Source organism: Pyrgilauda ruficollis, unplaced genomic scaffold, assembly GCF_017590135.1.
Source record: "Pyrgilauda ruficollis isolate IOZ18807 unplaced genomic scaffold, ASM1759013v1 scaffold37, whole genome shotgun sequence".
NCBI lineage: Eukaryota > Metazoa > Chordata > Aves > Passeriformes > Passeridae > Pyrgilauda > Pyrgilauda ruficollis.
This window is the reverse complement of record NW_024525156.1, coordinates 5,997,554-6,117,952: the sequence shown is the minus strand read 5'-3', so window position 1 is coordinate 6,117,952 and position 120,399 is coordinate 5,997,554. Positions and strand designations below refer to the sequence as shown.

Below are 120,399 nucleotides of genomic sequence, written 5' to 3'. Positions count from 1 at the left end.
CGGGGCCGGTCACCGCCGCCGGCCCGGCCCGGGGGAGCTGCCGCCGCCGCGGGGAGCGGGGCGAGGCTGCGGGCGGGCAGGGCGGCTCTGGGGAGCGCAGGCAGCTGTCAAAGTGCCGGCCCGTAATCCGCTCAGCATCGCTGTGAGGAGATTGGGGCTGGGGTTTAGCGGCGGGGCGCGGTGCCGGGGCGGTGTGCGGGGGGAGCTGCCGCGGCTGCTCCCTGCGGGCACCGAGCTGCCGGTGCGGGACCCAGCGCCCTCAGCTCCCCTGGGCTGGGCTGGGCTGGAGGGGCCCCGGCGAGCCCGCCCGCGGGGGCAGAGCGGGAGCGGCCCCGGCTGGCCGGTCCCTCAGCACCAACTGCGGCGTCCCGAGAGCCGCGACTGCAGCGATGTGCGCAAAAACTTTTCAGGAATACAGCCAGCCCGTGCGGAATTCGTCTTTTGAAATAAATACTGAAACTAGGGGGAATGGCTGTGCAGAATTTCCGTGCTTCGAAACAGGGCTTTAAAAGCAAGTAATTCATTAAATCAGCCCTGACTCTTTACCAGCTGTAGAGATATCAGGCACGTACTTTTTGTAGAAGGCATTGGAGATTAGGTTGAGAGGAATAATGCTTGTATAAATTGAGTTCCTGCTTTGTCACAGTTCCTCTAAAATCTCTTTTCCCTTCCAAATGCCAGGGATTAGCACTGTTCTCTGGCAAGAAAACAGAGGGGAGAAGTCCTTTGGCCAACAAAATAGGATATTTGCTTTCTTCAACATCTTTTTGAAGTGAATCTCATATTTGACATTCCTCAGCAAGTGAATGTCCAAGGTCCAAGTCCCTGTCTGTCTGATGGGAGAGAAAGGAGGTGGTATTTCTGCACGAGGTGAGGCAGAGTATGAGACACATCTTTTACACTAAAAGAACATAGGAAGGAAAAGTAAAATGTAACTGTGAGTTAAGGGGCCCCAAATAGTAGGTGTTTACAAGAAATCATTTGTGTAAACGAGACATGATGGGTGATACAAAGCCCAGCAGCTTCTTGCTGAATCCTAACTGGCAGGGTTATCCCAGTGCCCAGCAGGAGGATATCTGTAAGCAGAATTAGTATTAAATAGTTCCCTGATTGGCTGCTTCTGCAAAGGAGCTAAACTGGGAAAGAAGGAGATTAAACTGTCCCCTCACCTCCAGACACCTCTGAGATCATAGCTGGGGTAGATTACCAGCTATGCTCATGCTGCCTGTCTCCCATTATTTGCTTGGGTAAATACAAGCCCTTTCTCCACTGCGGCTGGGGGTGTCTGCTCCCAAATCAAACACTTCTGAGCTGTCTTCAGCTGCAGCATGGCAGTGCTGTAGCATTCACTTTCTACACTTGTTGCCTATCCATCTGTTATGTATTTGCATTCACAGACTTTAAGGGCTCCATTCATTCAACTTTTTGTTTTCTTCTCCGTAAGTGTGGCCAATGAGCTGCTTAACAGAATGCTACCTCTCAGAACAGCACTTGTATTTTGAGAAAACTTCATTTTTGCCTGAGATCCTGCAGCTGGTGGCGAGCATTTGAGTTTTCTCAGCCTGAATAAATCAGAAAAGTCCAGAAAGGCTCATGGCTCTAGTAACTTCAAATAGCAGAAAAAAGCCCCAAAATAATTCTACTACAGGGGCACAAAGAGTTTTTTTAATGAAGATTCAGCTCATCTGTAAGAATTCATTAATCAAATATACTTGCTTTGTTTCTTTCTTATAAAATCAATTCAGAAGAATAAATATTTATTACATTACCAGACTGTTTTCTAAAATGTTATGTGGAATTTATTAGCAAAGAGGCAGGGACCAGTAACTTTGAATATAAAGAAAACCAAAACCAAGAAAAAACAACCTTGAAAAACCTTAAGGCTAACTAGAGGGAAAACACAGTTATACAGGAAAAAAAGTTTGACTCTGGAAAGTCATACTTTTTTTTTTTTTTCCCCTCTGTGTTCAGTTTACCTTATCAGCTTATTAACAGAGGAGAAATGAATCAGTTTTCTCCCACAGCTGTAGTAGTTCTGCAGGGACCTTGGAGATGAAAACTGTTTTCTCTTACCTCAGCCTGTCACTTTCATCTCTTCTCTCAAAAAGCAGAGCTATACTTTCAAAGCAAGGTGTCAGGCTGGAACAGGACAGACATGGTATTTCCCCTTGAATTTTTCACTTTTACAACTGGTATTGAGGCTGTATGTCAAATTATTTAACCTGCATGCATCTTGACAAAAAAGCTGGCGCAGTTAATAGGGTGTAAACTGTTACCTGACTCCTTAAGATGCTGATGCAGCCATTTATTTTGTCACACACAGGTGCCCACCAAGGCTGCTCTGCTTGGGCATGGTCACAGATGTAAAGCAGATGATGTCTGGTTTCTTGGTTCTTTCAGTGACACAGCTTGTATGCGACAAACAGGGCTTCTTGTTACTTGTGCTTCAGTGTGTAAATCAAAACAAAAAAATGTGAGGAAAGGCCATAGAGTAATTATGCAGATTCTTTCCAATTATCCAAAAAAAACCCTGTTTTCATGGCATTTGTAAGAGGACAGCCTCAGCCTTTCATCTAGAAAAGAAACCACTTAATATAATTGAATTTAAATGCTAGTATTTCTAAACTTTGTATCAAAAGCAAAGCAAAACTAAGCTTTGTATCAAAATCTCTAAGCAAATAGCCCAGAATTATGAGTCATTATTATCACCATCCGTAACTCATCAAAATCTATTGCTGGGAATTACCAAGGCAGGAAATTAAAATACTCAGAGCAGATACCTGTGCAGAAAAAGCATCCCTTGAAGAAAACCAATTTTTGGAATGACTATATCATGGGATGCCCCCAGTTTGCCTTGCTAATATTTGTAAGCCATTGCATTTATAAAACATTCTGAAATTAAGATTTAATGAGATTTATATGCAATAATAAAGACAAGAGTAAGATAAATAGTGAGACTCAATGTGTTTCATATCTTCTTCTTAAATTCAACAATTTAACTTAAGGAAAAAATTCAAAACACACTGAAAGCTATTGCCAGTATTCTTAAAAGATGAAATCTAGTCACTTCAAAAGCATTGGTTATAAAATAAAATAAAATAAAATAAAATAAAATAAAATAAAATAAAATAAAATAAAATAAAATAAAATAAAATATGTTTTGTTTTGGTTGTTTCCATTACTGAGGTGTCTAAAATTTCTGAATAACAAGAAGCCTGGTTGTTTAAGGTTTTTTACCCATCTAACATCGAAGCACTCACTTTTGAAATTAAGGGTGTATTTTTCTCTTCCTTAGTTGATCTGCCTGTAAAAATCTCCTAGGTAATCTGAGGCTGAGTGGGCATTTGCTGGTAAGACATTTAGGCTGTTTAGGCACCTTGCTGGTGTATTTCCACCAACTGGCAACTTCAGCCACTTCAGTGATCCAAGGGTTTTACAAACTCTTGGTGGCACACCAGGCAGGTTTTTCACACCCATTGCTTTGTAGGTTTGTGCTGGGAGCAGGTGAAAGGATGGAGCAGCATCTCGTTACCTGTCAGCACCTGCAGTAGCAGCAATACCACAGTGTTAAACATGACAGCCAGCTCACTTACCCCCCTTCTCTCTTCAGCAGCTTGTAAAAACTCTGAGATGCACAGAAGGAGTTTCTGTGGACACTGCAGCTCTCTTTCACAGCATTTTCGCCAGCATCACTAAAGAAAGCACTCAGAGTGCAAGGAAACCTCTCTTGAGCAGCCTCCTACCTTCACCGATGGGAGAGGAGCTGAAGCCCCCAAAAGGCCAGCGTGGGGAGTGGGTTTGGTAGCATGACCTAAGTCAGCATCATCCCAGTGCTGACCTGGTCCATGCCAAAGGCCGCCACAGGTGGTCCATGGAGGAAATGTGGGCACTGAGGGAAACAAGGTGCTAAAAGAGATAAGATACTGCTTTTTACTGACAGCATCCTTTGGAATTTTGGGGAGAGACTTGCAGAATTACTGCCTCCAAGCCTTGCATTGGTCCTCAAATCAGCATCTTCAAAAACTGTCTGCTTGGAGTTAATCTCAAGAGAGTTTATAGGCATGGATGTAAGCAAACTGGTTTCTGGGGTTGCTGAGTTCTTGGCTAGCAGACTAATAAATCCAACCTCTTTTTTATTATGCCTAATAATAATGTATTTTTGATTGGGGTGATTTGCTAGGGCTCTAGCAGGAGTAAGCAGGCTAGCTGCTGTGAGGCATCAAAGTGCAATTAACCTAGTCAAAAACCATCAGGTGGTGTATTATTGGTAAGGTATGTGTGAAAAAGGCATTCAAGGTAAAGAATTAAGCTGAAGAAATTATCAAGAAAATGTTCCCTCCCAACTATAAAGAGCCAAAGAGAGATAGAGTTGTTTTCATATTTACCTGATTCGAGGCGTTGGGGAGAGCATTTATAAACAGATTCAGCAGCACTTGCTAAGACTTCCCCACTTAAAAAGTCCTTTGGAAGTAGAAAGGTTGGAGTCTCAGTTTTCCTAAGCTCTGGCCAAGACTTGATCCTGGTTGATCTGAATAGTAACAGCTGGTAAGGAGCTATGAGTGGAACTTGCAATATGTTTCCTAGAAACCAAAGGCTTGGGCTGAATGATAAGAGCAGAGCCAGAGAATAAAAAATACTAGCAACAATCTTGTTAAATGTTAGTGTTTTCTCAGTTGCTCGTGTTTTCCAGCACTTGCTCAGTCAAATTAAATGCTGCTTAAAGCATCTGTAGTACCAGCTTATTGGTATCTCTGTGCAGTTAATACAATAAAGGGACATAAGGGTATAAATTTAATACCAGTTCATTTAATTTCATTTACTAGCTATGACTGCAAATAATCGATGTTCTGCTTTCAGTATGAACCTGTATTTTGTTTGCACTGAAATCTAAAGCACAGCCCTTTCCAGAAAAGGAAAACTTCCTCAAGGCACGTTCTTGGGTTTAGCGAATCTCAACTTAGTTGTAGTCAAAGCTTGCAAGCCCTGTCGGTGCTGAGCTCCCTGAGGACAGCAGTGGTTAGTTGCAGGTGGGTCTGTCAGGGTAAATTCTGCTAGTTCTGGGCAGGTAGGGCAGTTCCCTGATAGCCAGGGGCACCTGGAAGGTGGGCACCTACCACCTAAGCACTGCCTGGTGGGGTTCAGCTTCACTGGAGAAATATGGAAGCTACTTAAATATTTTTGTATTATTTCCTCAAGACTGTAAAGAACAAGCAATGTAGCATCAGTAAGGCACACCAAATATGCTAATGGTCTGCTTTTATGTGTGGTTTGATATTTTTGAATGTAGTAGGTAGAAGTGGAGGAGGCTGTGCAAGTGAAGATGGGAGAGATGGAGAGTACTCTAGCTCCCACAGAGCTGCTCTTTTCAAATATATGCTGCTGTAGACTGTGATGCAGAAGATCCTTGAGGATTCTCAATAATTCTTCAGCATGGAAAATCTGTTTTCATATTTATCTCAATTTCTGCCTTAAGGAATTTCTTGGGAGAAAATTTGTTGTTGTTCAGATGTTGCTTTATTGATGAAAACCAGAGATTTACAAAAAATCTTTGTCTGGGAGTCTTCCATCTCTGAAGAGTAGATTTTTAAAATCACATCTTCAAAATAATTCTTTTTCCTTTTAACTTTGCATATTATTTCGTAAAATGCCACAAAAACCACATAATAATGGGGAAACAGCCATGGCTTGGAATATTAGTGGATTTCTTTTTCTTGGAGGAAGGCTAACAAAGATTGAGAGAATGAGAGAAAAATGTTTCTCAAACTAAAAGTTCAATTTTATTTTTCTGTATTTTTATATCTTTTACCAAAATAACACAATACTAGATACTAATACATGTATAAAAATTATTAGGGAAAATATTCCCATATATATTCCATTGCTAGGTTATAAAATTATCAGGTCATTGGGACTGGGGGTGGGGGTTGACAGGATTAGTGTACATGAGAATGTATTTGTGAATAGTTATCTTATTTTTGCACTCTACTGAAACAGAAGGCTCCCCACATATATATATGAAAACGTGTCCCTCAGTTGTGTATCTAGAATAAATAAGTAATGTTATTTTTATACCAAAATCTTTTGTTCCTCCCTAAAGGAATTCTTTCTACATACAAGGGATAAACCATGTATCTGCTTCACATTTTTCAAAAATTATTCCTCTTCCTTTATTGTGAAATTATGCACCCAAAAATAGGCTGGTTTGATGCTGGTATGAGTAAGCCTGCTGCTGCCATTCCATATGGAGAAAGCGTGTAGCACGTCTACGCTTCCACTTCTGATCAGTTCATTCCTCTTCTACACGGATTTCCTGCGTGCCTGTGAGAGCTTTAAGCCTCTCCATCCCTGAGGTTTTGCTCCTGAATAACAATAATGGTGCTTCTCTCTACTTCTGGTAAGTTTGGGACCTGAGGACATTGCTGTTTGATAGCGTTTCTGATGGTATTTGAATTCAAGTCTTGAAAGTAGCCCAGATACGTGATCATCTATCCCTACTGTTGCCCTGCATCAGGGAACTGTAAAGAAGTCAGTGATAAATTCATCCTCATTTTAATCTTTCTGACAAACCCCAGAGAAAGCCTTAACATGTGACCCAGTTTCTATTTCTGAAATATTATGGGTTTAATCCTCTTTCTATTTCAGTTTTGTCTAGTTCAAACTGGGGATTGGACACTGCTATCGAATGCAGTCCAGTACTGGAAAAACATTGGTACAAAAGCAGAAACAGAAATATTTTCAAAAAGCAAAGAAATTAAAGGGAAAATCTAGAATTTGCTGCCATAATTTATTAATGTATACCATTTTATTTTATTATCCTCTCTCCTGTGAGAATTGGGAGTGCTTTAGACTTTAGCTTGCATTGAATGACAGGTTTCAGCAAAATATCTCATGCTGTAAAAGTGAATGTCATAGCCATTTTATAGATGCTGAAATTGAATTGCAGACTACTCAAATGCAGCAGAGCATTGTGTAATATAATATCAAACATACAGATGTCTTATTTTGGCATTACTTAAATGCTTTAAATGACTTGTGGTTCAAATGACTTACCCATATACCTATATAATTAGGCAAAAGGGGTATAGGGTGTGGTTACCAACAGGGACCATTAGAGAAATCCATCTCAGTCCATGTGGTGTAGCTCTATCAAGGGCCACAAATGGTCATCTTGGAACTATTTCTCTTTTTAGAACATAATGAACACTGGCCAGAAAATTACAAGTAGCACTTTAGGACAAAGAGTTATTGTAATCAATGCATTGAATTTTTCTCCACCTGTTTCTTCTACACTCTAAAATATAAACCAGGATACTGAGATACAAAGTGGTCTCCAGCAAGGCTGTGTGGATACAAATCCAGTTTTTTTGCCTTAGTACGGGATTTCAGAGATTGTATTTGTGTCTTTGTACAGTATCAAAATAATAACACCCCATATTAGGAAATGTGATTCCTTGTATGTGCAATGAGTCATGCTAAGAGGATTTCTTATTTTTCCTCTCCCACCCCTTCCTGAGATAATTGGTCTCTCTGGTGTTAACTGATGCTTCACCAGACTATATAACATGTGAATAACCAGAGGCTTTCATTGAAATACAAATATACTTACATATTCTGGAAAAAGCTTTGTGCTTGTATTTAAGTGATTTAAATAATTAGTATCCTGATAAGATGTGTGTGGTTTGAAAACATTTTAGAAACTCACAGAATAACTGTGGGGCTATTATTGTTTCCCTATTGTGTGCATTATCTATTAGGTTTCCTTGTCTCTAATAGGATCATACTCATTCTCATCTTTGCAGAAATGCAATGTTCTCCAATGAGATTATTTAATATTATTCTGAAATCATTAAAATTGCCACACTGCCAAGTTAAAATAAACAGATGCTTATCGAGCCCAATGGTTCCATTGTTTCTTGGTGTTTTCATAATGTGATTTTCACAAATCACAAACATCAGGGGATTCGTCCCAGGAGATGTTCAAGTGAAAGTAGATTATCAGTAAAACGTTTCCCTTTAGAAATCATACCTCCCATGTGATAGTCATTTAAGCAATTTTAAATATCCTGCTCCCACTGTTTCATCCATTTTTATTAGAATTCTTCCACTTAAGAAAATATATTCCCATTAATTTGCTGGAGAAGGAATTAGTGGGGTAAGTAAGTACCTAACTCTGAGTGCATTGTGGTGGTAAATCCTCTGCAGTTCCATTTCAGTTCTGTTAGTGCCCTTACCCCCCTGTGTGCATATAGAATATGGAACTGAAGAGCTGCCCCTGCTCAGAGCATGTTCTTCCACAGAGGGAAGGTATGGAGGGTCCTGCTGACCCCCTCTAGAGTGTTAGCTAACAAGCAGTGCCAAATGGAGAGGGCAGTATCTCCTTCCTGTGGTGTTCTCATTGCCTGCATTTTCTTTACAACTCTGTGTAGTCTGTTACTGATTCAGTAAAGGACACAGATGTTTCTGTGTGGTTGGATTTTCTTTGGAAATGTCCTATGGGTCCAGCGTGACTTCTTTTTGATGGCTTCTTGCATGTCCAGCAACAAGTACATTTTTTAACTTCCCCTGTAAGAAGGATGGCATCAAGGGATGACATTTCCATAGTCAAGCCACTTCAGAAGCAGCAATTAACAATCAGAAGACACTGAGATAGGTAAATATTGTTATCTCAGCTTTTCAGCTGGTGAAATTGAAATAAGGAGGTCAAGGTCAACATCTTCCAATTTAAAATTTATAGTTGGACTTTGATGGCTAAATTAATGACATGAATTGCAAACTTTTGAAGCGTACAAAATCAAAAAGACTGCATATTTTCAGGAATCATGGAAATCTGAATTTATATGCCACAAGTGTTGTGACCATGTTAAAAGTTCTTGTTTCAATTATTAGGGCAATGTTAAGTCATGGTCAAAGATATCTTAAATCTTTTTAGGTTTTAGAGTATTGGCTGATGTACAGCTGCAGATAACTGCATTTGCATTTCCCCCCTCTGTTTATTTGCACTTATGCAGTATCAAAATCTCATGACGAAATGTTCCTTAAATACCGTGGCTTCTCTTAAAGTTAAGCTGTACTTAGATTTCTCTGGTTTGCTTCACTACAGTCTGTCTCACATTCATGAAGGAACTTGCACACTAAGTGAAAGAAAAATTACCATCTATTCCGTGGGTGGTTGTGGAAAAGATGAAAATAGACACTTTCCTCATGAAAAGGGGAAGGAAAGAAAGAGCATCTTGCTTTCCCAGAGGAGAGTAGTAGGGAAGGGCCAGGGCCAGAGGAGGTATTTCTCTAGAAGAGGGTTTACACTTGACTCTTCTCCACATCCTTGCAGTCCTGTTTGAAGCGGACTCCAGGTGTGGTGGCAAGTGCTGATGCAGCCCACGAGCTGTACGGTGTGCTTGCACCACATACAGGTAATTTGTTAGTGAAGTGCTGACCAGACGGCCCCCCAATGGCATCAATGCATCGATTTTGTACTCATCAACTCTTAAAAGTTGAGGAGGGGGAAGTTAACTGCAAAACTTGAATGTTTTGCACCGATTGGCCCTTTTGGTTCTCTCTCTCACATTAAGGCACATGGACAAAGCAGAAGTTTTTTCCATTTTCAGCACACGTGGCACAGAAAATACAGATATGCTGCCTAATTTAGTAATCAGCAGCGGAAGAAGACATGTGCTCTAACCTAGCACATGATCTGACTCCCTCTCATGCTGTACATTTCTTCTCCTGGCAGAGGAGTGGAGGAGTCAAGTCAGGTATCTCCTTTCTCATTAGTGCCTGGAGGAGGCATGTCCCGCCTGGAGGCACTGATCATCCTGATCATGTACTGCCCCGCAGGTGGCCAGTCGATGAGGGGAAGCACAAGCTGGGGAATGCTGCTGAGGCAGATGATAACTCTGGCATCAGAAGCCTGGAGATGGTGTTTTGGCAGCCTGGGAAAGGTACACGCTTTGCCTTAATTATGAGCACAGTTAATTATATTGCTCGTGAAAGTTTCATTACACTAGTTAGCGTATTAGCATTACAAGCAACATAATGAGGCATAATTGGTACAAGGGTTCAGTGTGAACTAATTGATCTGGAAAAAAATGACATTTCAGAATACAAACAAGAAAAATAAACCTTGATGTTTCCTAGAAATTTCCAGGAGGGATTTTATCTATAAAATATTGAGATAGAATTGAGAACTTGCTAGCAAGCTGATTTAATTTTTTTGTTGATTGGTTTATAAAAATGGCATCTTGCTTATCGCCCAGCAAGGAGATTTACCTGCAGGGACCTCTATATTGAGCTTTGTTTGATTGGAAACTGCTGAAAATGTTGGTTTGGGAATAAGAGGATACATCATGTTTATAAAAGATAAGTTGCTGCTAGTTTTTATTGTAAAGGTAAGTACATTCAAGTAAGGTTACTGAGAGAGGGAAAACCATTCTAGTTACAAAAAAACTGTCAGCACAGCTATAAGGTCTTGCTGTACAGTTTGCTAACTGCAATAGATAAGTTTTTGCCAATCAAAAATAGTGACATGGCATTCAACTTAAACCCCCTTCTGTTGCACCTCTCTCTTGTTCTTAGCTGCATTAAAAATATCTTTTCCAATACTGAAAAAAAAACCCCATGGAGATCTAATATTTAGTTTTGCAAATTATCTTTTTAGTTACCCATATCAAACCTACCCTTGGAACCTATAAACTTTTCCTTGTGTCAGAGCCAAAACCAGCTCCTGAGCTTCTGTAAAAAAAAATCAGGGTTTACAATTATAGTTGTGAAAGTTAATGAAATGTCCTTTAAAGAGCTAAGAAATATTGTCATTTAAATGAGCCTTGCTACTAGCAATTTTGGTGAGAGTGAATTGTTTTTATGTGTGCAAGCACCAACATTTTTCTGAGGAGAAAATCCTTTGCTGATGCCGTTGGGATGACTTCTGTAGCAAGAGGCAAAGGTATAAAATGAGCAGAGTCTTGTTTAATGAATACAGCTTGGATCAAATGCATGTTCTCAGCAGCTGCCACTGGTTTTATACCACACAAGGCAGTGGTAAATATTTGAATAGCAGGGTCCTGACACTCATAAAGTGAGCAGAGTGAATGAGCTTTCCAGGTGATTTCACAGCTGGGAGGCTGAGGAGTGAGGCCAGCACCATTCCTCTGCGGATGGGGAGGAAGGCTGGGGGCTGGCCTGGGTGAGGGGCACTGAGAAGAGCAGAGCATGTGCACCAGAGGGGAGAGCCACATCACCTCGCTGGTCTGTGCCCATCCTCCTTCTCTCCTGGCGTGACAGCAGCCGGCATTTCCTGGGATTCAGAGTTCTTTCTAGTGACATCCTGCATGCTCTTCACCCCATTTTATTTACCTTTGCCTAGTAAATCCCTAGTCAGGTAAGACAAATGTATTAATAACACTTTAAACCACTTCAGCGCTGCAAGAAACACAGAGCTGAGAGCTGTGACAGCCAAGTTCAACACATAATTTGCCCATTTGAAGGTTTTGCAGTGAGTCATTTTCGGGTGTGTGTGCCAAGTACACCAGCATCAGTGCTGCAAAAGAGGCAGTGTTTCTTCCTGCGGGGTGGTGTCAGCTCAGCACAGATGGTGCAAATTTCCAGCAGAATCACCAGGTTTCTGCAACAGGTGGGTTTGCTTCCTTCAGGGAGGAAGGATGAGCAGGAAGGGCAGGCTGAGTAAGGAGACTTCCCCTGGCCAGCACTGCAGCTCAAAACCACACCAGGCAGTGACTCCCAGCAGGGTATGAGAGAAAAGGAATTTGAACTTTTCATTAAGTCAATAGCTACATGCTGTTTAAATTACATTTAGATATTACATCAGCATTTGAGCTAATTACAAATGTGGAGCAGGGGCACATTTCTCTGGTGATGCTCCTCTGGTCTGGCTGGGAAGCAAGGCACGGTGTGAGCAAAGTTCCTCATTCCTCTGGAGAGTGTGAGGAAGATCAGTGCCAACAATGTGCCCAGATCAGAGACCATGGAATAGGGATTACCTCCCAGGTCCACATCGCCAGGGCAGCTGCTGACACAACTGGAGGGTTACAGTGGAAGTTTTAGCAAAGGCTGCTGAAAGACACATTAAAGGGCTTGGAACTGCTTTGAGATGCACTGGGAGCCACTTTTGAGAAAAAGGTATATACTGGTGGGAAAACATGCTATGAATAACAAGAATAGACCATGACCCTGAGTAACCAACTGTCTTGTTTTTTCTCACGATGTCTCATAATGTTCCCATTTTTGCTGAAAGTCAGAGCTCCTGAAATCATCTGCTTAGTTCTAAATGTCACTTCTAAACTAGAAAGATGAGTAAAAGTAATGGTGAGTCTGTTACTTTGCATAGCTCATGATTTTGAAGGTAAACTAGTGATTTATGTTGCTGAATACAGGATCTTTGAAAATTTGAGTGTGGCAGTCCTTGAAATCTGTAAATCCACTGTCATGCATTTTCTACAAAACGCTGCACAAATTGGGAGCAGTCCCCAGGCTCATCACCTGTCTGAACTAATTTTTCTGCAAACTGGGGTACAGATCCCACTTTCCCAATGCTTGTTGATGGATGAAGTGCAATAATGTCTCAATGACTTTACAAGCTAGCAAATAACTAGTAAAAACTCTGCCTAATTAGAAATTTTCTGGTTTGGGATCAGTGTTTTGGAACCTCACTGATAAGTGAGGAACCTGTGAAGTACACACCTAACATGGCAGGAACATGTTAGCAGTACAAGAGGCACTCCCACATTTTATTGCCCTATTATTCTGATACATAGTCAAAATAATCTTTCAGAAATAATGGACAATCCAGTCCATAATCCAACAAGTTCTTGGCTACTTTTCTGCATGTGCTTTTAAATTTCTTTCCTGTATTGGAAGCTTTTTGTGTGTGATTCAAGGACATAATGAACTGATTTCATACAAGAAGTCTCTCATTAGTGAAGAGCCAGCATCATTAGCTGTATGCCTGTGCTGGACTTTAGGAGAGAAGTTTCTGCAGTCTGTGATCAGTATCAATCTTCCCATGACAGAGGTTCAGCCACTTGGGGCCTGATGTAATTAAGTCAGATTAACACTTTCCCATTAAATGGAACCCTGTACTGTTACTTAAAAGTTCATGACACTTAGAAAAACTTCCTTAGATTTTTAGGAAGGGTGCTTCTATGAGTTTGGTTTTGTCTTTTTAACTAATTCATTTTGCTACATTCAAGAAGGGAAAAAACAGAACAATTGTGTGTCACTATCACAGTTTCTGGAAAAAAACCCTTCGCCAGGATTTTTCTGCTGAGAAGCCTCAGAGAAAAATGTAAACAATAATTATCTGATTTGCTTCTCCTGTGTTTTACTGCTTTAGAAAGTAGTAGGTGATTGTTTCATTGGTTGCATGTGAATTGTTTTTAATTATTGGCCAATCAGGGGCCAAACTGTGTCAGACTCTGAAGAGAAAGTCATGAGTTTTTCTTTAGTATCCTTCAACCTTCTGTCTGTATCCTTTCTCTATTCTTTAATATAGCTTTAGTATAGCATTCTTTAATATAATAAAATAATAAATTAGCCTTCTAAAAACAAGGAGTCAAATCCAATCATTCCTCCTTTGTCCTGAAGACCCCAAAAATACCACAATTGTGCTGTTGTGGCATGTTAAAAAAACTGGTGTCATCTCTGAATGTGGTTATTCTGTAAATATTATGACAAATTCTTTTTTTTTCCAGCAATATCATATTTCAGCCCTTTGAACCAAGCTGACTAGTGATCACCAGCTGTGTGTTTCTGGTTTTCAGAGAGCCTTGATTTCTTCTTTTCAAAGTCCTTGATCCTTTTTTCAAAAATGCTGATCATTCACTACTGCAGCTGAAACATACCTATGCTGGACAGAGAGAGCACCGTGAAATTCGTAAGAGAAAAGTGCAGGTAAATAGGCACGTGTATTAGGTATCTAAATACATTCAAATTGTTTGCCTGCTGTGAATTGGCACCTCCTGTGGTGTGCTCTAAATTAGTAAACACTCACAACTCTGTGCTTCTCCTTTGAAAAAGCTTTTTTAGTGTGCAAAAACAATTATTTCACAGTGTAGCATTCTCTTTAAAAAGTCATATTTCACTCCTCCTATCCTCCTACAATTTTTTTTTAATTTTTTTTAAGCCAGGAAATATGAAAGTTAAGTAGAGAAGACTAGTAAAGTAGTTTCTGGCCTATCTTTAAAAAATCTGAATTTCTTCCTGACCGCCTTTACTTTTAGCAGACTCTAGTTTTTAACAGCCCCCCTGCCCTTCAAAAGTGTTGCTTGAAACATTTTTTTTATCATGATTCCTCATGTGCTTGGCATTCTGCTGTGGTACGTGATGAGGCAGTGACACGACATAGCTTTTCCTGCCTGTGCTGTGTGCAGCAGAGATGGGGCACTGCTAGGGTTCAGCTGCTGGGGGACAGGCTAAGTCTTATCCTCTGTGCAAAGCAGCTTCTTGGGGAGGAGGCAAGCAGGCACCACCCCTCCCTCTCTGTTACACAAGAATTGGTGAGACATCTGTAGTTTACATAATGGTAGCCAGCGTCCAGGCAGCATTTCTCTTCAGTCTGACTTTGAAGAAAGGGCATTTTTCTCCTGGTCAGAACAATGGTAAAAGACAAGACAGCTTGTGCAAAGATTTAAAACACTTGAGCAATGTTCCTGAGTGAGCAAGGCTTATCTATTTAGTGCTTAAGACCTGTGGCTGAATCCAAAACATACCTCAATTATCCTTGTGTAACTTTGCAGTCATAAAATTAAATACTGCTAATTACCTTCCCGTCTCTGATGTGTTATGTTTTGGGTTGCAGAACAAGCAGTCCATATAGATTGATTTGCTTGACACTTCACATTTAGACCTTGTCTTTAGTTGCATGTAGTCTGTGTGTGTGCACAGCTGTGCAGGTTAGGATTTTCTGTCTGAACAGCTTTATCTTTAAAGACAGCTGATCTTGAAAAATCTTTTAAAGAAGTGCTTCTGTAAAAAAAATTCAGCACAAATTGAAGTTTGGGGAAAAATATTTTTAGGCACATCATGGCGGATTTTCAGTCTCACCCTGACACCGCATGCAGGCTTTAAAGTTGCCACTCTTATTTCTGTGCCTGAAATCCTTGCATACCCCATTTGCACAAGCCCTCTGCTTTGGTTCTGCCCCTGTAAAAGGAAACAATGGCACCTTCTTTTTGCCTTTTTGGCCTGCAAACTCTTGAGTCCAGAGTGCCTGCCTTAAATATACTGTCTGGCTTTTCCGGACCCAAATGTTATTCAAGAAACTTGCTGTAGCTTCACTGCAAGAAATTCGTACTAATATAATATTATTATAGGCTTTTCGATCAGAATTCACAACATAATAAAAGAAAAATACATTTAGGAAGAGAAGTGTATATTGTAGGAATGATCATTTGTTTGACCTTAATCTGTCATTGACAAAGCTTCCAGGCTGCACTGTATTAGCAGATGGATAATGGGCTCCAGCTGAAATTACTTGCACAGTTAAGTACTTTATTTTCTCATTTTTCCTACAGTGAGAGTCTCTAAGAACTGGGCATATAAACACTCCCTTACATTCCTGCATAAACATGTTGGCCTCATTGTTTACACTGTTTCATGAGCAGCTGAGCTGCTGCCATCTCTTCTCCAGTGCTTTGTGTGAGGAACAAAAGCTGGAGCCAGGTAATCACTGTTGTTTCCCTTGGGGAGAGTGGGGAGCCTGGCACAACAGTGCAGCACCTCATTTGGGACAGATTCCAAAGGACAGGGGGAGGGATGTTTTTCACAGACTTCACTGGATTTTGGATCGTCTTCAGAGTTTTTATCTTGGAATAGCTTGCAAAGCTTCTCTGTATTGAGCTTTTCAGTAATATCTTTGTGCTGTGTAGAGAGAAAGTAATTAAAAGAGAAAATTTACCTCAGCAGTAAACAAAATTAGAAATCACAAAGTTCAGAGGAAATAGGATTCAGGGGATAAACCAGAGAAAACAATAGAATGAGCACTCATTTTGCATGCGTACAATCTTATTGCCTATAACTTTTGTTAACAGGTTAAGGAGAGCTCTTGCAAAGATTTTTATTAAAGTGTAAGCAACATGAAGAACAAAAATGATCAATGCTGCTAATTACACATCTTCTGATGACTTTGACATCTCTAGAAAGGAATTCCTCTCACCACGACAGATAAGATTTGCATAGTTTTTGTCAAGATGACTACTCCCCTAAATGATTCAAATATTATTAGAGCAGAATTAAGTGATGTGCAATTCCTGCCTGTGAGCCAAAAATAGTTTCTCATTTGAACACCAAGATGTAGAGGGTTATTGATTATAAATTAAAATATTATAAGCAAACTGTACACAAAGAAAGGGGTGCATCCAAAGGTTTTGTTCAGTAATACTGCATTTATTTATTCCGGAATGATATAAAGAAATTTGCATGCATAAGAAAATTGCATGAATAATAATAAAGATGCTTAGTAGTTACAGAAATGTATTCTTGTTTTCATGTGGTAGGAAATTGTCATTTGAAGATGGCTTCTTTCCTTAGCATATAAACCTGACATAACTGTTCCCAATGACACAGGGTAATTTTAATGAAACTTAATTGAAAGAAATTGAAAGGCAGGTTGGATTTGGTACTCCCATTTCAATTATATTAATTCTGCTTTTATTAACCAGAGACAAAAGAAATTCATTTAACTATGCTTTACTCCTAACAGAATCATGGGTAAATGACATTCAAAGAAAATTGAAAAAAGAAGAGCAGATTCGCTGCTTTGAGTTGTAGAAGCTGAACAGAAAAGGTTTGTTTTTTGGGGTTTTTTTTGTTTGTTTGTTTTTTGTTTTTGTGGTTTTTTTTTTTTTTTATAAAGAAAAAGTATCTGACATCTTGTAATAGCCATAGATTTTGCAGGTCAGATGGGGGTTTATTGATGTCTGGCAAGTCTCTGGTGTGGTTAACTGTGGGAGCACTATGGCCAAGTATCCAGTGGCCAGTCTAGAGGCAAATAAAAAAATCTGGAAAGAACTGAGCCCTGTGGATGTAGAGCAGAAACAAGTAAGCTTTTCCATGAAGTCACAAAGAGCTACAATGAATGCTGAATAAAAAATTTATTAGATCAGGAGCTACAGGTTTTTCAAAAAGAGACACAAAGCTTTGATCAGTTTGATACCCCTAAAAGACTTCCTACCCCTCAGGTGGCAGAACCTGCAAACATAGAAGCCTGGAGTCTTGCCTGGCCAGTGGCTTGCCCACACCTTTACCACTCAGTTACTGAAACAGCGTGGTGCTGTGCCTGACCTAGTGGAACCTGTTAAATTGGGGCTGGGATACAGGGCTAGAGCAGGAGTTTAAAGACCTGGAAATTTGCCCTGAGGTTCAGTTATCTCTGCTTGCAAATATGTATGTTTTAGTGAGGGCAGGGCATCTGCGACATTTCTGCTACTGCAGTGCACACAAATCAGCTCCAATGACAGGTGTGGCAAATCCTTCTAGATTGCTTGTGCTACACAAGCAATTGTTGATAATAGAGCAGAGGCAGATGGGATATTTTTTATTTAACTTAGGGAAGCAATATAGGTTATGTCAGCTTTAAAAATTACATACTGTCTTGGAGCAACCCTAAATGTTGATGAGCTCCCAAAATCTGTGTTGCATGAAGCTTAGGATGACACAAGGCCTACAGCATTCCTGTACCCTTCTGATGCAGGGAGGGAGGTGGGGTGCTCTCTGTCCACATCAAAAAACACCAGGGGCATGAGATCCTTACATGTACACCTGAGACAGTTGTGTGGCCTCCAGCTGCGGTCAGTGGAGACTGGGTGTGTCTGCTGTCCACTGACAGCATTGGATGGATCCTACACCTGGCCCAGATAGAGCTACTGCATTGTGGCCACCCAAAATTCAGGAATAAAAGCCCTACCCAGCTTGTTAGCAGTTAGCCTGAACATTAAAGCTCTACCAAGGCTGCAGAACTCATTGGCACAAAAGAGGGATAGTTACATATTTCTTGTACAATTGGACATTGTCTTATTTGAACACTACTGTTGGTCTGAGCTGGTCAGAACTCATTAAAGGGTAGAGAGAAAAGGTGCTAAAGGTTACACATGTGAGCTGTGAGTGGTGAAGCTGTAGAGGCACATGGAATTTAATTTTCTTTTGAAAGGTTATTTTTTTATCTTCTAGCAACCTTCTAGTGTGACGTCTGTTGATCCAGTGTAGATAGTTCTATTCTGAGTTCAGGTGCTGAAGCAGGTGTGAAATCATGAAATTATTTTTGTTTGTTCTAAGCTAACGTGTGTGAATGACAAAATTAATTGCAAAAACTGTATAAAACTGCAGTTTTGTTGGACTTCATATTTACAGGGAACGTTTTCCCTAGTTCTGAAAAGTCCCCAGACTTTGTATAAATCAGCAAGCCTTGGCATTTTCTTAATGTCACTAATGACATTTTGGCCAAGAGGGTCTCAGCTGACTCTATTTACTACAGAATAACACAAGGCATGTCCTGGGGGGAATTACTGCATCACTGGATTTGTTTACATTACTCTTTAAGCTGTCATCCCCAGCAAGTGTAATTAGCTGCCCAGTGAAACAAGATCTTTCATTACCATCTTTCCTAATGCTTAATGTAGGAATAATTCTCTGGGATGTTTGTTTTATATGGAATAAACAAAACATTTCCTTCTCAGTGGGGTAAATAAAGTTACCATTGTCAAATGCTGAATGACGAAAGACAGAGTTTGCCCAAAGGCACTGTTTTGGGGGAATAACTGAGGAAAACCAACACTGATCTGATGCAATGTTGCCAAGGTTATTATATGGCAAATTTAGCAAAGAACATATTATTCCAGGCCCTTACAAAATTATATCCACCAAGGGGCCAGTTAAGAAAGTGAAAATCACTTTCCAGGAGAAAGAGGACCACACTGAATATTTGATAACAGCTGTGCTGTTACTCAAGTGATGGTGATGGATTAAGCCAAGGTTAATGCAACATAGCTGAACTCAGAGCTACTGATACAAAGAGGAGGGAGGTCTGGTGACAAGGCTACCCACTGTACTGCTCTCTGGAGAACAAGCAGAGTGTGCTTACTGTAAGAGCTGTATGCCTTAATCACAGCATCCCGCCAAGCTGATTGCTTTTGGTGTCAGTATTCAGTGCTTTGGGGATAGCAAAAGAGTATAAAGTGCTCCCACAGAGTCAGAGAGGTTTTAACAAAATACCTAAATCACTTATGAACCAGATTTGCATTATTACTTGTGGGCATAGACCACTTCAGGAGTGCTGTGAACTTGCACCCAGGATATCTGGCCTCCTACTAGCAGGGCAGTTCAGCCACAACTCTGAATGTGAGCAGCATTTTAAGACAGTGTCATAGTGTTAAATATTCCACCTTAATTACTTTTTTCCAATGAATGCATATTGTCCTCTTTCTTCTGATCAGGTCAGTCTCGGCCCAACTGTGCTGCTACACAATGGTGTCTTTTGCCACATTGTACTCCTAAGATGTTGACATCTTATTTCTTCACAGCACAGGCTGTGTTAGGGCAAGGTTGTGTTAGCCCTGATATCCCATTGGTCTCAGAATAGCACCATTAGAGGGCTCAACATAATAAAATGTGCTAAGAGCCAAAGGATGTAAAAAAAAAAAAAAAAGTATCTGACATCTGAGCAAGTCTTCAGTGCATACAACCTGTGCTTTCCATGCTCCATAGAGGTTAATTATTTGTCTGGCACAAATATTGTCTCAAATGACATGCTCCCAGGAGGTTAAAATTTTCCCCTCTTCAACAGGGTTACTGATTCCCTTTTCCATTATGAAAAATTGCATCAAGTTTCACTGGAGAATAAGGTAGTGGTAGAGGGGATGAAACTGCCCATCAGTACAGGGACCATGACCATGATTCAGCTTCCACAGGCAGTGACGGTGGAAGAGACAGTAAAAACTGAGGAAGGGTGTCAGAAAAAATGGAAAAGCAATCCTGACATTTCTTTTCAAATCTAGATGGTGAGCCAGTTCTCCATGTGAGAGTTGTTTGACTTAGAAAACATACAGCTTTGTTAATATTTTTGGGCAAATGAGTAACAGGGATGGCTCTGTTGTTGTTTTGTGGGGTTTTTTTTGTGTGTGTGTTTTTTTTTTTGTTTGTTTAATGGGGTTTTTTTTTTGTTTGTTTGTTTTGGGTTTTTTTGTTTTTTTGGGGTTTTTTTTGTTTATTTGATCAAAAAGAAAGTTATAGAAGAATAAGTAAACAAACCATGACTTTTATCAGGCTGACATCAGTGCAAAGAAAGGCAGCAATTAGATGCTGACACAAACAGATTACACCAGAAGAGAGGTCAGTACAATGCTCCTTTGAAATGCTCATCCGTTCTTATCTAAACCTAGTTGCCTGATTTTCCTTTGAACTGTTCAAGAAGTGTATGGCAGTTGGAAGAGACTGGAGGAAAGACAGGTCATGCCACCACTTGAACTGTTCATCTGCAGTGGTAGAACCCATGGCATCCAGAGGTGTCACTGTGATATTTTATGAAAATCCTTTCACTAGGAATTTTCTCCTGAGAAGCTGAGAAGCCTCAGAAAAGAAATATAAACAATAACTATCTGATGGCTGTGGAATGTGGTCTGGAGATGGTTTACCAACAGGTGCATCTTTGATTGGTCTCATGTGAATTGTTTTTACTTGATGACCAATCATGGTCCAGCTGTGTTGAGGCTCTGAACAGTCAGGAGTTTTTATTATTCATTCCTTTCCTAGCCTTCTGATGTATTGTTTTCTCTATATAGTTTAGTATAGCTTTAGTATAGCATTTTTAATATAATATAATATCATAATATAATAAATCAGCCTTCTAAGAAATAAGAAGTCAGATTCATCTCCTCTCTTGTCCTGGGACCTGCAAACACATTGACACAGAGGTGCAGCCTGGCCAATGGCACTTGGTACAAAGAGAGAAAAATTTGCCTTGAATTGTGCATCACATAAAAGTAAAGCAGTCCCTGGAATGTTGGTGTAACATAGAGAAGAAACTAAATAATTCTAGACCAAAAACAGTTTAAACATGCTTCAGAGGTATTAATTAACTATATGTTAATTAATAGTACAGGTATGCAGAGCAATTGTTCTGTAGAAACACAGAATTGTTTAGGTTGGAAGAGAGCTCAAAGATCATCAAGTTCAACAATTAACCAGGACTGCAAAGCCCACCGCTAAACCATTTTACCCTTTTTTTTTTTTTTAATGCTTCTAGGAATGGTGATTTCACCACATCCCTGGGCACACTGTTCCAATGCCTGACCACCCTTTCCATGAATAACGTTTTTCCTAATAACCACTCTAAACCTCTTCTGGTGCATCCTGAGGCAGTTCCCCCTCATTCTGTCCCTTGTTAATTTTCAGAAGAGACCAACCCCCACCTGGCTACAGCCTCCTTTCAGGCAGTTGTAGAGAGCAACAAGGTCCCTCCTGACCCTCCTTTCCTCCAGGCTAAACATCTTCAGCTCCCTCAGCTGCTCCTTAAGACTTGTGCTCTAGTTTCTAGTTCCAGCCAAAAAGAGATGAAATAGGTGACTCATGGTCCTGCTCACTGCTTGTTTTCCTGAAGCCCTTGGCATTTGTGTTTCTTTTCTACAGGATGAGTATCTTGCCTTGAATAGCAGAGGTGGAGGTCAGTTTCAGCATTTGCATGTCCTTCATGCTCTCTCAGGATTTTGTCTTAGCTGGAGAGCCTCTTATGAGGAAGGGCTGGGCATGGTGCTAGCCTGACACCAGGGGAATTTTCAGAAGACCTTAGATGAGCAGTAACCTAAGACCCTTCCAATTACTTATATCTGTTCAATATTGAAACCTACATGTGGAACTGAAAAGGTGCACCAAAACAGAAAAAAACTGCTGTCAGCTTGTCCCATGTTATCTCAGATACTTCTTCCTCATCAGGGGAAAGATTCCCCACACTCTTCCCCTGCTCCAGCCTTGGGTCCATCTCTATGGTGCTTTTAATGTTTTAGTTAAGAAAGCTTAATAAAAATCAAAAAGACTCTGACATGCAAAATAAGTTAGAGTTGCTTTTTTTAACCCTGTTTTCAAGAAAATGACTGATGATTCAATGTTAACCTGGTCAAAACAGCCCCGCATGAGAGCCAGGATCCTGATTTTTGCATTTATAAAGAAGTAAAAAACTTTTTTTTGCAAATTCTTGTCAAATAATCTTAAAACACTACATAGAGAGAAAAAAAAACCATCCACAGGTATGGTCCTTTTTTTCTTGGCAGAATACCTGGAACGTGAAGGAAAAGGGTTTTTATAATAGAACATGCTATGTGATGTCTTTCCCAAGCAATTATATCCTTTCACAGTAATGCTTTCATGAAAGATAATCTGATGAAATACCTTTGGTCAGGAGCCTATTTTTAATTAAATACCCTAAGGATAGCTCTTTTAGCTATTTAACTTTGAGCTATTTAACTCACTTGGGTTTAATGGCTGTCAGTAAACCCTGAGTATTTCACATGTTCAAAGAAGCTGAATTTATGAGTAAATCCTAACTCGCCTCAGCCTGAATCTGTGGTTTGACAGAGGGTCATAAAGGGAGTTAAGGAGTCCCTCTCTGGTACACAGACCTCTGGAGACGGGAAGCACCTAGCTATCCAGTATGGGACATTTTCAGGTGAGCCACTGGTCTGATGCCATGCAGCTATTCTGATGCCTCTATGCCTAAACTCACTAGTTTCACCTTTTTCATACTCAGCCATCTTGGAGCTCAGATGTGCACTCCAGAATTGTTTATGCACAGTTCCAACAATAAGTAGTCAAACACATCAGGGAGACCAATCAGTGATTTAGGCTGCTAACATCTCAAATACAAAGGGGAATGAAATTTTTACAATAAAATTGAAGGCTATTCACAGATTAAATGTATACTTGGGTGCAGCCAACAGAGGCAGCTGTTTGGGCAACAGTCTCTGCATTCTGCTTTGGGAAGTTCTGGACCTTCCAGGGACAAGGTCCAGGATCACTGGATACACCTGGGAAATGCTGAGACACTACAGAGTGCCTGCTGCTGTCAGGCAAGAATAAGGGAAGCGGAGCTACCAAGGGTGGGCTAAAGGAAGCTCTGGCAACTTCTAATGATCATGGTCAGCTGCCCTTAACCCAGCATACCTGGAGCCTTTGTGGCAGCTGCCCATCCTTAGAAGGGTGAAGGACATTTAGCCAGTGCTCGGGTGAGCACTATACAAGAGTCCTGGCTTGGAGCACAGCTCCAATTTTAGTGTTGTGACAGTCTCGGCTATGGCAGTGATGAGTCACAGGGCAGCCTGCCTGGCAGGTGTTGGAGCAGCTGTTCCTGGCAGGGCAGTGGCCTGAGGCAGATTCTGGATAGCAGATGAAGGCCTCCAAGCCCTGGGCTGCAGGGAGTACCTGAAGCTTCTCTCTGATGCCTGAAAGATGGCCTGCTGTCCTGCCAGATGTGCGCAATCTTGGAAGATGTGCAAACCAAATGGAGGAGTTACAGGTGGGAGTGAGCAAGCTGTGCCACATCAGAGAGACCAAAAAAGGAGATAGATTAATATTTTTATTTTAAAAAAAAAAGGAAAGATTCTTCTCAGTAGTGTGAAGAACCCTAGATTGTAAATGCAGCAGAGAAGCAGCAGTATCCACCACTAATATTGAGGTAAGTGTAACTGCTGGAGAATGGGAAGGATGGAAGTTCATGACTTCTATCACTTAGGAAATGTTCCTGCCCCCATCTAAGTACTTAAAACTGGGAGATGCCTTCTCTGCCCTCAAAGCTAATGAGGAATCAGGTATGCCTTCAGGCAAAGAATCTGTTCCCTCTGACTCTAAACCATGCAAGACTATGGGGATGAAATGGTGAGCCCTGCTGCAGGGGACAGAGGCAGCCATGTGCTGACTTGACCATCACCTAGAGCGGTCTGCTGCCTGTGCCATGACTGGGGATGCCATGGATGGAGTGCTGAAACTCCTCCAGCCCTCTGGCCACTATCCTCTGCAGACCAAGGGAGGTGATTCTTCCCATCTGCTCAGCGCTGGTGAGGCCACACCTGGCACACTGTTGGTCTGATTTCCTCAGTGTAAGAGGGATGAGACATTGGTGCATTGGAGAAAGTCCATATAAGGTCCAGGAACAAAGATGATGGGCTAGAGCATCTCTTAGGAAAGGCTGAGTGAGCTGGGACTCTTTAGCCTGGAGGGGAGAAGGCTCATGGTTGAATTTATCAATATGTGCATATAAATACCTGGAGGAAGGGTGTTAAGAAGATGAAGTGAGACATTTTACAGTGGTGCCTGGTGAGAGAGCCAGAACAAAGCATAAAAACTGAAACACAGTATGTTTCCTCTAAAGATCAGAAAACACATTTTAACAGTGAGGGTGGCTGAGTGCTGGCAGAGGTTGCCCAAAGAGGTGGTGGAGTTCCTGGAGATATTCAAAAGCTGCTTGGAAATAGTCCTGGCCAGCTGGCTCTAGCTGATCCTGTCTTCATAGGGGTGGGGAAAAGTTGGATGAAATTATCCTCAAAGGTCCCTTTCAGTCTCAGCCCTTCTGTGATTCTCCCTATTATTGCCACAGGGCTTTCTGATGGCAACACTAGAAACGTCTAAATATTACTGTGATATTTCACTTCAAGTTTTTCACTGCATCAGAAAAGTAAATTTGCAGAGTGGTACCTTGAGACAATACTCTAATGAGAATATGCTCATTACAGATGGAGCTGTCTGAACCCATTAATTGCAGAGAAGAGCGTGTCTGAAAAACAGTCCTTAGAGTATTTAAAAAACCTTTGCCTGATTATGGCACAAGCTCAGAGACAAACCCAGAGGTGCAGCCTCCCATGTAACATGCTATAGATGGCCACACCTCATCAGATGGGCAGCCACTCAGCAGCCCCAGTGGCCTGGCCGTGGTTAGTAGAGGGATGAACTCTATCTTACTGTGGTACACATATAATTTTAATTAATTCAGCAGCTGGAAAGGAGGCTACGTTGTATGGCACTGAGAATGCTGGCTGTGCACACAGTCAGCCTAAAAATAGAGGTGGCCATATTGTCAGTGGTACAGTGAGTTTACTTTAATTTTGGGCTGACACCTGGGGCCAATATCAGCAAATGGAGCCATGTTAGAAAAATATACTTGATTCAGAAGTAAAATTACACATTTTATCTGTTTAAAAGTTAGTTTCATATCATTATGCTCCAAAATCTTTCTAAAGAGGAAGGAAATAGCACTTGAGTAATCTACCGAAGATTTTTTTTGTATACAGCTATTGATTAAATAACCCCCACTGTAAATAAAAGATTTATTTAATTTCTTTGAGGAAAGCAAAGCAACCTACAGCATAATGTGCTCTTCAGGTCATACAATATATTAATTTTCTTCTCAGAAATACAGATAAAACCTATCCACTAGCTACAAGCCCCCCTTTCCTGAAAGTTCCTTGAAAAAATAATGTCTGGATTGGAGTCAAGCATTTTTTTAATCTTTTTTAACCATCATTTTAATCATTTTTAACCAAAGCAAAGCTTGTAACACCAACACAGGCAAGGTTTGAATGCTGCTAATAAGCTAATCAGTAAATCCCCATTTCTCCTGATCTTTGATGCATTAAAACAATTGACATGAAGTTTCTGATTAAAAAGTACTTGTTGGAATCCTCACTTTAATCAAGCCCACTTGTTTTTTACTAAGCTTGAACAAATGTTCTGATCCCTGTCAGTTAACATGCTTTTATGTAAATATAATGTAAAAGACTTAATTTAGGATACTATTGAAAATATAACTAATTAATCTTAAACATTTTAACAATTTATTTTTATTATTTGTGGTATGATATTTCTTTTCCAATATTAAGAAGAATAAATGAGGATTAGGATTTAACCTATAGTGTTAAAAAACCCCACTTATTACAACCAGCCACATCCTGAAAATGGTCACAACCAGCAGACTGACAGTCAAATTGGGTTGTTTGATTGAACTGCTGCAGTATTGCCATATTGTTAATCACCAATTTCCACAGCAGCAAGTTTTCTTTCTGGTACTGTTAATGTTTCCCTTGATTGTCTCATAGTACTCTGGTTGTCTTTTAGGCATAATACTGTCTTGTTAAACTGTGCTTAACAGTCTATAATGGCTGTTTCAGGCATTTTTTCCTCTCCATAATTTTTGCAATGTGTTTAGGAATAGAATACAGTGCAGTGGGTTACAAGATGCATTTATGTCCAGCTTGGGTATTAATTTGGAGTCTCAATACTTACCCTGTTTCAAACCACAGTTTCTCTTTGAAAAGCAGTCCTTTGCCTAATCCATCCTTTTACTCTGTTCTTGGGGGTGGGGGACTCAAAATGCTTGCCTAAATATAAATCTTTGGTCTGGATGTTTGGGAAGTTGTCCCAGATTTGAACATCTGGGAAGCTGAGGGCTCCAGTCAGGGTTTGTGTGCTCGTATGTGATGAGCTGAAAGGAGGGAGTGCTACTGTGCATTGAGACCCACAAGCAACATCTGTGAAGCCACTAAAACAGGTCAAGTCCTGTTTTCTGAGCTGAGCTGCCAGGCACACGCTTCTCCCCTCTAACACCCAGAACCACGTGGCTGCATCCAGAATGACACGAGCAGCCCCCACTTGTACCTGTCCAGTGCCTGGCAGCACTTTGGATAAGTGATGTGCAGGAGCTTTGCAGGGCTGGTGGCTGGCACTGAGTAGGGAAAATCATAGCTCCAGATGCTGTGGATGCTGAGAGGCTGTGTGGAGCTGGCAGTTTGGGAGCAGGCACAGCAGCCCAGAGCAGCCAGCTGCAGAAGAAATACCAAGCAGAGTGGGTTGATGAGGTGAATTAAGCTGCTTGCTAAATAATTAAGCTCCCCCCAGAAAGTACCTTTTAGTAAGAGGATGAAGAATGCTAGTATTTGGGGGTGTTCTCTGTGTTTGTTTTGATTGGTTTTTTAACAGGGTTTTAGTGTTCTGTATTTGTGCCACAAATTAGGATGGCAAAATAAAGCTGTTAAAGAACTTTAACAACCAAGATATTTTCTGAGGAAATTTTGGCATAAATTATTAATAATACTGTAATAAGACCATAATAATAATGCATATTCGGCTATTTTATAATATGCCTCGAATTTTTATTATATACTGTATATAACTCCTGCTAAAAAGAGCATTCTGTCCTGGAGAATTTAAAGTCTAAGGTTCTAGTCCTGTGATTTGCAGTATATGAGTGCATTTCTTAATCTGTATGCACTGCCAATGCAGTCAGTTGCAGGGGAGCAGTCAGCCACAGGCTATGGTTTTCCTAGAGCAGAACTCAAAATTGTTTGGGAGGACTCAGTGCTCTTTTTTTTTTTGTTTGGTTTTTTTTTTTTTTTTTAGTTTAACTAATTCATCTTATTTTCTTGTGAAGTTGAGGCAGCTTTCACTTTAGGAAGTGCAGGGCAGTGTAGGGCAGCTCCCACTGTGATTGCCAAGTGAATACTGTTGTGATGAGTCTCTGTAAATCCCAGAAGGTTTCTGGGATACACTATGCCTTTCCCTTAATATGGAAACAGTTATTTACAGCCAGCAACCACACTAAGTACAAAGAAATGAGCAACTCACCAAAAGTGCCTGTAGTTTCTGCCCTCTGACTGGACAGACAGAAGCCCCTAAAATATTGACCTTACTAGTAGTCCAAAACCTGTCATTAGCAAATATTTATCATAATTTAGTTGTACCAACTTTACTGTAGGATAAATGTCTAACAGAAGTCATGCATTTTGTTTGTTCATAGTGGCTAATGCTTTTGGAGGCCCAGCACTCTGCATTGTTTTATGCTAACAAGCCAGTGGCAGTAGAATTTCGTCATGTGTGACCTGATGTTTTATTTGTCAGGTTTTAAATTTGCAATAGCACTTTGCTAGACTGTCACCCCAACTTGACACCAGCTGAATGAAGCCTTCCTTGGAAAGGACAAAGAGTGAGCCAGTGAGGATGGTGTCTTTCAGGGCTTTCAGTGGCAGACAAAACCCAAGTAGTCCCATTCAGCAGTGGTGTTTATGGCCCAGCCTCGTGGTCCCTCAGTTCATTCCCTTGTTTTCCTGCCTGTGTGAAAACTGTGCAGTCAAGTCCCACAAGAACCATGAGCACTTCCTTGTGTATTTTGGGATACAGAGCACATATGCACAAGAAACTTTCTTTCCCAGATGCCTAGTCAAATAGTTTATGACATGGAAGAATAAATTCTATTTATTGCTGCTGTTGTAGATAGCACCAATTACAATATCCCTTGGGAATCCCGATCTTTCATCACTCAAAAGTCCACCCTGTTTACTTCTTTTCTTATTCTTTTAAAAGAGATTACTTGCACATTCTTCTTTCCTCCCCCACCAGGAAAACTTGACTTCAGTAAATGGTATTTCCACCATACTAAGTATCTCATGCAGCTATCATGTGAAAATAAAAATTACTTTGTGGGATTTTCCACTAGCTCTGAATGTACATAGCTTAAAACATAAGACGTGTGAGGAGAGAAAAACAGTGTCTTTATTTCTCACAGAGTTTTTTGTTAATCTACCATGTATTGTAAGGGTTTCTGCTGTTCTAGAGGTGTGTGAGATGCAACAACACATCTTATTGACTCTTTCTTTTAACATCAGGTATCATAAGACTTCTTCAAAACTGAATTGCTGCCAGCTAACCTAAATTAGGACTGTGCTTTGAGGAAACTGATTCCCTAGCAAGCGTGGGTGTAGCCTGTTGAAGGATGGCAGTTCTTCCTCTCTGTCCATCTGCCACCTGCCTCAGCCCACAGTCCGCTTTATTTTCAACAGGCAAGTAAGGAGCTTCAAAACTTGGACAGCAAAAAGTCAAATGTATTTTGAAATAGGTAAGCCATTAAAGCAGCAATTTAGAAAAAGCCATCACCTTGGTCATCACAGCTTTAAAAGTGCAAAAAATTTTGTATTCGTTGTGCTATTTACAGGTGAGATAATAATTCCAGGGCAATTTTCCTTCCAACATGACCAGTGAAAAGTACACAAAGCAATATACATAGTAGCTTAAACTATGGGCATTCAAAAGAAAATAAAGAGTTAAGATGAGCATGAAGAATGGTGAAACAGTTGGTTCCTCCATGGTCTTTTCATACAAGTGTAGGTATAATACCGATCTGTGTTTCCTCCGAAAAATCTACTGCAATTTACTTTGTACTACATGGTGATGTTGTATCTCATTCTTTCTAGGCATGTATATATGAACGAGGGATAAAAATATTCTTTCATACATTGACTTTTTTCCTCTTTTTCATAACTTAGAAGTTATTTGTACTGCTAAATACGTAGGAGACAAGATCTGAGTACTACTTGTACTGTGCAATATTTTGCTTTCTTCTCTGACTGGTTTTCTCATTTCCCTAAGTCAATTCACCCAGTCTCATTTGCTACCAAAATATCTCCTTTTCAGTGTGAGATAGCCAGAGTGCTGCTCTGTGTGGAGCAGCATGGGAGGAATAGACTTTGACAGCACTTTAACTCTGTATGAATGACTCATCTGCAAAAGTGATAAGGATATTTATTGTCTACGTTGGGGGCAAATGTTGACCAAGAACTGAAAAAGCATGTGATTTTTACAGGCACTCGTGGTGGTTTTACTCAGAGCTGCAAAGGAGGTGTAACTCACCTGCACTGGAGGCAATGCCCCTCAGGGGAGCTCCACTCAGGTCAGACTGAATTCTGATCCCAGCTCTGCTGCCCACCTTCATCACTGCTGTCAGCACACCCTGCTGTCTCTCTGGATTTCCTCTCCATTTGTCAAGTAATATTAATTGCAGTCATATTTTCTTTCCTGCTATGAAGATTAGAAGGATAAAGCTAAGCCTATCAGTGAGTGACTTGGCTGGCAAGTTGTTAAGAAACCATTTTGATGGCTTTGTGGCAGTCTTCTTTAGCAATGCACGGTCAGATAGGTATGTCCCTGGTCTCCCATGACCCTTCCCCAAGAGCATAATCTCATTGGCTAATCCATGTGGTGGCTTCTTTGCATTTCACTTGCAGTATTTTGCAGAGGATCAAAGAACCCTGTCATCAATGTCAGGGATGATGCACAGAGGAGCAGCACAGTTGTCTTCCTCGTTACAAATCACATGTGAAATAGAGTAAGGAGAACAGACAGTGGCTGATCACAAGCATTCTGTTACCCTCTAAAGGGTTTCCATTTCAAAAAAATCCCACCCAAGTGATTTAAAGCATTGCTTCCCCCCACACCCCCACCCCATCCCCTCCAGAAGTTTATTCCCTGATGCTACTTTCAGATTTCTACAATACATGTTTTTTGTCACTTTCCTTTTTAACCTCACTTGGGATTTTTTTTCTTTTGCAGTTAAGGGATTCTCTGACCCCCTTAAAATAGGCACAGTGGTGCTATCCAGTTACCTGAATAACACTGTGCTGAAGCAGAAACACATCTACAAAGACACTGCGCTCTGACTACCAGTTAAAAGCAAGAATTTCCATGCATAGCTTGGAATGTTGTCACCCTGTTGGTTGGTTAGGAGGTATCATGAACTCCAGGATATCATCTGCCTGAGTACAGAAGAAAACATTACTGATAAAAGTTTAGTATTGAGCTAAATTTTGCTTACCAGTTTCTAGCACTGGAGTTTCCACAGCCTCTCTGAATTCAGTTTATTAGGATCCATTTTGTTTTTGAAAGACAGTGTTCAATCTAAGCATATATCTCCTGCAGAGGCCTTAAAAATGCTCAACAGAATGCAAGAAATACTTGCAGGATTACTTGTCAGTCTTGTTAACTTATCTCAAATTTGCATGGTCCTGTATTGCACAGCAGTCTGCCACAGGCTTGTGTTCAGCTCATGGTCCACTATAAACTCCAGAAACTGTTCTCCAACACTTCCTAACTATTTGGTCCTGATTTGGTCCTGAAATTAATTACTCTTGTCCAAGGGAAGTGTTTTTTACTTGTCTTGACAAAATTTCATAATATTTTTTCTCTCTGTTCCTCCAGTTTCTCAACTTCACATTCTGCCTCTGGTATATTTGTGGGAAGGAGGTAAAACCAGTGATATACTGAACAGGATGACATTAACATCCTTAGGATGACCACATCCTTAGGAAACTGGTAACAATTTCAACAAGAAGAGAATTCAAGACTTGGCATTTTGCACTGACTGTCCTACATCGGCAGTAGGAGAGAAAAGCTGTGACTACAAACTTCATCTAAAAGTTGTGTCCTCCACCACAATCAGTCACAGCTGAGTCCTGCTTTTGTTCTTGGTTTCCGTGCAGCTCAAAGCTCTCCCAAGAATCTTGGAACATGAGAGCTTGGTGGGCTACACCCACATGTGCTCCAGCATCTGCTGTTAGTGTGTGGTTCTTCCCAATGATTTGAACTATAAAGCCAGGTCTGCTGGAAGCTAGTGCACATTTCTGCTTTGCTAGATCAGGGCCTTAATCTTTAGATGAGATGTGCACACAGGAATATAAGTAAGATGAACTGCAACCAGATTTTCCTACCTTCTAGTAAGAACAAACCAAGCATTTCTTGTTTTCACACCTGTGCTGACAGGTCACACTAATATGTTACAAAACTCACTATTGGTGCTTGAACAGCAATGCATGCTTTTCATAAAGGCACTCATAGTAAATTTGCACAATAAGGAGGTTGTACTTTTTAGCCTTGCTTTTAGCAGAAACATTGCGTCATTTACAGATATAATTGTATCTTTGATAGTGATTCCAGTATTTAGCAGCAGCTATTTTTGCCTGTTTGTTTGGAAGCCTCTAATGACTTAGTCCAGTTGAGCTCATTTCATAGCTTCCCCTATCTGTGGACCATCTGTTATCCACTCACTTTTTTTTCTTTCGCTGATTGGTTTCACACAAGCCCTTTAGTTCATTTCAATTAGGGTAGTTTGTAGAAGATCATACTATAATCTGTAGTTGTGTCATGTGTACATTGTCCCTGTCCCACATCCCCCCACAATTAGATGAAAAACATTCCATGATGAAGAATGTTGTTGAATTTACCAGGCCTGGTGGAAAAAGACTCTGTGGGGATTTTCTCCAAAGCTCGAGGATTTCTACAGGTAAGCCTATAAAACCTGCAGAAGAGGGTAATGAAAAAAATCTAAAAATAGAAAAAAGGAATAGAAAGAAAGCTAAAAATTTTGACACTTTCTTTAATCATACTGTTGACCTTTTTTGTATATCTATGCATATAAATATGTATATATAAACACTGCTGACCTTTCAAATTTATACATAAATAATACATTATTTATACATTATATATGTGCATGTAATATAAAAAATATCTATCTCACTTCCTTGGGGAATTTTCCTTTAATTTAAAATTTTTTTGCTTCCAATTCACACAGGTCATGAGTGAGGCTGGAGAAGTATAAGGGGAATGAAGAGATATTAGAAAATTCTTAGAAGCCTCTTGAAATATATCTCAAGACAGATGAACCTGAACGCCTCTTTTGCTTCTGGAAATTGTGTTGTAGGTTGTTTTTGTTTTTTTTAATACATAATTTCAGACTCTGAGCAAGAGTTAGAGAATGGTGGAATGGAGAATTGCTGCTGTGGGGAAGATTTTGGAAGCAATAGTTCAGAAGCAGAAGGGCAATGTCAGGTTGGAGGAACCCTGTCTCTCTTCCCATGTCGTTTTGTCATAATGAAGAGAATCCTGTGCAATCCCCTGGGTTTCAAACAATTCTCATTTCAGATTGAAATGGGCAAACATCAAGGAATAGCTGACAAGTTCTAATATCATCTGTTTTTGCAACAGACTTGCAATAGGCCACACCACTGTGAAGCACAGGAGCAATCTTAATTTGAGATGTTACCTTTGAAAGCACAAACTCCTCCCGCTGGCTGCAGGAAACAGGGATTTTGCAGAACTGCTCATGGCATGTTATTGCTGTGGGCTTTGTCTGAGCAATAGCTCTGCCTGCCCTGTGGTGCTTTCAGTCTGGGCTCCGCACAAGCTTCTCCAGTTGAAATTTTCTTGTATCTTTATTTTGTAGCCCCAGGGAGGAAAAATGCAGGCAAAATATCAGCCTGGAAGCCTTTCCACTTCAGCTGGGAGCGGAGCACTGCACGGCTTGGGTTGGCAGGGGGCTCAGGAGAGTTGCTCTGTCTCCCCTGCCCACACTCTTGCAGATGGATCAGAGGCACCAGCCTGCAGCCCTGGCCTCTGCTGTCCTTGCCTGCTCCTGGAGCCCATGCGAGCACCCGGGACAGTGGAGAATGAGAGAACTGAGCTGCCGATGGGGGAGGAAAGGAGGCGAAGGTTCACAGGATTCCTTGTGGGGTTGGTAAAGAAAATCCCCAAATAAAACTGGGAAAAGGCACTGTGAAGGATGTGCTTCAGGCTTACGACGGGAGGACTGTGAGGGCTTCCCCTGGTGATGTAAAGACACCAGCCCGCTCTAGGAGCTAAGGAAAGGCTTCATGCAGCCGTTCCATTACTGGAATATCACCGCGTCCGTGCTGCTTGCCATCCCCGGCAGCGGGGCGGAAGATTCCGAATCGCTACCTGCAGCGGGCGTGGGTGCGACAAGGAAGAGCCGGCGTCGCACGGCAAAGCTGTGGACTGCGTCTGTCTGGGGACAGGGAGCCCCTCCGTGTTCCCGGTGCCGGCCGGTCTACGGGACTTCAATGCTTTCCATAGCACCACCTGGTGTCGGGCGGCGGGGAAGAGCTTCCAAAGCTGCTCCTATCCCAAAATCTCCCTCTGCCCTACTCTCTGTGCTTAACAAAACTGCTTCCCCGGAAGGCCTCCCGGAGTGCCGGGTGAGTACCACCGCCTCCTGCCTGCCTGGCTCCGCCCCAAGAGCAGCGTTGGTACCCGCCACCTTTTACCTTTGCAGCTGCCCTGTTCTAGAGTGGATTTCTAAGAAAGGATAGATTGGCATTCGGGTATTTTATGCCAAGTATCACTTACTGGGATAAACTGTTGATGGCCTTCTCATTTATCAGCGTGACCAGGCTGTGAGCAGTGACAAACCCCTGGTACCACCTGGAGCATGCTGCTGCACCGCTGGCTCATGTGGTAAAACAAATGCACCAATGCAGCCAACCAGGCTCGCTTTCTGTGGGCAAGAGCAGTCACAGCTGAAGGCTTTTATCAGTTACTGTGTGTTTACAGCTTGCTGCCCTGCTGCCCCTGCAGATTCCAGGCTGAGGAGACAGGAGGTAGTCAAGGAGCTCTCTGAATCCCACCCTGCAGCTCCTGCCTGCGTGATTGCACCTGAGCAACCCCATGAGAAGCCAGGGGGAAACCTAGGTATCAGGGAATGGGATCCTGACATGTACCCCAGATCTTCAGCTCTGGGGTACATGTCTGCAACCAGAAAATAAAGCCTGGTGTGGAGGATGCTGCTTTGTTCATTGGTACACAGTAGCCATAGTTTGGTTGGTTTTTTTTTTCAATACTGAGTGAGGAACTTTCAGAGCAGAGATAATGCTACTATACCTTGCACTAGTATCTGCTTCTAAATCAGTGATTCTACCCAACTTCTCATCTGGTTCCCTGTGCAGCCACCTACAGACAGGGAAAGGCAAGATTGAGCTGAGGTGTTCTGACTTTCCTGGTTGCATCTCCATTCCTGTATGTTGTGTAAATAGCCTTCCTCTTTCTCTTTAGCAGGACAGGTTTAGGGTGGGAGGTATGGCTTACAGAACAGCCTCAAATCCCCCATGGTTGCCCTGCAGAGGCAGCCATGAAGATCTTCAGAGGAAGCCCTTTCAGCTGTAGGCTCCTGCTTATCCTGTTTCTAATCATGGCTGTACCCATTAAGAGTCTGCTGCCGGAGCCAGGAATAGACCCGAGTAATCCTGGTGCCCAGCATCCTTAGAGAGAGTTTTGTAATTCCCAGCCATGTGTGTGTCATCTTCACTCAGCTCATTCTGCAGGCATTGCCTTGTGCAATATGCACAGGTACGATCTGCTGCCCACCCACCAGGCAATGTTCTTCTCCACGTGTGCTGGAAGTGTGAGAGGCATCAGCACCACCTGCGGGCTCAGCTGCAGATAGAGCTTTTCCTACATTGGGGTTTGCAGCTTCAACCATGTAGTTTTAAACCAGCTCTTTGTACACAGCTTATGACTCTGTGTGTGTATTAGGTTGACTCTGGATTGATTACTGACATGCTTTGATTTTGCTAACAGCTTTTTGCTGATGGGAGTGGAGCTGTTTGCCTCCTATGTAAGATATGTCCTATTAGTGCTTCTGTACTGCTTCTGCTCTGGTGGGCAAGTGATAGATCTGAGGCGAGGCACTTCACTGCACAGTAGTTTGACAGGCACAGAGAACAACACACACAAAGTTCTGCCTGAAAGTCTGGAAAGTGGAATAAACAAGTGCTCAAAGAAAATAACCTAATTCTTCATGCACACTTGCAGGGAGGTATGTGCCAGGCTGCTGTGTGCACTGGGATGGGAGATGCACCTGGAGAAGTGGGTGAGGGTGGGTGCTTTTCCTCTGCACTGCAGCCAGGCTGCTCTCTGCCTTGCAAGGCTGAGCAGACAAAGCATGTGCTGGGGACAGGCAGCAGGATGGGTCAGATATGCAGACACACTCGTGAGCAAAATGGTTTTCAGTGAAGGTTTTGAGCTTCAGAAGGTTTTGAGCTTCTGACTTTGAACAAAGTCAGAAAGACCTGGGATTGTGCAGCTTCTGACATAATGGGTGGGGATGCCTGCAAAACCACACATCTGACTGGGAAGGAAATGGGGGAAAGCCTGCAAAGAAATAACAGGATGGAAGGAAGCCTGCACCAGGGGACAGCAGGATGTGGAAACCACAGTGTCTGTGGTGAGTGCAGTACTTTAACTGCAAAACTGTAATGACGTGTGTGTGTGCAGAGTTGAGAGAAACTGGCCAAGGGGTAGAATTTGACATTGTAATTGAGGCATTCACAAGTGCATGAGGACCACTTCTGACCACAAGCAAGCAGCACTTTTGCTTTGTGTCTCAGATGAGAGGCTGAGCTTCCAAATGTGATGACACTGGGATACAGGGAGTTGTGCTGATGAAACGTTATCACTGATGAGCTCAGCAAATATGCTGATCTTGAATTATGAGTCCCTGTGAGAGCTAAAGCCATCATGTGTTCTCCCCATTGGCAATTACTGAGCAGGATCTGTTTCTCCCCTGCACTTGTCTTCTCCTCCCTGCCCCCATGAGCTTGGGAAGCTGCAGTGTGTGACCACTTGAGCATATGCCAATCTCTTCAAAGATTCTCTGTAATCCCCTATGCTAATCCTCCTGGAAGAGGAAGGATGCTCGTAGGCAGCACTTGCAGATCCACACCCAGAATATTAAGCTTGTTATAACACCTGGCCTGTCCTTGCATCTGCTGACTTGTTTCCAAGGAAATTGTTGTGCATAAGTTCCTCCTTACTTTGAAATGTTCAGGTAAAAGTAATATTATTTGTTTTGCGTATGAGAAGAAATGGCAGCATCCAGGGACAGCCATCATTATTCACTGCACTAACAGTGCTGAACATGAGAGGCCACATTTTTGAAGTGACCTCTAAGGCTGCACAAGTCTGCAGTTACAGCAAAAGTAGGTGGTTTGATCCATGTGTCCAAACACTGACCATGAGCCTCATGCCAAGGATTCACCTTAAGGGACACACTGGGGCCCCAACAGAGGAGAGGAAGTTCCCTGGACTGGTGCAAAATGAGGTACATTTAAGACATGCCCACATGATAAATCCAACGGGAACTTTAGCACAAGCTGAAACATGAAGTTGGCACAGGACTTCTGTGCTGCTCTAAAGCTTCCCAAGTAGTGCAAGTGCTGAGAGCATGGCAAGGTGTGTGCTGTTTCAGCTCCCTTGTGTGGCATTTCAAGCAGGCATCAATTAGAAATCAATAGCATGCTTTTAAAAGAAAACCACAGCCTCCTCTGTGCTTCCTGGCAAAGAACAAGGAGTTCTGCGCTGGAAGGATCTCCACATCTGTGGCAAGCAGGGCACTGGCACAGCTAAGAACAAGCAGGGGCCAAGTCACCTGCCAGAAATTGCCACTTTTCACAGTCATGGCCACATTTTAATTTAGCTGGTTTCCTTCTCAGCAGTATTTGTGACAAAAAGTATGGAAAAGGCTTTCATTCTTCACAGGGATTATGTTTAATCACAACAGGTGTTAATGAAAAAATAATTAAATAAATAATGATGCCCACCAGACATCTGGTGGGAAGATGGAAGAAAAGGCAAGGGACAAACCTTGACTCCAAGCAGGTGGCAGGCACTAGCTTGTTGGAAAGCTCACAGCAAGGGAAGGGCAGAAAAGGGAGCAGGCAAAGAATCAAGGGTTGCAGGGCAGCAACTGTGAAGGGCTTAAAGAAAAAAAAAACCCATGAAGGCTTCAAAATACGCGTTAAAACTTGAGTGTGGAAGAGGGCATTGGATTTACTTCAGGTTTTTTAACAGTGAACTCCTAGCTCCATCAAGTGAGAACACCATGCTTTATCTTTAGAGATGAGAATGATACCAGCCTGATTAAACTGATCTAAATCTGATTAATCCATGAGAGATCACAGAGAGATACAGAGAGAAGAATCAATAAGGCATTAATAGATGCTAGAGCTGCTGCCTGTAAATCAATTTGGAATTGTCTGGTGCACTGCAGTTCATAAAATACACCACAGGCTGTAATTGTGAACTGGACTAAATTACAAAGGAATAAACATCCAGGAGCTAAGGAGTTGCAGCAGGTTCTGAGTGCTACACAGCTGAAGCAATAAATCAGCTGCACTCCCCCAGCAGAGAAAGCATTGAGGTCTGGGCATTATCTGAGTTCTCTGCTTGCCATCAGCACCTGTACTGCTCCACACTGGCACTTTTGGATGAGTTGGAGGGCAACAAAATTAGAACTTGGACAGCAAAAGGTGAAAATTAAACTCTTGTCAGTGGTCTGGTAAAGGCAATTTTGGAAAATATGCCTATGGCATAAATGATACTTCTATAAATTGATTCTTATGTGCTAGAGAAGCTCACCTCATGTCCCTGTAGATAAAAAGGCTGGTTCAGCTGAATCGAGGCTACAGATTTTGAATATGGCATCTTTGCTGAAGTCTAAGGTAAAAGTGAATAAAACCAACAGTGACCAAAAAAGAATGAAATTTAAGCATCTGAAATTCAAACTTCATCTTCACCAAATCTCTCTCATTTTTGCAGAGTGACACTGATGCTACCAGCCTGGATATCACAACTCCTTCCCTGGAGAAAATGAGGTTGACATGTGGGCAAGGGAGAAGAGGTGGCAGCTGCCTGAGCTGCTCTGAGGTGAGTACAGTCAATCTTAGCACCAGGGTGGGACCCCCAACCTTCCTGTTCAACATCCCCTGCTCCTGCAGTCCAAGGGTGAATGTTAATGGAGCGGCTGCAGTTTAAACTGCCCTAGGGATCTGCATGGCATCTGTCCTGGCAGAGTCATTCCCTGCTACAGGTCAGACTGTGGTCTGCCAGGTGCTGGCTGATTACTCCATATCCTTCACAAAGATGCACAGATCTTGTTGTAAATTTGCCAAACATGTTGGGGTGGGTCCAGCAAAAATCTGTCACAGCTGGAGGTCAAGAGCTGTCTTTTCTATCTCCCAGGCCTGCATGGGCTGTCTGGGCCCACAAGCCAGGCTGCTTCCATTTTAGCTTTTGGGTAGTCCCATGAGGTTTCTATTCATTCTACAGCTTCTTTTGCCTAGCTCCATGGCCCTTTTCCCACCCAGAAATGTGCATGCTGAATGTGGTAAGGATTGAGAAAACTGTTACAAAGCTTATTTTATTTCTCTTTACCCAAAGCATGCTTTAAAAAATTAATAAATTGAGCTTTCACATTTTTTCCCTTGTTTCTAGGGGGAACAGTGAACACACAATAAAACTGTTAAGTAGTGCTTTGAATCTAAGGAATAGAAGGAATGCTAAATATGAAAAATGTCTTTCTTTCATGTTAGAGAAAAATTCAGTATACTTCTAAATAAATATCTAGCTGCAGAAAGTCTGCAAGATTTTTTTAGTAGTGGAGGAAAAAACTAACACAAGCCATGGAATGCTCCTCCCTGTGTCAGCTGTGTGGGGAAGGGTTTTGCTGCTCAGGAGGAACTTCCCACTCCTCCTGCACATCCCGTAGGAAGATTTAGGCCTTAAGAGCAGTGCAATTTCAGTGTGGTTTCAACCTGGCACTCTTGGAGGTACCAACTGACTTTGTTGGGTTGGGATCATTCAACCTAGGTTAAGCTTTGTGCCCCAGGGTATGGTCCTGAACTAGGTGGTTCCTGATGTGCCAACAGCTGGAGATTCTAGCAATATAAATTCCATCTGAAGGAAGGCACAAGGTGGTAGGTACATTTCAGGAGTTCTCCAACAGCACTGTATGGTGTTTATGATGGCTTAATGTATACACCAATTCCCTGCTGTACCTTCTGCTTGTCCAGCAGTTTAGGACTGTTCTGCTGCGCTGTGAGGATATTTGGGGCTGATTTCCATAGAGACTTTCTCCATAGGTCAGTGCTGTCCAGAAAGAGCATCTACAAAAGCACCACACTACTTGCCATGAATTGCAGCTCTGCAGAGGCCCTGGACTGTAGTCAAGTACCCCTGCTGCAGGATGCTGCAGTGAGGCAGCATTCCTGTCTCAGGAAATGCAGCTGTGGAGTTTCCTCTCTCCTTCTCAGAAGGGACCGTGAGACTGAGAGTGTTAAATTTACATTATTGTTACTTTTACATTATTAACCACATGTTAATGTTTGATGACAAAGTCACAGCACTGTTGGCAGCAGCAGCACAGTGCTGGGTGCAGGAGAAGAGGGTGTGCCACAGACTGGAGACAACAGCTGGGAAAGAGTTTTAGATGAAAGACTGTGACAATCCCACTCTTTGCTTGATGGAAAGCCAACCTAAGTGTGATTTTGCCTGGAAGGAAAAGTGACGCTATGAACTTTTGTAAGCTGATGATCTTTTTCTCCCATCCAGTCAGTTTGCTCCTGGAAAGTCTGTAGCCATGATTGTTCCATGATAACAGGAACTGGGGTTTTATAGGGGAAAAGAAGGCCCTAAGATAATTTTGAATAATTCAAAATGTTGTTGTTTAGCCGAACAAAACATCTACCCTAATTCTTATCAATTTAATTTATAAGTAAACAAAATCAATTTTTTGTTTAATCTTTAGTCTTAAAACAAATCTGCTTGGATACTTCGTTGAACTTGACTTTCATAATTTTGAATAATTTTTCTTTTTCCAGTGGAGATGGTCAAAACAGTTTTGCACAGATTTTCTCAGTACTCTTTTGATAAAATGTGTTAATGCTAGTTAGTGAGTGTACTTCAGTACAGCATGGATGAAAATGCACGGGCAGCTGGGAAGTCTTCACAAGTATTCTGTATCATGTGATGTCAAAGATCCCCAGGCAAAGGTAACTAGAGGCACCAAATCTCTCAAAGGGCTAAAATCCCAGCTGAGTCTCAAATTCACTGTGCAGGGAAGGGCTGTAATCTGCTAACGAAAAGCAGATGTACAAAAGTCATTCTGGCAGCTGCATCTGTCATGCTGCTTCTCCCCCACCCTGCCTTGATAGATCCACTCTTCCATCCAGTCGTGTGCTTTTCAGAGACAATAGGCAAGCACAAACGTCAATTAGGTGAAATCTATCCCTTAAGACAGTCATTCTTTCCTCATCCTGCCTTACAGTCTGATTCAGCCCTATTGCTCCTATTCAGCCATGCAGCTCCCCCCACACTGGCAACACCCCCGTGCTCCACGAGGGGACAAATCCATCCTGGTTCTGCACTGCATATCCTGCTCCTTGGGGATCCTCTCACGATCCTGCGGCAGGAGCCTGCTGGAGGGCCTGCTGTCATCTCGCACCACATTCCTCCTGTTCCAAGAGGGAATCGGGCCTCAGGGCCTGGATGGCGACAGGGGGGCTGATGCTCCTCCTGCCCCGCCACGATCAGGGGGAGCTCTGGGGCACCCAGGCAGGCAGGGCCGGCGCCCAGGCGAGCAGCCCTCGGTGAGGGCAGCGGGCACTCAGGTCCGTGCGCAGGGAGGGCAAAGCCCGCTGCCCCTCAGGGCCGGGCACGGCGGGGGGTGTCCTGCGGCCTCCGGCCGGCAGGCGACGCCCGCGGCACCGCGGCATTCCCGGGGTTTGTTCCCGTTGGCGCCTGGCAGTCAGCTGGGGGTGAGCAGCACACGGCTGCCTCACCGAGCGCCGGAACTGCACGCTATGTACACATTTCAGCAAGCAGGGGCAGCAGCAGGCACTGGTTGCAAACTACGCAACTTTTGTGTTAATTGCTACTCAAGCCCCATCTGCTGGCTGTGTGTCCCGCTGCTCATGTCGATCAGTCCGCGGCGCGGTCCTGCCCTCCATCTGAGCCCGGCGTCCGTTCTCAGTGAGATGTGGCCAGTGACTCGGTGGTCGCGATCGCCCACTGCCGGGATTACCATTCCCCAGTTGCTGCTCAGCCCCGCCGTCTCTGCTCCTGCTGGCTCTCGTCCGGACAGCCCATCCAACTTGGGATTGTCTGCCCTATTCCTTAAAATTCTAACCAAGCATCCGATACTCGCAATGCAACTGGTTAATGGTAATCGTCCAGCTACCGGATGCTAATTTAGAAGGATAAAAGGCAAAGCTTGACTCAGGTCCCTCGGCACGCCCTGCAGGGCCCGCTGCCGCCCGCTCTGAGGCGGGGCCGCCCCTCCGCGGTCACGGGGCCGTGCGCGCGGCGATGGCGGCGCGCGGCGCAGCGATGGCGGCGGCCAGCGCCGTGTGGCTCGGCGGGGACCCGGTGAGGCGGCGGGGGCTGCGCGGGGCAGGGCGGCGGGGCCGGCGGGCCGGGGCTGACCCGTGTCCCCTCGCAGGTAGAGTGGGTGCTGTGCCCCTACGACGTCCATCACCGTGTCCCCCGCGCGTCGCTGGAGAGGCACGCGGCGTCCTGCCGGCTGCGCAGGATGGGATACTCCGCCGAGGAGGAGGTGGGAGCGCGGCTCGGGAAGAGGGGCGCGGGGCTGGCGCTGCTGCCCTGGGCTGCCACCACCGCTCGGCAGCCCCGGGCCGGGCCCTGACCGAGCCCTTTGGTCCCGCAGGCCGAGATGTACGACTCCAGCTTTTTCTACGAAAACCTGAAGGTTCCCACCATCGCCATGGGTGAGCGGGGCAGCGGGCGGCACACAGGGCTGGGGCTGAGGAGCGACACCCGGGGAAGTGCAGAGAATGAGGAGCTATGGGGAGATCGCGGGGAAAGAGCGAGATGTGGGACCAAGGAGTCCGGGTCCTCAAGGTAGCACAACTCCGCTGCCTTGGCAGCTGTAAACTCCTCAAGACCTCCTGAAAATCTTGAGTGTTTCAATCAGTAGGTTAGTTATCTCAAATTGTGGTATGCAATTTGCCTTATTTTACTGTTTTTATGCTTCTATCACTGTGTAATTTTACTCTGTAGATCGCGTTTATATTTTGATCTTAAAATCCAAGGAGGATCAGTTTTGTCCTCTTAGGATTTTCTTCCTGTGTTCTTAGTCCTCACTCTTGCATCAAATCCAGAAAGTGTATTAAAATGAATGCTTAGAAGGTCAGGAAGCTCTTTGTAGAATTTGGAGATAAAGCAGTGGTACAGAGAACAATGTACGTATATACATTTCTTTTTCCATATCCTTGTAACCCAGGAATATGTATTTTTTCCTTAATTTTCTCCCCTCATTTCAAATATGTAATAAATGAAAATTACATTTTTAGTTCAAATGTCCACTTGTACATGAATGACATATGATGTTCTGTACCATATCATATGTCTCATAATAGAGGCTGGGGAGTAAAGAGTAATCCAATCAAGTACTCAAGAACTTGATGTAAAAGTGGTTTGATTTTATTTTCTTCTCTGCCTGCAGATAAAGATCTACAGTTTCACATTGTTAAGCAGGCTAGAGCCCAAACTGCAAAGGAAGGTGCAGGCTACAGTGAAGGTAAGGAGCAAACAGATACTGACGTGATTTCACCAGCCTCCTGTGGAGAGCTGCCCTCGTCTCCCTCCTTGCTGCTTCCTTCATTCCACTGAGAACTGCTGTGAGGAATTTAATTTATTTTGAATATTTCTTCCCATGCATATCTTGGAGCATGATTTCTTTCTATACTTGGGGCAACTAGATGAGAGACTTTGAATCTGTTGTGCCCATATGTCTTATTGTCTTCAGAACTGAAAAAAGTGTTGGACTGTTTCAAGACTGAACTAAAAAGTTGTATAAGAACTATGCTGGCACATTTGCAAATGTGATGTTGTCCTTTGTCATTGCTCTGAGCTCACGAGTTCCTTTATGTTTAATTTTTCAGTGGGTTTTGTGACCACACAGGGGACCAGGCTAGGATGGAATCTTCAAAGGTTCAGACTTAGATCAGGCAGAAAAATAGGGCTCCCTCTGGAATCTGTAGAGCTTTAGTGTGTGGTTGAGAAATTACTGCAACACCTGAAGGAACACTTTCTCTCTGTAGACTTTGGTTTGTTAAACGTGTATAGACAGAAGGAAAAGTAATACTGAAACTTCTGACAGTGAAATACAGCAGCACTTGCTCGGACAGCTTTTCATGTTTTCTTTGTTTCTCTGGCATAGCAAATAGAGGCTTAATGGACAGTTGCTTGGAAAGGACATGTCCTGGGATGAGCACTGTGTTTTGAGCATGTCAGGTGTGTTGCCTCTGAAGGGAAGTGGGAACTCATTAATTTGACATAACCACATGCAAGTAGAGAAGCAGCAGATGAAGCCTTTGTGGAGTGGTTCATTGCAAAGGTGCATCAGTGAGCCACTAGATGCCAGTGTTCACTGCCCAGATTTCCCTGCAAGCTTGCCTTTCTCTGAGGATAACACTGAAACTGGATCAGTGGTTTTCATTGTTGTTGTAAGATTTGCTGACTTGGCCTGTTGTAAGATTTACTGACTTGTTCAATTTAAAGTCTTTGGCAGCAGAAACAAATGAAAAATAATTTTTCATGGTAAATTTCCTTTCATTGTAAATTTTTCACTGTAAATTTCCTCACTGTCTCAAAGGAAGAGATTTTCTTTCTTTTGTTTTTCTTTGTTTTCTTTCTTTTTTTTTCAATTCTAACCATATTTAGAATATTAGCATAGCTACATTGTTGAAAACAAAAATTTGTCTCAATCACAAGTTGTGTAATTCTTCTAAAATCACAAGCATGTAATTATCAGTGTATTTTTATGGACTTCTGTGACACTGTAAGAACAGCACATTTTAAAAAGAGACTTCTAGTTTTTGTGTTTAGATTCATTTGTTCATGTTAGAACAGTTCTGGTTTAGGTTCCAAGTACAGTAATGATGAAGTCTTGTATTTTAGGTTTGTAAAGTTACTGTGGTTTCTCTTCCTCTTCTTTGGTGTCTTTAATGATAGTAGGATGTGAAAAATTGCCCAGTTTCCATTAAGAGCTGAATAATCTGGAGAAGCTCTAGGTTTGCTGTTGTTGCATACACCCTTCTTATGTGTTGGCTTTGCTGTCTGCCTGGAGATGTGTGGGATTGTGCTGGGGGGAAGCAGGATTATGGAGGTCAGATGAATGGTTGCTGGAAAATTGAAAGATTTTTACTAAAATGGTTTTTTGCTGTCCATGTCCTAGAGTATTGCATCCTGTATCTTTGTGGAAGTCACTTAACTGCTGTTGCAATGGATTGAGAATGGATTAATTTGTTTGGAGGCATGTGTGTTTTAACTGGGGAATGGGAAAGAAGAGTGTTCAGGCAGTGTGTTTGTTTCCATAAGTTTAAGTCAGTAATCTGAACCGATCTGGAGCACTTTGAAAGTGCCTTTGTAGTCCTTTTGGCTATAAATTCCTGTGTCAGTCTATTGTAAAAGCTCTGAAGAGAAGGTGACAGTGTGAGTGAGACTGATCTACACAGTGCTTGGTTACCTAGTGTCCTAGAAGCTTTCATTCTTGTTGGCAGAACAGGTATTTTGCAGCTAGCACTTTATGTAACATTTTAGGAGTAAGATAAACTCACAAGTTAGAGCTGCACCCTCTCTTGATTTAGCTTGTAAGTCAAGAGCTGAAACTCATGGGAAATTACAGAGGTCATTTTGATCTAATCTAGTACAATTCCTTCATGCCATATGAAAACTGTATCTGTGTAAGCAATCAAGAGGGGTTTTACAGCCTTAGAGAGGCTTGGGAGGGATCTTTGAGCAGTTTTTATCTTTTCAAATTACGAAGGTTGAAACTTCTTACAGATACATAGGGGAAGGATGAAAACAGCCTGGGAATTTACTGCATTGTTTGTTTGTTGAGCTTCTTGGTATTTTCGTGCATAGTTATGCTACTTTACAAGTAACAGCTCTCTGTTCAACCTCCAGGATCTTACTCATTACTGCCCATAGAAGTTCCTCAAAACCACAAGCGTTTCACGTGTGACCTGACCCAGGCTGACCGCCTTGCTCTTTACGATTACGTTGTTGAGGAGACAAAGAAACAGAAGTCCAGATCCCAGATAACGGAAAATGACAGTGATCTCTTCGTGGATTTAGCAGCGAAAATCACCCAAGGTTTGAAGAATGACCTGTTGTTGAATTTATGGCTCAGAACTTTCAGTTTGTCCAGTTACATAAGTTTTGTTGATAGCCAAGCAGAATTGATTATGCTGCCTTTTTTTTTTTTTTTTTTGTGGAGAGCATACTGTTTCTAAAAGCTACAACAAAGATCTGGGATCACAAAATGCTAGTCTGGTGTCCTTTATGATGTTTACCTTCTTGGAAAGCCTCAGTGCTCTGCCCTTGGCACATGTATTATGTGTATCTCAATGGATGGATCTTCTGTCTTTGCTGCAGCTGACTCCAGGTTGCTTAATGTTGCCATTGTGCTGTGCAGCTTGGAACAGTTATTTGCTGTGGGACATGATGAGATTAAAGATTGCTTAAGAGTAAAAGCTGAACAGGAGAGGTTGACAGTCATCCAGGTGGAGCTCTTGAGCAACATACTTTGGTGTTGGTCTGGGACTTCTCATCCCTGTTGAGTCATGCCAGTTTGTAACTACCAAGTGCAGCGAAAGCATTTGTGTCACCCCGCAGGCCCTGCTGTGCCTGGGAGATGTGACAGTGCTTGTCATCTATGTAGATAACTTTCTAACAGAGTCTGGCTTTCTCCTTCTGTATCTTACTGTAATACTGGCTTTGAAAACATGACTCATACTTAGAAGGCGTTTGACCAAATCACAAGCCTGTATACTGGTGTGGATCACAGTTTGGAGACTGAGATCACATAACAGCATTTGCTTGGTGCTTTTTTACTTGTGTGTAAACAGCCAGCAAGAAGGTTGGAGGAGGAAGCTTGAGATAAATTCACCATAGATACTAAATACAGGAGGAACTTGAGACAGAGCACGATTATTTTATGTTCCTGAATGTACAGGCCTGCATACCTGCAGGTGCTAACATCCTGCTAATGACTGTTTGTTTTACTCCCAATTTTTTGCTAGATGATAGTCAGAAAGGTCCGAAGTCCCATCTTGAAATTCTGGCTGAAATGCGAGATTACAAAAGGCGGCGGCAGTCATACAGAGCTAAGAATGTTCATATAACAAAGAAGTCCTACACTGAGGTGAGATTGGGGAAAAAAAAGCTTTTTTGGACAAAAGTGCTTGCTATATATCAGCATAAACAATTATATACTTTTTCAAAGACAAATCATGTGTCTTTCTCTGCTTCTTGTATCCTGCTTTGTTATTGTTGCAAACTATAGAGGAGTGGATTTGGTTTGTTGCAGCAAGTTACAAATAATGAGCATTTCTAACTGCTAAGTTTTGAATGTGAAAATGTCAGCAACATATAGCTCACTATCATAAAATGGTACTATTTAAATTTATGCTGAAAGATTTTTCTGCAAATAAGACTTTCAAACATCTGATGTACAGGGTTTGGGGGAGATTTTTGTGAGGTTAAGAGTTTTTTTGAGATGTTTACACTTTGTTTAGTGCTTGTTCAGGCACTACCATGACATGTTTATTTTTAACATATCTTAATCTCCAGGTGATTCGGGATGTGATTGGTGTGCATATGGAAGAACTCAGCAATCAGTGGCAGGAGGAAAACAGGTTGGATAATGCAGAGATATGTGAAGGAGGGAAGTCAAAGTCTTCAGGAAGGTATGCCACAGCTGACAGCTTCTTCAGGCATGAAGCAGATTGTAATTTTATCTTACCACCTTCTTCTAATAGCACACACCAACATTATCTGAGTCATATGCATGGTTTATTTTATACTAATTCTATTAAGTCTTGCTTGAGAAACTCTGCGTGCATGAAGGATGGAGAAACATTAATAAGTATCTTTCTTTCAGAGGCAAGTAGGTTAGTTGCAAGTGATTCAGCTGAACAGGTAGTCTCTAGTGGAGCTGGGGGATGAATAGTGCTCCCTCTGTGCCCAAATATATATATATGTTGTAGCTGGTTACAGAAGGACACTTGGAAATACAAGTACACAATTTCTTACCCTTCCCTACCACATGACATGTGCTAGATATATTACACCTTAGAGTAAAGGTTTCCAAAACATAGTAAATGTGGGGAGGCTTTACAGTTCTTATCCCTGCAAATGCTGCTGTGCTAATTGGGAGGGTGTTTTAGCTATACATATTTTTGCTGTGTCAAGCAACACTGCACACCCTTCCAAATGTTTGTCACTGAAGTAAACATGGAGTCATGACCTAGTGGTTTCCTATTTGTGCCTCTTCAGCAGGTCTTTGAGAGGAGAATATTTTTGAAGCACACTATTAAGTGACACTCTGTACCCAGCATTAAAATGAAGATGAATGCATGGCAGAGCACTAGAACAGTCTGCCCAGGGAGATCCTGGAGTTTTCCTGTCTAGAGAAATTCAAAACCCACCTGAACACGTTCCTGTATAACCTGCTCTAGGTGACCCTGCCTTGGCAAGGGGAGTGGATTAGATCTCCAGAGGTCCCTTTCAGCCCTAACAATTCTATGATTCTGTCAGATCAGGACTTAGGTTCTCCAGCTTAAGGCAGATGCTTGAAGAGTTAAAGATTTGAAGCAAAACAGAGTGAACCCCTTCTACTGGCTCCTGCTTCACAAGCAGAGGTGTTAAGGAACAGTGTTCATAGGAAATAATTGGATTAAATAGAGTACTGAGGTACACACATGAGATGTGCACATGGACTTTGGCCTCTTTTGGGAGATACTGTATTTCTTAGAGAGATAGGTTTAATAAAATATATGTCTTCTGTCTTACATCAGTAGTAAGTCACTGGAAACAGTAGTGTGAAACAGTAGTATGGTACTGGAAACAGTGAGTGTAAAACTGTTTTTACTGATTAAAATCACTTAAGTTTATTTTCAGAAGGGAAGACAGGCGGTCAGCTTCGGTGGACTCACGGCAGTCTGGAGGAAGCAGTAAGGATACGGAGTGCATGAGACACAGGAGAGACACCAGCAGGAGTCCAAGTAAACGAAGGAGGAGTCGGGAGAGAGGCAAAGACAGAGACTCTCGGAGAAAAAGAGAGAGGTGAGCAGAAACAGTGACAGCTGACTCCTGCTTCTGAATCGGGCATCTGTAGCCATTTTGTATGAGAATTTAGTGCAGAGGTGGAGCATGTCCAATTAAAAAGCTAGGCTAACCTCATGTGCAGTATGACAAGCCAGTGGTATGAGGCTACTAAACAAAACATTCTGTGAGATCACAAACTGTGATCCAGACTTCAGAATTTATAGTCTCATCTGAAAGGTGGCACTTTCTGCAGCATGCTTGCAGGGCTGCAACAGTTCTGTAACAGGCTGTTGATTTTACTCCTTGATCAATATGGTTAAAGGGACAGTATGTTTCTCATCCACAACTAACTGCCTGTCATGTCTAATGCTGATTTCTGCTCTAGTTTGCTCTAGATCTTAATAAATAGTACTATTTGTTTCACTAGTATGCAAACATTAACTTTTCCATATTAGATGCTTCAAAACAATGCTGTTGCTCTTCAGTATTTCTTGACATACAATTTAGCAAAAGAAAACAAATCTAGGCCACACCTTGTAATACCACCAACAAAGACATTTACATCTGCAGGACCACAGGTGTGTGGGACCCTGTGTTTGAGCAGACACAAGGACTGTTGTGCAGAAGAAATGCTGCCTTGCCCCTTGTGTTTGGGTAAATGCATTACATAACTGCATGGATGGAAGTGATGGCTTGTCTCAAAGCTGGCTTCATTTCTCTGTGATGCCATTCATCCTAAACTAATTGGCACTCTGGCACTGCATGGCAAGACTTGATTAAAGCAGCACAGAAAAGAAACTGTCTAAAAGCAGTTTACTTTCTTTCCTTAGAGGAGGACATGACTACATTTAATGAGAGCTTTCCATTTTCCAAGTTGTTTTTTTCTCTTCAGACTCTCACTCCGAGCCTAACAGCCCACACAATGTTTATGTTTTTGTTTCAGGGATGAAGACAAGTATTACAATCACAAAAGAAGAAAGTAGGAACAAGAACCTGATGGTTTTGTTTGTCAGCTGTTCAGAACATAACTTCCACAAGAACTGCTGTTACTGCTGTTTTGGCCAAGACAGTAAAGGTGTGCACATAATATTGGTGTTGCATCACACCTGTGCTGCTTGGAGACAAAAATGTGCTACAGTTTGTTAGGATGGAAGCAGTATATTTCAGATAATGTGTAAATCTGGAACATTTATACATCTGTTAATAAATTATATTGATCTCTCATGTATTTGAGTTATTCTGACAAGCCTGAATAATAAAATTTATGAGAGGTTGTACTTCTGGCCTTCCTGGCCCATAAGTAGTGGATATAGAACAGAGCTAATCCCTGGAATCCAGATCAGTTACACACAGGGAATGCATGAAGAGAGCTCCCCCTCCTACCTAACACTGTTACCCCTAGGTGACATTGCCTACTTACAGCATGTACCAGAGGACAATTTCAGGGTTCTCCAACCGGATAAAACATCTTCAACTGTAGCTGGTGTTAAATGGACAATAACACAAAAGTTAGTGTGCCCAGGCTCATGCTCAAAGAAAATTTGGATCAATACAATCTGGAAAAGGTGATGAGAATGTAGCTCTCCACAGAAGCTAGGGGGAAGGCACCAAGGACACTTGGAATATTACTGAGTACCATATTCAAACAGCAGGTGATTTTCCTTCCAACAATAACCAGGAAGGCTTCCCATCCTGTGGACTAACATACAAATGTTTGTGATAGAGGTTGATAAAACAGACTTAAAACATGCAGGTAGATATTAAGGATGTACAGTTTGTTAATTCCTCACACAATCTACTTCAGCAAGGTCAGTCACCATCAGCCAAGCTTCTTGATTCAACAAAGTAAACAATTATAAGAGAACAAGATCCATCTTTCCTAAAATACTTCTGTTTGTTCAGTGTGCCAAGAGAGGGCACTTCATGTTGCTCCTGGTTGTGGCCTTCTCAGTCAAAGGGAATCTTTCCAGTTTTACTGTAGCCTCTAGTACCCTTTCATACCTCAGTTGTTTCTGTAATTAAGTGTGATTGATTATCTGTCACTAAATAGTTGGTCTAGGCTTCTATACCTGTTACAGCAGTCTAACCAAGCAACTCTGTGTCAGGTATTCCTCACATATGTGTCAAATGCAGTAGCTTTACCTGTCAGAAAACAAGATATATTTTAAAACATCTTTATTTAGACAAGTTTATCCAAAAATGAAAAAAGGTATTTAAGTTCTGAAAGGGTTCTAATTAGAGGGAAAACAATATGGAACCACTGCACTCCTTGCATTGGTTTTGTCTACCAGCTCAGCCATAGGGTTCTTATTAAGTTCTTTCAGTAGGGCCTGGTAAAACAGTTCAAACAGTGCATTTCCTGGCAGACAAGGTAGTCCAAGGATCAGCTGTATTTGTGCCAGAGTCAAAACGAATTCAGAGCTACCAGAAGCATAATGAGAAATGCTCCAGTTACAGCTGCTCTGGCTTAACTCAGTTCCATGTTTTACTTAATCAGTTATCAAATGTAGTTAGGAAGCTCAGTAACAAAACAACTTTTGCTCAATTCAATATAAGCAGATGAGTGAAGGGGTCATTCTCTAGGGGTGGCCATCAGTATCTGAGAGGCTGGAGAACAATATAACCGTGTATTATTCAATGAATAATCCCCTGAAGGACCATCTCAAGAGCAGGACAAAGAAACGGAAATGCCAGAGAAGAGGATCATGTTGTTCTGAAATGTGCAAATTATGGTACTTTGAACACAAATTATTTTCTTGAACTTTTTTATTCCTTCTTTTATTTTTCCTCTCACCTCATGCTGAAGAGTTGGACTGATCAATAAAATATGAAGGAGTATGGCAGGAAGTGTCTGATCAGCACCATGCCAGAGTGTTTCTCCCTGGAAAGGAATAAACCAAATTTTTGAAATGTCACTTTCACAACATAGTGTGTTGGAAAAGATACAATTTAGGGCTATATGAAATGCAAGAAAAAGAGGCAATGATTAAAAAGTGGTTCTTACTAAAAACTGTCAATCTTATAACTAATGATGAAAATGTTCATTTCTATGCTCTTGTTTTGGAGCTCCCATGAACTTGGAGCTGGTGGCAATCTAAGGCAGTGTATGGAGACTGCATGGCAATGTTTTTTGGGGGGCAGGTGGGGGTCACAGTGGTGCCCTCTGTGAACTTCTGAGAGAAGCTTCCCCCATGTTCTAGAGAGCCAGTGCCAGACAGCTCCAGGACAGACGCGCCGCTGGCCAGGGCTGAACCCAGCAGCGATGATGGTAGTGCCTCTGAGGCTGTGTCAGCCACCATGCACAGAAAGAACAGTTCCAAAGAGATGGTGGAACAGTTAAGTGTCTGTATGCAAACATGCTACACAGGCAACACGTGGAGGACAAGCCTGTTACAGATATTTTTTAATTGGTGTAGTGCATTTTGTGTGACCTATATGTGTGACTATGGATACAATTGAGAGAGCTCCCAGTCTCTCTCTCTGATTTATGATCTATGTTCAATCAAAGAAACAGCCCAGAAGATGCTGCTGGTTCCAGAAGCAGGAATATGCAGATGTTACAAGCCTGTATATATCTTCCTACATAGAAAATTATACCACCCTACAGAGACTTCAGTATTTCAGAGAAAGATGGATAAATAACAATTTATCTTTTAATACTGCAAACGCTGAAGTTGACAAAAAATAACTCTGCATATTTTTGATACAATCTTAGTCAATCCTTACTCCTGTCATCATGGCTATGCCCAAAAGAAAATGGACTATTCACGTGAAATTAAAGGTTTATGGAGAACCCAGAGGCAATTGATACGTTAAAATTCCTTGCACAGATTTTTACTTACGCTTGTTTTTTAATTCCATCGAGGAATGCATTAGTTTCCGTCTCTGATATCTCTCCATCAATACTGGCCAAATACGAATAAAGGAATGAGAATGTTTCAAAGGGAATTCGAGCTGCACCACCTTCTGGGTCTCTTGTTAGGATCTCACAGGCCTGTTTCATTGAACTCAGTAAGGACTGCAGGGGGTTCCAGCAAGAAATGAAAGGAAAAGTGTCAGAGCCATGAACATCCTTGCATATCATGGCAAAATCCACACTGTAAGCCATTAAAAAGGAGAGTAAATGAGATGAAGGTGTTATCATCATTGCCTAGCTTTAAACCCCAAATTTACTCTTTAGTGCAAGCCCAAGGATGAAAACAATAATGTAGTTCTAGTAGAGACAGGAGTAAAAAATACCAGAATCTTGTGATGGTTAACAATTGCACAGGGTAATCTGAGCTCTCTCTCCATTAGAGCCAAATTGCTCTGTTCTGCTACTGTAAAAGCTCCAACATCACTGTATCTAGTAACAGATCTTTTTGTGTGTGTGTATATTACCTCAATGGTTCTAAATGAATTCTCAGCAGCAGTTAAGACACACAAGTCTACAACGCCCAGCAAATAAATATAGGTTTGGTGATTTTATTATGATATTCTATTATATAATTTTTAGTTTATATTTTGGCTGATATTTACTGTTTCCGCTATCTCTATGCAACTTCCATTTTAACAGACAGTAGAAAAAGCACTGAGGCAAAAAGCATGTAAAGAATATTTCAGTTGAGTCAAAGGCCGATAACATCCGAGTTGCCTTTAAAACACACGCCGCAAATTATTAGTTCCAAATATACTTTGAAAAAATCCTTCCTTTAATATGGTGTTGACAATCCAGTGCCCTATGCATGCTGAGCTATACCAGGAAAAGTGTGGAAAAATTCAGCATAAAGTTTCATTCGGTTAAAGAATGAATTGGATGCCATTAAAGAAACAAACAAATAAAACCACACGCACCATATATATCTAAAATATAAAAGCACAAAACCAAACCCACACAGGCTTTCTTTAACCTAAGTCTTAATATTTTTCACTGCAACTTTTTCAAAATTTACTCTTACATTTTCATTAAGAAGCAAGCAATGTCTGTGTAAAAAGACAGTATTTGATAACAGTAGAATAGCAATACTTAAATAAATTATCTGTTTAAGATCTAGAACACAGGCCAGAGAAGTGTCATCTTATAATCCTTTAACTGTTTTACTTAATGTATCTCCTCCCCTGGAAGGCTTCTCAGGGAAAAGAGAGGCAGCTGACTCTATGTTGGCCAACTCTACATTTTGCATTTGGCTGCCCCTCCACTGCCTTTTCTGGTCCTGCCACCCCAAACTGCCATGGTCTCTCTCTCTCACAACACAGCAAAGTTATTCATATCCATTTTGCCAGCTTTGACAGACAATTTAGCAGGCTACCTGTGTGGTCATTTCTCCTTTTGTAAAGGCTTTTGTAAAAATGCATTGATGCTTTACAAGAAAGATACTTCAGACTGGTGCTCTTAGTTCGCATTTGTCTACTCTTATATCTCAACCATGACCCTACTTGACTGTGAACACAATTTACAGCTGCAGGAAATGAATGTAAATTTCTCATGTCTGTCTTTCCCTCTGGTTTAGGAAACTGAGATCTAGGTTTCATTATATAGTACTGAAATCAAATAATTCACTTAATATCCAAAAGGAAGGTGAGATGGTGAAATTTAGTCTGTCTAGCTCCATCAGAATGATGTTCCTGTGACCCTGATTTTGGTTTTGGTTTTTTTGGGGTTTTTTTGCAGGACAGAGGGGTTGTTGTTTTTTAGATAAGTAATGTTGCTGTTACTATTTTTAAATTAAGAAAAGAGCCCAAATGACAAGATCATTTTGGGAGGAAAACTCGAATCAAGAAATATGAATTTGAAATAAAGACATAAAGACAGACAGATGGACAGACAGATGGATAGACAGACAGACAGTTGCACAATTGCATCGCCAGGCCACGTTAACATTCAGGACTTCCAGATACTGCAACATTCACAAAATATTATTTCACATATATTTTCTTTTTAGTACCTCTTCTTCCCTACTGTAGAAATCATTAGAAGTATTATACTTTATAAGAACATCAGCTTAATGCATTTTATAATCTTTCATTCTGTTAAAATGCTCTGCTGAGATTTTATTACTGACATTAAAAAAATTAAGTGCAGCTGTAGTAACATTAAGTGCTGCTGAGAAAATTTAATTGGCTACACAATCAATTAAAAATTGGTTCTTTAATTTCTCCCTTCAGTTCTCCTCCATGGACATTTACACTGATGCCATCAGCATCATTCCTCCATCACCCTCTCTCACACAGTACAAGCTCTCTGCAGACACACTTCTCTTCTACCGAGGACTTAGCCATCCTTCTGGTTAAGCTCCCCAGACCAAAATCTGATGTACAACTGAAGTAAACACACAAGCCACTTTACCAGCTGCTGCAAAAGCAATCACCATTCCCCAAATCCATCTGCATTAATTGTTCTATGGTCTGTCTTGGATATATACAGATCCTAGGCAACCACTTGTGTTTGGATATGAGGGCTCCTGCTGTGAACGTACCCCACCAAGCATGCTGCACCCAAGTGCCAGAAACTTCATCCATTCCACCTGCTTGCCAAAACTGTCCAATTGCAGGATAGCTTCCAGCTGCTCCTCTGGCAAGCCCAAATGCTTCCATTTTTCCCTTAGTTCTGCAATGGTCACCATGCCTTTGGAAGAAAGCTTTGAACAAAATCATGGTACCACAATAAGAACTCCAAAAAACAGAACAAATTTAAGAACACAGTGTCTCCCCAAAATACTTCAAAAACTTGACAGTGTCTCTCCCCAGCCATCCCCAGCACATCAGCATTCCTCAATAGCATTGTGCATTTGATAAAGAACAGCTTGTACCTGTTTGTGCAAGATCTTAAGGAGTCCTGGGGTCAAACCAGCATCTTTTTTCCCTGTTGTTAATGGCATTTCGAGTCTCTCCTTCACAGGAAGGGGTTCACCTTTAGACAAGGCTGAAAAATACCTAAGTGAATGGGAAGAGCAACACACCTCAATGCCCATGGCCATTACAAACTGCACAGAAGTAAATGCTCTTACAGTTCAGTGTAAGAATCTGCAGGCTCCCCCACAGGAGCAGCAGCACCTGGTAAGCTGCCTACATGCACAACTCCCATATTCCTGTGCCCGAATCCCACAATTTTTAGACTTTACTTGCTCCTTTTCATGACACTCTAATAATTCCTAAGGCATTTAACTTATTTTATGCATGATATATTCAGCTCTTTTGATTGATGTACATGAGGACTTACCTGTTTAACACTCCCCTCGTGCACTACCCAAAATGTACATTTGCCTATTCACACTGCAACTCTCTCCTCAGCATTTCTGCTATTTCTGCCCACTCTAAATAAAATTTAAGAGTAGAGCATAAAGGGCATTGGATGCACAGCCTTTTAGTTATAAGGCTGCCTTAAGAGCTGCCTCTGCCTTAAATGGCCAGCAATTGAATTGTGCAAGAAAAACTCAGTTTTTATTCAGGTGCATCTAATTTAGAAGTTTCTCCACTTGTCCTGCCTCATCTGCCCTGGTCATCCCTGTCCATGTCCAGACTATCCCATGCTGTGCAAATACTTGCTAAAATACACAGCAGGCAGCACTCCAGAACTGAATTAGTATGACTATAAAAACAGATGCACAGTATGCGTGTATAGATAACACCAGGGCTATTTTTCAGCCAGATCTAGCTCCTCATCTGATTATTCACAGGCACAAGCACTACAACACCAGCAGCATGTGTGAAGCTGGCTTTTTCCAACACTGCAGCGGCAAAAATTCAGCTTCAGATCATTTTCTTTTTAACAGACAAGCCGGACTCCAGCCTGGCTTGTGTTAACAGCCTCCCCTCCCTCACACGGTACAGACGTTTTCCAATCCCACCAGCTGAGAACATCTCACAGATACCTTTCAAGAGCTTGCCCACACAAATCATAAGGCAGGAAAAAATTATAGTCAGCAGTTGAGGTAAAAGAAAAAAAAATGTTAAAGGCAAAACACTTAAACATCTAAATCAACTTTATGGCAAGAGATTTATTATGCCGATTATCACTTCAAAGGTGCGATTTTTCAGGCACTTTTCCCAGAAAGAAAGAAGAGAAACCTAACCAGGCTTAAGAATTAGAAAACTAATGTATATTTTTTCCTTTAAATTCCAAGAACTGAATCTCAGATGAGAGAAGAAAAACCAAACCAAACCAAATCAAAAGGAAAAAGAGCTGGTCTTTCAGACAGAAAAACTAATAACAAAAATCAAATTAAGATGCATTTTTCTGTATGGAAATCCAGCTATTTCAGAAGTAAGCCAGCCTTAAACCTCAAGTAAACAGAAAATAAATAAAATACCACACTATTTTTAAAAGGCTTACATGCTGCATTAGTATACAAAAGTGTATATGCAATGTATATGCTGATGCAATATTCAAAGCTATGTCCAGTATACAATAAAGAGGAGAGTGAGGTTTTAAGGGTCCATATACACAGCTCTCTGTTGTTAGGTGAACATCATACTTACGCAGCTGCCCACTGCAAAACATCAAAAGGCTGAGTCCTAATAGCAGCTTTAGTAAATTGCTTCAAAATATCAGGAAGCTCTGGAGGTATTTTGATCTGCTGAGCACAGAACATGGTTTCTGGAAGAGGCATGGTGTCCAGTCACAAGGACCTGAAAGAAATAAACCAGCAATTCACAGATGCAGAATGTGAATGAAAAACTGTGTGTGCACATGGGAGTGAACAGTGCCTGTCCCCAGATTCCCTCCTGTCCTACTCAATAGCTGAGGCTGCTGTAGAGGTGACAGACTTGGAAGGGTAAACAGACAAGCCCTGCATGGCTCTAAAAAACTTCGTGGCTACACCAAGTAAAACACATCAGCTTGGGCACCAATACCAGCTGGGTAAGAACTACTACTTTAATGGGTGACTTCAGCTAGTTTTAAACTGATTTTTCTCCTCAAACCTACCACAACAAAAATTTGTAAAATGGGCAGTCCTGACAAGTCACATCACATGTACCAACACAAAAGATATCTACACTGACAACTCACTACTGCACGCCAAGGAAAATCTTGGCATTTTTGTACAGATGTGCCAGAGTAGGCAGATGACCAAGATTCTACTGTGTTTATGTATTGAAAAATGCTGTAGCAAAAAGTTACTAATTTGTGCTCATGACAGACTTTACATCAAACAATTACAATGACAAAACATTCATGTGTGCTGCAAGCACATATTGCACTTTGCTCATACAGCTGTGTATGCAGCAGCTACAGGTGTGTCTGTCTCAGTCAGGATTTAACTCATCTGTTACAAGGAATCCTGATCCCCAGGATCCAAAAGAAGGGACAGAGATAGGCTATTGTATGGTTCTTCTCCCATAGTGATCGAGTGCATTCGGTGGGAAACTCTTCTGATCATTTCCAGGACAAACTATTGCATGCTTAAGTTGATTTAGCAACAAGAACCTAAAATGGTTAGTTATTTGCAGAAAGGAGGAGCAGTAAAAGCAACAGCATTAAGAAAGTAATCAGGAATCATGTAGCAGAATCCTTGATCACTTTAGATTTTTTAAAGATAAGAGTACCTGGTGGTGGCTTTCTCACATGAATTTTCCTGTAGTGGAAAAGAAAAAAATTAAAAGTCAGCAATAGAGCAATGGAACTGCTGTGACTCAAGGCTCCTTTGAGGATCAAACCATATTTAGAACTTTATTTATGGAGAAATGCAGACAGGGCACAGCATCTTCATCACTCCAATGCAGCCAATTTGCATCAGGAACAGACTTCAAGGTGCACATTTAATTACCAGATTGGTCACGAGCTTTCAGTAATGATTCAAAAACATAGCTCTAGCCAAGGAATAAAGCTGAAGGCGAAAAAGCTGAGGATTTCAGGACAACAGAAAAACTCTGAGGAAGGAATACAGCTGTGTGTGCATGTACCCTTAGGAAGTACTCAAATAAAAGAATAAAAATAAAATCGGGGAAAAAGTGCAGTGCAAGACCTGCTTTTCTACAGTAAGCCATTAATCACAGAGTCTCACAGAAGTACAGAGGTGACCAGAGACTTCTTGGAGGTCAGCTGGTCTGACCCCCGGCACTGCCTGTGAGCAGGGTGCCAAAAATCCATGTCCAAGTGTGTTCGAAGAATCTCCAAGAATGGAGACTCCACACCCTGCTGGGCAACCTGTGCCACTGCTTGGTCACCCTCACACGGAAAAAAAGTTTCTTGATGTTCAGAGGGAACCTTCTGTACATACATACACACACACCTAATGGTCAAAGAAAAGCACAGCTAGGTCAGGCAGCCTCTGCACGCCTTCACCATCGTCACTTTCTCATGGTTTACTCTCGCTAGAGACAAAGATCAGCTCATCACTTTCACTTCCTCTAGTTAGTTCTAATGTTCTATTCTTCTCCTTCCACGCACCCCAAGCCAGCGCCAGGTGTTCGGGAAACAAGGCCAAGGCGTGTCCGCACACAGACGGGACTGGCCGAGCCCCGGGTGCCCGCGGCCCACCCGCCCCGAGCTGCGGGCAGGCAGCGCCGGCGGGCAGCGGCCCCGGCGCGGCCCCTCGTAGGCCGGAGGGAGCCCCAGGGCCGCCCACGGCCCCGGCGCCCCGGCCACCCCCAGGGCGGCCACCCCGGGGCTCGGGGAAGGCCCGGACACCGCCCCTCACCTGCCCCGCTCCGCCGCCCCGCTGCCACGGCAACGCGCAGGGACGGGCCGGGGCGGGCGCTGGGCGGGGGAAAACTTAATGGCGGCGAGGTTTAAAGGGCAAGAGCAGCGCCTGCTTTGTACAAACTTCCGAAAAGGCCCAAACCGTGGATGAGGGGATCGAGTCTACCATTCGTAAATTCACAGACGCAGCCTGCAAGGTGCGTCGGAGTAGGCTGGAGGGTACAGCGGCTGGACACGAGCCAGCAGTGGGCCCAGGTGGCATCCTGGCCCGGAACAGCAGGAGCGTGGCCAGCAGGATGAGGGAAGTGATTCTGCCCCTGTACGCGGCCCTGGTGAGGCTCCACCTCGAATCCTGTGTCCTCTCAATTCAGGGAGGAACTGGAGGGTGAGAAAGCTGGACAAGGGCCTGGAGCACAAGTCCTATGAGGAACAGCTGGGGAAGGGAGGGGTGTTTAGCCTGGAGGAGAGTCTCAGGGGTAACCTTATTCTCTCTTCAGCTGCCTGAAAGGAGGCTGTGGGCAGGTGAGGGTTGGCATCTTCTCCCAGACAACCAGTGACAGAGTAAGGGAGCATAGCCTTAAGCTGTGGCAGGGGACATTAAGACATTTTGCTTGGATATTAAGAAGAATTTCTTCACAGAAGGGGCAATTAGACAGTGGAAGGGTTGATCCAGGGAGGTGGTAGAATTATTGTCCCTGGTGGTGTTTAAGGAAAGGCTGCATGTGGCACTTAGCACCATGGTCTAGTTGCTAGGCTGGTCTTGATCTCAGACATCTTTTCCAACTTGATTCATTCTGTGAACATCTTGGCACCATGTAAGTGGCAGAGCCGATGGCGGGGAGGCCGGTTCCTGCAGGTGCCTGGGTTCCCTGTAGCCTGCTGGTCCCTGCATGGCCACAAGGATGCTCTACTGGGTTAGCAGTGTTAGGGTGGCATGTCCATCTTGCCTTTGGCATTCTTGCACCTCTTTTCCTGGCTTGGATGAAATAAGAAGAAATGCTGAGTGAGCTGAAAAAGAGATGGGGCAGTGTATCCCCAAAAATTCCCTTTACTCACAGCAGCTGCTGCTTCCAAGGACAGTTCAGCCACAAGCAACCTCTGGTTGACCAGTACTGTTGGTCAGGCTCCACAGTCCTGGACAATCAGGACAGCAGCACCACTGAGAGTCTGCCACCACCGAGAACAGCACAGCCCGTGCCAGCTGCTTCTCAGCAGCTGCTGGTCCATCATGAGGAAGTGTGGGCACTCCCACTGCTCCAGAATGTGAGGAACTGAAGTGCCCTCTCTGCCACAAAGTCTTCTTTCCACTGCAGATAAAGACAGCACCAGAGGCAGCCTGACTGGCATCAGGTAAAGACACCAGCACATCTCTTGGTTACAAAGCAATACCCCTCCTGTACCTTCTAACATGGACTGTACGCAGCCTGAGCACTCAAATCAACTTGGTAATAGGATTATTCACTTCAGAAAGCCTTCACAAGCCGTTGCTCCAAAGAAACTTGGGTGCTGCATGATCCAAACAGGCCAAGCAGTTACTGCAGAAGCACACAACCTTATTTGAAGCCAGGCCTTTTTAATCCACATTATGTCCCTGCTGATGAACATGCAAGGCCATGCAGGACAAAGATAAAATGGTGTGCTCTGGAAAGCAATAAACACACATTTTAACAACTGTTTAATCTTTCATAAAACAGGAATACTTAGCATAAGCTACAGGCTAATTATTTGGCCTCAAAATACTTTGCAGATTCCTGTAACTAATGAAAACAGCAAACTTCTGACATACAATGACATTCATTTCTATCCTTTAGTTGTTTTAAAGCATCTACTCATTTAAGAATACTACAGCAAGAAAAACATGGAGAAAACATTATCCTGCAGGAGCTTACAGAATACAATTCAATTAAACTGATTTCACAGTGCAGTTTTTCAAAGTGATAGTGATAACAGATAAACAGCAAGATGCGTATTATCTCTCATCTGTGGTCATTGCACACACTCAAAACTATCCCTAAAATGCTCCAAAAGTAGATGCCATATTCTTAATTCTTCCAGCAATTTGGTCCAGTGCAGTGAAATCATGCATAAAGCTGCCACACTGTATTATAGGAAACAGCAGCATGTAGGTAGAAATTTTTTTTCTGTATTTAATGAAATATATTTTCATAGAATCACAAACTGGGCTGGGTTGGACCTTAGAGATCCCCTAGTTCCAACCCTCCTGCCACAGGCACCGGCACTTTCACTAGACCAGGTTACCCAGAGCTCCATCCAACCTGGCCTTGAACATTTCCAGTGATGGGACATCCACATCTTTTCAGGGTAACATCACCCTGTCTGACATCATTCCAGTGTCTCATCACCCTCACAGTAAGGAATGTCTTCCTAACATCTAATTAAACCTACTCTCTTTCAGTTTGAAGTCACTCCCCCCCTTGTCCTGTCACTACATGCTCTTGTAAATACTCTCTTTATATGAATCTATGCTGCTTCCTAGAAGTATTTCCTCCCACTGTATAATACCGAGTCTTGTATATAAAGAACATTTAAAAGCATATCCATGGATGCAATTGTTGCTTTATAGCAGCACTGCCAGAAATGCTGCTATAACGCATACCTTAGAATTTCTGCTGCTTCCTACTTCCATGACTCCTACTAACAGCTAGTCAAAATATCCCATGGACTCTCCATTCTAATCCAGCAGTATTTTTTAGATCCATCACATTCCTTATCTAACCCTAGCAAGCCACTTAGGCAATTTGTATCTGCTGAACATGGCACACCAGTGCAGCTCTGCGCTATTGAGGTTCTAATACAGAAACTCTATCCAATATAAATAAAAGAGCTTTGCAGTATTCTCTGGCTTGGTAAGCAACAAGGAATTCTAAGGAAAACTAGTGTCCTTTTCTAGGAATACAAACAGCTCTTGAAAGGCAAGCAATGTTAAATACCACCCACTCTTCCCACACCTGATGTAGACACCTCCAGATGTTTGACTTCACCTTATATAGGGGAAAATGCCTCTGCAGCTTGGTGTTGGCCAGTACTCAACAGGTAAGAGATAATAGCAGGTAAGCAGAAAAGCAGAAAAACTGATATGCAGAGCTGTGAAATAATTTTGCCATTGCTCCATCTCTTGGTATTATACTGAACTCAAAACATTCAGTTTATTTTGAAATGGTATTTGACATCTAGAAATGCAATCTTTAAAAATTTTCCATTATTGAGTAACTTTGATTTCTGCATATAATTTCTCAATTTATGGTTACTTCTTAATGAAGAAATTAAAACCAGATGCACAGTTTAAAAAAATTGCTGTTAACTATGCAATTCTTTAGTTCCAGCTACTAATTAAGAGAGCTCTAACTTACCATTATGCTTTGTAAAAGCGGTTTCCTCATCTGTTTCAGAAAACAGCTTCTTTTATTTTGCACCCTGAACTTCATTACACTACCAAGATTCAATTCCTTGTTTAATGTTTTTATTATTTGTATCATCATTTCTGCCAAGAACCTCACTCATTGCCCAGGCTGTACAGTGGCCATTATTCCCAAGGCAAGCAGAACAAGAACACTGATCCTACCACAAAACCTTTCCAATCTGGATGTAAAAACATGGACAGCGACGTCCAAGGAAACAAAATGATGCTGATCAGCATGCCAGGCAATCAAACCCGAGTCATTTGTGCTTTGTGAGGTACAGGCCTTTGTGAAGCTTTTAGAGTTCTGAAGAACACTGGCTGCTGTGAAGATTTTTATGAAAACCTTTACACAAGCATAGGGGAGGGCAAGGAAAGAATTAATGCACTCAGCAGAAAAGTGATGTGAGCACTGTAATAGGCTGGAGTTGGCATCTTACTGAGGAAGTCACTGACACAAAGCAGTTACAGGTACCGAAGGGCCCTCAGAAACAAACTCAAGTAACTCTGGCTTCACTCAATAGAGAAGGGGCAGACAGAAAAGATGCAGAGTTTTAACTATTTTTAATCAATATAAAATAACCTATGTAAAAACAGTCAAAGCTATGCTGCAATTAACTTTTTTCCATATGCACAAGATAGCTACAGAGCCATCTGACAGTTCTTGGATGAAGGCCTGTGGAACTAACAGTGTCAATTCTCAACATACAAAGGGGATACAATTGAGCCAGTACACACCTCCAAGCCCTCCAGCCAAGACCAGGGTCAACACAAATTGTGGTGGAAGAGTGCACACACACACACACACTTTCCCACTTGAAAAGTAACAGGAGCACACAGCACTCTGCATCACTCCCGCACAGATGGAAGCCACTGGTACAGTGCTCATCAGCTGTGTCAGAATCAGCCACTTAACTTACAAGCTTACTTAACAAGTTCTATGCCAGGGGAGTACACAGCACACAATAAGGCAAACCAGTGAAATTTAAAACAATTTATAAAGTACTGTTATTTAATTCCTGTTCTCTACAACCTCCATATTCTTTTGAAAAATAAAATGAAGAGATGAGATTTCTGAGAAGTTCACAATGGACAGTTCTGGAAACAATACAGTTCTGGGATCTGTAAAGCAGTGCAAATGCCAGCACAACAGTTGGATTCGAAACCAGTTTTCCATTAAAAAAAAAAAAGAGCAAATACAGATACTGTAAGCTACATCAAAATAGCTGCAGTTCACATTGCATGACTGGCCTGATTTGCTATTTTCTTTCATGACTTGTAAAATACCAGTGGTAAGAAACAGCACAAAGGCTTTTTCTTAATAAATTTTAATATTAAGACCAGTTTGTCTGGATAAAAACACAGTTACAAGTACCATACTACTGAAAATTCTGTGTGATGCACAGTAGTGCTTGCAACATTTGAGTGGCAAGACCATTTTGCAACTGTTTGTGAAAGGTATGTCAAAAACAGAATCTTGGCATAAGTAAGAATGTATGTTACCAGTGAATTTATTATTGTGAAAATATATCTGTCCCACAATGTACACCACTGTAAATAATCAAATGCAATATTTATGCACATCAAAAATATATGGGGCGAATATATACTCAGTTCCGCATTAAATCAGCAACAATAAATGAAAAAAAAAATATTTTGGCTATTTTTCTATGATTTCATTTCACTGGAAATTTTCTAATAAATCACTCCAAAGGGTAATATTTGTGGTTCAAAACCATCAGGACAACAGTAATTCTGAAAAATAGTACAGATCTGAGAGTGACAGCCCAATCCTGCCACTAGATTCAGATGCATTTGGCTTGTGCTCGCTGCCTTAGAACATGAGTCCAGACACCAAGAGAATGAACTACCCCCATCACAGCCTGGACCGCATTAGCTCATACCATGTCAGATCAGAGATGCAACATCAATAAAAGGAGATGACACTTTAAAAGCACCTGCCAGATTCTCAAGTATTAATTATATACACACATGGTAAAGTACAGAATACTGAAGGAGAGTGTACTGAATAGCAAGTTAAATGTTCCATCCATTTTCTCATTACTGCAAATGGATATTCACATTTTCCACATTGGTCCAGGAAAGATACTGCAATCTAAGCATGTGATTTGATGCTACTTAAAGCTTTGAGATACTGTTACGTGTTTTCTTTATCTACATAACCCCCACCCCCAAATATTACTGCAAAAGAACTCTATCTACATATAGAAATAACACAGACTTGGTTTGGTGGCTCTTGTTTGACTGTGTTCTTGCAAAGAAATCTGCTAACTTTTCCTTGCCTGTTTAATAGCATATGTATTTCCCTGCCCCTCAGGCCATAAATGGTACATGATAAATCACTTCTTCAGTATTATTCCTGTAAAAATTCACAGTGACCAATTCTGAGAGAATTTTTTTTGGTTGGGTTTGTTTTTTTTTAAAAGTAATTGTGCAATATAAAATTCATACTACAATTTTCAACTTTGGTAACTTGCAGAAAAAAAGATTTCACACTGTTTAACTAAGGATCAGGTCAGGACGTTGCTTACACTACGCTCTTTGTGCTGTGCAAGCACATCAGTTAAGGTTCATCCCTTTTCTTGAGATCCTGAAAAATTCTAATATTGATAAGAAACTGGCTACAGTTTAAGTTGTGAACCTATTTAATTTTTCTTGGTACCTTTAAATACTTCCATCACCTAGCCTTAGTAAATTTTGACTTACTGTTTCAATTAATGGAATCCTGATCCCAAAGCAAACACCCACCTACCCCCTTCAACCAAACAGAAAAATCCAGCTGAGCCTCAACAAGTACATCTGAATTCTCAGAAGAGGAAATATTTTCTTGATTTAACATCAACTGTACAATATTACAAACTCTGACACATGAAAAACAATCAGGCAATAGAAAAATGTACAACAGCTTTGGTGTTATACAAAATAATAAAAAAGACTGGACAGCAAGATACATAGTTCATTATGTTCTCAACATAGCAACTTCATTGCTGACTGTAAGACAGTTATTTACTTTTGATATTCTCTACATGGCCTTTCCACTCATGAAAAATCATACTGTATTACTACAATAAGAACTGTTATGAACACCATAAAGTAAGCTCCAAATTTTATAAAAACATCTTGCCTCTTTGCACTATTGCTTTGTGGCACATTGTCGACAGAACAGCAGTCCAAAATAAAGTGACAACTAGATTTAATAAATTAATATACTTTTTAAAGATGTACAATGCACATTCTTTTTAATCCAAGGTTTTAGGGTGTCAGGACACTTCTATATACACATATACAGACCTCAGACAGCATTTACAACATCAGAAAATGCAGATAAGAAACAGAGCCTTAACTGCTATCTGGATGCTACCAACAGAAGCCAAAACACTGCTGAGAGTATTATTGGGAGAGATATCCAAAGACGAGAAGAGTCTATGAAAAAAGGACATGTAAAGGCAAAGGGAAGGTCAAGATGTTTAATATGACCATCTATTCTTGTGAAGACTGAGGTGGAGTTGTTGATGTGCCTGGTTTACCAGACTTCCGTTCGTAATTCACAAGTCGCTGTCCAACAAGGTACCTGGGATCGCAGTAAAAACAGAAATGAACATGAGGTAATACTATTTTGTAACACAAATCCGCTCTATCTCCTTTGCTGCTGAAGTAATTTTTTCATTTAAATACAAAGTTATTCTATAAACTGTAAAGGAACAACTTTAGCTAGTCCTTAAGCTTTCTTAAAGGGAAAGAAAGTATCCTGATGCTACTCCATGGAAAGCTTAAGGGCTGCAAGATTCCTTTAGTGTGATATTGAAACAAAGTTAACTATCTCAGCAGCTTAACTTTTCATACCTTTCACATTGTTCCTTTCTTCCTCTATATCATTGTTCCACACTTTTTGCCACCTAAATTCCTTTTCATGCTTCCTATTTGCATGCTAGTTCTGCGTGTAGAAGAGCTCTACACAATGAATGAGCTGCTAAGATTAGCTGCTGCTGATCTTCTTAATATCCCATAAAAAAGGTAATTAGGGTAACACCAAAAATAATGTAATAACGCAAAAAAAAAAGGTTCAACTAAGCAAGATAACCAGAAAACAATAGGAAAATAATTATTGTTATCAGGCATGTGAGTAATACAGAGTAATAATAACTGAAAACATCAGAAAACCACACAAAATTTGCTAAGGACAAACTATCAAAACAACTGAACATTCTTTAACAGGTTAGTTGCACTAATAAGTAGAAAGAGTAAGAAAAACAGTTATGCAGAAAAAGTTAAAGAAATGGTTTTATAAGCAGCAGCTTGAGACATGATTTTAACTTCCAGGTATGTTGTAATTCATCACATCCATTTGTCATTCAAGACTACAGAATTCATGTTAGATTCAAGACTTAGATTCATGTTAGACATAGGCGTGTGTCTTCCCTTTATAAAGACAGTCTATTCCTGTGTTTGTCTACCTGAACCACAGATTAAACATCTGCCAAGAACAGTCTGTCTTAAAGAGTCATTTGTCTTGAAAATTTCTTAAAAACCCTTGTCCTAAGTATCTACAACATCTGAATTCGACCTGAAGTACTCACATATATAGATATATATATAAAGGGAAAAAATTTAAAAAACCCCACTATATACTCACTTGTCATTTTTAATATGTTCATAAAGGCGCTTGAACTGGCGGACTTGGAAGGACAGAATTCCCATCAAAACCACCACCATAAGCAAAAAAGGATAAATACGTCGCTGAACAAGATTCTGCATTTCAGCAGTAACTCCTACAAAACAAGACACAATCCTTAGACATCGTAATATTGCTGAACTAACTCACATATTTCTGCTTCTCTACTTGCTTCCATACTTTTTGTTATACTGTAACTTCAGTAGAAGGGCTGTGAAATAAATGACACATCCATTTACTTCAAAGATTCAATGTGACAGCTGCTGTTCTTTTTAATCTGAAGCACCATGAGTGGAAAGTTTTCCATTAACAGAGTGAAAATCCACAGTAGAAAAATAAAAGAGCTTATCAGTTCTTTTTGCCTATTAGCTTCTGTTTATCTGCTCACTGACTTCTCCTTATGTCAGAAAAGTCAACACAATAAAAGTCGGCATTCAAGTGAGACTGAAGAATAAAATGGGGTTTCTTGAACATGTTACATCAAAACTAACTAGTACAAGACAATTTTGATGAAAAAGCTTATCTACCCTGGTTCTAATCAAATTATTCACCTCAATTATGAGGAGACAGGAAATCTGAAAAAAACCCATGTATTTAAAATTTACATTTTAATACTATTAAAACCTTAAAACAAACCCAGGATTTTCACCTGTTCTGAGCTTCATTTACAATCTGACAAGTCAGAAAAAGATGGCCTCAGCTCAGTATACCTCCTAGAGGAACTAAAATCAAAGGCTGATTGTACAAAGAAGAAATTAATTAATCATTCATTTCCCAAACTAGCTAGATACCTAAAATGCACAGAGAAGAAATCAGTGTCTGCCCCTCCTCTTGAGTAAGAGGAGGGGCAGACACTCATTTCTTCATTGTGGTGACCAGTGACAGGACCCAAGGAGCAGCCTAAAGTTGTGTTAGGGAAGGGGTTGGGTATTAGAAAAAGGTTCTTCACCTAGAGAGTGGCTGGGCACTGGCGCAGGCTTCTCAGGGAAGAGGTCACAGCATCAAACTTGAAAGAGTTCAAGAAGCATTTGGACAATATTCCTGGAACATGGTGTGATTCTTGGAAGTCCTTAAACATTTACATTTGTCAGCAGAAAAGGAGTTTTTTGTTTGGGTTTTGTGGTGTGGTTTTTTGTTTTTTTTTAATAAACTAAAGCTTGAAGTTTTATTTCCACAAACATATTTACACTGCTGTAAACCACGAGATGACAAATAGGTGTTCTGAATGCATACATACCTAGTAAAGGTACAACACCAGAAGCTATGATGTACGGCACACACAGGGAAAGTAAGAGGACAGAGATTACGGGTGCTGCCAGTTTACGGATGATGAAGTGCAAGTCAATGTTACGAATCCCATTTGCATATACCTAAAATTGAACAAGTTTAGAAGTAGAACAGATCAATTAAGAAAGCCTTGCTTTGCACTTACAGTAATAATTAGAAGGTTTTACACAATTCTTCTTATGAAAGGAAATGGGTATTCCCATGGCCACAGATGAAGAAAAAACCCTGCCAATTTACATCATGAAGGTTCCAGGAAATAATTTAAACAATGCCCAAGAGACCAACTTAATCTGGAACAGAGTTGTGATTCAGTTGCAGGAATACAAGAGACCATCTGAAAGATCATTTAATAGAGCTGTGGACAATGGTTCTGTGGGTGACCTGTGATCACTTTGCACTGTTAACTTACTAGAAGAGGATCCTGGATATGCTAATAGAATAAATGATTGAATTTTGTAATGGGCAGAAAATAGGATCCTATTTTGTACTTGGTGGGGCAGACTAGAGCCTCTGTACTTAAGAGTCTGTGCCTGAAAAAAAGGCCTCCACAATTCTTAAGCTTCTGCAGTTATGACCAGAAGCTAAGGTCAAAGTGTAACCAGATTAAGCATGGGAAAAAACCAGTTTTGAATTGCTACCAGCTACAGCTAAACAATGGCCTTTGTCCCACAGCCTGGAAGGCTCAGAAGAGTGTGCAAACTTCCCATGGAGAGTGTTCAGAAAGGAAGAGGGAGCTGTGGTATGCCATCAAAACATACTCCCAGACTAAGACTATATTTCTGCAGCGTGACAGCTGAAGTGATTTAATAATGGACTATGTGCTAGACTTACTCATGAGAGGCACCTTGAGTACAGAGGTAGGGACATGCACCACAGGCATCACATACAGTGCAGGGCTGAAAAATTACCTTCTGACAAACAACTGAGATACTTCATCGAGATGACATCTATGGAATTTTAACAGTTATAACCAAGAAAAGAATACTTCTAACAAAACAAGAAGCCATGTAACTCTGAACTGCTCAGAGATACTGTTCTGTGTTGCTTAATAATCAGAAGGGAACAGAAATTGTGTCTGTCATGTCTACTGATCTATGAGTGGGGTAATCCCTACAGCTGCAGAGAAGGCAAAATTCTGTGTTCTTAACTTGTAGATGCAAATACTGTCCAATATTTGGACAAGTATTTGGACACATAGACTTCATCTGGAGAAATAATCACATTTCTTTCTCACTTTATTACAAACCTGAGAAAAATGCATACATGTATACAAAGCATTTTCTTGAATTTGGATTTCTGATATTTTGTTACTGTTTTATTTTTTGTACTGTTAAGTGTACCTTAATGGATTAGGCTATACAATTTAAAAGGTTTTCACTCGACTAGTTGAATTCTACTCAATTACTCCATTACTGCAAGAGTAACACTGTTTTCTGACACACAATGAGAAACATAAAAAATATATTATACAGATAATTCACATGAACAATTTTTCCCTACCTGTTCAATAACAGTTTTCAGCCACCACTGGGGACCCATCAGTGTTATGGCAGCTATTATTTTGGCATGCAGTACTCCAAGAGCCCAGTCCTAATTTCGTAAAAATGTATAGTGTTAGCATTAACATATCTTTAAAAAGTCCAACAACCAAAACTTTAAGAGCAATGTGTTAATATTACTTATAAGTGAAAATATAATTACTTTTCCATTTACATGGGACATTGATCCAAAGAGATGACATGATCTACAAATTCCTATGAAAAAGAGGATGCTCTCAAGATTAACTGACATCTGTAAATTTAGCTCCCTGGGACCAGGAATATCACTACTTCTATTAAACCAAAGGCAAATACAAGATAAAAGCATTAAAGCAATTGACATTAATTAACATTCTGCTTAAAAACTAATTTACATAAAAGGAAATTAATTTCCTTTCTATATAGAAGAACAGAAAAAAAGATACAAAGATGTTCACATGCATCAGGAAACAAGTTCTTTTGAAGTTTAATTATTCTCAAAACCCTACCGGATGTAAGAAAGCTTAAAGAAAGACAATGCCCTTAACAAAAGTCATACTCTTTGGTGGAAAATTTATGTTTTAATATAAGCTGAAATTATTATGGCATGGAATTAGGACACTGTAACTACTGGCTTCTAGTAAACACTTCACATCATAAGTCGATCCTTTCTGGATTACAGATATTTGTAAGAGATTTTCAATAAAACCTGCCAAAAATAGAATGCAAAACATAGGCTGATAAAGTAGAATAAACAGCTAAGAACTGGCCAGACTTGGGACATCATAGACTAAATTAACTTTCTTAGCCTGCTGAAGAAATACATTTTATTTAACTGATTATTTAAAAAGACAACTTTTGTTATTGTCAATTCTAAAGGACTTTAAAAATTGTTACAAAAAAGCACCAGTGTTAAAGTTGATTCCTGTTTATTTAAGGATATAACCTCAGCATAACTCTTTTGGGAAAAATGGAAATGCGTCTCAATTTAGATAGCTTCTTGTTGATTTAGAACAAGTCTCAAATCCCACTTATCCTATATTTTGAAGAAGTTCCTCTACATGAAAATAAAGCTTTTCAGTATACTTCTTTTAAAACTTTTAAAGAATTAATATGCAAGAGTAAAGAATTTTTATAATCTCTAGCATTACAAATTCTTTCCAAAATTGTTTGGAAACCATGATCATCTACCACTGTAATTATATGATGCCCTGATTTTCTGGTCATCCTCTCAGCTCAAAAATATACTTGGATTTTAAAATAATGGCGTAATTAAATTAGTACTCGAATTCTTATTTGTATTACAGCTTTCAGACATTTGGATATTGAAAGTAAGTGAAAGCTTAGGCCAGCTTAGAAAGTGACTGTCCCTGAACACGTTCTTGTTATTTAGTAATGGCATTCTAGATGCTCTGAGTTACGGTCCCCTCAGTTGGGTTTCTTTGAGTTATGACTTCTTTCATAATTCAGCCTAGGTGATGGTAGCATTTGTCATTCAATCCACTGTATCTTCATTTTGTCTCCCAACTTGCAGGACAGAAATTTGCATTTAGCCTGTGAGACTTCACTGAAGAGTAATAAAACACAACTACCTCAAAATTTTGTATTAATGATTTGACAACTCAGGCCAAAATCAGCATGACCCTAAATAATTTAAAAACTACATTGATAACGTGCCTCATCACTGAATTAAATTCTTATAATGAAAAAAAAAATACCAGAACCTCTTCCTGCATAACTGTATGCAGAAAGCTTTCCAGAAGGATTAGAGTATGTACATCTGTGCATATATACATATTGATACACTAACTTCTTACATAACTTTACAATTATGCTACTGGAAAAAGAGCTGATCACTGAAATGCAACCTTTGATGTCATCTCACAACAGTTCATCTTTTCATAGTTTAAATTCCTCAGCATATCCTTTTGGTTCAAATAATTCTCACGTCCAGACTGGCTGCCTTTTCTCTGCCACATACAAACATATTTGTGGAGAATGCTCTGAAGCACCGAATCCACTGACACAAGGCAGCCCATACTCCTTACAATAGCAAAAGAATGGGAGCAACTGACCTGCCAAGGATAGAAGAGAGGTGTTTGATCCAAAGGAACTCTCAAAGGTGCGACGATGACCAGTTCAAACAAAAGACCAAGCAAAAGTGGAACCACACCAGCGAGCAGTATAGCCACTATCAATGTCTTCATTATCTAAAAAACCCAAGGCATTTAATTAATATGCTTACCAGAGGATTCTTTGTTTAAACTCAAAAATGTAACTTGAACTACATAAACACACAGTCCTGGTAAAAAAAACCCAAAGCTACATAGTCCTGTATTTCCCACATATACACCCCTAGAAACAAGTTTTATGACATGAACAGTTTTGCAATGCAAGTTTTCAAGATTGGGTCCTATTCCATAGGAATAGGAATTCCAGAAAAAAACATGACTGTGCCTACTAGTATTCATATAGTTCTAAGCTATAAAATCACATTGACTGTTATCAACAGGGAATACCATCCAATGGCACTTCAATACATTGCATATGCTCATATATTGGGAAACTGAAAAATTTTCCCAAAACTGCGAATTTTTCTGTGGAGCAAAATAAACCTTAAAAATTCAGTCATTATGGAATATTTGACTTAAAATGGAGAACTCAGAACACTGTGCTTGAATCTTTATTTAATATAAAATTCTCTTAATTTAACTGCATCACACAAAACTAGCCTGACTTAATTAACATGATAAGGAGAAGGAGCAAAGAACAAGTAGAAATTATGCTTTAGCTCTGAATTTTCTTGAAGAAGCTAAAATCAAAATGATGGATGACATATTTGGGAAACATGGTAGTACATGAAGAACACATACAGTGTAAAAGTTCAGTAAGCACATTAAAATGTTTGTAACAAGATACCATTTATGCTGTCAATGTTTAAAGGAGCTAGCTAGAAATCTGCTACAGAAATCCTCAATATCAAAACCAAGATAAAAAGGTCAGGCAAATATATTTATTTGCTTTCATGCTGAGAATCTCAACTCCTCATAATTAATATTTTTGGGGAAAATATATTTTATTTGAAAAATTCAAGTTCAACAGCTGGTAAAGATCTTTCTGAAAATATGCATCAAGCTACTTTGTAGAGACATGGTCATCATCATCTATCAGCTTTACTAGGTTTTTGCATTTGAGAATTTCATGTAACTAAACAAGTAAACAGTTAAGCTTCCAGGTTTACGTGAAAATGTAAATGTCTTTGAGAACGCATAACACATAGGATAATAATGCAATATATTGACTTTTAAAGTAAAACAGAAAAATATAGACATATATATATATATAAAAAAATATATACACACAAGTATATTTACACTGATTGCCTTCCAAAAATACTTAGCCTATGCAATGGGAATGTAAGCTGCAAAAGCTTCAAAAGGGTCTGAAAAGCAAAATGTAGTACACATGAGAGAGTAAAGCCTGCAAGCAAAAAATGAAACAAGCCACATTAGCTAATTTTTTGATTATTCAGTAGAACTTTTTCTCAAGACTTACCATGAGAGACCATTCTCTGACCTTCTGGAAAATGACTCTACGGCCCTGTGGCATCCAGGCAACCAGCACTGTCACAGCTCGGATAGTCAGCCAACAGACATAGAGACCACAGGCAGCTGTGTACAGTTCATGGATTTTGGCAGTCCCCGTCCAAAAGGACATTAACCACCGGCCAGCGAACACTGAAAACAAAAGCACTGTTACACACAGTAATGCTTCTGGATGTATTAGGGAAGGATACTTACTAAGAAAGTACTTATCAAATTTATCTGAAATATCCCTGCATAAATATGATTCACCATAAAATAGTTATTTTGGTACTATATCCATAACGCATAAATGTGTGAAGCACTACGCAAACAGTTTCAAAAATAATGCCAAATAAGCACAGAGAAATCCCTTTTCACCTAAATTTTCATTATGACAGCACTGTGACCTGAGCTACAGCAAAACAAAGCACTGTTCAGAGCCTAAACACTGATCTTCAGAACTGCAACAGCGATCATGCATTAGTGTGCAAGCTTGAACTTAAATTATATGAGCTACCTTTGGGTTGTTTCACTGCCTCATGCAATTTTTTACATTACTTACTGATGGGGCTTCTGAACTTCTCTGACAGAAATGGGAGACTGATTTGCTACAGTTCATTTTTTAACAGTGTTTTAAGTTTCCTACTATTACAGTGGGGATTATTTTATGTCCTACTACTAGAAAAACTGGAGAATGTGTAACTTTGATCTCAACACATTATTGACTTTAGGATCATTAATAAAATTCCATGGTATTACAGCAGACAGGTTATGAAATTTACGCTGGTTGACATGGCTTCATTTACTCCAAATTATTTTGAAAAATACCAAGTGTTTTTGAAGTACTTATTCAGACATTTTAAAGTGATATACATGCCACTTCACAAAATCTCCTAGTGACATGTCCAGATCACAGAATCATAGAGAATCTCAAGTTGGAAGGAAGCCCTAAGGATCATTGAGTCCAACTCCCTGCTTCTCACAGTACTCAATGACACCTTCAGAATATTTAATTAAAGAAAATACTGTAGAAGACCTGGAAAAAATCTACATTTTTCCTTCTTGAAACAGTAAAATAGGTTCAAGAGTTCCAATGCTATTTTTCACTCAATACTACCAAGACTGAAGCACCTGAAGCCCTGTCGTCAGAGGAAAATTATTCTACAACAAAAAGGGAACGGCAATCTCTGTCATTTAGATTTTTAGATTACTATGATTTGATGCCAAATTATTAAAAATTATACTAGTTTCCATATTTTTGCTTTTTGACTTCAAACAATGGTTTCAAAACATCTGCCATGGTTGGGCATGGCAACATACTGAGTTGTTTTTAATGACAGTTTACCATAATAGACTCACCTGGTAAGGTAAGGCAGATGAGACTAGCAATCAGTAATGTTATGCACATGAAAACAATCAAAAGAAATATCTGAAAAAGGGGAAAAAAAAGAAGGGGAAGTTTGTAAGAAAGTTATTTAACCAAAGCCCAAGAAACCCCAGTATAAAAAATACATCATCCTGGAAAGGCAGTTAAACTAGGATATTCAAATAATAACTGACGTTTCACTGTATAAATAAATCAGCAAAAAGAAACCTAACCACAGTACATGCAGAACACCTGCAGTGTTGTGTATTTCTAAGAATTTGCATCAGCTGTTCCAACAGTAAAAAATGACATTGGAATCCAGAATGACTTAAGTTCTTTGTTATGTTACATAAAAAAGGACCATCTCTTAATTTCTGCACTGAGCAGGATGACTCCCATATAATCCTGAAAGATTTCTAGCTCTGTATGCCATATGAGCAAGACAGTGGTTTCATAAGGAAAACCTTGCTGACAAAGTTCTTCTAGATGTGCTCAGGTTCTCTGTGATCAGAAGCTGACAGTGGAGCTGGTTACTCCTCAGTCAGATTTTCATCTTACCAGAGAATTACCAGGAACTTGACTTTAAATATTTCTCAAGCACCAGGTGCTATGAAGTTCTGCTTCACTAATCATCAAAGCCACACAACAAGCAAGCTTGCCATGGGAAAGCTAACACCTTATCCCAACAGACAGACTACTGAAAGGAAGTTAAATCTGGAACACACTTTCCTTGGGTGTGTGAGACATTTGGGTATAAAGGAAGGAACCTTCAGATGCAATATCACAGTGACCTAATGTTAGCCATTACTTCCATTCTTCAGCTATACCTGAAACCACAGTAAGTGAGCTGTGGTGAAGTTTATATTTAACTCAGAGTTCTGCTTACAACAAAACAGTTATCTAGTTTAAGCTGTTTATTATTCTAGAAATGTAAGTATTTGCCAATAAAATTTTCTTACTAATTTTAGGGATTTAGAACTTTCAAGTATTATATAATGCCTTTCTATGTTTAATACAGATGCAGAAAGAACAGAAATTCTCTGTTTACTTTCTTAGTAAAGCAAAATAGTTTTAAATACACTTCAGCTACAAGACCAAAGTATGTCCCCTTGAAAGCCATGCCTTGTTAGAGGCACGCCTGAACTACCTGTTTGAGAGGGGCTTATTGTCTTTCTCTCCATTACTTACTGTAAAGAAAATAAGATATCAACTGACACATAATATATGTGTCAGTTGATATCTTATTATATATATCCCAACATATATGGGATCTATAAGTAAAATTGTAATTGAAGGTCTTACCTTACAGGTTGAAGGTCTTACCTTACAGGTTGAAAAAAGCCTTATATGAGCATAACTGCAACTCTATGTTTTTGAAAACTGCAAACCATATAAAACAGGACCCACCATGTGACTTCTGACAACGTGGGCCAAATCTTTCTTAGAAAAAACCAACTTCTCAAATGCCTTTTTCTTTTCTCTTGATGTGTTAGGTATACATACCCTGAGTGGGAATTTTAAAGGCCTACGATAAGGCTGGAAACCCACAGGTCCTCCTTGCTGAAGTATGGCTTGATGGGCCGCATGGAGACCTTCTCCCACAACTGGAATGGCGTTATTATTGCGAGCATGCTGGTTGTTAGGTTGCTGATTTGCATTGTTTTCATTCTCTTCCTGATCACCAAGTAGGTAAGAATGAAGATCCCTGTAACAATCAAAATTTCAGTTTTGTTCTGTTTGATATAAATGAGAAACTTACAGAAATATAGGCCTACTCAGAATCCATACAGGTTGTACAAAACTAACACAGGAGTACTAGCAGAATCTTGATTAAGTAAAATAAGCCTTTTTTGGTAACATACTCAATGTCATCATAAATACAATTTAGAAGAAAAATGCTGGTGTGGATGCAGTTAGAATACAATCACAAGGAAAGATCACTTATCTGTTTGACTGCTTTAAAAACATCACATGGTATTGAAGGTGTTGTGCACATGAAAGGAAAATTACATGGATATTTCAGTTCATGTAAGCACATGGCTCTACTGACAGCTTTTATGTCGCTGTCACTAAGCTCTACAGGAAACAAGGGCCTTCAAACCTAATCTGTACAAGGACGGTGCTGCATTGCTACGGACCTGCTGTCAGAAGTACAGAGGCAGGCAGAGTCTTTCAAGAAGATTCTAAATTGCTCAAAACCTGTTCAAAACTTTTTAAGAATATCAATCCTAGGAAAAAAGCAATTTACTTTAAAATTATTCTGATGATGTTTTCCACACATACAATTAGCACAATGTGAGTCTGATTAAAAATGAACATTTAGAACTTAATTTTCCTCAGCTTTAGCAGAGTAAGATTTGTGCAGATACTCTATTAGCAATGAAATTTACCCAACAGTTTGCTTTTTGGGAACAACAGAGCAGAAGATTTTCATCTGTGCTAACTAAAATTGCTGAAGAGGTAATTTCCAATTGTCCTAAAGAGCTGCAACAATGGAGTGAGAAAAGCCATTTCTATCATCATCTCTAAAACTGTCTTGTTACACTATACTTAAACACAATTAAAACTTGGAAAATAATTGAAAACTTCTTCAAAATGCAAAGAGCAGAGCTTCCTTATGAGAAACTAAAACAAATATTTTGGGTTACAGTGAAGAAAAAAAATCTTTCAATTCATTCACTCACTTTCTCAGACATAACTTGGCAAAGAATAATTCTTGATCCTAAGAGTGCAACATGGTGGGAGAATGCCAATGTACTTTGAAGTTAAACTGAAAACTGTACAGAAACAAAATCAACCATACTTTTTTCTTGACTAATTTGGTAAACAACAGATGAACTAAGAAATAATTTCAAGTGCTAGAACTCTGCCTATCAGTACAATAATTTACTTTATTTGACAAGAAATTGTTTTATCCTTCTCTAAAATCTGTACTTTTAACTTGAAAATGCCTAATTTAAGTTGCTTCCTTCTTCAGCTCAATGTCCTAAATGATTTTTCCTTTTTTTTTTCCCCTTCTTCTAGTAAGAAATCCACGAAATGCACATGAATTTTATTTAGATGATTCATGGAAACACACTGCTGACATTTATCTCCTTATTTTTATATAACAGGGAGTTAAAAAGATGTCAGTCATACTTTTACAGATTTCTTTCACTAAGCAAATGCTGTAATGGTGTACCAAAAGAATTACTTGTCAAAGGCTTGTCCAGAAGTACGTACATCTACTGCTTAGAAAAAAGCAATCACTATAGAAGTTTTTTATAATGTATTTACCCGTAGAAGAGCTATTAAAGCTGCTTGTTGGGATAACCTTCTGGAAAGCTGCCTTCATGTTTAAAGGCCAAACTGGGCACAGTGGTTGTAGCTGATTTTGGATTTCTGTACTTACAGCAAGTATCCAGCAGTAACAGTCCATGCTCGTACAAGACCTTTCAACCACTGTCTTGTATGTCCTTGCTCTAGCAAAGCTGGAAGCACCACCTGAAGCAAAAGCAGCTCTAGGGAAAGTTCACTTACTGGAGCATCACTGGAAACAACAGGAAGAGCACAAAATCAAACATAAAGAACATTCTAATAGAAATCTTTTACACTGAATCCTATTAATGCCACCACAATACAAAAATATATTGGATGCCAAAAAGGAAAATTCTTAGTTTTTTGCTAAGGTTTTTCCCTATATACTGCCCTGAGCAGAGAGGTTAGGCACTTTGGCATATAATAAAATTAGGAAAAAACATTGAGAAAGACTATATCTAAGAATACAGTATGCATCTCTATTTGCATCTATCATTATTGTTTGAATTATTATTCAGAAATAGGAAAAAACTGCTATCATTTAAAAAAATCCACTTACAGATATTATTTTACTCCTGAAGCAATGACAATCAGGAATGAGTGTGTTAAAAAAGCAAACACAAAAGAACTTCACTGTCAGAAAGTTGAAATGGGAAGTGTTTTGAGGGCATAAAGCCCTGAACGGTTATCTTTATGGAAGGAATACAAAATGCTTATTTTTTTCAAGTAGCTTTTAATTTGTCACATTGTATGTTGTAACCACGTCCTTTACCCTTTACTTCTCTTAGAACAATGAAGATTAGATTAATTAAAAACAAAATAACATAAAAAGTGACACTTTAATGTTCAGAGAGTGCAAATACATTTTTTCCAGTTATAGAAACACTGAAAAAAATCCGTATCTTTTCAAAAATAAATGCTTACCTGTAAAGCATAACATTATATGGAAGAAAGTTAGGCAGGAGATACTTAATAATGCGTATAGGAAGCCAGAGCATGAGCAGTACAATTGATCCAAAGACAATCTGCAATTATAAAGTAAACAAGTTAGTCCAAATAGTAGAAACTACCAAACCTAGGTTCCCACCCATCTCTGACATGTTCCCTGGGTGTGGTGGGCTAGCCCTGGCTAACAGCTGAATACCTACCCAGCTGCTTGCTAATTCCCCCCTCCAGCTGAAGGGGAAGGCAAAACAGAAGGCAGGCAAGACTGGGATAACAGCAATTTAATAGAGAAAGCACCAAGTATGCAATCAAAACAGTAAGAATTCACTCTCTACTTCCCAGCAGCAGACAATCAGCAATTTCCTGGGAAGTCAGGAAGACAAACACCATAGCCATGAACATCCCCGCCCCCAGCCTCCTTTCTCACAGCTTTTAATGCTGAGCATGATGTCATATCCCTTTGGTCAGTCTGGGGCAGCTGTTCCAGGAATACCCTCCTTCCAGCCTCCAGCTTATTCAGTGGAGGTGAGGGAACAGGGCAGAGCAGCAAAGAAAGTGCCTGGATGCTGTGCAAGCACTGTCCAGCCATATCCAACAGGCCTGTGTTAGCCACATTGTTTCAGCTGCCCATTCACCGTGCAGGACATTTGAAGACACCATGAAGAAAATCAGTTCCATCCCAGGCAGACCGATTGGCTACAATGCCCTCGCCAAATACGACTGCAGCTGATTAAGCACCAGAATAACCCTGCTGACAGCTAGAGCAACGTCAGAGGGTTCTTTCTTCCCTCTTTCCCAACACTAGGACTGCTTATTTTGTATTCCTCTCTTTTCTAAGTGGTTGACTTCCTAAGCAACTTGCTGAAGCGTCAAAAGACTTTTCCGTTCCTATTTCTTCACATTTCAAATTGACTGAAAGATCAAAATTCAGCAGGGGACATCAAGTGCCTGAAGACAATACACTTTTATGAATCCTGTTTCCTTAAGGAACCAGATGAAAAATTAACTAAATTTTAAACATATTCTTACATTTCATATAAATTAAATAGAGACTAAAGATGTGAAAAAAAAAAAACTTTGTTTAACTATGTCAAAAAGAAAAACTGAATCCCATTCTTCCTGAAAAATAATAGTTTATGTCATACACAAGACATTTCTTTAAAATACAGAAAGACAAACAGAAGTTGAAAGGTGTGATTTATTCTTTGAAATGGTAAATGATTACCATTCTGGATCCCATATTCTAGCATGAGGCTAGTGAAAATTCTGAATTAATTGAGCAAGTCCAACACAGTGTGACAATGTGAGACCATGAGCAACCAGTAGATCTTGGCTTGTATTTGGGCCACCTGATGTACCATGAAATTTCAGGCAGCTGAAGAATGACCATTATGTAAGGACAGAACGCTCAAAAAGGTGGAAAGGTCAACTCCACTCAGATACTGAACGGCTCTCCAACAGAACCAGGATCTCTCTGAGCTTTCACTGCTCAAAGCACCTCTGGGGTAACAATACAGTACATCAAATAATGTTTCTGGTGTGTCAGTTTACACAGTTCATGTAACATTTATGTCAGACAGTCTGTGACCCTTCCTTCACTGCATGCTCAGCAGTGCTCAGCAAACCTCAGACAAACAACTAAAGGGAAAAAACTCAATGTTTTCACTATCTTACAATGATAATCTGGAAACAGACACCACTGGCTACAGCAGCAGAATCCAATCCAAAATCTATCTAGAAAATTACTCTCCCCTGCTACACTACTTGGGCTGAACTGGACACTCAAAGTTTACTGCAGTAACTGAGTGCATCATGAAAGTTATGGGATTTACAATATCCATTATAACAAACACTTGTTTATAAGTGTTTGTGTATAATTATATTATAATTAATACACAAACAGTTTCTTGGACTTTGAACAAGATACTTGGTTTAGAAGAGAGCTCTGAAGTCCAACCAATTCTCCCCAAACCCCTGTTCTGAGCAGACCCAGATACATCAGGCTGTTCAGAACCTCATCCAGCTGAGTGTGAGTATCGAAAGATGCAGATTCTGTTGGTAACCTGTTTCAACAGCAGTTCACTTCCATGGTGAAAATGTTTTTCTTTAAATACACAGTACATATGAAGCTTTATCTCCAGATAAAGAAATCTTTCTGGTAAGTCCTTACCACTGATAAGATAAACCTCCTGAGATGTCTATAGATGGGCAAGTGAATCATTTCCTGCACAGGATTGAAGTCTGGATCATTCAAATTCCTGAGAAACCATAAGACACCAGGTCTCAATACCTGAAGTAGGAAATAGAAAACAATTTTGAGGACAATATAGTCTTTGTATTTATTTTTCATTTTGAACAACACTGCTGCAGAAAATAAGTTTTACCGTAATAGGGATATTGGTTGAACAAGATTCACCTAGATTGCACAGAAATAGAACAAAGAAAGTATTATCACAGAAAACTAGAGAACCAATAACCAAATACAAGCTTAATTTTCAGGTACTGATTGCTCTTAAACAACTAAAACATATTTGGATTAATTTGAAGGCAATGCTCAGATTTAACAGCTAAACAAAAATCTCTAAGTAAAATGTACTTAAAATCATGATTTTTCCACTGCAGTAAGTACCAATATGGCCCTTTTTACATAAAACTGGATCCAATATATACACAAAAAATAGTAGCAGCAATACTCACACATGAAAGAAAGTTCTGTATGTAAGCCTCTGTGTTACATACCAATCTTGTTCTTACAGACTCACCTCTCTTAGCAAAAGGATGAAGGATGCAAAATAGAAGACGTAAACCATTCCAACCAACCAATGCAGAAACATTGTGGTGCCTGGGGCAGACTGAAAGCTCAATTCTCTGTCTTTCAGTGTGGCATCAAACATCTCCTACAAGAAGGTAAGTAGTAAACAAATTTGAATAAAGTTTGGCAAACATCCACAAGTACTCATTTCGTTTACCATAGTTCATATAATACTAAGCATAATTTAAATGTTTCCTTTAACACATGAATACACCATTTAATTACAGAAAAAAAGGGATTACTTATGATAAGAACAGCAAATAAAGATCAATATCTGATCAATTTATTTTTTCTGACAGAAAGAAGAAATATGTCAACTCAATCACTAACAGACTCTAGGTAAGTTATAAATCAATTCAAACAAAGTGGCACTATGATGGAAGCAAATAATTCCTAACTAAAATTCTATTTCCACCAAGGCTGAAAAAATCTAATTTTGTCCATTTCAAATTTAGCACTCAGTATTTTTCAGGACAGAAAAACTGTCTTCAATTCCAAGCAAAAACTGTCCTCAATTCAACAAAATGCAGCAAAGATCTTTTTCAAAAAAGAAGGAGACTGGACAACTCAAAATATGAAGTCATTACCATTCCACATAAGATGGCTACATAAAGAAGTTGTTCAGCACTCAAGTTTGCCTATAAGTAAGCTCATCACAGTGGTCTTGTAACAGCACTACAAAGGATTAGGATCTTGTTATTTTAGTAATAGCATGTTAACTTGTATTTAGTAACATAAAAACCCCAAAATTAGCATTAGGTAGCACCTAAAAAAACATGGAAATTTCCCTCTAGAAACGCTGTTTATGAAAACAGAAGAGTGCTCTCAAACTCATATTAACAGCTCTCTTCCCATCAGAACTTTTTTTTTTCTTCAAATATAAAGAGTTACAAAAGATTTCATCGTTATTTGTTTCTGTTCTTACCAAGGAGCATATATCCAACCACCAGCCACAGATGAGAGGAAACACACCAATTTCAACCACCACTAACAAGGAAACCTTTAGGAAAAGAGAGAAAATAACATCTCACTAGTTTACCAAAAATTTTCAAGAAATTTATAATGTCAGTTTAAATTGAGAGGGTTTTTTTTCCCACACAAAAAATTAGGATTACCTTGACAACAATATAGCAAACTCCTAGTAAACGACGTGATCGCTGAAACTTAACAAGAGCTGCCAAACCCTGAATAGCTTTGTCAAGAAAATAACACTGGAAAGCACTTTGTAACAGTCTAATATCAAACACTATATTATGCTGCCTTTAGCAATAGGAAATTTTATAAAAGACAAAAATTTAATACTAAGTATGTATATTATCAGGCTTCTATTTTCAAAATTGGCTGTGACTCCAGTAGTCACAATCTGGTGTGCTGAGTAACATCCTCAAACATGCATCTAAAGTAAATAAATATTTACTAATAATAGGACCGTTCTTAAATTAAACAACCAGCAGTTTTCTCGAGAAATAAACAGTTGTCTCTGAAAACATCTGCCACAAATAAGTAAGTTAAAAACTGCAGGCCTACTTTAAATAGTAGCTCTCCCTTCCCTGCTGTCTAAATCAAATTCTCACCTTTTCCAAGAAAAGACGGATGCAATTGCACTTTGGGAGTTTACTTTGGGGTTTTTTTTTCAGGAGGCAAAACCTACATGCTAATCTACTAATGTGTTACACTTGCACTGCACATTGGTATACTGATGTAGAAAGTCGATGTTAACTTCATTTACTTTTCAACAGAAAACTGGGAACAAGTACACATTATTTCAAATTGAAGCTCATGTAAAGAAATATGCAGCTTGAATGCAGCCTTCTTACTTGTGACCAAATAAATCCTTCCAGCTTCCAGTACTTTATTTTCTATCACTAAGAGAAAGTAGTTTTCTCTGAAAGAGTAATAAGGAGAAAGAAATTCTTGCTGCAAACCGTCAGCAGTTCAGAGACGTAACAAAGAAACTAAAATAATTGTTATTCAAAAAATCTGGCAGGATCAAAAATATTTGAATAAATTTCCTGTCCTACCTCCTTTTATAATCTCTTTGCTGCAACTACAGTCCACAGCAGAAGCCTACAAATAGTGAGGAAAAATTATTCTACACCCTTCTCCTCAGACAGACCTTCAAGCAAACATAAAAGCCTTTGATTGTGTTGTTAAGCATGTGAAGTATTTGAAAGTAGGCAGTCACACTGACAACTTCTAAATCTCCAAGAGAACAGCAGAGACCTTTCCTTCTAATTTCACCAAAAGAGCAGAGAAAAATGGTGAGTTAAGGGCACCTGCATCACGTCTGCACCTCCACAAAGCACAGCCAGAAAAAATTATTTACACATAAATCTGAACCAGGTAACTACTGACAAAAGGATACATGACAAACAATTAGAGTCACTGCTAGAAGAACATATCCCACGATAGTTGTAATCAGGCCTTCAAAGTGAGATGCTTGGACCTGGAGCAAAGAGGAAAAAGGTGGAAGTTTATCAGTCTCTTAGAAGACTACATCTCCTTTTTGTGTTACTAAGATAAATTCCACATTTCAACTCTTCAAGAAGAATGACAAGTTTCTCTAGTTTTTACATATTATTTTTACTACTATTTTTTTATTTTCATCAAAAATAATGTTTACATTTACATTACAACTACTTTCTTCAAACTCAAAACAATCTCAATATATGAAACAAAAAGTGCCACCTTACACGGTTTTGCTTATCCCCTAGTTTCCCCTACTTAGCATCATCCACTATGAAAATTAGTAAACAAGTTTAAAATGTACACAGGGAACAAGAGGCTGTTAAAAACCCCTGAAGACACACACAGTTTTTACAAACAGTAAAAACCTTACTTGAGATGTAAATAATTTAGGAAGTGGAAAAGAGTGTGACAACATTTTTAATCATATACTCAAAAAGGCTGAAAGACTAGCAAGAAGACATACTCAAAGTTACTTTTTCAACCTCAAACGGAAGTGGAAAGATGCTACAAAAATGTTGTGATTGAATAAACAGTGGTAGTTTATTTTTCATTTTGAAATTATAAAACAGTACTCACATATTCCTCAAAGCCCAGGCCAACAATGGAGAAGTGACCAATGTGGTATGGACAAAATGCTGAATAATGTAAGCAGAAAGGAGAAAAAAAGGCCATGAAAACTGGTAATGAAGCCTTATTTGCAGGATGAATATTGTAACATGCTATTATTCGGCTTCTCATAAATTTTATGAAAAAAATACAAAAATTAATTTATGTGCAAATATTTGCAAGTGTTAGATTCCTATAATTTTACGAACACTGAAAATCAGAACAGAATTTGCACTTAAAAACTAAAACAATATAAAACTACACAGAATAAGAGGACAGCCTTTTCCTTCTTACTTCATCTTGTACTCTGTAAATTAATTCTATTTCTCAGTGTTACGTACTAGGCTGGCATCTGTCCCAGACTCCTGTAGGAACCTATGCTGTGTATTCATTCTTTCCCGTGCACTAAAAGACTTCAGTAGCCATTTTACAGCCTGGTGAGATGGGACTTGCTTTAGCAAGGCTTCAGTTCTAGTGCTTTAATTCTTAGGAAAACTTAAAATATTGTGGAAAATGCAAGCCCGGCAGAAATTTTCAGAGGGAAGAGGAGGGGGAGAAAAATGACACCCAGTGAAGCGATGAGGAGCAAAAGAGAAATCTTTTACTTTGAACTAATGTACTGAAAACTGCTCATTATTCCTAAGAACCCACTCCTGACCATTCTGAGGTTTCAGGGGAAATGCATCAGAAAACACAGCACTTCCCCATTTTTAGAAACCTGCAAATTTGCAACAAAATAAATTTTTTAGTTATTCTATCTTGCTCTGTTGTTGTCTTCCAACCAAATTCCAACAGAATTCAACATCCATTTTTTATAGGAGTGGAGTGCATCAGTATAAAGTGAAGGGGCTGCAGAAGTGGCAAGCTTTTATTTTCACTTATATTGTCTTCACTACATCATGGTAGCCCACCCTGGGAACTACTACAGGCTAAACATTCCCTCAAATGAAAAGTGTGATGATTTTCTCTCTCCTCATTTCTGTATGACCAGCATTAAAAAAAAATCCAACTTCAAAACCCAAGAAGCAAACAAACAAACCAACAAAAAAAAAAAACTACAGGAAAAGATTTAGCAGGATTCATATTACCCTAATCAATGATAAGAAAAGTTTTCATGTCTCTTTTAGGAAAATCAGCAGTTATTGGGAAAAGCAAACATGTAAAAGATAAAGGGAGGAACTGCCCAGTAAGAACAAGAGACAGCAAAGTGAGATGAAAAAGATCACAACTCCTACAGATATCAGACTAATAACTTAAAAGTTGCATTTTTGACATTTTATGAGAATATAGTGCACAGTTTGTCATGTTTTTTAAATAACATTATTTAAAACATTTTCTAATGGATTCCTTAAAAAAAAAAGCACAAAAGAGTACAAACTCCTCTGTGAGTACTAGAATGAGCTATAGAAAATATTAATTACGTTCAAATGAATTAATTTGTTCAAAGAGAATTTCTGGACCACTAATTAATGTTACAAATACTTTCCTTCTGTTTTATATTTTAGCAAGTACCTCCGGTGACATCTGAACTCACAAGTACTATAATTACAAATTACTAGAGATTTGGCAATTGCAAATTAAGCAGTGTTATTTAATGGGAAAGATACTAAAAACAGGCTTGAGAGGCACATATTAAATTCCCAGACCTCCTGCTTACTTAGGAAAGTCATTCTCTTCTCTATTTGTGAGTTCCCCCTTGGCAAGACAGCTACTGAAAATGTTTCTATACAACAGCCTCATTAAGCATTCTTATTACTTCCTTATTATTGAATTTTAATCTACGGTTTAGAAATTCCATGGTTATTATCTACTTAGTAAAAAAGCTTACTTGTTATAGCAGCTAAAAAAATCCAATTATCTTATGATAACTACATGTTAAAATAGAATAATTATCAGAAAGAAATAATTCAAATATTTCCCACCTCTTATTTTAGAGCAGTTACAGTTTCTTGAGAATTAAACATACAAGGTACTTATGTTTATTTTCTTTTGATTTGCTGTTCTGTTTCAGTATCTAGATGCTCAAATCACTGGTTCAGTGTAATGAGCTTTAACTTTGTAAAAACTTATCTACAGTACAACTTCAGCTTGGCAACCTCAAACCCTTCTGCCAAGAAAGACCACTGAAAAAACACCAAAGCAACATGAAAAATTCTTTTCTAAACTGGTCATTCAGAGCAAGTGAAAGTTTGTGGTATCTTTGTCTGGTATTTTTTGAAGTGTAAAATGTTTTATTTGTCACTAAAATGCTACATTCTTGCACACCTGCCTCCCTTTCAGTCTGAGCTCCAAGAATGGATTTTTAATGGAAAAATTTGTATAACTCTATCTAGTAAAAACTATGAAGAGAAAAAAAAAATCTTAGCTATTCTGCAAAGTACTGCTTTTCCTCGCAAATTAAATTCCCTAAGATTCCTCCTTCAATTCAACAATATTAGAAATAAATATTTTCTGTGCTTTAGTTAACATGGTTAAGGTTCTGCTAGGTTTCCTACTTTAAATCTCATCACTTAAAGAAATGAAAATGACGAAACTAGAAAATAATAAATATTTATTATTCATATTGCCAGTTCATTTTCGGTTGCTTTTAGAGATCACATCTTCATTTTTCTAGAACAGCCTTAAAATAGACCTGCACTACCAATTCACAAAGAAGGATCATTTTAAAACCTAAGAGCAAACAATACTTACCAAAGACAAGTATGAACAGCGTATTTAAAGACACCACCCAAAAGACATGTTCCTGTAAGGAGTACAGGGGAAAGAGGAAGGAAGATGACAAGAAATATATAAATGTCAGTCTTTTAAATAAGTGACTTTTGTGTCAACTTCTTATTTCAACAGTCTATTATCACCAGAACTTGCACATCTCATGTTAGAGCCAGGAAGTTTGTGCTCCAACATACAGCTCAGTTACATTCATGAACATTTATCTAGATAAGTGCACTTACTCTTGCTTACATTTTATAAAAGTAGGCTTTTATTTTAAAATCTATACAAATAGTTCCATCTTTTAAAAAAATTACATTAAATGTGTGTGGATACTTTTTTTATAAATGAGAAAATGCTCATCTGAACTTTCAACAATTAGTCTTTGCCACAACAAACACATTAATAAAACTGACAGCTCTAACTCCAGAAATGAAGCACATCTCCATTTTTTAATATTACTTTTAGCTAAGATGTGACCTCAGACACAAGTACCCTGGATTTTTACTTCTTTTGATATTAATATTTAAGGTAAATGACTAATAACATAATTGTAAACCTAAGGCATCACATTTAAATAAGATACATTAATGACCTTTGAGGTATTTTTCAAACTTAATGATTCTAAGATGGAGTATTTTGAAAATAGAGTCAACTGAAGATCTTAGATTTTAAAATCTAGGCTACACTAGATGTAGTGGTGTTATGGTGGTATTAGGACAAAAAATACATTTGAATGAGAACTGTATTTTAATTATAACTAAGATCAAAACATAAGGTTAGAACACATATGTCTTTTCAGTGTGTGCTTTTTAAAAGGTCTAGTTTTTATTTACAGTGGACTAAGTGACCCAAAGTTATCTACATCTTTTAAGAAATTCCACTTTTATGCCACACACACACCACTAATTGTGAAACTCCTAAAAACCCAGTTTGCTTGAACATGACATCATATGAAAATCTCTTTAAAGACATGTATATATGATATGAAAAAAAGGACTTCAAATACAATTATGTATATTAAAAAAATACAGGTACTTCAAAAAATCCTTCTGTAGAAATTATTGAAAAGCAAGATTGTACTTACTAGGAAAACCAGAGATCCATCAAGTCCAAGCATCTGTGAAGATAAGGAAGTAATTTTTACTTATTAGAAAAATCAACCTGAATCTAAAATAAGCCTCTTTCACATTGACCTTTATTGTCCAATGCAGTCAAGAGTTTTTTAATGGCTCAACCAACAGTACCAGCACATAAACTCTTACTGATAAAGAGAGAAACAAAGTTCTCATTCAACACAGTAAACTCAGGTGTTCAAAGGCAGTGATATACATGTGGAATATCTGAATACACATGTATCTATGTGTCAAACCAAACACAGAATCAATTAACTTATAAGCTGTTTCTCTCCAAGACTTTGAAGACTTTGACAAAGATTTTGTATTTACAAAATATTGCAGTGATTGAATGGCTATTTAAGTACATGTTTAATCAACTCAGTATTTAAATACAAGAACAAATTTTTGTTTCATCCTACTTGCAAAATACCAGTTTATGCTTGCACTGAGAAAAGTTAGTATTTTACCCTCGATGTATAAAAGCAACAACTAACAGGGTAATTTGCTATACTGTATGCTATTAACTTTTGAACAGAATTGTTTTACATCTAGGGAAGATGGGAAACAAATTCTTCATCACTCGGCACAGCTGTTAAGGGAAGTATCCACAGAGCAGTCAAAAAAAAAGCATCCATTACACTCAAAGTGGGGGGGGAAAGGAGATTTTTTTTTTTCTTTGTATCTTACTATTTCAATCCAGACACTCCTACTCCACAATTACTGCTGTAAAGTTCCATGTTCAAGGCTCTTTTGTACGAGGACTTTGCACTAAGTTCCAAGATATAAGAGTTGCACATATTTTACAAATCAAACTGAGATGCAAAAATGTTTGAAAATTCAGAAAAGTTGCATGGTATTTTTACAGGATGACATAATAGAAGAGCCTACCCCCATTTTGATACTAAATGTCAACTACACATCTATTGCCTATGTCAGCACATAACATTGGAAGTGGTTGTGAAACTGACTTGTATATTCATGGAAAAGCATCAAAATATCATCAGTTAGGAATATATCAGCACTTTCTAGCAAATAAATTGGGTTCAGAAATACAGCACTTCCATCCTGAAATAAACAACAGAGTGATTCAGGAACCTGAAATTATGTACTCCTTTTTGATGAAATATCTTTCAAAACACTCCAAGAAGCTTTCAGTAGATACAAAACAAATATCAAGATGTGCCACTCATGATGAAAACTGTATTTCTGCTTCCCTGCAATCAAGGCAACAACTATACCACAGCCTAGTAGTGATGCTGGTAAATCACATGGAGCTGCTGCACCTACCATCAGGCAGATTTTGCTGCATGTGGTGACCTTTGAACTCAGATGTTGGCTACTTCTAGACCAGCTACAAAAACCTAATTTTCAAGTCTCTACACTACTCCATGATTACAGTGTACATGCATGTCATGCTCTAGTTATGGAATTTGTGATCCAAAAACAATGTTACAGGAACATTGTTACATTAACAGAAACCACGTTACATTAAAATGCTTCACCATTTTTAGAGAAACACATTTGCTTTTTGCAAAGAAACCTAAACTTCCATTTCCCTTCTCTTTAGTCTAATGCTTCCATAAATACAAAAATTAAGCATTGAACTACATCTAATGCAACACCTTTGCACTCCTAATCTGGCCCAGTGTCCTCAAAGCAAGCTGTAAGTCAGCTCTATACCTCACCAAGTGGAAGACTTCAGAAAAGTCTACTAAAACATGTTTTATGCTGCTACTATACACTTATAAGCTGCTATTATACTTAAAATAAAAAAATGCTTTCTTTAATGGTTAAGAAGGAACATAATAACATTTTGTTTATAATGTAACAACTTTTCTGGGTCACTAAAGGCGCTTACAAAAGAATGATTTCCAAATCTATCCCAAATGCATTTTACCACACCAATACTACAAATCACTTCAAGTATGAGCCTAAATTATTAAATTCAAGAAAATTATTCTTACTCACTCGCTCCCAAGTAAGCTCTTCTGCTGCTCGATCCCATTCCAAAGCATTCCAGTTCATGTCATCTGAGGAGACAATGGCCATTTTTACAGCTGTTAGATCACTCAAAACAAGATGTAACCACTCCACGTCATGTTCTAAATGAACAAAAAGACTTGAGTGCATAATATTCATCTTGTAATTGCCGACAGCTTTTCAGCAAGCAGATGCTTCAGCACTCAAAATGCATGAAATTTGCAAAGGCAAGATAAATAAGCTGAAGTGGGAATTTACACAGCTTCCTTCCATTACGACAGTTTGATATTCAATTAATTTATATTTAGTAAGAACTAGAACATTAATGTTTTGAGTCACCTGTTACCTTGTGCTCCATTGTTTGCATCTGCTGCATCTTCTACTACAGCATCCTCTTCATCTTCATTATCTTCCTCCTCTTCATCTACTTGTTCCTCTTGAATTTCAGGGTTCTCACCTACAACTACATTCTCAGCAGCTGGGTTAGCAGGTTGATCAAGCACAGCATTTTCAACACCTCCATTTACAGCAGCCTGAGCCTGCAGAAACAGGATTTAGTACTAGATTAAATTGATCAAGCTCTCTTCATGCTTTTATCCTGTATATATATGAAGCCAAACAGTATTAAAAAAAGTCAATAATATATTTTCTAGATAAGAATTACACTTGGGACCACTAAACCTTTAAAAACAGGAAAAGAAATATTCAGATAACTTACAGAGTAGCTGAGGTAGCAAAGGGCCTCCAGAGATCATCTAGCCAACCTGACTACTCAAAACAGGGTCAGCTATGGCAAGGTCAGTGCTGTTTCCCCACTTGGCTTTTGAGCCACCTTTTCCTGAGGTGGAAACTTTACAACCTCTCTAAGCAACCTGTTCCAGTAAGTGATCACAGCAGTAGTCCATGAAAAAAAAAAAAAAAAAACCCAAAAAAAAAAAAACCAAAACAAAACAAAAAAACCCACCAAAAAAACACCTTTTTTTTTAATCCAAATGGAATTTCTTGCATTTTAATTTAATCCTACTGCCTGTGGTCCTGTCACTCAATACCACAAGACAGCCCTGGCTCTGTCTTCTTTACAGCCCTTCATCAGGCTCTCATACAGACTGGAAAGGTCCACCCTGAGCATTCCCATTTTCAAACTAAATCCAGTTCTCCTAGCCTCTCATCATGTCAGATGTTCCAGTCCTTTAATCATTTTTGTTGGCTCTTCACTACACTCATCCCACTCTGTCCATGCCTCTTTTGTACGGGGGGACCCTAAAACTGGATACAGCACTCCAGATGTGGTTTCACCAGTGCTTAATAGAGGGGAACCCCCTCATGGAAACTATCATTATATGACAAAGATGATAATTCAAGGCCAACTCAGTCAGTCACCAAGATGAGAATCTCTGTCTTTTAAAAACTGACAGTTACTAAAACGAAAACAACATTTTGAATTATTTCTTCCCTGTACATGGATTGCTTATATGATCACTTCTTCACCTAAGAGGCTCCTGAAAGCACTGAAGGAGTGCACACGCATGTGTGGGGAGTGGGAGGAGGGCAGAGAAGCTCCAACTTCAGTGATGTCAACAGAACTTCCAATTGCTTTGAGAACAGTGAATTGTTACCTCATGAACTACCTGCATACTTATGAAAAAGACGAAATAAAAGCAAGCTGCGTCTTCATTGACTATGCCTGAGAATTCAGCTTTATGTCCATAAAATTATCTTAAAAAATGGTAAAGACACAGAGCTAAGAATCTATGCAATGCTACACAATAAAACAACTTTAAAAGCATAACTGTGGTGTCAGTGAGTTTATACAGGAAAAAGTGTTCAACTTCTGCTAACAAATAAAGGTACCATGAAGTAAAATAACTTCACTGCATTCTGATAAAGTATTTACTCCCAGAAGTACATTTTCTAAATTAACTGTGAACTAATGAACAGTACGTTTTACCTCATTTTGTTGACCAACACCATTGAGTGGCTGCTGTTGATTTTGTTCCAACCACTGTGGTGCTCCTCCATGGACGATCTGTTCACGTAACCATACAAGGCTGATAAATGCACACAGAGTGCATGTCACCACAAAACAGCCCTGCAAACAGTCAGCCAGTAAGTTCTCCCTGTTAAAAAAAAATTAATAAAAACAACATTTTGCTGGTAACACTACAGAGTAGCCCAGAAAAAAACAATCTTCCAGAATAGCAAAGGAAACACAATAGTCACTAAGTAAATGGTTTGATACAGTAAGAGGTTTGCTTAAATGGCTAAATGGCTAAATATCAAGTCCACATCAGCATTTTATCTGCTGAGTTACCTGAACCAGAAGAATGGAACTGTAGGGTTTCCCTTCAACTGCTCTACACTTCAGGTAGCATTTTATCTCATATATTATCTCTATACCTTAAAATTAATCATTCAGATCATACATAACTGTATAGCAGCAGCAAATCAAAGTTCAGCCAGCCAACCAAAACTAGGGTTTCATGCAATGTAAGAGGTACTTAAATAATCCTAAGCAATGCTCATCCCTAATTTCAGGTACCTCCTTGTAAAACATAGTGTAAAACTACAATATGTTCTTAAAAATAAGTAAGAAACACAGCACCATAGTACTCTGCCATCTCCAAACAAGTCTCAGTCTGGTCCCCCTTGCACACTTGTGCCTGCACAGCATAGTGAGTACCATGGGGACATGAAGTCCAAAATGAAAAAATGACACAAGAAGCTACTGTAATTGGCTCTGCCAAAGAAACAAATGTCAAAACACAGTTTCACACATCATTAAAATCTGACAAATAATGAGTCCCTTATTTTCTCCCTAGACTGTAATAGACATGAGGTACTCTAGGTTCAATTGTTTCAAATTCTTCTCTGAAAAATAAAAATTGAATCTACACTACAGAGATAATCGGAAACACACTGCTATTAGACTGAAACAAGCATTTCTTTCCAATAATGAAAATAAGTTAAATGCAACTTGACCTGATTTCTCAAATCAAATAGCCCAATTGCGATGACTTAGCTGAACCATAGAGAACATTAATTCTAAATTTGCTTGATGTGCAGATGATTCTACTTAAACTCAGTTTCAGTTCCTTGTGTTCAACATAATGAGAATGTAAGAGGTTTGAATTTAAGTAAGCTTGGAATTCTGCTGTTTGGTATTTACTAATTCTTTAGGCAAAATTGATTTAAAAAGGACACGGACAGACAATGTGCAATAGCAGATGTTGATTGAAGCATTAAAAATCCAAGTATCAGCTAGAAGGAAATCTGATAAAAAATAATCCCTCTCGCATAAGAGACTCAGAATAGATAAAATTAAATTAAAAATATAAAAATGCAACAAAGAAAACAGAAAGTGACATTATTAGTGACACATTTCATAATATTCTACTAGGTATCTGATTTAAACCATAGGAAATTGATTTTTTTTAGTTATTAAGTGTAATTTTGCGTAAGTTTTCTTGACATCAAATACCAATTTTCATTAACCAGGGCCTGCTTTGTGAAGTCAGTTTTCCAGCTCTAAAGATCTTGAATAATGGAACTCCAAAGTGAAATGATTTCTATCGTAATGGTGTTGTCCATACACCTGGTTGGGCAAAGGGTAATGGGTAGTTGCTTATTATGATGGTAAAAGATAACAAATGTAACTGGATGAAAGAGACATTAAGTTCAAAAGTTACTGTTTTCAGGATAATCTGACTAAAACAGGTTTTTGTATCAAACTGCTGAAGTACTTACGTGGACAGAATATCTAATGGCAGTGTCAGTAGTGAGCTCACAGAGCCAGTAAACAAGCACTTGTAGATACGACCTGCGTGAGTAAAGAGAAGTTTGATACAAATTTGATTTTGGCTATAGCTTCACTTGGAAAGGACCCCCCAGGTACCCTCATTCCACCGGGTGTCTAACTAAATTTATGACATGGAAGAAAAGTGCAATTTTCAATGCATGAACAGAATTCAAGATCATACACAACCACATGCAACAAAGCTGTATTTTAGCTGCACGTCTTTAAAAGTACACACACAAAGTGTAAGAACTTCCATACTAGATTAGACCCAAGATTCACTGGTCACACTAATGGATGCCTAAGGAAGAATATGGAAGAAGGTTAAAGATATTTGCTGTGATACTTCTTCAGTACATTCTCATATGCTTCACTTCCTATTCTAAAATATCTCACAGCTAATTAATCCTTGATGCAATTTTCCCCCTTTAATTTGCTCAGTCTTATTTTGAATGTGTATAAACTTCTGGTGCTATGATATCATGTTGCAAGGACCATCACCATTTCATCATCTGTTTTAAGTAAGTATTTTATGAATTAATAGTTGATGCTCATAAACGTCAGCTTTTTATCATGATGTGTAGGCCATCAGTATATGTGGTCTACTTCACAAAATTAGGTGATGCCAATATTGTGCTATTCTCAAACTACAGCCAGCTGCATTTATTTTATTTGTGCCAGCTACAAATAAAAACATAGAACATACCTAGAAACTGTCTGGGGAGATGCATTTACTTCCTTGCTCTTTTGTTCAAGGGACATATTATGGTTTGTAAAGATGCACTTCTAATTATTGCCTTGACTGAACACTATATTCTTTCTGCCTTTCTCCATTTTCTGAGTATTAGCTTGTTGAAACATCCATAGTTCTTTTTCCATCTCTATTTGGAAAGTAAATTTCAAACTGGATACTAGAGTAATTTAAATGTGCGCTCTCTTTTCTACTGAATTCCTTTACTACTTACGTGACTTTGAGATTTAAGAGTTTCACAAATCAACTTGTCCATGATTGTAAAGGAATTTTACTTCTCATATAAAAACCCCCTGCACTTTCATTTAGAGATGGTTAATAAAAATAGGACAACCCTTCTATCCTAATATTAATAAATAAAACCTTCCATGTAGATTTTAAAGAAAATAATTGAGAAGAGGCATTTTATTGGAGTAAGACATTTAAAAGCTCTTTCATGCATTCTCTCCTATGTCTTAACACCTTCTTGCATTGCACTACTGGCTTAAGAGTCAAACAAGTAGAATTTCTCAGTGAAAATAAATGAAATAGCATCTTTGATTTTTCTTTTTTTTTTTAATAAACAATAATGGTCTTATAATGGTTTAATAATAAAACTTTGTTGCAGGAAGTGGCACATGTCCCTGTGTATAAGAGCATTATGTACAGAAAATTAATACTTACATGCAGTAAGAGGTACTACTCCCAACCATGCAAAGGCCACAAGTGTATAATGAAACCAGTATCGTATTGCTGTGCCAATACTTGTAACCAGTCCAGCAAAGATGTCTTGGATTGGAAGCCGTGAAGGCATATCTGGGGAATAAACTGTGTAGAAAAGGCACTTATGAAACAGTTTGTCCTTTAGAGAAGCATTTATGTAAAAGTCCTGCCAACTACAAACTGCATCTGACAAAAGCTTACTAGAAGAATAAGCATATTTTATATTCTCAAGAGATGACTCCAAACAAACAACAAAAAAAATTCACATAACACATTTGTTTCATTGTGTACTGAGCGGAATAGGAAAATTAATAAGCTCCATGCCAGTTGTTGACCTAAGAGAAGTTTTTTTAATAGCTTTATTTGTTAACTGTAAACTCCAATTACCTAAAAATAAGCTCAAAAAAAAAGCAGATTCTAAATCTAAATCTAAATCAGTATCACTCTCACTCAACACTACCTCAAAGATTCCTCTGTCTGTTACTTATAAACCTAGTTCATGGACGTGGCATGAGGAGCAACAGCAATTAGCAATTTTGCACACTATCCATTTGCTTGTGCTAGATATTGAGATCCTACTTGCCATCCAACAGACCAAAAAAAAACCCAGCAAAATAAAAGCAGCACACAGGGAGGAAAATTGAAGAAAACTGATTAAGTATCCACAGACATTGAAATTTACACACCATGACTGACTTTCAACAGATATCTGTTTCATATCAGGCAGAATTTCTTGTAAGGACGCTCCTATTACAGAGCACAATCCAAATCTCTCGTCCTGCACAGATATTCTCATGTACTAAATTTTCTTGACTTTTTAAACTCAACACCTGTATGTTGCATAGGCCCATCCCTACTCAAAAGCCAAGAAAAACAGTTGTGAGGTCTTCTTTTGCAAACAATTAGAAAACAAGTAACAATTTCATTACTAGTACTTAGTTTCTACACATTTACATGGATACTAAGAAGCAGTAATGCACAGTTATCAATAACAGATTTGAAAAAAGAAGATAATTTGGGAGTTGCACAAAGACATTTCTGCCTGGATGTTTGTTATGTTGGAAACATCTGTGCTTGAAGACTTCAACATTATGCACTATCTTTTAAAACCTTACCTACTTCTAACTACATAAGGAAACTCATTTTTTATAAGAACAAATTTTTATAAGAACAAATAGAAAGAAGTTTTCAATTCCTCTCATGAGCAATCCTTTAAGAGTCTAATACATACTGCTTTATGCTATCTACCTGCAGCCCTTCACCTACATTCCCAATCATCCTTTTACTAGTCTCAGAGAAGAAGCCTCTACAGGAAAAAGAAATTCTTTTCTCTCCGGGGCTATTTCCCTCAGATTTTGTACTGTAAAGAGAACTCAAGAACACAGACAAACAGTATCAACATCCAGAAACAGTCAAAGAATGGGGAGAGACTGGTGCATTTCAGCAATATGTGGATTATAACTGACACAAAGTAACAACAAAACAGCACCCCTGAGACAAGCAGTGACTGGTTTGAAATTTCAAAGCTTGTTATTCACCAGGTATCTGGCAGGGAACTGGAATTCATGAAACAAAGGACTAAAAGTATAACACTGGGGAACTGTAGCTGTGAGAACACAGAGCAGTGAATTGAAAGCAGGACACAAGCATACTTCGACATCATCTTACAATTTTCTTGTTACAGAAACAGATTTAGTACACAATTTGGAACCATAGAAAATGCCAACCGAAGTCTAACAAATGATCTCAGCTCACAATGAACAAACATTCTGGAAAATTTCTGCCACAGGAGACAAAAAAGCTTTGTCAAGGGTGCAAAAGAATATCTATTTAGAGTATATCTGTTAAATATTTATGGTACCACTCATAGACAATTCAGCAGATACTTTGAGAGCTTTCTTGTTTTCAAAAAATGTATTTTGATCAATATTTTGCAACAAGGACTACACAGAAAATATTAACTACGTATTAATGATTTATTTTTTAGGGACAAGTTGTTCAGTTGGAAAGATGTGAAATTAAAAAAATTTAAAAATGCACCTTCCAGGAATTACTGAACACACACAAAGAGCTACAAGAAAGAATGCCCATCCTAACTTAAAGCAGAAAGCGCTTATAAAAGTTGGCATTTTTGCACGCTCACTTTTCTAAAGGCTTTAGAATTACAACAGAGGTTTTTCAAATAAAAGCACAATGTAGCTACTAAGAGAACACAAGCTATATTCCCCAAATTTTAACAATTTGGCAATTTTTGATGATATCAGAAGCTGAGGGTGAAAAGAAAACTGTTTTACCTGTGCGCTGTCCTGTGCACACCTCAAAATTTGTACAGCTTTTTCCATGAGGAGCTTTATGATGATAAGGTAAAATCCTTCTATGTCCTGCAACACTCAGGTGCATGAAATGCAGGAATTCCTAGCATGACAGGAACCCCTGGTGTTCAAGCACCCTGCACCACTGAAGCTTGCTGCCAGTGATTTTCACAGCTTGTCTCCCCACCTGTGTCCTTCACCCAGTGCCATTTTCTGTCCATGCAGCTCCCTGTACCCCCTCCCCACTATCACTTTGAGGCCTGAGACCTTGACCCTGCACCACAGCATCCATCCATCTCATTTGCTTCTGCACATGCATCTTCCTCACTGCAGCTCCATCCCTTACTTTCCATCCCAGTAATCTTTCCTAACTCAGTTTGAGAAAGCAAATTCCTGCATTATTTACCACAGTTCCTCCAAATGAAAATCTTTCTACTACAGACCAACTGAAACAATAGCTTGTCTTTTTTTTCCTATTACAGCATGAAATCCAAACAGACTTTGGGTGAGTTTTTCATAGGTTTAGCTCAACTTCTTTGAGCGGTACAGGTCATAGAAAAACTACTAGAAAGCTTTTTGGATACTTAGGTCACACCTATGCAGTGTAGCTGCTAATTTAGATGTGAATCCTAAATTTGCGTGGGATTTTTTTTGTTTGGTTGGTTGTTTTCAGGAGGAGAGGTTTTGTTCTACCCTTCCCTCCCCTCCTGTAAGCCTAACTTTTCCAGGAACACAATTACTAATTTTCCTTCTCCAAAACAGATGACATGACAAAAAATCTGTTATTACACTGACACAAATAAGGTAGGGAAAACACAAGGCTACCTTTAGAAGCTGCCATTTAACCTACTTCACAGCATCATCACACTTGCAACCCTCTTACCCATAGATTCTTTATTTACTACTACATTTGCAAGCCATTTATATGCCACCTCAGTCACCCTCGTGCACTGATCGTGCAATAAGACTGTGTAACTTATAAGTAAAAACGATATACTTGATAGCTCCTGAGTGTTTTACACCCTCCAAACACATGCAGACTTTGTTTCAGACCACTAAGGTAAAAGGAGAAAAACTCCACTCCTTCTCAGGCAAGTACAGCTCTAACATATATATGAAATAACATTCATATAAATCTCAGCTGTGTGTATACTCTGCACACTCGAGATGGCAGAAGACACATTGAATTCTGTGCCAGCACGTAGTATTTTGTTCCAGAAGTTTATTTTTTGAAATTAGCCTTTCTAGAAATTCTGAAGGTATGGACTACTGTGTTAAAAGTTTATCAAAACAAACAGGTAAAGAAATCAGTTTAATATATCCCTCAATAATGTAAATCCAAATTACATGATAAGGAACACCCTACTCATACGGCTTCCTTTAGTTTTACAGCCTGTTTTAACTAAGCTTGTAACATTGCATGAATCACATACCAGCAATGAAGCTGCACAGGAAGTGCAGAAATGAGCAAGTACCTTGACAATCAAAAATTGTCAAAAGCTATTTTTTTCATAGTTGTATTAATTCTTAACCTGTAGAACTGCAGAAAAGGAACTAATTTTAAAACATAAAAAATTTAGCTTTAAAGAACGCATTTGAAATTGAGTAATTTACCTACATGACTAAACACATTTAGAGAATGATGCTATTATTCAAAAGAAAAATTTGTTCCTTTGTAGTCCAGCCAAAATACAAGTTGAATCTTCTCCTTTTTCCTTCCTTCCAAGCAATAACTAAGCTAGCAGTTCAGGTGCTAAAAAAATCCCAAAATGTTACAGAACTTAGAGAATAATGCACTAGAAATAGTTTATGAATTCTCCATACATGAGAAGTTACACTAGCAATGGTGCATTTTTAACAGAATGACAGCAACAGCCTTAGCAAGCAAACCAAGCTAAATAAGAGAGGAGCTGCTGGTATTACTGCACTAATACTCTATTACACTATTAGTGCTTGTCTGCTGGAGCACAGATATTAATTACATGCAAGTGTTTATGTGACCACATCCTGTGGTGGATCAACTTATCTGAAAATGTGTTAGACCTACAGGCCAGATCCAACTTTGCTTGAGATGACTGGCATATACATAAGTCCCTTTTTTTTCTACCTTATCATTCTCTCTCTAGCACCTGTGACTCCTTCCCTGCTCCTACAAGCAGATCCTGTTTCCACACTGGACAGCCACATTATCTTCCAAAGAAAGAGGGATAAGAGAAATTAAGGAAACCATAACTGCATGAGTATTGGCTACAAGGGAAACAATGAAACAAGACCCAATGGGTAGGGAGGGCACGAGGAATCTGTGCAGGGTACCTGACCTGCTACCATTGTGTGAAGCCTGGTAGGAAAAAGCACACTGCAACGTGGAAAGCTGAGAAGGACAGCTTATCAGCTGAGCCTGCTCAGTCAGGGGAGTGACAAGTGTGTGGCAGAGGATAAGCAGACCTTTACTAGAGGCTGAATGTGGAGGACACACTTCATGAGGACACATGCATGAGGAAGAAAGAGGTTCCTTATTACCAATTTCAAACCTCCTATGAAAAATGGTACTTTTTTGAACCACAATAACTTAACTAAGTTTTCTCCCCTGTCCATAACCAGCAAGTACATTACAAGCTGTGCTGGCAACAGCAGTGTCAGTAAAGAATTAACTTCTGCAGGAACACTTTTGTCGATAAGGGCAGTAACTAAGCTTCCTCTTATCAACAGTAACATACATATAAAGTGTATTTAGTTCAGAATCGCTCATCCTCTTTTCCTAGATCCCAAGGAAAACACTATAAACTGTTTTGATCTGCTTTCTTTTCTATTTTCATACAAAACTAGGAAGTCTTCTTTCTTAACTAATAAATCACTGAAATGCCATTTTCTGGTCCTGCATGCTGAATTCTGTAGAGGACCTAGTCACAGTACGCAATTTTGAAAGTGGCTAATTAGCTTGCAGGGAGATTCAGAACTGCATATCACTTTTAGTTTGTGAAAGTTCCATACAGAAGTAATATAATGCCTTTATAAAAATATGTAACAAATAAAACCTGCAAGCAAATGATCTCTAACATTCCTCATGCAGGCCACTGCAGCATTTAAGAATAACTGGAAAGCTCTGCTGTGTTCTACATAAAATACACTATTACCCACCCAAGACAGAGTTAATATTACATATTTCACTGATGGTCTAATGTGTTTAATTAATTGTTGGCAGAAATACATTATACCAAGGTTCAACATATAGAAAGAAGGTACATTAAGGGATTTTTGGAATCGAAAATACATGAACTAAACCACCTTAGCCTCAGTTTTCTCTACCACAGCACAAAACTAGGAGGAAAAAAAACCCAACACACAAAAAAGGTGAGAGGAGAGCAGGAATAAATCTGTAAATTTAAAGAGAAAAATGTAGCATAAAACCCACTTTACCTGCTCAACAGGCAATAAACTGACAACACTAAATAATACTAGCCTGCCACCTCACCTATTCCCACTACAATCAGTTAAAATGTAATTAAAAATCCTTTCAGAACTATATAAATATTCTTCATCATAAGTTGCCTAACCTATTTAGTTGTATCTAACATAAAAGGCAATTTAATATGCTAACCGGGTAGTTAGCGTATCGTGACTGAAATGTAAGTGGAATAATCGTAATTTGTATTATCTGTCAAGATCACTTGAACTGAAACTGACAGAAGCCAAGTATTAGTGCTGCAGGTAGATCCTTTGAAGGTAACTGAAAACTGCCTTTCAAATACAAATTTTGCCATGGTTTTACTTTACCATTCAGACTTCCAAAAACTCAAATTTATCAATGAAGCTGAAAACATGCAACACACTGTAATGTTGGCAGCAAAAGAATGGGACCAAGGCTGTCAGAAAAAGGCACAGAATAATATTTCTTTTATGTCTCACTTAAGATTATGAAGGAACCAAATTATCCATTACTTAAGCAACTCACAGTCTGCAATAACATGCATAAAAACTGCAATTAAAACAAGAACACAGAAGTTATGCCCCAAGTTTGGGTCTACCACACTGAATGAAAAAGTAATCACTTCACAGATATTACATGAGAAAAATTCTGAAAAAAATATGAGCAAGGAAAACATACTTACTTGGTGTGAAAGCAAATCTGTGCTTACATAATTCACAGTATTCTTTTCTGCTGTGTTTAAGCCACTGAACTAAGCTGCAATAAAAAGTGATCACATTAACACACGCTATACATCTCTCAACCCTATCCCTCCTTTAAGGAAAACACAACAATTCTCTGCTTTCACACTTAAATCAGGATATTTGTACTGTCAAGCAGGACTTAAATTAGCATGATTATCAAGTCCATTTAGGCCATGAACTAAGTTTCAAACAGTAGAAAAAGGTAAACTGACATGTGTCACAGTGTTGGTAAAGAACATTCTTTGAGTACATTATTGATCAGACATCCTGGCACAGACATCCACCAGTGACACCAGTTCTTATAAATACTTCAATACAGCTAAGATTTAGAACTGCTGTATTTGTGAAAGAAGGACTATTATAATACCATCAGAAATTATCATATAGACCAGAACTACAGTTTTTTACTTTAGCACTTCCTGATCAAACACACCTCAAAATGACTAAAAAGCACTAGGGTTTGGTTTGGGTTTTTTTGGTTTTTGGTTTTTTTTTTTTTTTTCTGTGAGGTTTGATGTTCTTTCTGTTCACAACTATAAGTGGGCAAAAAAAAACCCAACATACTGATTTTTCTACTTAGTTTTCATAAGTCTGACATACAATCAGAACTGCAGTCCCAAACACAAATAATTATCAGTGGTTTCTTTCCATATATAATTACTAATTTTTTCCTGAATTGTAATGAATCATCATGTAAACAACATCAAAACCCCAAACACGTTTCCACTGAAAACTGGGGTTTTTTTCCCACTAGTTAACCTGAAGACTTGAAGTATTTTTAGAAACATGCTAATATGTTTTCATCAGGAAAAAAAAAATTAAGAAACACATATACACAGAACTCACCATTCCTGATGAATAAATTTAATACTGCCAGTACACACACATGGATGATAAAGGGGTTTCTCGGGAGTTCCTTCTGACCGACAGACTCTGCATATATCTGCTGACAAGGACAAAAACTTATTATACTGCTGCTTAAAGAACTTGAATTTTCAAGCCAAATCACACAATTACACTCTAGAAACTTTACCATGTAGCAAAATGAAGCCAGAATAAATTGAAAGAGGATGAAAGACATCTGATGCAAGACAGAGACTGGGAGATCACCAAAAAGAGCAACAAGAACATTATCTGCCTGATCATGTTACATAAACTCAAAACACGTCTTATAAAATTTTAGGATTTCTAGGAAATAGACACAGCAAAACTAGAGGAGGATATGTTTTCTGCCTAAAGAGTTATCACTAGAACAACATAAAAACTGTTAAGGATAATTTTCTTGAATGTGGATACTTGGAAATACAAAAATTCCATCTCAGTTTGGAAAAAGTTAAACAGAGGCTGAACAGAGGATGTTTAATAATGTCCAACAATGACTCAATAATTTGCTACTATTTCCTTGGTGCTCTTGATGGAAGGAAAAAAAAAATCCAAAATAACAAACAGACACAGGTATTTTGCAATTTGCTACCCAACTTGGAGATTGCCTACTGTCTAGTAAGAAAAGCCACTTTCTGTTTCTCATTTCATAATTTCAGTAATGTTTCCATATTCCCACACCTTCTTTATTTCCTCTTTTTGACATTTTCTTGCAACTAATGGTTGCAAGAGGTTTTGTGAATAAAGAAATGAACATAAACCTTTCCCTCTAAAAACCAGATGTCTGTTTTAAATACCATTCAGTTAGCCAGAGCTCTAAACACACAATTAAATAGAAAAAAAAAATCAAGTTTTATCTGTTTATTGACATGGTATCTTCCCTTGGCTCTCCCTTTTACATCTATTAGGGAAGTGAACATAAAATGTTGATTTTTATAGAATATGTGAGTTTGAGATTTTATCTTTTGTTAATTATTTCTCCATCAACCACTATCTGGCAAACATGCATATTTGTTCCAGTAGAACACATGCATATCAGAGATCTTTGTCAGAAAAATACCAGCTGATGTGAGAATACTGAAAATATGCAATTTCAAGTCTGGATCACCTATCTTTGTTCTTGGCCAAAATCTTCAAAAGTTAATGCTTCTCCAGAAAAACTTCCAAAAGGCACCAAAGACTGATTTTTTTCTATAAAGAAGTCACATTATGACCATATCCATAGTTTATAGGCCATTAGGACAGCTTCTACACATAAAGCATAAGAATTCAAATTATTAAATTCAAACAATTTCCTATCTATGAAAATGTTGTTTGAGTGAATTCAATATGCAGCATGAAAACCCAGAACTAACAGAAACAGGTATTCAATATCACATCAGTGATGCTACACAGAGACATAAAGAGCGCTTCCATCACTGCCATGTGTGGCAGCAATGATTTGCAGTACTGCTGCAAACATCAGGAGTCTCTGCTGACCAGAATGATCAGAACTGCTACTTCACTTAAAAAAGGATTCTTTTATCCCAGAGCACTTCCAGATGGCCGCACAGGACAGGTCTCCCACTGACAGGCAGGCCCTGCCCTACCCACTGTGGCATGCCCACCTCCCACCACATTCTTTCCAACAGAGCTGTTTCACTGCAGCAAGAGGACAGCTTTGTAGGCTGGATCAGCCTCACAAGGGGTCAGACAAGCATGAGACAGCACATGAAACCAACACTGCTTTAAGGATCCTCTGGCACCAACGCAAGCAAGCTAAAAGCACACTGTTCCCTGAAGGATGCCCACTGCTCTCTGAATCTGTCCATTTAATGGCCTGTTGACTCTCACAGCAAACTGTTCACTTATTGTCAAAACGTTTGGGAAAAAGCAATTTGCATTCCTGTGAGCAAAAGAATTCTTTACTTGAGAAAAGAGTGCCTGTTACCTTACTAAAATAAACCTAAATTTTTTTTTTAAAGCTATGATAATTTCTAGATATTTCCACTTGTCTTATAAATCCAAATAAACATATTATGAGTGTAGTTGTTTGGACTGTTAAGCAACTGATAGCTTCAAATCAATAAACTCTGCTGAGGGTCAATGTGTTAAGCTATGCACTTTATAACCTACAGCCATGGTCAAAGAGAATTGCACAGTGCAAGAGTCACTATTTTTCTATGTGCACACACACTTTGCATCCTGTTCTTCAGGCACATGTTTTGGAAAAAATGACCTTGAATAATAAGTTCTTTCCTGTTCCCCACGAGAATGATTCACTGCCTATTATCTCTCCAATTGAATCCAACACTGGAATATCAAAAAGTGAACAGATTACGTTATTTAGCAACAAACTGATTTATCTAGAAAGAACCAGAATTACCTCTCTTCAGCAAAACCTGGTATCTGGTGCTTTCAGGTGCTGCAGAGAAGCAACTTTCACATTCGTTCTGAGGTGAAGCAGCTTCCACTGAGGTCTGACCATGACCCCAGACTGCCTCTCTTATCTAAGCTCTCACCATGCCGTTCAGTTTTCTAGCTCCACAATACATCTCAGTCAAGCACAAAGCCCATCAGAACCACAACAGCTGTAATACTGTTATCAGACAATCACCAGCTCAGAAAGTCCACCTGACACTCTGCAGCAGAAGCTCAAGCACACAATAATATCATATTTCCTCTTCCTCAAGGCACTAACACAGTCTTTGCTGCTGGTGTTCAGAGCTTTCTAACCTTGGGAAGTCTCTTCAGCGTTCTGGCAAGCTGCATGAAGTTCTAATAGTAGGATCTGGGGTTTGAAACTGTAGAAGAAGTTGTAACATTCTAGTGGTATTTATGGAAAGTGAGTATATAGACCGGTTACTTTCATGCTACCACTGGGAGCTTTTGAGGGCAACATTGATAAGGCCACAATATAATATCTAAGGCTGCATATGTATGTGCCTTTGTGTGTGCTTGTATATAAAACCAGAAAAGTCAAAATTTCAAGTGTGGAATTTAACACAAAAATTTAGTTAAAGAAGACAATGCTTTAAAGATGTAACTAAAAACCTCCTTTTCTTGGCCTTGCTGATCTGTTCACCTACTTAAGTCAGGTATGATCAAAGTCTACCACTGGTAACAGCCTGTAACAAATTATCAACTATGCCGTTTGAATTAAATCCACTGAGATGGATTTACCAGCTACTGAAGTGGTGGAAAATCAGGAGGTCATTTCTGAGTATCCACTTCACAGCTTGCAAAAAAACCAGTTTTTCTGGGCAACCAGAGGACAAGCGATCAAAGTTTCACTTTGTTGTTGATTTTATCAGTCTAAGTGACTTGGTCTACAGAGCTGCAGCAAGCAATTTTAATGTTAGATTTAAGAAACACTAATATTTTGATAAACCATCAGTGAGCATGGGTATTAAAGATGTCTACAGCACAACCCAAAGGACACTACTACAAAGGTGTTGTCTTATTTCATCCAGTGGTTCATGTTTTTCCAGCTCTTTTTGTTTAATCCTCTCAAGCAGGAAAATAAAGTGACATCTGATAAAAAGCTACATTCAAAATAATGCCAAAGTAACAAAAGCCAAGATGCAAAATGCTTTCCTTGGAACTGCTTTGCTACTGCAATATGTATTTGCACTCATTGTTTCAGACAACAAACAAAGCTCAAATACTGCAAGAAACAGCACAACAAACATGCTTTATTTAGTTTGGTTTACGCTACAATATGAAGTGCTGATCTGTTGAAGTTCTTCAGTACCTGCTTGAACTACACAGTCCCTCTCCCTCTCTGGAGACATTCAAAACCCACCTGGACACATTCTTGTGTCACCTGCTCTAGGCGACCCTGCCTTGGCAGGGGTCTTTGAGTAGATGAACTCCAAAGGTCCCTCCCAACCTTAAAGATTCCGTGATTTTGTGATGATCTAAGCATAACAAAAGCACTGACAAAACATATCCATGCTTGATCTCAAATAAAGCAATACCCTTAGAAATGGATACTACACATACAACCCACCTCATGACTATGATATCTTTGACAATTCTTTTTTTTAAAGTTAAGTAAGTGACTATGTATTACTCTGTTGTAAAAGAGACACATGTCAGCTGCTGCATATTTCAATTTTTCAAGCAGACTGCCCAGCACACGTAACAAAGTCGGCTTTGCGAAAGGAGCAGCTATTACTATTCAGCTAAACGCGGAAATGTAAGGCTCCCTGGGCTACAGGGCCGTGTCCGACAGGGTCGGCCGGCCAGGAGGGAGCTGGGGGCAGTGCCCTCCTCGCCGCCTCTCCCGCTGCCCCGCCTGCTGCTTTTCGCCCCGGGCTCTCACTTCTCCCCCGGGCCCCCGCTTTCCCAGGCAAAGCCGCAGCCAGCGGAAGGTTCCGGCGGGCCCAGGTGTCCCGGTACGGCTCATGCCAGCCCCGCTCCGGGTGTTGCCAGCACCGCCCCCCTTTCCCCCCCCGCTCTCCGTTCCCCGTGGTTATGTAAGGGGCACCCGCGCGCGCCGCCTCACACACTGCCCCCCTCGCTCCGGCCCGGCCCGGCCCGGCCCGGCCCGGGCAGGGAGAGCAGCTCCGGTGCGAGAAGCCCCTCCGGGCGCGCACAGCCCCCAGCCCGCCCAGCGGGCCCGCTGACATTCTCCTCCTCCCCCGCGCCCCTCCACCCTCCGAGGCTGCCCCGGCAGAGCCCCTCTCGGGGGCTGGCGGCGGGCGCGGGGCGAGCGCCGTACCTTCCTCTGCGGTCTCCATCTTGCCGGGCTGACGCAGCGCCGGCCGGGCGGGTGGTGTGACCGCGGGGGGCGGGGCCGCGCGCCGAGCGGACGGACCGGCCGCGCCACCGAGCCCGCGGCCACAGAGCGCGGCCGCGCGGGGACGCCGGGCGCTGCTGCGGGTCTGGCCCGCTCTCATCTATAGAAACACGGGGTCAGCTGTGCTGGGAAAGACCTCCGAGATCATCGGGTCAACCTACATGTCAACTAGACCATGGCACTAAGCCACATACAGCTTTTCCTTAAGCACTTCCAGGCACGGTGACTCCACCACCTCCCTGGGCAGCCCATTCCAATGCGCAATCCCTCTTTTTGTGAATATATTCCTCATAATGTCCAATCTGAACCTTCCCTGCTGCATCTTGCGACTGTGTCCTCGCTCCTGTCACTAGTTGTCTGGGAAGAAGATGCCGACCCTGACCCGGCTACGTGTGGTTGCACAGAGTGATAATGTCCTCCCCTGAGCCTCCTTCACTCCAGGCTAAACAACTCCGGCTGCCTCAGCCGTTCCTCAGGGGACTGGTGTTCCGGACCAGTCACCGGCTTCGCTGTTTCTCTCCGGACACTTTCCACCACCTCAGTGTCCTGAATCGAGGGGCTCGGAGCTGGACACAGCACTCGAGTTGTGGCCGCATGGATGCCGAGTACAGGGGGACAATCACTGCCCTGCTCCTGCTAGCCACACTGTTCCTGATCCGAGCCGGGATGCCACTGGCCACCTGGACACATGCTGGCTCATGCTCAGCCAGCTGTTGAGCACCACCCCCAGGTCCTGTTCCAATGGGCAGCTTTCCAGACACTCTTCCCCCAGCCTGTAGCGCTGCCGGGGGTTGTTGCGACCCAAGTCCAGGACCCGGCACTTGTCCCTGCAGCTCTGCCAGGGCCCGGCCCCGCTGCTCGGGCCGGAGGCGGGTCCGTGCCGAGGGCAGCGGCCGGGCGGGGAAAGAGCCCCGGAGCCGGACAAAATGTAGCTAAAACCGGTTCCAAGTTCTACTCCAAACCGGAGAGAAACGCTGCATCCCTAGGTGAAGCCGGCCAGATTTTAAGCGGGTCAGTGTTCCAGGGATCAGGGATGTGTAAGCCCTGGGAACAGCCGTCCTTCTCGAGCCTGTGTGTTCGTCAAATCTCACCGCCCCTTCCAGAGCCGGGGCTTTCCAGCAGAACTAATAAACCGCTCAGCAAAGCACAAAATTCTCTCTTAGCTTAATCATTTATGTTTCCGTGTCTTGCTGCCCTACATAGCCGGGGCAGCACACATTAAAACTTTGTACTCTGCCACGTGCGCTGAGAGCTGTCGCTCGGGCTCTGCTGAGTTGGCAGGAATATTGTTGAGGAAGAAAACAATTTAATTTTGTTCAGGGTAGAGAGGAATTCCATCCTGATGAAATGTACGCGTGCATTGTTTTAGTGTTCCATTGTGGCAGCTGTTTCAACCGCTGTAGTTGATCAATGAGTCGTAGCATCCCTCAGCTCTCTTTACCGTATGACCCTTAGTGTCCAGGGAGTCATTAAATCCTTTGCATTCAGCCTTCGGGCTCGGTGTCAGCAGCAGAGTGGCTGGTAGTTCAAGTCTGCACTTAAAGAGCAGAGGTGGCACGTGCCCAATTCGCAATTTTATAACTCTGTTTTCCCAAACTGCAACCATGTTAGTTCCTTCAAAATTACATTTTTCAAGCTGGTGGAGTGTATGATACTGGCCTGCATAACCAAAAAAAAAAAAAAAAAAAAAAAGGCTTCATATGGCTCTCCAATAGCTGAAAAAGTACAGTAAAGTCCTGCAATAAATACACTTGGGCTAGACTATCGTATTCAGCTCTTCTGTGTCCCTCTGCTCTGAAAGGCAAGGTGGAAAAATTCCCACTTATATTAAAAAAAACCTGTTTCTTTTAAAAATAAGCTCATTTTTGAGCTTCACTTTGCTCAGTGTCAGCAAATTATCTTGGCCTATTAAAAATCTGCCAGCATAATACTGAGGATGTGAGAAATGCTGTAATACTAATTTTGCCAAAGCAAGGAAAAATCAATGGAAAAAATAGGAGAAAAAGCCAATAAAGGGAGAGTTTCAATTTCCAAGTATATTCCTAATTCCCACTCTTTATTTTCCAAACATGTAACCATTCTTTGTTACAACATTGTTACTCTGATGTGATAAATGTAAATTAAATGTCAATAAAAGTATCTAAATTATAATTCACATTCAGAGACCGTGGCAAGATTAATGTATGTAATTCTTCAGTTTCAGTCTCTCGTGGTAGGCTTCTTTAAATTTAATTAAAGCTTTTGAAAGGAGCTGCTGTATGTTGCCAGTGAATAATTTCATTCTGTCTGTATCTGTCTGTTCAGCCATTTAAATTACCGACCAAACATTACATGTGTACCATCTTCTTAGCATTTAGAGAGAATTTATCCCAAAATTTTGTTCATACCTAGTGTTTCAATATAGGCTATACAATAGCTTACCAGTAAACATGAGTTGGAGGCAGACCATCATAATTTAAACAGTAAAAAACCCCCAAACCTGTAGTATGTTATTGTAGGTCAAATTAAATTAAGCATCTCTCAGCCTTCTTGGTATTTTTCGCAAACACGTTATTAACCCCTGTTTATTTAGTAATATGTTAGGTGGTTTTTATCTAAGAAATACCCATGGCTTAGGTAGCTTTTAATTTTTGGTAAAGAAGGACATTAGAAGGTTATTGTTAGCTTTTGACTCTCAACAAGGTCAAAAATTACTGCCAACAGGTGCTGAACAAATATGCTGAAAAAACAAAGTCTCTGATCCATATAAGTTATTAACTAGATAATGGAGGAAATATGGTAACTGTACAGGTGTAAACTGAAGACAGTAGTAGATATAACCCCAAATGACAGAAGGTTATGGCAAAAGGAAAGGCATGGATAAGGGTGGATAGGAAGAGTAGAAAACAAGACAAGGTTCTTTTCAACATGGTCTTGTTTTGGTTTTACATGACTAAAATCCTTAGATAATGCATTTTTAGTCAAGAGTTCTATTAAGAGAATACAAAATAATAATTGCAAAATGCAAACTATCCAGCATTTGTAGTCTTACATTTCCATCTTCGGTTATTTTAAAATGGCTTCATAAAAATTATTCCCTTATACTTTTTGTTATTTTGAAAGTTCATAGGGTTGAAAAAAATCAAACAGCAAAAGCTACTGCTTTTCAGTTTTTCTGTAGATGAACACTTCAAAATGCATTTATTTTCTTAACCAGTTGTTTTGGGGGCTTTTTTCACTGCTGTCCTACTTTTTTCCCTCAGCTGCTCACCTGACTCTCACTGCAAAATTGGTTCAGTTAGTTATGAACAGCAAGTTTCAGAAATGTGGAAAATATAGTGGATTATCTTAAGTAAAATGATGTGGATGTCAGCTTATATTGACAAACCATGCAGTATTTGGAGTGAGCATGTATCTGGTTCCTAAATGATGCACCATCACTAGGGAGGCCAGGGCATCCATGGCAGGAGATCAGAACAGGCTCTTTGGTGTGTTGCACAAAGTATGGCAAACAGAAAATTGGCCTGACACAATCAGAAGGCACAGAGGTCTGTGGACTACAAAAACACATGGTGAAAAACGCTGCCAGTCTGGATCTTCCCTGTGCACTGCGGGGACTTTAGAGCATGTGCTTTCTGGGCAGTGGCTGTTCTGCCGTGACATCTCCTGAACCATCCCTAACCAGCAGGTAGCTGCCGTGGCTATGCGTTCCTGGAATGAAGGTGGAGAGAAACTCCACTACTACTCTCAGAAGTAATGTGAATGCAATGGTGTTTGCTGCTTCACCAGGAGATTGGCCTAGGCTGCTGCACTGTGCTAAATTCATGGGTTCCTGGAATGAAGGTGGAGAGAAACCCTCTCAGAAGTAATGTGAATGCAATGGCGTTTGCTGCTTCACCAGGAGATTGGCCTAGGCTGCTGCACTGTGCTAAATTCTGACTCTGACACTTCAGTATGTGAAGAACTGAACAATGTGTTTCCCTTCAGCTGGTGCTTGCTTCTTACTAAACCTGGGCTTTGATTAGTAGCCAATGGAGGAGTCAAACTTCCTGAATGAATATGTGACTTGTGGTTCATGTTTGCGCTATGAAATGTGTAGCAGTACTGCACCAAACATAAATTAAAGGATGAGCATAATGGCTGAGCATCATCACACACAGCCATGACATAGGCTTCAGACCTATTTATTTCAGAAACTGTTTCTGAGGAAATGCTTGACTATACACTGGGGTTTGTTCTATGGATTATGAACATTTCAACCAAGAAAAAAAAACTATTTCCACTAGCATTTTAAGTGAGAGATGAGGTAAATAAACCCAGTCTAAATGATGCCACTGTTTAATGAGTCTGACTGAAAAGACAAACAAGGCTGTTTATATGTCTAGATTTTAAGAATCTAGGCAATACTTTGATAATTAACACAAACCATTTCCATAGAGTAAAGAAGTATTTGCAGAACTTCATGGCTCTTTCCAAGATCTGCAGAATGTTCTTCATCAAATTATTTTTCTTAAGCACAACAGGGATCTTTTCACACATGTTGCAGTGGATTTTCTATTTAAAATATAGGCCCTATCAGTTTGGTTGGGATGCTGCCATCATGCTGAGAATGGAGCCAATGGCTGCTATTAATCTACTTGGGATTCAGTGCTCTGTGGCTGTGGTTACTTGGTGGAGGCCTCCTGCCTTTAAAAAAAAAAAAAAAAAAAAAAAAAGGCTGTATTGGTCTTTCAGAATATCTAGTTCCCAATAACTGTCATATCATTTGGAGTATACAGTTCTTCACCTAAAACACTTTCATCATGTCCAAGTGAACCTTTTAGATAGTTAGGTATTTGTGTCATTAGATTAGAAAGATCTTTTTTCCTACTTCTAGAACTTTGATCTCCTCGGTAATAGAGGGTGTGGTATGAAACATTACCATCGTCAAGTGAATATGTATAAGTGCTTCTGAGGACATGTTGGTTCTCCTGTCTTTAAAATTCTGTGAAAATATCCCTGCAGATGACAGCAGTTAGGGATTATCCTCAGTATTTAGAAGAAACAATCTTACTTTGCCAGAAACTTTTATCTTGACCTTCCAGGCATTATTAAACGTTATGACTGCCAACCAAATTAAATTTAATTCCTCAGGGCAAGGTTCAGTTTTACTTCATTTAAAACCATGAGTGTTGCCAAAAAGAAAATATATCTGCTAGGGAAAATGATACACGTAGTCACTATAGTTACACATTCTGTAACAACACCTGTGTTACTGCCTGCGCTTCTGCAGCACTGACTAGGAAAGAAATACAGAAGGGCTTAGATTTGTAATGACTTTGTCATTACTTTTCCTCAAATGTTTGTGAGGAATGGTCTAAAGGTCAGAGTTATTACAGGCTGATCACAGTCAATGACCTCTGTTTTGTGAGGTTGTCTGATTTCTGTGGTGACTTTCACTTCACGGTAGCTTGCACACTGAGAATGTGCATCATGGGGCATAACCCCCAGCTTTTGCTCATTTCCCTATGGCAAGAATGTATTTGCTGTGTGTGCTGCCTTCAATGCAGGGTCAAATAATACAGTGAAGAAAACACTCAATGTTTTGCTGTCTAAAAAAATGAAGATTTTCAGTTGGGTGACTGACATGGAATGTCAAATATGCTTACTACTCAAAAGGTACATTCTCTTCACTCTTCTTTGTGTATCAATTATACATTGTTTTTAGACTTATTTTTTAGTGTAGTCATGTAACATGGGCCTCTGCCAGGGCCTCAGCCAGGTTAGAGGTGCTAAAGAAAGGGAAAATGAGATGGCAGTGCATGATATTTCATTCTGATGGCCTAGTACTCTGAGGGTCTGAAGACTATTTAAGCAGCTGCATTCTGTATCACCATACAGCTTCTGAGAACAAGCTTGTTTGGAATATACACTTTTCAATTGAGAACATCTGGGAAAATCCCTACTTTAAAAGTCATTATTGAGTTTATCACTGTTTAAGGTGGAAAAGTCTTCTGAGAACCTGTCTTTTCTGATTCATTATCACATGTGCCCTGAGAGCAGAAAATGCTGTCAAAAATTTGTACCAAATTTTCCAGTAAGGTCTTACATATTTAGGGTGACAAATTGGGTTCTCCTCTTTCATTTTTCTCTGGATCTCCAAGTTTTGTTCTACGCCTTTTACCTCTTCTTTTACTGATCTTCTACAGGAAGGAAATCAGGGGTCTTCAAATTATTTATGGATTCTTGAGGGGATTGGTTTATCTCTGCTTTCCTTGCACTCCTGGTCATGTTGAGCCAATGATTCTTGACCATGATTCTATGGAAAGGCAAGGGAGAATTTTATACAGTAAAGGGCAGGGAGTTCTTTGGGAGGCCTCAACCTCACAGTAGCTTCAATGAAAGCAAAGGCTCACAGACAACTCCTTTTCTCCCTCAAACTCACTCCCAATGAGAGTAAACCAAAGCTGGGCAAATACAATTTCCTCTGTAGACAGGGGTACTACCATGCAAGGGTGCAGGAAGAACAGCCAGGAGCTAGAGAGATGCATGGTGGAAAGGTTCATGGTGAATAGCATGGCCAGGATGAGCAGGGCAAGATGGGAGGAGTGTGAGTGGGGCTCAGAGAAAGATTAGAAAAGTTTGCCCAGAAGAGTTGTGGATGCTCGATCCCTGGAAGTGTTGTTCAAGGCCAGGCTGGATGGGGCTCTGAGCAACCTGGTCTAGTGAAAGGTGTCCCTGCCCATGGTGGGGAGGTTGGAACTAGATGATCATTAAAGTTCCTTCCAACCCAGACCATTCCATGATTTTATGAAGTAAAAAAATGGTAATAGGAAGAGATCCTTGGAAACAGGGAAAAGGGAAGTGTCACAACAATTCTCAAGGCAAAACAAGAGAATTCAGGGAACTACAGGTCAGTCAGCCTCATCTCAACCTACAGCAAAATTCTGCAATGTGCATTGAAAGAATCTCATGGCAATAGGGATCTGGACAAGAGGAGCAGGAGCATGGATCGATCCAGAGAGGTGACAGAACTCCAAGGGTGCCACCAGAGGGCACCTCTACTCCAGGCCCAGGAGGAGTTTGGGGACCCTGAGAAGAAGGTGGCAGAGGAGATAGAGCATCTCTGGGGCCTGCAGTGGCCAGTCAGGCAGAGACCAAGCTGGGGCCACCTGCCAATTTGATGGGCCATCAAACAAGCCGCTGATGATTTTGGGAAATGTACTGCCTTGAATGCTGCCACCTGATTAAGGAAGACTTTTACTTGAGGGGCTCCAAGGCATTTCCAGGTGTCTAAAGCTTTCAACACTTGCAGCAGCATCCTGCACAGCTGCTCTGCACCTTGCTACTAGCACTGGTGGCAGCTGAATGACTGTCACCAGGGGCTGCCAATCTGCTGTCTTGTCTGAGGCTGCCATATCCTCCTGTATCATCACTGGAATAGTTCCCAGACCACATCCCATGACTGCCAGAGTCCCTTGGGCTGGTCAGTCACTGCCTGCACTCAGCTGGGCTGGAGTGGTTTGGGAGAAAGATGTGGGAACTTAGGATTTTCCCTTGGAGCCCAGGGGTGATGTGACAGTGGCTGATGGTTTCTGCCTCCACTCAGCTGCAGAAAGCACTGCACTCCTTGAGACCCCAGTGGTGACCAGTCCCAGCTCCTATACCAAGGACCAGCCCTTAACCCTCTGTTCAGGGGGAAGTGTGGAAGAACCTGCCAGAAATTTCTAAGCTGGTCTTATTGATTGACCCAGGTAACTGAGTAACTCAACCCAATGACACTCAGTGAATTTTTGGTCTAAATCTGGAAAATTCTAACTGCTGAAATGTCCTGTCTGCAGTATCAAGCAGTCTGAAGCCAAGAGGAAAGAGATAGCTTTAGCTCCCCACCAGGAAGGGGACAGGGGGCAGGAAGGGGTAGGGGAGTGCTTCAGCACTGACACACCAAATGGTCTCATGCAAGGAGCCTGCTGTGTGAGCCTGGACATAAAGGATGTTAGCCAGTCCAGCAGCTTGTCAGCCCGGCCCTGTGTGAAGGACAGCATGCCTGTGTGAATTGGTGTGTTCTCACCAGCAGCCTGCACCTTGCAATAACAGGAGAAAGTCCAAGAGGCCAAGAGAGGTGACCCAGAACTCTCCAATCATCTGAGCAACAAGGATCTGTTAATGTTGGTGGGTTGGAAATCTGTACATCAAGAAGTGCTTACGCTTGATTTTCTACTACAGATTTTCTAACTGCAGTCCAAAACTTGGTGTTGAAAGTGTGTACTTATGTCAAATACTCTGGTTTAGCTATGTTCGCACATCTTTAATGACTCTATCTGAAATATTCTTAGACCTGCAGCATGCTTCAGATAGGCTTCTAGATTTTGGATGTGGAATCAATTCCAGAACAACTACCAAAACGAAGAAAAAGTGCGAATTTAGTGCGAAATCTCTTGACACATGAGAAGGAAGACATTAAAGATCTCTTTGTTTTTGAAAACCCATATTTATAACACACAGAGCAATAATGTCCTATGTTCAGTATCATATATAATCACAGATATTTAATACTGATATAATAAGATTCTTTGCCTACTCATTTTCAGTTATTTAATATGACCACATTTTAATGAAAGTTGAAAGTTGAAAGTTAAAAGTTCTCACTCACCTGGATCCATTGTACAACTACCAAAACGAAGAAAAAGTGCGAATTTAGTGCGAAATCTCTTGACACATGAGAAGGAAGACATTAAAGATCTCTTTGTTTTTGAAAACCCATATTTATAACACACAGAGCAGCAACTACCAAAACAAAGAAAAAGTGCGAATTTAGATGGTCTCTTGACACATGAGAAGGAAGACACTAAAGATCTCTTTGTTTTTGAAAACCCATATTTATAACACACAGAGCAATAATGTCCTATGTTCAGTATCATATATAATCACAGATATTTAATAAGATTCTTTGCCTACTCATTTTCAGTTATTTAATATGACCACATTTTAATGAAAGTTGAAAGTTGAAAGTTACCTGGTCTCACTCACCTGGATCCATTGTACTTAGAAATTTGCCACATATATTTAGTGCTGTGCTCATGAGAAAGTCAAAGCTCCCCCTGGAGCCCAGGAAATAAAATCACTTGGACCCTGGGCAAATGCTGTGTGTTGTAGAATGGGGACCTATGCTGGCTTGGCTTTTCTGAGCTTGACTTGAACATGATTTCTCCTTCAGCATCCCAGTCATGTTTGTGTTTTTTTAAATCTGGAGATAAAAAACTAGAAAACCCCACATATTTCTTGTTTTCATAACAAAAATCAGAAAAATGGATTTTCTTCTTTGTGAAATTTGCGTTTAAGATAAAAAGAGAGGCATTTAGTGGAGAGTCATTTAGTAGAAGAGTAAAGAAAGTTACAAGTGTGATGAGGAGGTTATAGTTGTTGATTTTCAGCTGCTGTTGGGAGAGCACTGAAAAAAGAATTCCTTGAAGGTACCATACCTAAAGAACATGAAGAATTCCTAACAACCTTTTAAAGAAGTTTGCAGATTCTCTGGGAGGTTTCCAGGAGTAATCAACACAACTGTCAGTAGTTAGCTGCCTGAAAAATGAACATAAACACAGCAAAAATTACTTTGAAGCGTACCCAGGTGAAATGTGCAAGATCTAGATTGCATTTAGGGAAACCAATTGTTTCCCAAACTTCACAAAATCTTTTTATCTCATCAAAGCAGGAAACAAAAATAGGCCTCTTAACAAACCTTTATTATAACAACTTGCATGGTAACCAAGAGCCTTAATTACCACGCCAAGAAGGAGCCTGTTTAATTTCTGATTTTCTGTTTACAGAAATAATTTACAATTTCATTGAGGAGTGTATAGTTTCATTGCTGTTCTTCTGAGTCAGGCCATGCTTGCTGTTTGCACTCAATTCACATATGTAATTGTCCTTGGAAATTAATTTAGCTCTCAGAGGTTTAAGTTTGAAAACATTGGCATTTATGTCTTTTCTCACAGGAAAGAACTTTTCACAATTGTTGAATAACATACAGCAGTGGTTGTTCTCAGTTAAATCATGGGGTTTAACTCTTGAGGAATTGAAATGACCTAGATGTGATTATTTTAGGATGAATATGCATCAGCAGAAAAATCTACATAGTCAAAATTCAGTTTTGGTGGCGCTTTTGAACAAATTTATGGAGAAGAGATCTTCAGCAGGTAGCAATTTCTGCTTAAAACCAGAGAAGGAATGTTGGAATAGCTGATAGTACTGGTGTCTGACTGGAACGAGAGGAATCACGTTTCTGATTCTGGCTCACATAAAAACAGAAGTGGCTGTACCAAGGCAGAGTCTTCCAGAGAAGACAGCAGCAGAGAAACTGCCATGTGGGTATGGCAGTTTCTGCACAAATGAGCATGGTGGAGCAGTAGCTTGAGCACAGATCTCTGACCTAGCATATTTATGTTAAATCTTCAGGTCTACACTGAGGGCATGTCTTAGGTAGAAAGTCCTGGGTCCTTCTTTCAGAACCATCCTGCCCAAGACTTCCTCTCATAACATTACTCCCACCTGCTTTATATCACAGTTTTACATTTTGTATGGACATTCAGACAAATGCTTCCCATGAATGCCAGTCTATCACTCATGAGAAAGAGTATGTGATGGTAGAGACACACTATGAATTCCTTCTGCAGAGAAGATGACTAATTTCTCTTTGAAGAGTCAGGTGACTGGGGATTTGATTTCAGCTCGAAGCTTAGGGTTTGGATTGGTTTTTCCCCCTGAACCAGGAGAACAGGCTGTAATGAGCACCTGAGCTTGTCCTGAGGTCTAAGCTGCAGCTCAAGACAGGTCTTTGGAAGGAATCTGCCTTATGGTACCTGCCGTGTCAAGTAAAGACAGGCTATCATTTCTGCAGCTTCCAGGGAGCAATGGGGAAATCAAAGCACCTTACAGATGAATCTTGTGAAGATTGAAGAAGGTGGGCACAACTTATTGTCTCATGGCCTATAACATCTCAGCTCTCTGTGATCTCATTGTAGGTCTATCAGGAAACTGAGATTCCATTTCAGACCAGAAGGAAGCAGCATGCTGGAAATGGTGAAGTCTGAAAGTGTTAATATCAGCCCTTTAGAGCAAATCTGATCAGGCCTTGAATTTCCTGCTTAAGCTCATGTTTTCTACTTGCTGTAGCATCCAGTTTGAAACTTGCTAGTTCACAACCAAGCTGAGGAAGAGCAAGCCTGGGAGTTCACTCATGCCACACCTGCTTCGGCACACACAGCGCTAGCAAACGTTTGAACCCTCTGGGTGAGCAGGGGAAGAAAACCTCTTCCACACCATGATGTTTGATGCCACAATTATCTGAACCAAGTAGGGTGGGCAGTGACTGCAGTCTGCTTGGCCTACCTGGCCCAAGTGCTCCCTTCCCCATGAGATGCACATTGCCTGTGTGCCTTCCTGTACCGGCACGGGGCAGTGCAGGTCAGCATTCACATGGGAGGCTGGTTCCCTTCCTGCCTGGATCCCTTCTGTCTTCTGAGATGCCCCATTATATGTTTACAGCAGCTCAGGGAGTCTTAGAAACTCATTTTGTTCAACTGGAACAGACTTAGAGTAGTTCCAGCACAGTCTCAAGCATTTGCAGGGTTACACCAAAATGTATTTTTTTTTTTCTGCTAGGGCAAAGTTCATTATCTGATTTTAGAAAAAGGGTGAGACAGGTGCTCTCTGCAAACATATTTAATAAAGCCCCTTGATTGCTCTGAATTATGTATGGTAATTATCTTGTTATATAATTAGAAGCTCTTAAATATACTTTCCTTAAACTTGTTGCTTTGATGTTGCACTTGGGCGTCTGTATTACTTTGTGGGACAGAGTCCAAAGCTGTCTGGATACATTCCAAGATTACTAATGCATAGACATATTTGCAAAACAGGACTTTTAAAGTCATGTTTTTAAAGAGCAAACTTGGATAAAAGTTTTTTTTTCCTGGCACTCTGCTTAAAGTTTTGGAGTTTAAAACACTGATTAGTATAATAATTTATGCCAGATTTGCTCAATATTCAGTGATAGTAGCTATCACTGATTGTTGAACAATCAGTGTTCCTGATTGTTTCCCCTTCTCCAGTTAGGA

The 120,399-nt window shown here is 40.0% G+C and overlaps 3 protein-coding genes across 8 annotated transcripts; 1 reads left to right on the top strand and 2 right to left on the bottom strand.

The window, feature by feature from the left end:
• The first annotated feature begins 41,683 nt into the window (after positions 1–41,683).
• Positions 41,684–49,731, top strand: SNRNP48 (small nuclear ribonucleoprotein U11/U12 subunit 48). Of its 3 annotated transcripts, none has more exons than XR_005955833.1 (9): positions 41,684–41,802; positions 41,876–41,989; positions 42,101–42,161; positions 42,899–42,973; positions 45,364–45,552; positions 46,482–46,603; positions 47,032–47,147; positions 48,350–48,525; positions 49,451–49,731. XR_005955833.1 is itself a non-coding variant. In XM_041476022.1 (9 exons), the coding sequence occupies exons 1-9, from the start codon at positions 41,743–41,745 to the stop codon at positions 49,488–49,490; spliced, it is 939 nt and encodes a 312-aa protein (XP_041331956.1). In that variant the 5' UTR covers positions 41,684–41,742; the 3' UTR covers positions 49,491–49,731. The 3 variants fall into 3 exon arrangements, 2 of the variants coding, with proteins under 2 accessions (XP_041331956.1, XP_041331955.1); XM_041476022.1 differs by having other exon boundaries at positions 48,364–48,525; XM_041476021.1 differs by having other exon boundaries at positions 41,685–41,802; positions 48,361–48,525.
• ROPN1L (rhophilin associated tail protein 1 like) lies at positions 48,372–59,159 on the bottom strand. Of its 2 annotated transcripts, XM_041476023.1 has the most exons (8): positions 59,127–59,159; positions 58,033–58,061; positions 56,965–57,114; positions 55,296–55,419; positions 54,963–55,124; positions 52,350–52,525; positions 51,302–51,388; positions 48,372–48,504 (listed from the first exon to the last, which is right to left on the bottom strand). In XM_041476023.1, exons 3-7 carry the CDS (start codon positions 57,093–57,095, stop codon positions 51,325–51,327), a joined length of 657 nt encoding a protein of 218 aa, XP_041331957.1. In that variant the 5' UTR covers positions 57,096–57,114; positions 58,033–58,061; positions 59,127–59,159; the 3' UTR covers positions 48,372–48,504; positions 51,302–51,324. The 2 variants fall into 2 exon arrangements, with proteins under 2 accessions (XP_041331957.1, XP_041331958.1); XM_041476024.1 differs by lacking the exon at positions 58,033–58,061 and having other exon boundaries at positions 59,127–59,147.
• Positions 59,160–63,093: 3,934 nt separating this feature from the next.
• MARCHF6 (membrane associated ring-CH-type finger 6) lies at positions 63,094–108,344 on the bottom strand. 3 transcript variants are annotated; one of them, XM_041475862.1, is made up of 26 exons: positions 108,245–108,344; positions 103,504–103,600; positions 102,597–102,670; positions 96,137–96,280; positions 94,674–94,746; positions 92,878–93,046; positions 91,276–91,468; positions 90,918–90,979; positions 88,919–88,951; positions 87,814–87,865; positions 85,093–85,151; positions 84,413–84,493; positions 83,163–83,231; positions 82,973–83,047; positions 81,998–82,132; positions 81,406–81,525; positions 79,215–79,315; positions 78,385–78,522; positions 76,497–76,698; positions 74,987–75,056; positions 73,599–73,780; positions 72,119–72,253; positions 70,027–70,116; positions 68,477–68,609; positions 67,201–67,336; positions 63,094–66,138 (listed from the first exon to the last, which is right to left on the bottom strand). In XM_041475862.1, exons 1-26 carry the CDS (start codon positions 108,261–108,263, stop codon positions 66,048–66,050), a joined length of 2,733 nt encoding a protein of 910 aa, XP_041331796.1. In that variant the 5' UTR covers positions 108,264–108,344; the 3' UTR covers positions 63,094–66,047. The 3 variants fall into 3 exon arrangements, with proteins under 3 accessions (XP_041331796.1, XP_041331795.1, XP_041331797.1); XM_041475861.1 differs by having other exon boundaries at positions 103,504–103,603; positions 108,245–108,293; XM_041475863.1 differs by lacking the exon at positions 108,245–108,344 and adding an exon at positions 103,691–103,774.
• Positions 108,345–120,399: the final 12,055 nt, after the last annotated feature.

Excerpts from the sequence above, each read along its gene's own strand:
- ROPN1L (XM_041476023.1), bottom strand. The coding sequence starts at position 57,095 with ATGCCTCTTCCAGAAACCATGTTCTGTGCTCAGCAGATCAAAATACCT. Across the intron at positions 55,420-56,964 it reads GTTTTGCAGTGGGCAGCTGC|GTATTTTTCAGCCTTGTCTA; the intron begins GTAAGTATGATG and ends CCATTCACTTAG. Across the intron at positions 52,526-54,962 it reads GGTGCAGCATGCTTGGTGGG|TCCTTACTGAGTTCAATGAA; the intron begins GTACGTTCACAG and ends AACCCCCTGCAG.
- SNRNP48 (XM_041476021.1), top strand. The coding sequence starts at position 41,743 with ATGGCGGCGCGCGGCGCAGCGATGGCGGCGGCCAGCGCCGTGTGGCTC. Across the intron at positions 41,803-41,875 it reads TGTGGCTCGGCGGGGACCCG|GTAGAGTGGGTGCTGTGCCC; the intron begins GTGAGGCGGCGG and ends GTCCCCTCGCAG. Across the intron at positions 48,526-49,450 it reads TCTCGGAGAAAAAGAGAGAG|GGATGAAGACAAGTATTACA; the intron begins GTGAGCAGAAAC and ends TTTTTGTTTCAG.
- MARCHF6 (XM_041475861.1), bottom strand. Across the intron at positions 85,152-87,813 it reads GCTGTTCATACTTGTCTTTG|CATTTTGTCCATACCACATT; the intron begins GTAAGTATTGTT and ends TACATTATTCAG. Across the intron at positions 79,316-81,405 it reads GGAGGTTTATCTTATCAGTG|ATTGTCTTTGGATCAATTGT; the intron begins GTAAGGACTTAC and ends TTATAATTGCAG.